The 127,697-nt window shown below is 39.5% G+C and overlaps 3 protein-coding genes and 1 long non-coding RNA gene across 8 annotated transcripts in view; 1 reads left to right on the top strand and 3 right to left on the bottom strand.

The window, feature by feature from the left end:
• The first annotated feature begins 16,836 nt into the window (after nucleotides 1-16,836).
• LOC128366641 (uncharacterized) lies at nucleotides 16,837-19,018 on the top strand. The gene is made up of 6 exons (XR_008321875.1): nucleotides 16,837-16,881; nucleotides 17,311-17,354; nucleotides 17,906-18,021; nucleotides 18,142-18,297; nucleotides 18,420-18,504; nucleotides 18,992-19,018. It is a non-coding gene; the product is annotated as an uncharacterized LOC128366641 (long non-coding RNA).
• A 19,317-nt stretch (nucleotides 19,019-38,335) lies between these two features.
• Nucleotides 38,336-75,717, bottom strand: mtmr11 (myotubularin related protein 11). Its single transcript, XM_053326761.1, has 17 exons — nucleotides 75,268-75,717; nucleotides 66,804-66,873; nucleotides 57,326-57,462; nucleotides 57,156-57,225; nucleotides 56,289-56,428; nucleotides 55,753-55,837; nucleotides 53,858-54,005; nucleotides 53,418-53,505; nucleotides 53,199-53,287; nucleotides 52,130-52,257; nucleotides 50,094-50,172; nucleotides 49,092-49,162; nucleotides 44,268-44,440; nucleotides 43,321-43,491; nucleotides 42,967-43,185; nucleotides 41,368-41,685; nucleotides 38,336-39,456 (listed from the first exon to the last, which is right to left on the bottom strand). The coding sequence occupies exons 1-17, from the start codon at nucleotides 75,322-75,324 to the stop codon at nucleotides 38,992-38,994; spliced, it is 2,508 nt and encodes an 835-aa protein (XP_053182736.1). The 5' UTR covers nucleotides 75,325-75,717; the 3' UTR covers nucleotides 38,336-38,991.
• Nucleotides 75,718-83,190: 7,473 nt separating this feature from the next.
• On the bottom strand, nucleotides 83,191-95,741 carry otud7b (OTU deubiquitinase 7B). Of its 4 annotated transcripts, none has more exons than XM_053327367.1 (11): nucleotides 95,545-95,741; nucleotides 94,372-94,542; nucleotides 93,205-93,435; nucleotides 92,513-92,614; nucleotides 91,919-92,046; nucleotides 90,285-90,391; nucleotides 89,641-89,768; nucleotides 88,870-89,019; nucleotides 87,956-88,073; nucleotides 86,873-86,951; nucleotides 83,191-85,029 (listed from the first exon to the last, which is right to left on the bottom strand). In XM_053327367.1, exons 1-11 carry the CDS (start codon nucleotides 95,627-95,629, stop codon nucleotides 83,536-83,538), a joined length of 2,793 nt encoding a protein of 930 aa, XP_053183342.1. In that variant the 5' UTR covers nucleotides 95,630-95,741; the 3' UTR covers nucleotides 83,191-83,535. The 4 variants fall into 4 exon arrangements, with proteins under 4 accessions (XP_053183342.1, XP_053183343.1, XP_053183345.1 ...); XM_053327368.1 differs by having other exon boundaries at nucleotides 87,956-88,070; XM_053327370.1 differs by having other exon boundaries at nucleotides 93,205-93,432.
• Nucleotides 95,742-125,123: 29,382 nt separating this feature from the next.
• The window catches only part of rbm8a (RNA binding motif protein 8A), a 10,770-nt gene continuing 8,196 nt past the window's right edge, over nucleotides 125,124-127,697 (bottom strand). For both annotated transcript variants that reach the window (XM_053327289.1, XM_053327291.1), the window contains exons 5-6: nucleotides 126,222-126,358; nucleotides 125,124-125,853 (exon numbers count right to left, since the gene is read on the bottom strand). In XM_053327289.1, coding sequence (XP_053183264.1) covers nucleotides 125,805-125,853; nucleotides 126,222-126,358 — 186 coding nt within the window. In that variant the 3' untranslated portion in view covers nucleotides 125,124-125,804. The remainder of the gene's footprint in view (nucleotides 125,854-126,221; nucleotides 126,359-127,697) is intronic.

Raw genomic sequence — 127,697 nt, 5'->3', positions numbered from 1 at the left:
AAACAACTGGACAAACTGGATGCCAATAAACTAGTAACAATATACTATAATACTCCAAGAATATGGAAAGTAAACTCCAGGAACAGGTTTGTTTTTTTTCCAGAAAGGCCGATGAAAGAAATGCTGAGTCACAGGATCGCACTGAGTTACACAAACTAGTGGAGCAGAGTTTCCCTCAGACTTGACATCATGACTCCGGCTCTATTTAATCTCACCATTTACAAGCAACAACATGCCCTCGGTGTGCCCCCCCCCCCCACTCCCCAACCCCCCTCCCAGTGCTGTGTTTCTTGTTGTCTTGATGTCTAGGAAGTGATCAGACTGCACTGACAGTGTAGTGATCAATAAATCAATGAGCCATGTAATTAATATCAGGCAAAATGGAGGAGCTGTATTAAATTACACTGGATAACTGCCAATAAACTTACAAACTAACCTCACTGACACTGTTATTGCTGCTGTTTCTGTTCATTTAAAATCTTTCTAAACCTGTTTATTAAAGTGTTACAAGTCCTTAATGATTTTATCACAGCGAGAAAACACCAGCAGATGTAACCAAGGAAAGAGGAGGGGAGGATAGCCGGCAGTGGGAAGGCAGGAAGGAGGGGATGTTTGAAAGCTTCTTGTGTTGCCTCAGGGGTGCTGAGCAGACACAGACTACTGCCAAGCTAACATCACATGACCCACAGGTCTGTTGGGACGACTGAATTTCTAAGAAGGCGCTCGCTGAAACGGGCTGAAAGTACAACTCAGGAAGAAGGAGGAAGGCCTTGTTAGTGTTCTCCCTCTTAGATCTCCATCTCTTCGCTCTGCTTGACAGCCTTTGGACAGAATAATACAATACAAAGTACAGAGATCACAACTTTAAAAAAAAATCTCCTTTAGTATGTCTTTGATCATTTGATAAAGCATAATGACTTTAGCTTTGGTATTATGCATCCAGATGTGAAAAAATGGATAGCTTTAAAATTCATACAGATATCCAAAATCGCAAATTAAGAAATAATTAATTTAAAATTGGATCTGTGGCTCCCATAAAGCATTTTCCCCAGAGGCCTGTTAGGAGTCAAGAATGTGAAAAACAGGAGACTACAGCGGAGTTAACAGCTCTGTGAGTTGGAGCTTAAGCACAGCAGTCAACTAAGCTAGATGCTAACGCTAACATGCTGCTGCTCTGCTGGTATGATGGCGAGCGAAAGATCAAGGTGACAAGATAACCGATTTTTACAATCTGCAGAGTGAATCAGGTCAGTTTTCATTTCTGGCTCACTTTTTTTTTTTTGAGCAGCTGTGATGATTCCCTCTGAACGGTGGCTGAGGCTCGTGGGTATAGTAGGAGTTTAGTAGTCCACCACGTCAAAATCATGATTCCTCAGAAAAGAAACTGAAATAATTGAAACTGGTGTGCATAAAATAAACATATAGGATAGTCACATTATCCAAGAGAGTCCTGTGTTTCTATGTTAATACTGAGGAATGAGGAATAATGAATGTTGCTACGGGATACCAAATTGATTACAATTCTTCCTGAGGGGAGCAGGAATGTCAGTATTACATTTCTTAACCTATTCAGTAAGTTGTTGAGACATTTCACTCAAAACCAAAAATGTTGAAATCATGGTGGCGCTAGAGCAGGGGTGTCAAACATGTGGCCCGTGGGCCAGAACCGGCCTGCTGAGGGGTTCAGTCTGGCCCACTTTCCTTCCTGTGTTCTTTTCCTTCCTTGAATCTATACTTCCTCCCTTTCTTTCTTCTGTCCTTCTTCCCTTTCTTCCTTCCTTCCTTCCATCTGTCCTTCCTTCCTTGCTTCCATCTGTCCTTCCTTCCTTCCATCTGTCCTTCCTTCCTTCCTTCCTTCTATCTGTCCTTCCTACCTTCCTTTTTTCCTTTCTTCGTTCGCTCCTTCCTTTCTTCCTTTTGTTCTTCCTTCCTCCTTTCCTTCCTTTCGTCTGTCTGTCTGTCTGTCTGTCTGTCCGTCCTTCACTGTCTGTCTTTCCTACCTTTCTTCCCTCCTTCCTTTTGCCTGTCTTTCCTTCCTTCCCTTCTTATTTCCTTCTTCCCTTCCTTCCCTTCTTATTTCCTTCCATCTTTTTAATGATCCGGCCCACATGAGGTCAAACTGGTCTGTATGTGGCCCTTGAATGAAAATGAGTTTGACACCTCTGCACTAGAGGAAAAGTCAGTGTATCACTAAAGTCATTAAGTTTTTTTAACAGGTATCTTCCTGTTAAAAGGGGAGTTTTTCCTTGCTGCTGTTGCCATGTGCTGCTCATGTGGGAATGTCGGGTCTCTTTAAATTAAATTAAAGAGTATGGTCTAGACCTGCTCTTGGTGAAAAGTGCCTTGAGATGACTTTTGTTGTAACTTGGCGCAATATATAAAAATATTAATCGATTGATTCACTACTAAATGAATGAACTAATAATTACTTTATTAAATCCTCTACAAATGTTTATGGCAGTCCATCTGATATGTGTTGAGATATTATAATTATTCCTATCTTAATTTTTACAGTGTTTTTGTATCTTTCATTTGCACTATGTATGTTCTTTTAATCATTTTAAAGAAAATCATTATTTTTATGTTGCACTCTCATATTTTTTGCTCTATTTTAGTCTAGTTTTTTGTTTACTTTCTCTCCTTCTATTCTATTTCTTTTTATAATAATTGAGTTTTTTTGTTTTTAATTGTATATTTTCATGTTTCCAATTTTTACTGTTAATAATTATTTTTTATGTAAAGCGCATTGAGTTGACCCTGTGTATGTAATGTGCTATATAAATAAAGCTGCCTTGCTTTACTTCACAGGCAGAGAAACTACAAGTTGATGAACATCAGTGACCAACATGTGCAGGTCAAACACACAGAAACGCTTCAGGCTGAACTGCAGGAACAAGCAGTCGGGATTAAATCGATTTTTTTTTTGTGTAAAGCGATGAATGGACCCCCAGCAGCAACTGCCTTTGGGTCAAGTTGTGCTGAATTTTTCATTTAATAGCTCTGTTGAAGACTGCTGCCATGAATCTATCACTGAATAACAGCTGAGGTGAGCTTTCAGGCTTTTGAGCTCACAAATGTCACTCACCCACCGGCTTTGGTTGAATTGAACAGAGATTTTGGGGTTCAGATGGAGCACCGTAAGTCATGTTGTGTATCTGACACCATTTAATAGTCCACGCATCCATCCTGCTTTCATGTGGTCATCTTGTTTCAACAGTTCCTCGCTCTGAAGGCCAGCATCACATAATGAGCAAATGTTGTGAGAGACATTTGGTGGTTCGTCATCAGCCTGGATCTTGCCCTGTGAATTTGCTCATTTCGGTTTTCACTTGCATGTTTGTGACTCGGATGACTAATTCAGAAGGTTACAGCCTGGAGATTTAACCACGTACCATTAACAGGCCTGGATTTCTTCACAGTGGACATCATGTAGATAAAAATACAAACTAATGAAGTCAGCTGAATAAAGATTGCATATTAACATTTTTGAAATGAGTTGCTCAGCTTTGACTCACATGTTCAATCTGTTGCTTGGTCATTTTTTGATCAGTTGAAAACAATAAAAACAGCTGTTGCAACACAGACAGGGACATTGGACATAGAAATTTCAATGAGTTATTACATTGTTGGTTGTACTCCACTGCTTTAAAAAGTAGGGTGATGCTATATTTTTTAAAACTGCTTCATGTAAAGGTCAATGATGTTTGTGTCCATGTGGTTTAGTTTAAATTTAAAGGGGTTAAAATGTGAAAATAAACGTATGAATAACTTCACACATTCTTTTTTTGTGGACCCAGCATCAAATGTCTGCTTTTAATCCATTTTGATAGAAAATATTAGAGGATTATGGCAAAAAATGTCTAAGTGGTGTAACCATAATTAAACTAACTAAACTAAAATGCAATATTTTCAATAAAACACCATATCAGCTAGTTTGGCATTATAACTTTTTTTCATATCAAATAAATAAATTGTTCTAAATATTACATTTAAACTGGAGAATAATGTAAATCAGGAACCATTTCACCATTTAAAAAAAAAAGAATAATAAATTAATATTTATCATTATGTTTTGGTTACACCATTTGACATTTTCAGGAGCATTCAGTCTTACTTTTCATTAAAAAAAATTATGCAAATGTAATTTCAAATTTAAGATTTTTTTTATCTTGCCAACCCTTATTTGTCACTGACCGGTAAACATATAAAAAATATGCAGATTATGAAAGGTGTTGCTTGTGGTGATGAAACCCAGAGAAATATAATAATAATGATAATAATAATGATAATAATAACAATAATATATAACCTGCATCTGCAGCTCTAATAAGCCTTTTAGCATCTTTCAGCACATTTTTTACACCTGATAAACCCTAAAATAAATAAACCGACCAGCACCGACAAAGACAACAAGTAGATGGTGAAAAAAGTGGAGAATTTAGCAACTAAAGCTAAACTAACCTTTTAAATACTGTATCATTGCTGAATATCACTAGTCTCTGGTGACATGGAGCAGCTGGAGGTGATGGAGTAACACAGTTTAATCTTGATTATCAGAGGGTTAGAGCTCAGTCTTATGAAGGTTACATTAATTGAAGAAAATGGCCTCTATTGATTTTCTGAGGTATTTGTGTTTGTAAAGGTCATTTCAACTCTGAACAACATATGTGAATATTTATTATATCTTGATTTCTTTTTGTGTATGTGTCTGCAGCATCACCTCTACCACCTGGTCTATGGGTTTGGCACAATAAAACAGCATTATCTGTGTCTCTAACTTCATAAATTGTACAACTAGAAACCATCTGCGTCCCTCTTTGCACAGCGACTTCATCAATTTTCTATCTCTCTCTGAGGAATCACCCAATTGGTTGATCCTCCGTCGTCACCATGGTCGTAACCTTTGTACCAGGAGACTCTTGAGGCCCATCTGAATGCAATGAGGCAGCCCATCACCATCTGATTAGCCTTTCACAAGATGAGAGTGGGTGTTGGTTGAATCGCTGCCTATGAATAACAAATACTGTCCTCATGCACATATGTAGGGTTTCTGTACAGCTGCGGCTGCTCTCTCACTGCAGTGTAAATATCACTGCCAAAAAGCAATATACTGTATGTCCATTTCATATAAGACAAACTTTGCATGCAGTTGAGGGGCTAAATGCTTTTTGGAGAAATGACAGAATGAATAAGTTTACATTATTGTAAAACAAAGTATTTTTCCAAACTCTTCTGGCATCTCTAATGAAGTGTAAATTGATAATAAATTAACAGTCCAGGAGGGGACCGAGCAAAAACCCTGGCTGTCGTTTGCCGCGATGAAAGACTTAATTATGTAATCCCATTTCCTTCTAATGAGCAGAGAAGAAGCCGGAGGGATGGAAAATATAGCTTCACACACACACACACAACCAGCACGCACACATGGGCAACATACAATCTGGCTAAAAGCATGCTAACAAAAGATGGCAACATGCCCTGAAACTCTGAAATACCAACTAGCATGACTGAGGTGATGCACTCATGTAGCCAGGCTCTTACTGCCCTTAACGCTGTGTGTTTCTGATCATAAAGCAATATGCAAAAGTGCAACATAGCTCATAGCGTGAAAAAGCTAAATGAATCATGATGACTTGGAGCTAATATCCATGCTGCACCAATAATCAAACAGTTTTACAGATCCTGTATGAAGAAGACACTAAAAACTGAAACCTGCTTCAAATTAAAACTGAAACAGTCTATTACTTGGTATACAGGATTCCTCAATAAAATATAGCCAAGCAAAAATGATAAAAGATTTCCCATTGCTGAATTAGTCTTAGCCTTATTTTTGCTTTCCTGTGACCAGAAATTGCCCCAAATCACCTTCACCATACTCAGCTGGACAGTGAAGGTTATTGGCTGCAATTGCCTCAATATCTGCTGCACTTCATAATATCCTTACTCATTTTCTACTGATGTTAATGAGTATTGCAGTAAGGGTCCAGTAGGCTTCATATGAACTAGTTAGGTCGTGTCTAAAGGCTTAACCTTCTCCAAATTGCCTACCATCACAGAGAATGATGAGACTTGATGAATCATATAGAAATAATAGCACACAGTTAAAAAAAATCTCTCCACTAAGGCGAGTGTTTCACTCTGTCCAGTAGTAATCCAGTATTAAAAACCATAGAGGAGCCTGGTGTGATTTTCAGATTTTCATTTTTTGGAGAGTTACAAGAATATTACAAAAAGGAAGATGAGGAGTTTCAGTCATCATCACCTGGTCCAACAAGTCTACTGACACCTTTAGTCTGTCGCTGGTGGTACTTAAACTAAAAGAGTAAAAACGATGACAACGAAGGAGCTACTGGCTACCATATTCACAAAAGCCACCATCTTGAAAACTGCATATACTGCTCATATTGGAAATTTGAGACAGAGTATCATCCTCTTAAATTTACATTTCCTGAACTTCACCATCACAGGAGTATAAGTAAAGCAAAAAAGTTGTAATTTTGTAACTGACCCTCTTAAATTATTCTTCTCATTGGGTAACTGTGAATGTGACTAATGCAGTGAAAAAGCCTTTTTCTCAATGCTCCTGAATATCACTCCTGTTATTTTGGGCTTTAAGCTTCATTGATCCTGGTCTCACTCTCCAGCAGAGTAGTGTATTGGGAATATTAGATTTCATTAGCACTATAAGACAGCTGCCCACATCTCTACTATTTCTCTTTCAAAGGACCATCAGAGATTTCAACCTGCCACTGAAGGAGTTATAACCACATTAGTCGGACTCTGACGAGGCACTGAGTAACAGACACATTGAAAATTTGTGCTGATGGTTTCATGCTATTTAACAATTAGGTTTAACTGCGCTGTTAGAACACAAACCTTGAAAGCATTGGCTAAACTAAGCAGCTCAAAATAGATTTCTCTTCTCGCACAGGGGCTTTGGCACTCAATGATGGGAACAGGACATTTCATTTAGTGGGAAATACAAGACCCATTTAGCAGCAGATAGTTTCTGGTAGAGAAAAAGACAAGTGGTTACAGGCTCAGAGAAGATGGATGAGAGGGAAGAAAACCACTCGACAGTTCATATACAGCATCGTGACTGTTGCCCTTAAACCACTCAACACACCAAAAAAATGTTCTCCGAATAAACTAGCTTTGATGAAATCCCATCACGCTCATGGCTCAATTCAGTTTCTTGACGGCAAGAGGTAGACAGAGTTATTATCTTTTCTCCTGCTCCCTTTCTCTTTCCCGACACCCCAGATAAGAACAATAAAAAAGTGTAAATGATGAAGGCAAATGCTAAAATCGACTGTCTGACTTTTACTTTCACATGACAAAGAGGTGAAAATGGTATGTCCACAGTACACTGATGTTTAATCACAGTTTCTGTCCACATGGTTAATTAAGCACACTGCACTGATCCACACCTGAGTTTGACCTCATTAATGATGCGTTTGTGTGTGGCTGTTAAGCTACATGACCCTATTATTACTTCTTTCAGCATCTAAAAGACTTGAAAAAACATGCTTTGAGCTGGAGAACAAAAGCAATAAGAGATGCCACTGCTAAAAACTATTTGGTATTAAGAGAAATGAAACATGTATGACATATTATCACCTCTTAAAGCTGTTAATGTGGACAAAAATCATAGACTGTATAAAAGAAATGGACATAACATCCGTGACATCACCCATTGGTTTGTGGACTGCTGCTCGGAAGCCAATAGTTTCGAATCTAGGCATCTTGAAAATTTCAGGTGCATGCTGGGAAAAATAAAAACACGGATTCTACTTATATAGGCATGAGGCGGGGCCAATGGGCGGAGCGGGGAGGTTGCGATAAGTTGCGAGGGCTGGATCTCGAGGACATTGGGCAATCCACCTGTCAATCACGACGTAGCCACGCCCTAATGCATACCCTGCTTTATCGTCACATATAAAATCAGGGAGGCCAAAATGTCCCAAATGAACATCATACTGCATTGAAGAAGGCTTTAAACTAGCGATTGAGACCATAAACATATTTTGAAAACGTTTACTGAGGTTAGAAATCAAGTGAGAAGTTGATGAATTCTCCATTGACTTGTATTGAGACGGTCGCCCCCTGGTGGCCTTTTGATAGAATGCAGTTCTAAGTTACTTCTGTGTTGGCCTCATTTTAGAGGACCGGAACTCCCCACTTGACAAAAACCAGCTGATTTACACATCCAGCAGACACAGAGTCACACCTGATGAATCTTAGTCTAATATTCTACTTTTAGCTCTGTTTGGCTCTCCACCTACTCCTGAGATGAAAAACAAAAATATCTGGCTGCTAAATGCTTCACTGTGTTCACCAGCTGTAGTTGCTAACTTCCTTCTTCACTGCTTCTGAAAGTGACGTTTATGAGAGCAGTCAGACCAAGAGGAAAAAGTAAAGTTATGGGCAGTAAAAAAACAAATCAACGAGCTGTGAGACAGTCAAACTTTCTGAGCAGCTGAGGGGAACAGTAGAGATGGTGAATAATAATACATTCTCTGCACGTTCATCACTACAAGCGACCTTTAACGTTAGTCATTTGAGCTCCTGTTCTTATTAAATATTGATTAGAGCAGCTTTAAAGAAGAGAATTTGCTCCTTTGTGTAGTCTCCTATTTAAAGAAGGAAAAATCCAGCATTTTATCATCTACAAATGATCAAGAACCAAGAACCACATTGAGTTATTTAAATAAATGAGCCCAACACTGAGAATATAAGACATCTTTACCAACTAAAAAAATATTTTCACATTCATTAACTGGGTTGGCATTTAAGAAGTTGTTTTACAGCAAAAACAGAAACAGTTGCTGTTAAAAAAAGTTATTAGAGCTGCATGAAAAAACCTCAAAGGCCATTTTCAACAGAACAAAAGGAAAAACAAATGTGGCTTTATTCGATCATTCATTCTCAATCTTCCCTCTGTCTCTCCCACCTGTTTCTGATGCTCTTATATCAGCTGATTAGCAGCGTTACTGTCTGTATAATCTGTATTAACCAATTATGTTTTAGCAGCCAAATTTTAAATCTGTTCCCATCTCTGTCAGTCAGCCGTCATTTCAGTGCAAGTCGTCACAACCCTCCTCCACTCTAGATCAAATATCACAATATATTGGACCAAATACCTCAATATTGCTTTCATAAATATTTACACAATGAGATTTTGATAAATCATCAGCACTGTGGATATAATGACAAAGTGGGTAAAAGCAAATAATCAAACAGCTAGAACGGTCTGGTAAGTTCAGACAATGACATCATTTTACTGTAATGCAGTCTTTAATACCAGGAAAATACACTTATGCTGTATCACAATTCTAATACGATATCTAGTCTCATATCACGATATAGATAAAATATTGATATATTGCCCAGTCCCATCACTTTATCTGCCTCTCTTCTTACCCTGATGTGCCCATCACTCTGGAACAGGGCAAATCTGGACTCATCAGACCACATGACCTTCTTCCATTGCTCCAGAGTCCAATCTTTATGCTCCCTAGCAAATTGAAGCCTTTTTTCCTGATTAGCCTCACTGATTAGTGGTATTCTTAAGCCCTCACAGCTGTTCAGTCCCAATCCCTTGAGTTTCCTTCACATAGTGTGTGTGGAAATGCTCTTACTTTCACTATTAAACATAGCCCTGAGTTCTCAATCAAATCGTAGAAAAACAACAGTAGGAATCAGGGCTATGTTTAATACAGGCATGCACGGGCATATTCCAAGATGACAATGCCAGGATTCATCAGGCTCAAATTGTGAAAGAGTAGTTCAGGGAGCATGAGACATCATTTTCACACATGGATTGGCCACAACAGAGTCCAGACCTTCACCCCATTGAGAATCTTTGGGATGTGCTGAAGAAGGTTTTGCGCAGTGGTCCGACTCTCCCATCATCAATACAAGATCTTGGTGAAAAATTAATGCAACACTGGATGGAAATAAATCTTGTGACATTGCAGAAGCTTATCGAAACAATGCCACAGCGAATGTGTGCCGTAATCAAAGCTAAAGGCAGTCCAACAAAATATTAGAGTGTGTGACCTTGACTGAAGTCTTTCCTGATTGAAATACTCACTAAAAGATGAAAAGAGGAGATGGGACCAGTGGCAACAACCTCAAACAGGGAACAAACAGGGATTTTATACAAATCTGGTGGCTTAAACGTGCAAAAATGTTGGTCTACAAAGAGATTATGGACTATGATCTCATGTATTTAATGTAATTAAGTACATAACTCCATATAAAATACAGAATGAGCTTTCAATCATAAGGATTTACATCTCTACATCAAGCTTCAGAAAGCTCTGCATGCGTGCCTTAGGGTTGATGTTTTTCCATGTGACTCTCATGTCACAGAGAGATGAAATTCCTGTTGTGCACACGAGCAGGTTAGAGCACAGCTGGGAGAGCAGCAGTGCAGGTTGGAACAGTTTATAGCAATGAAAAACCACGATCAAACGGGGAGTGAAAATGTTCATTAAAAGTTGCATCCAATTAACAGCCCTGCGTTCGCTGCCAGCATGAGTCATTCCTCATCTCCAAATATAACCTCAGCTTTCATCAACACGCTGTTTTAACACAACTTCACACATGCACACACACCACTTCAGGTGTAAACCATCACTCTCCATCACACAGTAAAATAAGGCTGGTTGAAATGAATATGAATATTTATCAGATATCATATTTCACGATGAGGGAAAATATATAAACTAAACTATAATCAAGTGTGCTTGAGAACAAATGAAGTAAAAAAGTTAAACAATGCAGTGTGTGAGAAAAGAAACAAATAGACGTCAGTGGTGAATCTTCAGAGCTGCAGATGGCTGGTAATGTCATGTAGTGTCGAATTCATTCCTCTTGACATCTTTGATTTCAAGCAGTGACGCATGCAATGAATTTTGCTGATAGATAGAAAAATAAAAGCATGAATATTGAATTGAATATTCCTGAAAAGAATTCATTTCAATTTTGACCAAAAACACAAATAATCAGTTGAAGTCTAATATTAAGTATAATCTCAAAAGTACAGACAGGTTGGTCTTCAAATTACACATTACATTCTCTATCTGTGTTTATGTCCTCAATGGGTGGCATTTTTCTTTCTTTTCAGACTCATTGTTTAAATGTCAATTCAGAACAAAACCCCTTCAGTTTCTTAGCAACATCAAGCGCTGCAATCATGTCGATGAGAGAGAAAGTTGTGGCTGACGTCCTCTCTGAAGTCAACACCAGTGAAAGCTGGGTACTTCAACTAGGCCGCAACATCAGTGTGACTCATGCATGCTAATTACTTCATGCTGTCTCACCAGAAGTTCAACAATGAAGATTTCTTCCCTCACAATCTGCTTATTCCTCTGTGGCTGAACGCCTGCTATTTCCTGCTAACTTTCTCACCGTCACGCCAAGCTGTCAAAATCCCTATATTTCACAATTCTGATTCGGTCACTGTACCCGATAAATGGTCTTTCTAACAATAAATGAGTCCCTGGCTGCTGTTCTTTATTACAACTCTGTCTTTCTTTCCAACTCCGCTCCATCACCACCTCGACTTCACAGATTTCCAGAGGGGCTCAGCAGAAATTTTCCATCATGCACCTGCTGACTCCTCTCCACCGACACCAGCTCTAGATCCCGTCCTATCTCCCCTCTCCACGTTTAAAGGATAATGCTGACGATTTTCAAATTCATGGTCAGCATATCTCATGCAGAGTAAATTAGTGCACTGGGTAACATTTTCCTTCACCCCAAAGATGATGAGATCTGCTTAGAAATGGGTCCAAAAACTAACAGAGATCACATTTTGAGTCTCTGGAGAGTAGTTCTGTGTAAGGCAGACACCACTGTGCATTTGTAGGAAGGTAGTTCTGTTTTGTACTAATACGTAGAAGTACAAACTTAAGAGGTCTACTCTCCAGAAAGTGAAGACGTGATTGCTGTTATTAGTCTTTTCAGACGTTTCTAAACATCATTATACATGTTTGTGGGGAAGCAACATGTCACCCAGTTCAGCAGTGTGGGGCTCATTGATGTATTTTGAATCATCTTTGGACAAAAAAGAGAGGAATAAGATATATCAGGCTTTGGATGCATGCACAACACTTTTTAGTAGATCGATACATTGTTGGTTTGGCTGTGCACATCAGATTCTGTGAAAATAAGAAAAATATAGAAAACAGTCAGCCTTATCTTTTAATGAAGCTGCTTCACATTGATAGATTCTAATCACCAAAATATTTTTCTGTTGCTAACCTCAATAAATGTTGTTATACACTTCCAAATGAATCCTTCGCCACTAGAGAACAAGGGAAACTATTTATATTTATCTGCTGTATGTTATTAACATAAAATACTCTAAAATGCTAAAATCTGAATCCACGCTCTGACCAATAGACGGCCACTTACATCTTCAGCTGGAGAGTCTTTTCTGCTCTCATGAGTCTAACCAGAAGCGTTGCATTGTGAGGTAGGGTCAACACATCCCACACGCCTGCTCTGTTTGAAGATTCCCACCCCCCCTCCACACAAGACTCAGTCAACAAACACCAACGCTCATGATAAAGCACACTGTCTGCTGCCATGATGGGCTCAGACCACAGGAGGAGATTACACTCAGCCGTATGTTCGTTTCATATCAGCTCGCCAAAGAGGAGAGGAGAGACGAAGCAGCTGACGTTCCCTGTGGACTGTCTTTAAATATATAACATTAACTGAAGGGACACAAGCTGCTTAAACTGCTGACAGAGTAGCTGCCATAAGCTACAATTATTCAACTTACTGTATATCCGAATTATAGAAGATTTAAATTCAGAGTTTTAAAGACCTGGCACCTGGTAGTTTATTCTCTAATATAAACGTTATTTAATCAAGTAGTCTCACTGAGATTGAGATTTTCTTTTAAAAGAGAGACCTGAGAATAAAAACGTTGATAATAAAACAAGCATACTTCTTTTTAATGATAAAAATGTTGTGTTTTATGCCACTAAAATACTGTGTGACTGGCATAAAAACCTTAAGCTACAGCACATAAAAATCCAAGAATAATGTGTGTTTAGGGAACTTAGGAAGCTGAACTCTTATTGATGTAAATACTGCAACAACTTATTATTCCTGCATTCAAATCTATTGTGCTGATCTATTAATTTAAGCGGGTTACATGGTAATTACACTACAAAGATTTTAGTCAAGCCATAATCAATCAGTTTACTCAATTACAGACTCAGCAACTGTGACTATTATCAACACTGCCTCCTTAGTAATTTAAATACTTCTGGGTGCTAAAATCTTTGTCATGCGGTAATTATATGACAAACATTTTTCGCCAAGCCGTAATCAGAGCTCGACTTTGCTACATTACAGAAGCAGCAACTGTACTGCCTACAGCTATGCCTGAAATATTTAAACATGCCCTCAAGACATGTATGAAGACATATAAAATTACTACTACCACTACTTTAAACCCCTTAAACATCTATTTAAAGATTCCTATGAATATGCAAATACATTGTTTGTGCATTGGAGGCTTCACAGTCCCACATCACACATGTGTGAGTTGAATATTGGACCACAATCAGCTTCTAAACTATTTGTGATATAATAAATCATGCTCAATGACCACATGAGGAAATAGTGTAAAAAACAGACGTCTAGTGTCAAACTCACGAACATCATTCTTCAAAGATGATAATAAACATATTTTTGAGTGTAGTGGGACTTTAAATATATCAATTGTACAAATCAACATAGTCTTCTTACTGCTTTAAATGTTTGTGGATGATGACATCTTTCCAAAAATAGGTTATTGTCTTGTTAAAAATGATTTATACTGGCTCATTTTCAACGAGTGCCTCTGGGGTCTGAGGGGGTTAAAGGTTAAATCAATATTATCTTCAGACACTAATCAAAATAATATTAACCACCCTGTGTGAGCTGGTTTAAAAAACTCACTGGTAAAGTAATTGAAATACCCTCTAGACTATTTCTGACAGCAGGGTGAGGAGGAAATTTTAGTATTCTTTTGAAGCACACACACACAAATAGAGCACTGACTCATACTCATATTACTCTGTGTTTCACCCATCGACCAGCATCTTTCATCCATCCTCATCTATCATTTTTTCTATCAGCTACTCTGGTCTGAGCTTCCAGGGGAGTCCTGCTGAGGCCATGTGAAGGATGCATCAATTATTCATGTCTTGTTTTCTGGCCACAAGGACAGAGGTGCCAGAGCCGACACATCCCCCCTCAGCGTTGATGTATCGGGGCGATAAAAACCTTGTCTCAAAGCAGTCCGGTCCCTCCTAAACTGCACCAACCACAGTGTGACATCTGAACAGAGTCGCACAGGAAGTGACAGTGTTATTCAGCTGCACCATGTTCCTGCATGGCTTCAGGCTCATCCAGGCTAAGGACATAACAGCAGCCAGAGAGGAGGGTGTGATGATTGGTTGTTAGGCTTACTGGGTCATAGCTCCTCCCCAACGCTGGGCTGTGCATACACAAGTCCCCTTTGGGAGAAATTTGCAGCCTAACATGAGTCACGTCATTGTTCCCTTGCTTGGGCTTTCAGTGTGCACCGTCACCCTGGTGGCACCACGGCGGCTAGCAACACCATGTCAAACACAGTGACGTCAGCTCTCTGCATCCATTTTGGCTTTGCTCACTGCAAAATGGACTGAAGAGGAGTCAGAATGAGGGCAGCTGAGAGGTGCAGTTCAAAACCTGCAGCAGGGTAGATAAAAAAAAAAAAACAACAACAAAAAAACAGCTGTGTGCACGACATCAGTTTTTCATAGCAGCTCACATTGATGTCATTTTCTGTTGTTCAGCTTATTAGCATTCACCACAAGTGCAAGACCTCTATAATTTAATTTTGTTGTGAGCAGCAATATGCCAAAGCTTTCTCTAGCTGAAGGTTTGTTAGGAAACGACGTGTTGAGAATGCACAAATGTGAAGCAGACTAAATTAAAAAAATAAGTGAAAGCTGACAAACTGCTCATTACGAACCCGAGCTAATGGCGTCTAATACTTAGGAAACATAATTAGACTTGGTAGAGTTTATCTGTTTTGAGACTAACAAGATTGAGAGGCTGTATTTGTCACCATGCCAACATTAACATGCAGAAAGTGTCTCATTTTTAAGCCCTTTCCAAACGTTGGCAACACCATGAAAGAACAAACCGCAACCAACAATATCCAACACCTCAAAGACATATGTGCCACTGCTATTAATCCGCGTGTGCTTTAACTCCCTCTAACGTTGTCATATTCGTATTTTCATATCATCTTTATCCGTGTAAATTAATTGTAGTTATGCATTTTTTATTTGTGGACTCGCTTGCCTCAAATTTCCCCTTGAGAGACAGGAAGTGCATCTGTGGCTGATTACTAACAAACTGAAATATTAGATAGATTAAGATTCTGACTTTATGGTAGCATTGGGAGGAATACTGTATGAATGTGCTGAGATATTTCATTCAGCTGGATTAATCATCTGGGAACCATGAATGCCTCTACCGAATATCACACCAATCCATCCAATAGGTGATGAGATATTTCAGTCTAAATCAAAGTGGTGGGCTGAATGACGTTACGATCACACAGATGGGGAAAAAAGAAAAAAGGGGCCTCAGAGGATACACTCCAGTTAACACGTTATTTGCAATAGTGAATTATTATTAACTGTAAGGCGTTTCCTCTGGAGGAAGCAAATTCTTTCCAGACACCCAAGAATATGCTGCAGGGATTAAACAGGGAGATTACAGAAACCACTATGCACTCTGCAGATGCTTTGCCACTGCTTCTCTCTCTCAGTGAACAATCAGTGTTGTGGGCTTTTTAAAACATTTTTATGGTTGCATAAATTAAAATTGTTGTCATGCTTTGCTCTTGCCTCCCTGTGCATCAAAGCTACATGTTTATGTTTGTTTATCTCATTACTGGATTCAGCTCAGTCCACTGAACATTGTGTGAGGAGAGGAGATCTACACTGTAAAAAATATCCGTAGATTTCACGGTGGAAAACTGTGAAAATGCAACAGTCTAAAACTGTAAATCAAAAAAAGGTAGAAAACAGTTTTTGAAACGGTAGAACACTGTAAACGAATATACCACACTGAACTGTACAAATTACAGATTTTTTCCGTAAAAAATACAACATTTATCCTTAAAAAAGTCACAAGACAGTTTATAGCTTATATCCGTAGATTTCACGGTGGAAAACTGTGAAAATGCAACAGTCTAAACCTGTAAATCGAAAAAAGGTAGAAAACAGTTTTTGAAACGGTAGAACACTGTAAACGAATATACCACACTGAACTGTATAAATTACATTTTTTTTTCATTAAAAAAATGCAACAGTCTAAACCTGTAAATCAAAAAAAGGTAGAAAACAGTTTTTGAAACGGTAGTAAACTGTAAACGAATATACCACACTGAAATGTAAAAATTACAGATTTTTTTCGTAAAAAAAATGCAACAGTCTAAACCTGTAAATCGAAAAAAGGTAGAAAACAGTTTTTGAAACGGTAGAACACTGTAAATGAATATACCACACACTGAAAAAAGTGAACTTGGGCAACCATTGATGTAAGGAGGGATTTCTCTTTGAACTGACCCATAATCGCTATGTTTCTGTCTTTTACTTGGTTTAAGGTAAAATATCACTGTGATTAAATGTAAATCAAGGTCTCATTGGTTCAAAGTAATTCACAAACATCCAATCAAGCAACAATTGTACTTTTAAGTTGAAAACGTTGCATGTCACGTGACGTGCGTACGTACTGACGTCACGCTACAACCAGTTGCGCCATCTTGTTTTCCCGCATGAAGACTTCACAGAAGAAAAGAGAAAGAAATCGGTAAGAAATATGCATGACTGTTAAATATGTGTCTACATTCATACACCACTCTTACACAATGTAACTTTACGCTGTTTTTATCACACAACGTCGATGATTAGCCGTGACTGTTTGGTACAATTAGCTAACGTTAGCTAGCGGATCGATACAGGTTAGCGTTAGCATTAGCATTAGCTTAGAAGACGCCGCCATGTGTCTGTGTCTGAGCGCGAGTTTCAGGTAACTGACGTCCTGCTTCACACCTACTGCCACACAAGTACAGAGTAACTGAAAACTTTATTACACTTTGACTGAAGTTTTCAGAAATGATAGTTTTCAGTGACTTGAAGCTTATTTTTCGTGTTAACAAAAGGAGAAAGACAGTGTTTGTATGTGTTCAAATGGAAAACACTTGTTTGCTCTCATTAACAAATGTCTCCTTTCTTCCAGGCATGCAGTGATCTCATATAGTTAAAAGAAGCAACGTTTAATGGGTAAGTGTTTATATTTGAATGTCATGTGAGTTATGCAGCTGAGTATCAGGTGTAAGGTTATGGTCATGATTATTATGAGATAAGTATTATTATTGTTCATCACCTGTGATATGGAGTTTTATTTTCTGTGACTGAATCCAAAGTCAAAAGCAATAGAAAAAAAAAATCAAAAGGACTTTTTGTATATCATTCCATATGTTCAACATATGCATTAAGTATTATTAAAATAATACCACATGGTAATATCCTGTGTGACGTAAAAAAAAAATCAAAATTCCAAGTAGTCCTTATGTTTCATGCTTTATTTTGTCAGTGGTAATCGTGAGGATTTGCCTACCATATAAGACAGAAGTGTATCCCTATATTACTGTATATTAAATTTATAAAATATATTTAAAATATTTTTATGTATTTTTTATATTTTATTATAATCTATTTTGTAATATATATTTATAAATTGAGTTTTCAGTATCACTTCCACTTCTACCAACAATGCCAATGTAATTTGGGTCTTTCTTATGCTCCAACCACCCCCATCCTCCCCTTTTCAGTCATCTGCTGAATGTGGAAATGTAAAGACTGTGGGGTCACCAAATCACGACGATCGGAACTTCTGAAGCATTACAAACTCCAGGAGCGATGGCCAGCGATGTTTCAAGAAGCGGAGGTATGAGCTGTTAAAACTCTATTCCAGAGTCCAGTCAGGCAAACACTATATTTTCCTGATCTTTTTTGAACTTTGCCAATGCCTTAACATGAAATGTGTTGTCTAATTTGTATATTTCAGATCAATGCTGAATTCCTAAGAATTACAACGGTACCGCTACAACCACGATTCTTGGCTGGTTTGGATAAGCAGAGCAGTCAGCTTCTTCAGGTCATGAGGAAAAAAGGTGGAGCTGTCGGTCAGAAAATCAGGGACACCCTTAAACCTTTGGATCAGGTATGAAATGCATATGTGTTGCATTTGATTTCCTCTTTTGTCAGTTCAGTTCTCTCTGTGGGTGAGTTGAAAGGTGATACGTATTTTATCTTTCATCTTTTGATATGTCTTTGTTGCTACAGGGTGTGGACTTGAACAGAGTGCCTCCTGAAGTCGCTCGTGATTTACCTGGGTGAAGATGTGAGCCACCTGATCAAAGAGTACCTGGTAAGTCAGCAAATCATGGCAGTGCACTGAGATCAGGGTGTTTTCTGTTAAATGTAACTGTTGGCCCTGGGCGTTTGATCAGACTAATCAATAACTACCGGTATCCAGGAGAATGACATTGAGGGTCTTTCCATCTCCTTGCTGTCTTTCTCTCAGTTCAATTACTTATTTGGATTGTCATGCAACTGTCCCTATTTCTCTCTCTCTTTCTCTACCTCCCTTTGATATTTAACCCTCCTGTTGGCCCGGCGTCCGAGGGAGAGTTTCTCTCGACGGGGTAGAGACAGAGACGAGGGGAGAGACCCTAGGCTGGGACCCGGGGCGACAGGAGGGTTAAAATTAGAATGTGATCAGAGGAGTGCACATATTATGTACTACTTGCATGATTAATTGTGTGTCAATAATTGTAATCATTATTTAATTAATAATCTCCCCTCTCCCCTCCCTGGGTACAGTTATCTAAACTAACTTAATTGTCTGATTTCAGGTTGTCCAACAGGAAGAGGCGGAGGAAGAACTTGAAAAAGCCGCCATGGCCATCTTTGTCCTGCACAATGGTGATGCTCTCTCCCCTCCAAAGGACATTGGCCTTGTCATCGATGGTGTTGAGGTACTTAATGACTTGTCCTCCATTGCATCGGCTTGTGCCATGCTATCTGGCCTGACTTATGCACTCAACCTGAGTTACCCAGTGTCGAGATACGGCTCTGAGCGCAGCAGCCCATTCTTTCTGAATGGAGTCTGCACTCCCCCTAGAGTGTAGAACCACCCAGAAAAGTGGAGTCTCTCGTTATATCCCTACAATATCTCTGGTGTGTTTGAGTCAACGATGCGCACGCATTCATGAGCACGTCGACTCTGAACGGGTCTATAGGAGGCGCGCACACACACACACACACAGGTGTTCATGCACAGTTTTAATTCCCTTCATGAAAGTGTACTGTGAAGCACCACAAAAAAACAATTTAAATTGATTGATTGACGTGTGTCCAAACTTTTGCCTACACTATATATATATTGGTGTTTTACTGTTAACTTTATTTGTTTGAGCAGTGTTGTCATCTTCAGGTTCCACTACAGCATTGCATTTTAACAGATGGACTATGCACCCACTGAAATGGTGGCGATTTCTTGTAACGGATAAATTGTCATTTATTCTGTCTACTCCATTAGTTCTAATGGCTTAATGTTGTCTTTGTTCTCACAGCTCTGTGCTTGCACTGGTGCTTCTGATTCACGCAGTGGAACCAGCAGATGTTAAAGCGGCATACCTTCATCGTTCACACACCTTCAAGCCAGGTTGGATCACCAGAACAGCCCCCTTTTTGACTTTGCATGCCACAGAAAGGCAAGACCTTTGGCTCCTTTCTATGGTGTTTGGACTTTGGGGCACGTTCTACACCGAAAGACTGTTGAACTCTTTGGGACTTTTACCAGATTTTCCATTGTTTAAGTCTTTTAAGACAATTTGGTGCAAAACGCTCAAAACGGCAAACTTATGTTAAGAGATGGGGGCACAGAGAGTTGTAAATTATAGGAATAAAGTAACTATTTATGGGAAACTGGTCATTTCTGTGATTTCTTGTGATTAACTATTTATTAGGGTTAAGGTTTAAGCTGAGCTGAGTGTCAGACTTTTACCGTCAAATTTACAGAGAAATTCTGGCAACTCAGCAGCCAGATTTTCACCGTTAAAATAACGGATGTCCTTTCACCGTAAAGTTTGCGGGGAAATTCTGGCAACTCAGCAGCCAGATTTTCACCGTTAAAATAACGGATGTCCTTTCACCGTAAAATATACGGAGAAATTCTGGCAACTCAGCTGCCAGATTTTCACCGTTAAAATAACGGATGTCCTTTCACCGTAAAATATACGGAGAAATTCTGGCAACTCAGCTGCCAGATTTTCACCGCTAAAATAACGGATGTCCTTTCACCGTAAAATATACGGAGAAATTCTGGCAACTGATCTGCCAGATTTTCACCGTTAAAAATAACGAATGTTCTTTCGTCGTAAAATTTACGGTGAAATTCTGGCGACTTAGCTGCCAGATTTTCACCGTTAAAATAACGGATGTCCTTTCACCGTAAAGTTTGCGGGGAAATTCTGGCAACTCAGCTGCCAGATTTTCACCGTTAAAAATAACGAATGTTCTTTCGTCGTAAAATTTACGGTGAAATTCTGGCGACTTAGCTGCCAGACTTTCACCGTAAAATTTACAGGGAAAAACTGGCAACTCAGCTGCCAGATTTTCACCGTGAAATTGACGGGTTTTTTTTTACAGTGTAGTAACACTTAACAGGTTTTATCATTTATTCATTTCATATCATTTCCCAGGAAGTTTCCTGAAATTATTAATAAAAGAAATACTAATAGAGACGTTATATACATATTAAAGGAGTAGTTCGACATTTTCAAACTATGCTTTCTTGCAGTATAAAGATAAAGTAATACCACTCACATGTTTGTGTGTCAAGTATGAAGCTGAACCCATGAGGCAATTAGATTAGCTTAGCATGAATTGTAAAGGCAGCTAATCTGGCTCCAAATATATGCTTACCTGTAAAGCTAAACGTTTGTATCTCATTTGTTTAATGTGTACACAAACTGGAATGAAAAAAAGACAGAGTTATGTGATGCCTTCAGTTTTACACTAAGCTAGGCTAACTGCCTCCTGGCACCAGTTCTTCACTTAACACGTGGGTACAAAAGTGGGATCAATCTTCTCATCTAGCTTTCAACAAAACAATGAATGTTGAATAAAAAATGGCAAACTATTCTTTTATATAACCACTAATTTATTTGGTTTTAACCTGCAAAAGTAGAGTTACCTTGGAAGAACTGCAGAAATCTTAATGATTGATGAATGGAAAAACTGACAAATTGACATTTTGTGGAAACCTTATTATGTCTATTGCTTAATTGTCAGATTGTTTCCTTTACTATTATATAATAATATATATGTATAAAAATCAGGAGTAGACCTCTCAGCTGAAAAACAAAGGCGCTGTCAGCTGTTAATGGAGAGTTATGTGCTTGACACTAATCGTCGCTTCGATCCCCCCCAATCTGGAGACGAGGGAAAAGGGCCATCGATTACCTCTCAGTCTCACAGTAAATCTTTAGCAGAGAGGAACATTTCTGCAGCAGCACAAACCAGAAACAGACCTTCTAGAAAAGCCGCTCAGCACAAATGTACCAGTGATTCCTTGAAGCATTGATCTTAATGTTCAAACAGCTGTGTGGGTCTTGACCACACCCGGGTGGGGTAATTGAAGTAGGTAGCTGAGCTCTACTGCAGCTCTGCCTGTGGGTTTTTTTATCCAATATGCTAATATATCCGGCACCACTGCTTTCCTCGCAGCCGCGGCAGAGGCGAGTTGTAACTTGTGACAGGGCTAATCTCTGTGGACAGACCGGAGCACGGCCCAATCAGCAGGGGTAGCAGGCAGAAAATGAGAACACCAAACAGAGCAGCTCCCTTAGCTCCTCCTGGTTTTAAGTGGTGCTCCTGTGTGATAAACTGTGTGAACAGTCATTTAAACGGGGATGTCAGCCTCGCCAGCAACAAGATGTCAAGTCAAGGGCATTAACTGAGTGGACTAACTTCAAAGGGAAATGCACAGCATCCTCATTTGTCTTTCAACCCAGTTTAGATAAGTGAACATGTAACTAATCCATCAAAAGGGATGTTTTGAGGCTCAGATTTGAGTTGATCATTTTCGGCAATCTTTCTTAGTCACTGAACCACTGCAAAGTTGGTGCAAAGACCATTTTGTTGTAGGTTTAGAGACAGCTTTATTACAGTCCATATTGAAATCTTCTACGCCATGATTAGGACTGTTATCTTGGGTTTTACATGAAGTCCCCCCCCTGGTGCTTCAGAGGAAACACCTGAACCTGGTCCAGCTGCAGCACAACATTGCACAAGTGTAGAAAAATGGATTGATGGGTGGACTGCATTTAAACATTACAACCAACACTCAACAAAAAAATGGAAGCTTGCTAAAGATTTGACTTGTTGTGTGTGAAATGCTTTTTAAGATCTGATCATGTACACAAAAAAGAAAAAAATCATCAAAACCATCACTTCTGGATCCCTGATGAGGGAAAGACCTGTCCTCATTACCTTGATACCTCATTACATTGGAGAATGTATTATTTTTGCATGAAAATGCTGCTTTCAGTATAATATACATCTCTGTTATACATGGTAAAGATGTTTAATCCTAATATAGACTAATTAGGAGGCCCGAGGTGTCAGAGGCTTTGACTGGTTTAATTCAAACTTGGCTATCAAAGTCAAATTTTGGAGAAAAAAGGAGAAGAAAAGATTATCCTGCAGGTTCTATTGTGGGGCTGCTTCCATCATGAGGGCTGGATACATAAATAGCTCATAAACTGACTGAGCTGCAATGATGGCTGCCACGGGGACAAGACATCAGCATGCAAAGTTGTAAAACGCATCACCTCCAAACAGGGAATAGATCATAAATCCATGCAGTTGTTTTTTCCCCCAAAACCAAATCCACCTTTAAAGAAGAGTTCACATCATTCATAAAATATACTCACAATATCCAACAACCTCCTTCTCAGAGCAAAGACGTTTGAGCATCACTGACATAAACCACCGCAAAGCAACGCAAAACCACAGAGGAGATCAGAGAGAGGGGGAGAGAGAGAAAAAATGCTCATCACTCTTTCTCCGTCACATTCTCCCCGCTGGGTTTCTACAAGGTCATTTTGGCGCACGACGCAGGACAGGACACCCCAACCACACATGCACTGATAATCTGACGTGAAATGTGCACATATTCAACCCAACAACACATAAGAAAGCCAACTTTTTTATAATAGAAGGAGGTAATAAAAAGAAAAAGTGTGGTTAAGAAAGAACTACCAATTTATGACCGTGTGCTAATGAGGAGGCAACACGGGCGACGAAGGGGGGCAAGGGCATCGATGCCAAAACCGTCACCAATTAGACAAAAATGGATCGATGATGGGAAACTGCACATTTGTGCCGTGTAACGACATTCAAACATGACACTCGTAACCCCCTACCCTTCCCTCACTGCTCCCCCCTCAGAGAAGACCTCTGCGCTGAGATGGATGGATGGATGGATGATGTTCACTATTTAACGCACAAGCCTCCTCACAAAAAACAAGAGCGACGAGCGCATTTCATCCAAATACACAGAGAAGTCTTTAAAATCTTATCTGATTGCAATATTTTTAATTAATAAGCAATATTTTCTTCTTCATAATCCGAGTTAAGCAACGGTTCCATTTGGGTACTGGTTTAGGGGTCATCCCGTTGCGCACCACAGGCCTGTGAACTCGTTTTGAAATGATTAATAAATACTTAATTGTGTCATAAACACAATTAAATATTACTATCCGTAATCCTGCTCGTACATGCACGGTTAATATCGGCGGCAGCAGAGTTTAAAAAAAGGACATCCATGCACTGAAATAGAAGGTTAAGATATATTTACGCATTTAAAGAGTGTTATTTATTTCCTTACCTTTTGACTGGAAGGTCAGGGTGTGCTTTTTTAGCTGTGCAGGGAGTCACCCCGAGTACTTGAAGCGAAAAAGGTCCAGTGTGCCCCTGTGATGTACACTGACGTAGTAGCAGCGAGCCGCACCCTCCTCCCCCTTTACCTACTACACAGCATCCTTCTTGGATGGAGACACCGCCCCCTCCCCTCCTACTCAACTCACATCCCTCCTCCAGCAGACACCATTCCCCTCAGAGACAAGAGGGGGGTGTTTGCTGGTTTTTGCATCAAATCAGAATCGGTTTTAAGGGGATTCATTTTTCTCCTGAGTGATCGACACATCAGTGAGTCTAAATATTACAAGGTCACTGTGAGTAAGGGTCGCACACAACCAGGTGGAAAACGCACCTTCCGAGCTCATGTAGACTGTGTCTCGGTCTGACTGTCACTTGCTCCATATGCACCAAATGGTTGGTGCAATGAACTGTGCAAGACGTGCCTCTCACTGCACGTGCTCACGCTCGTGCCAGTAATTGGCCATGTTTAAAAAAAAAAAAAAAAAAAAAATCACAAGGATGCCCCTTGTGGAACACAACTGGAAGGATGTGATGAAATGATATTACAATAGAAATGTGACAGGAATAAACTGACAGTATAAGATAAAAATAAATAAAGTCTGTCAGCAGTTAATGATTTCTCACATCTCACAATATTAAAAAATGTTAAATAATCTGTAAAATAATATACCTGGATTTTTCCAAACTGTTGCAGATTATATTTAATTCAAAACTTGAAATGGCATCAATGTAGATGACTGCTGTTCAAACACATCCAGACTGGTTGATTTTACACTTTTTAGCCATAAGCAGCAGTCAGTCCACCACTTTAGTCCAGACTGAAATCTCTAAACTGTTAGATGGAAAGCCATGAAATGTACATTTATGGTCCCCAGAAGATCAATCCTAATGATTTATAGTCCTCTCTAGCACCACCAGCTGGTTAAACATCTTGTGCTTTTTACTGAACCACCTTAACAGCCTTCAGATACATTGGAATGCAATCTTCTAGTCACTCATGGTGCCCAGAGGATGGATTTTACTATCTTTGGTGAATCTCTGACTTTTCCTGAAAAATATATCTCCACTTCTGAATTGATTAGCTCAAAGATGTGTTAATATTTATGGTTTCCATACAGCTGAGTCTTCCTCTAGCGCCTCCAGCAGGATCAGATTTTTGGTTTTGAGCGAAATGTCTCAACAACTTGACATGTTTGAACTGTAATAATTATGATGAGATCTAACTTTACATGTAGCACCATCATCTTTTTATGTCCCTCAAGACTATCCTATAAAAATGCTATAAATGCTCACAGAGAATTTCTAAACAATAAAACATAAAAAAACTCACAACAAGCCATAAAAGCACATAAATGGAGATTTGAAACTATTGAAGATCTTGTAAAACAGCTGTACAAACACTAATTGATGAAGACACCCTCATTCATTCCTCCTGAAAGTAATGGTGTTCTTCCTCTTTTCTCTTAGGATATTAATATCACCACCTCTGATTGTCCTGAAATCACATGATCTCATTCATATGAGTGCAACACCTCCGCTTCTGCCTTCAGCGTTTCGGTCTTTCAGTCAGGTTTCCACTAACACACCAGCTGTTGTCTGATTGTCATCAAGAGCAGTCAGATCAGATGAGGCCTTTCATCTCGCTTGAGGCTTTCAGCTGCTATTGTCCGTTCGGGTCATCTATTGATCAGCTGGCGGAAAGGGCTGCTATCTGCAGTCAGCAGTACCACCATCCTCCAGCCTGCTCTGTCTGATAGTGAAGAGTGATGAAACAGAGCGTTGTGACAAAGTGACCGATTATTTGTCACGGAAAGTCTGGCTGTAATGTTTTATCTGGTTTTTACTGGCATATGCACTGAGAGCATACACTACAACTCTTAATGATGTAATGACCTATAGATGTACAAGGTTGAGAAGGTTGCTATGGAAATGTAATAGGTTACAGATTACTAATTAGCCTATTTAAAATGTAATAAGTGATTTAACTGAACTGATATTTCAATTACATAATCAGAATAATGTTACTTATTACATTTGATTACTTTTTGATTACTTTTCTAATTTTCGAATGCCTGTTTTCAGCTGTTAGGGTAAGTGTACACATTAAACCCACCAAAATCTAAATTCAGGTGTTTTTCATTAATACGGACATGATTTATAAGGGAGATCATTTCTAATAAAACAAGATTTATCTCTCATTCGAAAATGTATTTATTCGTTCATGTAGATTTTGGAATATAAAATAAAGATTTTTCAATTCACAATATTTAAATTACTTAAGGTTCTTACATGTAACTAGTTACTCCCTGTGTAATATGAGACAGAAAACGCCTGTAATTATATAACAAACAGTTAATTTAAGCACTTTAAATCATTAAATTAAAGCTTTTAATTTGAATTTCTAGGCTGCATTCTCTGTTTCCTGTTTGATGGCATATTCTTCATATTCATGTGGACACTAATGTGGTTTACAGTTATTTCCAGCAGCTACAACAGCAGCCGACGGGGATTTCAGGAACCTACGTCAATGATAAATGTCAGATTTTTGTCTTGTGTCATTAAGATTATGTTTCTGTTGTTGTTGATTCAAGTGTAGATTATATACAGTATACTTAGGAAATCTGGGAGATAAAATGTCAGATAAATGTCGGGTTTTAGCACTCGCTCATAGGAAGCAAACAGCAAGGGCTTCTTTCTTTCTGTTGCCAAAATTCACCAGAAAGTGATATTGTGATATTTCAGCTGAGTGATTTTATTTCCTCTGCAGCAGTCAGAAAAGACAAAGAAAGAAACCGCTATTGTATTATTGCAAAGACTGATCACTGATAACAACCAGAATTGTATTACTTTTCACTCCCGCTATTTTGATGATCATGGTTATTGTATTGTTCTTGCTGCCTGAAATGTACATTGTGTCACTTTCTGTGCACCTGTGCAGAATTTATGTGATTTATCTAGTGTCACATTATCTAATCTGTTCATTATTTCTTTGATTAATCAATTAGATGGTGAGAAGTGGTGAAAAACAGTTTCACAGAGCCCAATATGCCACCTAAAATGTCTTAGTTTGTCCTGACCACCAATCCACAGCCCAAATATATCCAGTTTATTCTCATAGAGCATTAAAGAAACCAGACAATATTCATGTTTAAGAAGCTAGACCCAGAGAAAGTTGAGAAAATTACTCAAAAGTATTGACCAATTATCAAAATAGTTGGCCATTAATTTTCTATCAATTGAGTAATCGTTGCAGCTCTAAACTTGAGCACCTTTTTGTCTAGTGGAGTAGTGACAACACACTCTTCACACTAGAGTACCTGACACCAGGTATAATGAACAAGAAATGTAAAATACTTCATTAAATGGCTAATTAAATTGTGTGTGGTAAAAATAGAGACAGCTCCTTAACTTGGGGTCACAAGCTCAGTGCGTTTGACAGGGATCATGTCACACATGAGAGAACCAAATCAATGCCCGTGTTACAAGCAGCCACTATCTCAAGATGACTCCTCGTTAATTCCTTTTATATGTTCATTGTTTAAACATTAAGCTGTTTTAGATGTGAGGTGCTGTTTCCTTTCTTGTTTGTTCTTCAGCCAAGTTCCCATCTGATGCATTTGAGGTTGGCAAGTGAAGGTCTTCTATCCTTAAGGATCATTAAGTCAGACCTACTGTGAACGCCAGCATTGCATGTTGGCGTTGGAGGTAAAAGATGTGTGGACATTAATCACTATTGAGTGTTTTAAAACTCTATCAGTGTCAGCATTGGCCTCAAAAGTATCAATTGGGCTATATAACTAAAAAAATATTAAAGGTTGAATATGGAGAATGAGCAGAACACCTCCATCTAGTGTCTCGAGATCGTAGTCGCAACAACCAAAAATTATTCCAGCAGTTGGGTTGCCAGGTTCGTATGTCAATCCATCAGCCTGCGCCATGTCAAGTGATGAATCATACAGGGTAACGACTAATTTCGACCAATTAATTTTACAACAGTATTTAACGTTAACCAGTCTTCAACTGGAAGTCTTTCTTTGAGTGGCGTGTAATCGATTAGCTAGCTAGCTCCCAACTCAAAATGATTGCTTGTTTCTGTAGCCTGATCGGCGTGAGCAGACCAGTCAGTAAACTACACGATAACCCATAATGCATTTCGTTCCTACCCAAGCTGAAATCAGCAGGCTGAAGCAGATTTTATTTTAGCTCTAACTCTGTAAATATAACACTTTATCCACATTTCTAAGCTTTTTAGGCGAGAAAGTAGCCCTTTAGATTCACAATGTGAGGCTAATTTGTCCGAATAACACCTGCTTAAAGTTTTGTTCCTGCGAATTCGCTACGGCTCAAGTTAGCCGTAGCGAGTAACGCAATTCCGGTCATTTTCACAAAATAAAACACCCGTTGCCTTTTATTATTAAGAAAACCATAACGATAGAGTTGGTGCTTTTATTTTGAAAACAGGAAGCGAACATACCCTCGCTGTAACTGACTTGAAACCACCGAGGTACATTACATTGTAACGCCAGTGGGAGTAGCAGTTAAGCCTGGGGAGCGTACCTGTGCTCCCTGATCGCGGCTAACTCGGTTGCTAGCTCGGCGGCTAACTCAGCTGCTAACTCGGCTGCTAACTCGGCTGCTAACTCGGCTAACTGGCTAACTGTAGACGGGACCATCCCTATGTTCCCCGTAGGGCTGTGGTCAAAAAATCGATCCGCGATCGGATATCGATTCACGCTGAAAAAGCACGATATCGATCCAAAAATGTCTGGATCGATCGGTTCCCTTTCCCTCCGTCCAAAATGCTGCCATTACGATCAGCTGATAGTCAGCTGATCGTAATGGCAGCATTTTGGCATTTTGGCATTTTGGCGTTTTATTTTTTTTCAATCAAGCCATCTGTTACATGAACAACCTGTAAATGGCATTTCACAAGTTTCTGGTTGTCAAAGACTGGGTAGCCTACAGGGGGTTCTTGTAGTTTTCCAATATAGAGGGCCACTTAATTTTAATTTATTTATATTTTATTTGGTCATTGTTGTTTAGTTCTGGTCATTGTTTTAATGCCATGGATATGTTACTGAAATTTCAAATAATACTTGGATTTTTGTCTAAAATAAATACTTGATTCTTGACTCTTCTCTCTCTGTGTCCCTCTTACACGTACACAATCACAAACACATGGAGCACATGGGACAGTATTTATTTGCATTATGTCTGTAAATAGATCGATATCGAATCGAATCGGATCGAATCGTGGATCGAATCGGATCGTGACCTTACGAATCGGAATCGGATCGATCCAGGAAATTCGGATCGATTCCCAGCCCTAGTTCCCCGGTCACATACAAAGCGGGGAACGTAGGGATGATCCCCTAATTATGTAGCAATACAGTCATACTGCACATCAAATTAAATAGGAGGAACTCCGCTACAAGCACGTCATTTTTACACACACCAAACACAACTCAAACACCAAGCATATTAATGATCAAATATCAAAATCCGGATAGCGTCAGAAAGTCAACCCACTCTCCACATTTCCATTGCTACCATTTTGATACTTCATGGTACACAAACAAATAGCATCTCACATGAAAGCTAAGACCCTGGCGAGTTCAACAGTACCACTATTATTGCGCTAAAAACTCAGTGAACCAGCAGCCAAAGAATACAAAGGTAAACAACCACTTATTTACAGCGACTAACAGATATTCTGTCTTACCTTCGAAGTTTTGTGATGAAAAGTTGTACTTGAGAGCAAAAAACGCTGGTTTTAGTAAGTCCAACACGGCCGTGTTTACAACTCCATTTCACCCAGTGCCAGCCTACAGTAGCTGCAAGAACAACAGACAACCCTAGCAACCCGCACTTCCGGCCGCTAATTGGCTGGTACAATGTACACAGAACGTCATTGTCGAACCTGTCAAAACATTTTAAAATGATTAATTCAGACTAATTTTTTTTTTAATGGAAAAGCAATACTTTCATTCTGTACCCCTCAAAACGCCCCGTGGGTGTATTATTTTAAAAAATATATAGCTTTAAATAAATATTCTACATATTCAACCTTTAATGAACCATGCTGAATCATCATGTGACATTTCACACAGATAGAAAAGAGAGAGGAGGTGAAGCAACACCTCTCCATTCTGGGCTCTGCAGAGGAACCTGTTGGTCAACTGACAGAGCAGATGAACACAGCTGCACACGCTCCCCCTGCAGCTGCCGGCAGCTGGCCCGGCTGAAACTCTGACACACCACATTATCATCTCTACAAACCCAAATATACCTCCAGAGATGAACTGCAGCTCTACAGCATGTGTGCATCTACAGCTGTTGACTCTAATTGTTTTCTTTCTCTTTTTTTTTAACAGCGTCTTCTCACAGGAACAAGGTCACACCTAGTTGACACAGTTTAATTTCCAAGCAGGATTAAATTTCCAAGGCACAATAATGTAGCCAGAGCCCATTTAATGATGCTCCCGTGCCAGCCCTTATCTGCAGCTGTAAATGTTGCAATGAATCACTGGAGAAAACCAAGGCTTTATATAAAATTGCACAAATACATGTGTTCAGCAGCTCAATTAGGGTTGTAGCTGAGTCATTATAATCAACCTTAATACCTCAGCATTAACCACGATGCAGTATGACTCATAAACCTCCATGTGGCATTTAATATCAGCTCTCCTGACACATAATAATGTATTCTTACAATATTCATGTTGGAACTGTAGGATTTCCTTTCTTGGCTAGTGTTTATGGTAATCAGCAGTTGATACACAGTTGGATGAAATGAAGTCGTCATTTCCTTTAATGGCAGCTGTGCAGTTCTTGTTTTTAAGGGACAAAATGATGGATGATAAAATATTATAGACTCTTCAGCATCAGTGTCAAACTGAAGGTTTCTGTCGCCATCTGGTGGCTGTTTAAGGTCACATTTAATAATAATATCAAACTCCTCCAAAGAGCTAAAAAACTCAAATTTTATATGGGATCATTTTAGAAAGTGTGCAAAGTATGAGGCTGCTTTGTCTCAAAATGTAAAACTGTAACCCAGAAGAGACGTATTGGAGCTCTAACTCAGCCTCAGTTTGTGCCACTTATGCATTAGTGCCACATAAAAGTCAAAAATCCAAACAAATGAACACCTTGTTCATCTCAACAGGAAAGAGAACAGATGGTTGAGAAAATGCTTGAAAAAAATCTTTTTTTTTTGTGCAGCAGAAAGAAAACCTTTTTTCATCAAGGTGGTTATGAGAGTCTTTGAGAAATTCCTTCAGAACATCACTGAGCTTTTTTGAAAGACCTTCTGGGTTTTTTCAGACATCAGTAAGTATTTATCTTTAACAGAAAGGGAGGCTTAGCTCTGTGGTTCGTAATGCATGAGAGGCACAAACTGGGACACATTTCAATTTACAAACTCTCCCTCAAATCCTCCGTCAATGCTCGTCTACTCCTGCTGGCTGTAAAAGAAGAGGTACAATTAAAATCAGATTAGATTAGATTAAATTTCATTGCCATTGAATGCAGTAATACAATGAAATGCACCCAACCACACAGTGTAAACTGTAGAAATTGCCTAGATTTTCAAAAAAATTCACTTTTTTGGGATATAATTGTCTGACTGAGGGCTGTCATTTCCTTAACTTTGAGTCTATTATTTCACAAAAGCATCCAGGGAACTGTAGCCTTGTGCACCTCAGCTTTCAAGGCGCTGACCTTTCAGCTGGAGCCGGTTGATTGAAAACTCTCTATTATTGAAGTGTTATTTTTCGCCTCATGGACCACACTCAAATTTTCTTCAGAGAACCTTTCTCGTCTTCCTGCGTTACAAGTTGACATTGAGACATGACAGCTGCACAGTGTTATGAAAGACACTAAAACATGTTTTGGCAAATGTCAAATGACTTCATCGTTGAACAAGACACTCACCAGCACTTTATTATTACCTGTGGAGTCTCATGTGACCCAATACAGAAACTCTACCATAAATTCTACTTTTATGAAACTTATACATTTTCAAAAAGTGTTCCTAATATTTTGCCACCTTCCTGTATTTTGATGGGGTGGACAAAATATTGGGAACATTTTCAATATAATGCACTCCCTTACACCACCACCACCCACTACGACCTCAATTGTTAACATAAAGTATGAATTAGCACCTTTCTATTAACAAAAACTGTAGATGCATAAGCTTAACTAGATGTAAAGGCAGAGCTGTGTGTATTGGACTGCATCAGACCACACGTGTTCCTAATAAAGTTTTCGGTGAGTGTACATACCTATCTGTGCTACTGAACCTGGCATCATTGCCACAGTTTGAATTTTGTATGATTATTATTCTGTTTAGCCTTACTCTTTATTTATAATATTTATGTATTTATTCGTACTGGTTCTTTAACCTCTTAACGCACGCTGTTCCGTTCACGGGACGGGACGGATGTTAGGAGGTAGCCACACATTCTTCTGAATGTTTTAAACACCAACCCTTAAACATATATACTCATGCCATACATTGTTGGAAAGCTTAGATTATCCTGATTCATTCAAGACCACTCACGATTTATATGGTTGCTCACAGCCGTAATAGTATTAGCGGTTAGCTCGGCTAGCCACTCAGCTAAGTAAGAACAGCTATAATGCTACATACCTTCAAAGTCTTCCCTTTATCCACAACGATCATCTTATGACTCAGGACTTTCTGTACAGCTCGCCAAGTATCCATTCTTGTGAAATATGAAATCCGTTTCCATAAAACCGAAATACTAACACAAATAACAAACCATATACGGTCCGTGTACGTCATTTCCTGACCTGCACGTCCAGCTCAGAGTACACGTGACTAGATGTTTACGACCGTGAGCCTCTCCTGCTTCTGACGACACCACACACAAGGAAAACGCATACCAATACCATACCAATGATACCAGACACATATCTGAGTCTCAAACTATGTGGGATCTGTGCTGTTCACAACTTGGGCATGTCGTTTAGGCTAACAACATAAAAAAATAGGGGCGTGTATTAAGAGGGTAATGCACCTCTGGGGTTGTCATGTTGTGCTATACAAGGACAATAAAGTGCTTCAGCTATAGAAATACTACAGCAGTGGATCTCCATACAAATGAAAAAGGGTAGATAACAAGAAGACAATTAGAAATAGTACATTTCATTTCAAATGTTATTAGGATACAAATCTAATGTGTGTGATAATTATGATAATTTCCAGTCATGAAATATTGGCTCTTTTTTATGCTCTAAATCAGCAGTATTTTGAGGTGATGCATGAGAAAGCTACTAGACGTAGCATCCATTTTTCAGGTCGTAGTGGTGATAAATGATTGACACTTGAGAGGGAGGGGGGATTTCTCACAGTTTTGAAGCCTGATTTATTAATTTTTTTTAATCATTCAAATTTGACAGGGTCGTTAACAACACACTTTTCTGTGTTATGTTAAACTCAGAACACATATGCATTATTGTTTTACAGGGTTTAAGTAGATTTAATGGCAGAGCTGTGTGTATTGGACCACATCAGATTGCACAGGTGTTCCTAATAAAGTGCTTGGTGAGGGTACATACCTGTAGAAATACAGCAGTAGACCTCCATAAAAGGAATAAGGGAAGATAATAAAATAATATATTCCATTTCATTCAGGATTTTAGCTACACTAGCCAGAAATTAAGGCAATATTAAGCTATAGTGTGATCTAATTATGATCATTTTCTGTTATGACATATTGGCACATTTTAATGCTCTAAATATCAGCAGTTTATTTTGAGGTATTTCGAGGCCATTTCAGTCTCCTGTTCCAGTTTGAGCTCATTGGTGAGGTTTGATCAGGCGTGTGTGTCTCTCTCTCTGATTGATGCAAATGAAACACCTCAGCTGCGCCTCTGTGCGTCTGTGCGTCTGTCTCTGCTGCTGCTGCTGCTGACAGGAAACCACACTGAGAGCACTGAGAGCGATTTTAAAACGTGCACAGCAATGAAAGTGGTGCTTTGTTTACCTCCCGGGTGATGACAGCGCATCCTTTTCATACGCATATAACAAAAATTTAAAAATAAAATAAGAACCCCAGCGTGGGAGAAGGAGGAGGAGGAGGAAGAGGGGGGAGGTCGAGAGAGGAGAGAAAGAGAGGGAGAGAGGGGGGTGTTTTGTTTTGTGCTTTAATTCAAAAGGCAACAGAGACTCAGCGTTGGCGTGCTGCTCTCCAAAATATGACGCTCACCAGAAACCAGGTCGATGAAATTTGGATTTTACCATGAGAGGAACCGGCATGGATCTGCTGTGGAGGATCCTAGCAGCTCTCAGCTTCGACTGTTTTAAAGATTCATCGTCGACGAGGTGAGTGGAGGCTGTCAACCTGGGGATTTTTTTTTTAGGGGGTGGGGGGGTTTATTACGTGGAAAACCCTAAAATATATTCCGACAAAATTCCTGTGTGATGAGTCTATTATGAGGTGAACCCATTTTCAAAATCTACTATGCTGATATTCGTATTTCATATTTCCTTGTATATGTTAAAATTCAGCACTCTGGATAATCCTGAATTGTGTAATCCTTTTTCTTTTCTTTTTTTTGTCTCACTGAGGACATTTTTAAAATATGGGCCATAAACTGATTAAATGATATAACACTGCAGCAATAGATTTTAAAAAGAAATATCGTCCTTCAACTCACAGTTGTTATGACAACAGGTTTTCTGAGTCATTATTTGTGTTCATTTTCTCCTCACTGTGATCAATTTATGTTACACAACGTGGAAACAGAGCATCAGAAATCATTACAAAGGTTATAACCATTACCATAGATCATTTGTCTCATTTTCCATGTGTGTCAAATGGCAATATGAATGAACATAGGATTTTCTTACTCATCATAATGGGCAGCATGCATTCAAATGTACAGGTTTTCATGTCTTATTCATCTTCTAACAGTATCCTCTAAGGTTCAGCTCCAGCAGGTGTTCACTGCAGCTATTAATGAGGATCCAACACCCAATAAACAACCTGTATCTGTGTTAAAATCTGATCCTTAACATTCAGTTTCAATCTAAACGTAGATAAATGTCAGCATGACACACCTCCCACACAATAGATACTTGCACAAGAGCCAAAATCCACCCTTACTGTGATTTTAGTACTTGTTTGACCAGTTATTCCCCGTAACATACCTCTACACAAAGCTTAAATCTGTCAGTGTGCAAGAGGAAAGCTTGTTTATATTTGTCTCACACAGCTGCCATATCATATTTTCAGGGTTTCAAATATATTTCATTATTATTAACCTTATTTGATCAATTAATCGATTGATAGTTTTGTCTACAAGATCATTTGAAAAGTTAGTTAGAGAGATTATTTGAGAGATTATTTGGTATTTTTGCTCAGGAAATGACAAAAAAGGTTCATTGTTGTATATTAATTGTCAAATAGAGCTACAGTAGGGTTAGTCTGACACTAAAAAGACTTAACAAGTAAAATAAATAACAGCTGACAGATTGACAACTGAGGGCGATGAGAGTTTTAAACATTTTGATTACAATATATCGGTTGATAGTTTCTTTCCCTTTTTTTCATGAATAGAAAGAAACATTTTTGATAAGTTTAGTTTTTTTTTAAAGGAATAGATTAATTTATGAGTGCTCTCTGCTGGACAAACTGTGCAATGGACGGAGACAGTTTCTAAAATACATAATAAACCTGTACTAATATTTCATGTTATTTATTAGTCAACATATACACAGACACCGATGGATCTATAAGTTATCAGTTGATATAGTTGGTAATTTATTGCTGTAGCTTTAATGACCATATTTACCCTCCTGTGCACAACATTGTACTGTATTAAATTAACTGTATTGGGAACTATCAGGATAATCTTTTGTCTGACCTCTGACCTCTGCCCTCTGCCCCCTGATCTCACTATAACTATTTCCCTCTTCCTCAGGTCTCCCACCAAATTGAGCTCCAGCCAGGCCGGCAGCTTGGAGAGCAGCTCCCTGACCGGCTCCCTGTCACTAGGCCCCGACCTGCCTCACTGCCAGTGTTGCATCTCCTTCGAGGCCCGCCTGAAGCGCCTCTCATGCGGCCACCTCTACTGCGATCCCTGCTGCGACCAGATCGTCAACCTGGCCTTCGAGGACATCGAGGGGCTGTCTGACTACCCCTGCCCCATGTGCAAGTCCCTAAGCCAACTCGGATGCCTGGGCCCGTCCTCCTCCGGGTACTTCAATGGGCCCTACGGCCTCCTGCATCAGCATCAGTGTACGGGGAAGGAGCACGGGAGCCGGTGGGGGTAAACGTTAAGCTCCAGCATAGGAGGGATGATGTTGGACTTAAATCTTTTTTGATTTTTCAGCTGCGACCTGGTTGAGATTTAAACACACTGCCATGACAACGAGGTGGCGATTTTCAGACTACAGAAAACAACCATCTGACTTCATTCTGTCTCTCTTGCTCTGTTGTCTGTGTTAAACAGGTGAAATGTGAGAATGCATGACACTTAAATCCATAGATTCAAAGTGCCAAAATGCATCTCAATAAATGGTTGAAAACTTGCACGTCATCATAACAAATGTGGTCCATCTGTGGTCCAAATTTGGTCCATTTTATCCCAAATTGTAGTGGAATATAACGATCAAGAAAAACACCTCATTCATATATTTTTAATAGCATGCAGGTTTTCTACAATACCTACGTCTGTACAAAAAACATAGATCAGTTAAAATAATATTGGGTACTGGAGAGACAAACCAGAGCTTTACATGAATTAACTGTGCAGTAGATATTTTGAAAATCTAACATTTCCTGTCAGACGAGTTCTTACTTTGTACATTTTTCTGTGAAAGTATTGAGGCATTTTTGCACATTATTCTTATATTGTTTTATTCTGACTGTACATATCATGCGAGACGGTTGCATTTTAATTCTGTTGTACAGTGCCATGCTACTTTTTAAGTGTTCCAGATCATATTGTAAATATTTATTTTGTTAAAAAATAAAGTTTGTTAGCTGTGTATGAGAACACATTTGTCCCTTGTTTTCATATTTGTGGTGCAGATTCAGATCAGAGAGTTTTATTAACTGATAACACTTTTTATTTATCAGGATCAAAACATGCTGATACAAAAAAAAATATGTACATCTGGCAAATTGGAAGTAAAGATCGTACCAAAAACATTAAATTATACAATGAAGCAGATCAAGAGGTGCAGGAGAAGATCAGATTTGATCTTTCGTGCTGCAACAGGACGATGATGAACTTGTGTTTTATTCCGTGGAAGACAAGCAAATGCATTGGCATCACACCTGGAAAGCTCTGAAATTGTAGCTGATATTGATGTAATGAATATTTACAACAATTTAATGATTCATAGTGCTATTAAGTGAGGTACCGTTTGACATTTGAGACGGTCAGCATCAGGCATACATCTGTCAACTGTTATACCGCCATAAAAAAAATCTAGAAAAACATGCTTTTTCAAATACATGATCGGTGCAAATTCATTCATCCGTGGGAATGATGCCAGTTCATCTACTTGACACCCACATCATGTGAACAACCTGGACTTAAAGACGCAGGACCAGACGTTTCCCTCTGTGCTTTAAATGCAGTCAGACACTTCCAAGTCCTTGACCTAAATGCTGGCTGCATACTGATACACCACCAGGGAGAAGAAAAAAAAAAAGAGTAAACACAGGAAGAAATCAGCTTCCCTTTGCTTCCAACACTGGTACCTTCTCAAGGTATAATAATTAAAAAGGCAGAATAACATCTGTGTTTTTCCAATCCCACCACAAAATGATGGGAGACATTTTCAAAATAATACTAAATTTGGTCAAAAACTATTCAGAAATCACATTTATCAACATGTACGACATCAGAAGTTGACCGATAATGGTCAAAAACAAAAATTTAAACATGACAGAAAGATAAACGTTTAGTTAAGATTATATCACTTAAGCCCTGAAATGATCTCAGTCATGCAGGAGATAAATTATACTACAATAATATTCAGTGGTCATATTCTGACACATAGAGGCTAACACTGAGCTGAATCTGGGCCTCTCGCTGCTCCCAAGCATGCATGCAAGTGAGGAGATATGAGAGCAGCACCAAAATAGCTCTCATGCCCTAAATTCCACATTTAAGTCACTGGTCACAACGCCTGGAGCTCAAAAATGTAGATTTTCAAATATCATCATTTGCTAAACAAAATTCTACTTTTCTTTATGAACCTCGGATATCAAAATGGGGAAATGTGTCTTTTTGCACATATGAAGTATCTAATGGTCACATAATGGACACTGATGTGTGTATTCACTGCTTTGTGTCTTGTGTAAGTGCCCTTAAAGCATGACACCATTATCTACATCCTACCCTGTCACTGTTACCCATTTCGGATAAGAACGCCTTCTAAGAAGCTAAAAATGGACTATACAAGCTTTTCATGAAGAGTGTCATGACAGGTTGACTGCATTTTAAAGATATTGCGAAATGTGCTTGTGAAGCTTTCATTCTGAAGCCCTTATTCTTTTTAAGTCTTTGCTTCACTGCATATATTTCATTAGAGGAAATATTGAATAAATCAGGAGTGTGTTACATTTACAAATATACAAAACAGTTGTCACATTTTTTTTTAAATACAGTACTGGTGATATGTAACAGAGTCGAGAGCTCTTGCACTGATTATTTGATACTACTGCAGTTATTTTATTGTGCTGCACCCAAATGTGTTTCATGTTTCTTATCATCTTATAGTCAATGATCAAATGACAGGAAACACGTCTAGGTCTCCTCAGTACATGAAGCCAGCCAGAGAACGGTCTGTTTTATAATGTACAGACAGGTGATTTGGTTATAGTACCCCATGATGGGTTGGGAGGGTCTGTATCAGACCTCAGGAGGCTATTGAGGGTCCGTTGCTCTTAGGCAGCTTGGCATTATTAGGTGCAGGATAGTAGCGCTGGTCGGGACGGGCCTCTGTTACTGACGAGTGCCCAAAGAGGAAGGTGTGTTTGTTGCTTCCACCGTTATCTTTGTGGCTGGGCCTGGATGGTGGGGCTGAGGCAGGCGCAGGACCCCTTGAAGTCTGGTAGTTGGTGGAGTTAGAGGGGGCCGCCGCTCTGCTCGCACCCGCGCTCTGAGGCCTCGACGCTGGGAAGAGAAAAGTGCCGTTGTTGGTGTTCTGGTTCATGTTGGTGTCGGTCCGCCGGGGCTCAGCTGTCCTGGTGAGTGGGTGAGGATCCGTGCTTGTGGTGGTGGTGGAGGACACTTGTTCTAGCTTGTCTTTAAGCTGCTGCACCTCCCGGGCTAGTCGCTCCACAGGGTGGGGGTGGTTAGCAGAGATGGGGTGTGAGAATGCCTGAGGATGGAAAGCAACACAGTTTCTCTTGAGAGGTCACTAACTTCACTTATTCAGCATCACTGCACTCAAAGAATTAAAGTCTTGTTATATTCTGTCCTGTTCTTATTGAAAAACACCAAAAACAACAATTAAATGATCTGATTAATAAATACTGTTTGTGTAGAGGAAGTCTGACATAACTCATTCCTCTTTAGAGTACCTGGAGAGCTCAAAAACTGTTAAAAACACATCAGTGAGCCACAATGTTCCTTCATTACCACCGTTGTGTTAATCCGCAGCTAAAAATAGTCCCCAACAAACGCCCTGTTCCTGTTTGATTCACGTTTGCTAAAATCTATCATGGCCAGGTGTTTGAAGTATATTTTCAAGAACTGTTTTTTGAAAGATTTATAGTTTCAGTAAGAACAAATAGCTTTAGTTCTGAGTGCCACAGACAGACAGATAGTGAAGTAACTGAGTGTTGGTTGATCATTGAAACCATTGCTGATGTTCTGGTCTTTTCATTGAGTTTGTTGGCAATATCCAAAATATATTATATAACCAACCTTGTCCTTCAATATTCACACAATGTTACATCGAGGTCCCAGTTTATTAGGTACACCTGAACACTATTGCAACCCATGAAAACAGCCTGGCATTGAATCCTACCTCCTACCACATTTAGACTTTTATATAGAACAGCATATAAAACCAGATAATAGGAATAAAAGGGAAATAATCTAAAACTGAAGATGACAATATTCAGCCTTTCCTGACACTGTGTCAGAGAGGTGTATCGTAAAGATAAAAAACTGCAGTGAGTGGCTATGGTGCTGAAGTGCATTAAACATAAAATTAACTCTCAAAAAGCAACAGGGCTCCAAATAACAGTAACCACATTAAACAAGAGTTGGGTTGTTTTATTCTCTCTCTCATTTTTTAGGACTACTGAAACTGCTGTAGTGGAGTCAGAGCACAAATATTCAGTGATTTCTGAATTAATAGATATCATGTGTCAATACTGCTAAGAAAAAAAAAACAGGAAGGCCTTGAGGGGTTCGTTAATGGTGTGTGAAATTGTAGGAGAAACACTTAAATTACATAAAAGAACAGAATTTAACCCTCATCACTCCACCAGAAGTTCTGTTTTAGCCGTTTTGATTTTAGGTTTTACTTGTTCCTCCATCTCTCTCTTAAAATAGACGGCTGCACCCGCCCACGCACCCCTTCACTATTATTCACATCTCTGCTAGATGCACTGCTGCGCTTACGTCACAAAAGTCAGTCCCACATCCATATCTGCACATCATATCTACACATCAAAGAGACCACGTCATTTACTGAGCGAGCGGTCATGATGTGAGAGGATGTAACAGAGGGCGTGATGAGGCTGTACGTGGCGGATATGAGGAGGCTTCTGGAAATGTTGAGGGCCTAATTTAACAAAGCATCTGTGGAGGACGATTCTCACTCAATAACTAGAACACACATCCACATTTAGACATATAACCCTTCAATGTTTAAATGAGCTAACGCCTGTCAGTCTGTAAACTGATGACATTTTTTCTGATCTACACTGAATGAATATCTTATGTACGATTACATAATACGATTGACAAATACTCTCACATTTTACTGGCTGCCTGGTTCATGTGGAAACTTAAAAGGACTTCTGTGGCACCAAACCATGGGTTACACACCACTCGTTAAGAGGATGAATTAATTGTATGTTTAGTCTCTTCTGGAGACAGCATGAAAACAAAAAATAACACCCTATCATTAAAAAAAGTATTTTGGTTTTAAGAGATCTTGAATGTATTTTAAGATCAATGTATCTACTAATTAAAAAACGTTTAAAACCGGTAGATTCTTCTTCAAATAAAAAAGAATTTGTGATACAAGAAGTATAAAGAAGCTGTTCCCACGTACCTGTGCATGGAGCGCCCCCCGGAGGTAGCACTCCCTCCACAGGCCCATGCAAGGCCCCATAAGGAGGGGAAGTAAAGGCTCGTAGGGGTCAAGTGGTCCTTGAGGTCCAGAGGAGGAAGTGAGGCCCTGGGGAAGCTCAGTAAGGGCCCAGGCTTTCAGTAGCCTCTCCAGGCCGGGAACGTTCTCGGAGGATGGCGCCCTCCGGTGGCTCTTTTTGTAAACGCCCAAACTGCCGCTGCGCCAGGGAAGCAGGTTAGCAGGACAGGTGAAAGAGCCTCGAGAGAGGAGGAACACCGAGCCGGGGATGGTGTCAGTCAGCTGGTGGACAGAAGAGGGAGGATGAAAGAGAAAAATAAATGTGAGTTAAAATTGAAGGAAAAGACCTGAAAAAGTAATTTTTCGGAATTGAAATGAATGAAACCAGCTATTGTCCTGTACTATGGCTCCTAAACACGTACCATGAAGAATAGGTATTTTACAATTTAACAATAATCACAATACTTTATTTTACTGATTGGCATTTATCTGATAATGGAAGATTAATAATTAGTGATATGGTGATGTTAGTTTGAGAGCATTACTGTCATCCTATTACCAAGAAGTCAATTTCAGTCAGATGCATGTTTTATAACTAACACAAGAGGGTGCAGTGGACTGTTGCAAATATTTTGGGCATTGAAAGATGTCTGTTCACTCTGCAGACTAGACAACAGAATCAGTATCTACTCCTCATAAATCCTGATGCTTCTCCTCTGTATCAACATACTGATTAATGTCTCATGAAAAGGAGCAAGCTGTCCGAGAGCTGTTTTTATTGTAACATTTCACCTTGCTTAAAATCTAAGGAGAGGGTGCGCAGGTGGTCGAGTGGTTAGAGCACATGACCCCGGTTCAAATGCCTGAAGGTCCTTTGGTGCATGTCACATTCCCTGTCTCTCCCCTGTTTCCTGTCAGTCTACTGCTAAATAAGGGCGTCTATGCCAACAAAATCTTAAAAAAAAAAAAATCTAAGGAGAAAGGCATACATGCAAAATTTAAAGCAGGCTACGGGGCTGATCTGATATTTGCTGCCAATAGAGTCAGACAGCTGGGCCTGCCTAAATGGCTGAAAACAACAAAGACAAGGAGAAAATCTCTTTGCCTCACTATATATTGAGTTAAAATGATATATTATTGAAAGAGACACCCATCACTGTGTTAACTACCATATATTTATATAAGTAAATTAAACCCTGTCCCACTTGGACAAGCATTTAATATAAATAAATAGTGAAATACATTTGTACTATTGTTTGGTGTTTTACCTTTAAAATTTTACACTGAACAAAATGTAAAATAATGATAATCTTGAAATTATTAACTCTAGCATAATTACACTGAATCATTTACGTGATATATGTGCACACATACCAATCATAGGTGAAGAAAAGGTTAAATTTGGCTGAATTATAAAAGCCAGAAGTAGTAATTAATGATGAGCCGTTTGGGAGCCCAAAAGAGCTGCAATTCCCATCACTAGTACTCACTAAGGTGAAGCTATCACTGTAGAAATGGCCACTAGAGGGCGTGATGCATCACAGATAGAGTGAGCAGTCTTACTCTGTGAGTGTCTGGGTTGGTGTTGAGGTTTCCATTGAGCAGAGGCTGCAGCGGAGGGTTCGGGGGGACAGGTTGGGTGAAATGCACTTGTCTCTGCTTGCTGTACTGTAGAGCCCAATCCCAAACTGAGGGCAGAGGAGGGTCAGATGGATCTGAGGAGGAGTCTGGATGATGCACATCTCTCCAGCCATTGACCGGAGTGTAGGACTGCCCGAGCGTCTGGAAAGAGTAGGAGACTAGGTTAGATAGATACAGAAACACCTCTATACCTGTATGTCTGCATCAAATGATCATGTAATGGTTTGAATATGTCATAAAGAGTCACTTTTAATGACCCTCTCAGGTGTCCCGTACCTGGGAGCGTTTGCATCTCTCCCGCTGGCAGTTGGCCAGGAAGCTGGAGAAGAGTGGCAGGTGGACGCTGTCGTGCAAAGCCAACAGGAAGTCATCTGTCAGCTGGAAGCGAGAGGGATATTGGGACCACAGCTGCCAAACGCAGTCCAGGAAGAGCAGGAAGACTGGAGCCTGGAGGGAGGAGGGGGGGGGGGGGGTGGGGGGATAAAGGGAGTGAAGAAAAGAAAGTTAAGAGAGAGGTAGGGATGATTTAATGAGTAAGGGAGGGAAGAGACATAGAATATGACAGAAGGGATAAAGAAGACATAAAGGAGGGTAGAGATATAGAGGAGGAAGATGAATGAACAAGTAGCACAGGATGAGGTGGATGAGGTGGATGGATGAAGGAACAGGCTAAAATGTTTTCGAATTCTTTCTTAAACATGTCCTGTTCACTTTTAATACGATCTACTAGTATACGATCTACTAGTATAGAAGTATAAATCATATCGGGCAAGAAGGGTTGGGCAATATGAATCAAATGAATAATTATCACAGTAGTATGTCAGTATACAGTAGATGTGTTAACATTTCTATGTACAAAGTCACATAGTGAACAGTTACAAAACCTATAGTTCTTCTAGATATAAGAACTGTTAACAATGATATCTCAAGATTAACATTTTCTTCCATTGTTTCCTTTAGCGATATCATCAAATGTACGGCAACAAGTGCTATAATTACACAATTAAATCTGACCTTAAACAAAGATTGCACACACACTGTGAGAGGTGCAGCCTTGTACAGTGAAGTGCTACACTAAGCTTTTTTTTCTTTCCCCGTGTCTGTTCAGTATTTGGGTGAACTGTCCGTGCACCACAGTGAAAGCAGAGGCACCTTGAGAAGATTTTGTCACCTGCAATCTGAGGTGACAGTGCCAGGGTTTAGTGTGAAGCTTGACCTCTCACCTCTTCCTTGTCATTATCGCGGTGATAGTTGACGCGGCTGTAAAAGCGGTGGCCAGCCATCACCCACTCCTTCTGCACCAAGCTCTGGAAGCCATGCTGGGTCCGACAGTGGGGGTCACACATCACCTGGACCAAGCTGGACACCATGCAGCCCATGTCACGGTCATCTGCTTCTGCAACGGCAAAACAGGCAGAGAACGAGGTCACCATATTTATACATCAAATACCTGAAGCACATTATATAATGCTCTGGCAATATTTATTATCAAGAAGCACAAAGTCGTTCCTTGGGGGGGACAGAGCCTTCTCCACTGTCGCCCCCACCCTCTGGAATTCACTCCCCCAACCCCTCAGACACTGTACAGACCCCCATACCTTCAAATCACTCTTAAACCACACCTTTTAAACTGGCTTTTAACCTGTAAACCAGGGGTGTCAAACATGCGGCCCGTGGGCCAGAACCGGCCCACCGAGGGGTGCGATCCAGCCCACTTTCCTTCCTGTGTTCTTTTCCTTCCTTCCATCTGTCCTTCCTACCTTCCTTTATCCTTTCTTCATTCCTTCCTTCCTTCCTTCCATCTGTCCTTCCTACCTTCCTTTTATCCTTTCTTTGTTCCTTCCTCCCTTTATTCCTTCTGTCCTTCCTTCCATCTGTCCTTCCTCTCTTTCTTCCATCTGTCCTTACTTCCATCTGTCCTTCCTCCCTTTCTTCCTTCCTTCTTTCCTTCCATCTGTCCTTCCTACTTTTCTTCCTTCTGCCCTTCCTCCCTTCCTTGCTTCTTTCTTTCTTCTTCCTTCTTCATTGCTTCCATCTGTCCTTCCTTCCTTCCTTCCTTCCTTCTTTCCCTCCATCTTTTCAATGATCCGGCCCACATGAGATGAAGTTGGTCTGTATGTGGCCCTTGATTGGAAATGAGTTTGACACCTCTGCTGTAAACTGTTTTTTTATCCTCTTTTCATTTTATGTCGTTTTAACCTTCTATATTGTATGCTCTTTTCATTTTATGTTTTTACTTGTAAGCGTCTTTGAGCACCTGTAAAAGCACGTTATAAATAAAATGTATTTAATTTATATTTGTCTTTCTCTAGTTTATTCAGTCGTCTGCAGACCGACTCCTTGCTGTCTCAACCGTGAGATGGCACAAGTGAGCCAAGAGTCAGATTATATATAATACATTATCATGTGAAAGGATGACCTTGTTCTACCATCAGAACAATGTAAGCACAATAGTCACGTCATAATGTGTGTACAATCAGGACAATGGTTAGTCAGTAGATTATAACATACATGATGTTCACTCAATCAGCATCTCATGTAACATAAGTGGTGTCATGGTCAGCAGATTATGACACACACCTAATCATACGACATAGTTACTCATTTGTGTCAGAGAAGATGAATAATAAGAATTTCCATGATATTAACAACCTGCTGAAGATGTAGTCATGTCTGCTGTGTATAATGTCTAGTTGCTCTTGATTTGACTCATCAAGCTCAGGTTTATGTAGATGCTTTTTTTTGTGGTTCTAAGTCGAATATAAACGCTGTTCTAGACACATTTAGCTCATATAACATTCATGCATTATTATGAATGCTTTTCTAGTTGTACTGAAACAAAAACATACTTGCAAAAAACTAAAGTAAAGTAATATTAGTTTAAAGTTTAATAATCTAAGTATTTAGAGGGGCTTGATGTATTGATTTCTCCTGCAAATTGTAATGAGTAGCTCCCACATCCGCAGTGTTGGGGGGTAACTAGTCACATGTAATGGCATTATGTAACTTAATTAATAAATGTAACTGTAATCTGTTGCAGTTGCTAAGAAAAAGTGTGTCATTAAATTACAGTTACTTATGAAAATGCTGATGATTACAAAGGAGGTTACATCTGGAGTCAGACCTTTAAGATTATGCTCAGGAGGGTTTTTTACCGAATACGTATATTGCTGTTTTTAATTCTTTGAAAACAATATTTTTTGTATTTTGTAATTAAATTATGATGTGGGCTTATTTGGAGCACACATGAGGTTAATTGGTGTCACAGTACCAATCAAGCCCATGGCAGACTTTTGACTTTTTTCATCAAATATCTTCATTTTATATTCCAAAAACTACATGGACGAACTCAAATGAGAGATAAATCTTGCTTAATAAGAAATGATCTCCCTTATAAACCATATCAGTATCCATGAAAAACACCTGAACTTAGATTTTGGTGCATTACGGGTACACTTACCCTAACAGCTGAAAACATTCATTAGAAAATTAGAAAAGTAATCAAATGTAACATTACTCTGATTAAATGGAAATAGTTAAATAACGTATTACATTTTAAAATAGGGTAACTAGTAATCTTTAACCTATTACATTTGTAAAGTAACCTTCCCAATCCTGCACACCAGTAAGAGAAACAACTGTGTATTGAGTTTTTACAACCTCTTAACTGGAAATCAGCATTTAATTGTCATTTTAATCCTCTTAATGCTTCCATCTTTTCTCTCACAATAGAGAGAGAAACAAATACAATGAGCCAGACTGAAAACATGATGATGAGACAGAGAGACAAAGACCCAGAGCCAGACAAGATAAAAAGAAAGGGAGAGGCACACTGTTTTGGGTTAGTGTAGTGACTCATTTCTGCAGTGGGATGTTTGACTGCTGATCTGCCGCAACAACAAGGAGACTTATAGCACGACTGATATATGATCCTCTCAGCTAAACGGGCGATTTAAGGGCCGCTATGATGTTAGTCACTCGCGGCTGCAGAGTGCCAGAGAAAATCAAACAGCAGTAGAAAGCAGGAAACAACCTCCACTGAGAACAGCCTTTGTTTGAGCGATGCAGTGTTGAGTCCGCCTCTCTGAGTGTTTATGAAGGCACGACAGGCAGCGAGGACAGATGATTAAAAGCAAACAACAGCCTACTGTCTATGAAAGGAGCCATAAAACCGTATCTAAGGAGTATTAAGTATTCGCTTTCAGACATACTGATAAATGTGGCCTGATGATGGCAAATAGAAATGCAAAGTCACTGTAGTCACAACTCACTATTTTCTCTTTGATTTATTCCACTTCTCATTTCCTTCTAACTAATTGGCTGTTTTGTGTACCCTCTGTCACCCCCTTATTGTCCTGATTAAGTTCACCTGGTCCACTCACGCCTTATTTAAAGACTGCAGTCCTCCCTCTCACTCATTCACTTTCACTTTTACATTGGGTAGCAGACCTGGTAAGAGGTTTTATCTTATTCTATGTACATTTAGTTTAATTGATGATGTCATTAAACTTATTTTTTTTAGACATGGGAGTAATCCGATATAAGATAAGATATTCCTTTATTAGTCCTACAATGGGGAAGTGTGCATTATTACAGCAGCATTGGACAGTACAATAGAAGAGCAGCAATAAGAAAAAGAACAATAATAGTATATAAAATATATATAATAAATAATACTGACAGTATTTACAAGAGTAATATTGAGTGGTAATATATTGTGTAAGTTTAATCTTATATTTGTGTTTCTTTTCTCTCCATTTATTGCTGCACCAATACAATTCCTGATTAATGAAATAAAGTTAAGAGTGAAATTTCATGGCCTTCCTTTCTATGCATCCTGACTGATATCCATGGTAATAATCTACCTTTTTTCTTTTTTTTTGAACCTCCTACTTTACAACAGCCTCAGTAAGTTAATTTCAGTAGGTCTGAACAACAACACCACAAGTAATCAATCTGTAATAACCTCTGCAGGTGAAAGCTGAGGACCTTGCGGACATGAGCCCCAGTCAGACACTCTAAGGTCACCCTCACTGCACGTTTGGGTTTACCTCGTCTGTCTAGCAGCATTTCCCCGCCACCTGATCCAACTCGCTGCCAGGTGGTGATCAGTTGACACCTCTGCTCCACACAAAACAACAGTCAGCATCTTCCTCTTTGTATAGAGGTGATCCTCTTGTTCTTAGAAGGGGAAACTCCAACATGGTGAAGCTGGGCTGGGAGCTTTTAGATATCCTTGCACCCACTAAGCACCTCTTATCATCAAAGGCTACACCAGAGAGGGAGAGGTTAACTCTTATCCAGGAGTTTAATCCAATAAGAGCCGGTGTGTTGTAGAAATGAACCAAGCTACTGTACAGTATGTCTACAGCTGGTTTTGCTTCACCTTACTATTTACATCTACTTCCCAAACAGACAAATGTTATTCTATATCCAAAGATCCGTGTTTTCATAGCCAGGCTTCCTTTTGCCTTCAGCTAACAATACAATCCAGCCCAATATCACAAATCATGAAGTTACCTCAAGTAAAAGTTCAAACTAATACTGAATTTGGGTCAAGCTAACATACAATAAACGTACCAGACAAAGAATTAAAATCACACTCTCAACAGCATTACAAATAGTGAAGTGAATTTTTGTTGCACACATTGTATTTGTAGGTATACGTACCTGTGTTATAAGGACTCCTGAACAAAACACCTGAGTGTTGTTTGATTTGCATTAAAAGTTAAAATTTGACCTCTTTCTTATGTGCAAAGAGGCAATAATATTTAATCACTTTCATATAATTTACATGAGGTAGATTTCACATTTCTAATATGGAGTCCATCCCGTCTCTCAAACGAAACAGTAGCAGCAGGTGTAACCGTGTCCTTAAAAGCATGTTATATGAAGGCCTATTGACTGTGTGCATGTAGGCTCAGTGGAGTGTGCTTGTCTGTGGTATACCGCTAGTTCAGGGCAAGCCCTAATGTTGCATTAATGAGAGGGAGGTGCTGTGAATAATGAATGGATTGAATAATATGATCTGGGGTCACGTGACTCACCTTGCAGTGCCACGGTCAGGTGACCACCGCGAAGGAGACAGGCTACCTCTGAAGCTTTCTTCAGACAGGACCTGGAGACAGAGAGTAAAGATGATTTCATTATGTAACTGAATTATTTCACACTGATTACAAAATCTAAATTATAAACAAGTTTAAGTTAAGAAAATGTCTAACAAGCATAGACATCTACTGCTTATAATTACTACAATAAAACTTCCTCAATTGCTTATGCAGATTTAAGAGTTGTATCTCGTTATTTGAATGATCTAAATGCTCCTTTTTTCATCTGGTAAAAGTTATTTTACAGTCCATAAACTATTTCTACTAAATATTTTTGATGCATCCATATAAATCCAAAACTAAACAAATAAATCTATTGTTAACAGCTGTGTAAAGATAATTAAAGTTCTAGGAAATTAACAGCCAAGCTCTGCTGCCTCAGCACATATATGATAATACACACTGGTGACCACACACCACAGTGTGCATCCAGCTGGAGACGTTTGTTGCACATGATTCCCCATCTCTCTCTCTGCAATGATTTCCTGCCATTGCTAAACTGTCATTATCAAGAAGAAGCATGAAATCCCAATATATACACATAGGGATCATGTTATTGTGCTGCCCCTTCAAAGATAACACACCTGACATATGTATGTTGCTCCCCATGACTACAACACTGAAGAGTACTGATACATTTGGGTGTTGTAATTAAATGTAAATCTAGTACATTAATGTTCATCCAGTGTTTGCTGACTTGTCTTTTTAATCTTTGTGATCACAGTTCTTCTTCATAACATGTGGTGCCACAGCGGCTTAGGTACAGCTGGGAACCTTCGTTGCATCTAGTCATCATTTCCTGTTGTCTCACTATAAGTTAACCACAAAAAACACCCCCCCCCCTCCCCCAATTACTGCACAGACTTAACAGTGACTTAGACATTTTTTGTTTGTTAAGGATGATATGGATTGATTGCAAGACTGCCAAATCAGAGCTGTTACCTGGTGTAGTCTAGCCAGTGGGTACCTTCCAGGGTGGATAACCATTTATCATCAGGCACAGTCACAGATGTGGAGATATCTACGAGCCAAAAGAGGAAACGGTTCACGCTCAGATATGATCACAACAAATGTATGAAAGCCTGAAATGGTTTCAGTATGTCTAACAAACTGATGTCTACAGTCCTCTTGTTCATGTTTGTTAAATATGAAACTCGCCTCCTGAACTGAACAAATTCAAACACTCATATAAAATAAAATCCCTAATTAGCCTTTAATACAATCTGCAATGTTTAGTCTCTTTTTCTTTTTTTGCACTTGTGAAGACTCAAAGCCCACTGCCTGAAAGCTGACCAAATACCTCTGAGTGCTTGTTATTATGGCAATCCTCTGAGCCGTGAAACACTCAGCCACAACAGACAAAACACCGAGCTGACACATGTGTGAACCGTGATAACTGGTGACCTTTAAACAATGTTCATGCGCAGGAGAGAGTGGCAAGAGAGAGTGAAACTGTGTGTGTGTGTGTGTGTGTATGAGTCTGAGATGGGTCAGCAATTCATTTCCAGAACAGATGTAGACTGTGGGGATTTTTGTCATCTCTGTTCTTACTCAGCCATGGAATGTGCTGTGTGCGCTTACGTGACAAAAACAACAATAAAGAGCATCTCACAAAGCCTGTTTTTAACCTGCCACTGTGTGAGTGGGAAGACTCAACTAAACCGCTGCAAAACAGTGATGTAATGTAATGATACGTTTTGAAATAAACCACCTAGTGTGATAAAGAGAGCAGCAGAGTTTTTGCAGAAAATCTAGTTATGAGTTATGGATGGTTCAAATGATCTCTCACTCTCTCTATTTGTCTATATACACCATAAATAAAAAGGTAAATAAGATGCACCTTTGATACTAATTTTTCCTATTTAAAAGTGGGGTGAGTCTTACACACCGGTGCGTCCTATACACCAGTAAAATACAGAGAGAGTTTGGATCTAGATTTGGTTATGAGTCTGTAAAAGGCTGTCCACACTAACAACTGGAACAATATCTACAAAGTTAACGATGTGAGCGTCCACACTTATGAACGATAATGTCCTGTAAACAGCGGTGTCAAGGGTTAGGGTTAGGGTTAGGGTTAGGTGCTGTGTGCTCCAGCTGTGTTTGCAGCTGATGAAAATAGGCTACTACTGATCTGTTAACTGGTATATGTTGTACAGAGAAATAAAAAGAGAACCAGAAGGGTTCACAGGCAAGTGGTGATTCAGTGTGTATTTCAGGACACGAGCTGCTGCGATGTTTCAGTATTTACAGACTAAACTCACCCCACCGATCAGCTTTTAATGCTCTGAGGCAGCAACACACAGTAAGAGCACATATCTGAAAGCTAAAAGATTCACTAACTTTGTTGTTTTTCCACTGGATGGAACAGAGGATGATACTTTGTTTTACTCTGGGACTGACACAGAGTCCAAGGACAGTGTGCTTGGTGAGCCTTACAGAGACTTTGGTACAGTAACAGTTTTTGGGATTCGAGTGAGCATACAGCTACACACTGTATCAATTTTGTAAAGTCTTCATGTTCTTTTCAAAGGTTTCATTGAAACTCATAGCCTAGCCTGAACTGTTATGAGTCAATATACCGGTCAAGTTCAGTTAAGCAAAACATTCCCGGTAGTTAGCATACAGTACCATCAACCCGACACAGATAGATAGATAGATTACTTCATTAATCCCTGAAGGGAAAATCAATTGTCATAGGAGTCAGGTAAAGTAAAACGCAATAAAATAATAATAAAATGAAAACAATGGCAAAGAAAAATGTGAATTAAAGTGAGTTTGAATAAATAACAAGCTAAATTTGAATAATAGTGGATAGATAAGGTGCAGACTAGCTCACAGAGTGACTGACTTTTTAACATAATGAATATAGTAAAATAACATAATATAATATTGTATGGCACAACTTTTATGCTGTGTGTGAATACAGTTGTTTGCTCAGTTGTTGTGTGCAGATGTGTGTGCTCATGTCTTATCCCCACCTCCCAGACAGAGGGCGCGCAGACGGCTGTGTGCCAGCTGGATGTCAGCAGGTGAGGGCAGTTCCTCTCCGAGCTCCACCACCACACACAGAGAGGACTGACTACCAAACAGGATCAGCTCCAGGTTTCTACGGGACAACACAACCTGCTGTTAACACACACACACACACACACAGCTACACCTGCAACAAGCCTGTGTTACTGTTCAATCAAGTTGCCTCGGATGCATTTAGTAGCTTTTTAGTGATTATGTCTGTAAGCAGTGGATATCATCTCCATAAGGTATAAAAGTTTAGAGTCAAATGCCTTTAAAAAGCTGTCAGGATGTTATTTCCCAGAGCATACTGCGATACTTAATTTTAGTAATTGGTTTAAATCTTGCTTCATTTGGAACAGATAAAAAGCAACACTGTAAAATGCTCATTAATAAGCCGAATTATCTAAATTAAATCTGTATTAATGTTTCTCTTTAAGTATTAAAAACAGAAGAGTAAAAACTCATTAGAGCAACTTAAGTCTGCTCTTCTGACTTAATGTTGTATGACTCTGCTTTTCTAACTGGGGCCTCAAGCTTCTGTACACTCTGCTGTATTTAGTCTGTGGCCAGCTACATGTTTTTACTAAAGGCTATTTTGGACTTTAAGGTTTCCAGTGTTCAGACAGCTATTAAACACATCAGTGCGTCCTCTGTACAGACTGATGAACTATTCAATGTGCTGCATGAGGAGACTCAGTTTGCAGTGACTCTTGACCTCTCCAATCTCTTACACGGCAGTCGCAACATTTTTTTTAGAGGAAGAAATTGACTTCCACAAACGACTGGTGATATGAGAAACATCTGTGATAGGAAACTTTGCCTCTGGTTGCCTAAATTAAAGGAAAAGTGTAAACTGATTGAATAGGGTACAAAGACAACTTGGCTGCTCTGTGAACACTCTATCAGCTGGCAGAGAGAAATACACTTATTCTTACTAACTGAGATAAATCATCTTAAAACACATTCATATGCTTCCACTGACAGTCACACGTGCACATCCATCTGGAAAACATCACACACACACACACACACCTGATGTCGTCTTTCTCATGGTAGATGTTATTCTGGAAGCTGGCCATTCGCAGTAGATCGCTGCCTCTAGGGTGTCGCCAACACCAGCGCTGCAACAAAAACAACCAAAACCCAGTTTCACCATCATGTGCTGGATTATAACTAACATTTACCAACATTTACACATCCTGTCTTTCTAAAAGGTCACGTATAATGTGTCTGGACATTAAGTGCACTCACTGGGATGCGTCCCTCGTTGAAATGGGCAAAGCTTTTCTTCAGCTCAGTGTCTAAAACCTTCTGTGGAACCACGATGAACCTGGGCAGGCTAACAGGAAACAGAAAATGCTGTTTTTATTGACAGAATACAAACAGGGTTAAAAAAGCTGTGAAAAATGAGTGAGACAACTTTCACATTCATTATAGTATAGCCTTGGATTTTCAGTCAATTTTCTCTGGTCAAAGACCTGAAAACAGATGTGTTCACACATTCCTAAAGAAAATTTGTTGGTGGTGGATATAATTAAAGAGGAGGTAATGTTGAGGAGAGGCTACTTGAGAAAATTATACACCATCATACTTCACATTTAAACTTGTATTTAAAGAACTGACACAAATATTTAGTTTGTGTTTTACAACATTACATATTTGGTTGCTAGTCAGCTCGGGTGTGAATTTACCTTGTGGACATCTCGAAGCGGTCGTTCACTGAGCTGACTCTCCAGCCGGTGGCCCCACACCTCTCCACCTCTTGCTCCCAGTCTGACACGGACTCAAACCAGTTCATGTGGGTGTCTCTGCGGCGGTTGCTTAGAAACTGCTTCATTTCTGGTGAAGGACAGTGATTCACGCTTTCACACTTACACTGAGGTTTGTTTTTCCGATGCAAAAAATATCTGAGTGTGATCACTGCTTTGATGATGCTCACGACATTTAAAGAGACTTTTTAATTCGATTTTTTAATTATTATAATCAACTGAACCTTCTGTTTAGAAGGAAAGCAAAATGTTAAAATCATGCCAATTTACTTTCAGAGTGACTCAAACTATCATAATGGAATAACTTTAGAAAACTTTGAATATAATGCATATGTGATATACTGAATATATCACATATATATCTCATTATGTTATTAAATCTCTGCAACAGTGATGTCTTCAGCGCACCAACCACACACCGAACACACTTGACCCCTGGTGCAAAGTTGAGATGTAGGTCGTTTAGAGACTTGTTTCAGAGGGGGGGGGGGGGGGCTTTGCATTATTTATCAGCTACAGCCTGGTAAGCTTAGCATAGCGTCTACATATCATAATGTATTGTATAGACAGGCTCATATTTCACTATATGGTCCAGCACAATGGTTGAGAGTATGTTGTTTCATTAGTGAGATGTGAAATGTGTCCTATTTCTTGACGTTTCATTAAAAAGCGCAAAAAAAGTTGGATTCCTGCATTCAATCTTAAACTATAACTGAGCTTTTCATTTGCTGTCAAGATCAGCTTTTAAAACCTTTACTGAGCCTCACTCTCAAACCACGGAGAGATTTACACACATCTGGATATGGTTTCAAAGACGGCATTTTTTAAATTTCGTCATCACAGAGGAGACTGTTTCTAATTTTACCAACAGAAGAGGAATTGAACTTTATATGTCATCACGGTCTGTTCAGAAAACCTGAAGTTTCCTGTTTAATAGTCTCCCCAGGTTTAAAAAAGTGTAACGTCGTGTATTGACGGTGCAGCAGGAAGCAGAAACAGAAAGATGAAACAGTGATCACAGCTTTGGGTACATTGTGTCTCTTCTGGAGCTGGACTGGATGTACAATTGGAGTAAGAACAGACTTGATGAAAGACTCACCAGGAGAGAATCTGTAAGTCTTTAAAGAGCAAGTCGAGCAGATGACTAACAAAGTCATACTGCATACTTTCATGATCCATGTGGCTTGTGCTTCTCACTAACACGGAGCTGTTATTTCTTTGAATATTCATTACAGTGAAATATGCACAGGGGGGAAAAAAAATCACATCACACAGATCCACAACAAACAGGAGGCACACTTGAACTCAATTTGGGGGAACCAAATAACCAACTGTGTGAACTGAGAAAGGAAAAGTGCACTGTTTGGGTTTTGGGGGGTATTGAGTGTGTGTTATTTTCTCACTATCTGTAAATACATTGTGGAAACTGTAACTTGCTGTGTTGTGTTTTGTGCTGCTGTTATTTGAGTTTGGGTGTGTGCTGGTGATTCAGGGGGATGGTAGGGTTGTAGGGTCCCGATTGTAAATTAAGAGTTAAAATGGTCAGATACGAAAAGCCAAAATAAGGGCCTGAGATGAGGCCTGAAATATGTATTCCTTTTCTCGGATAGCTCTCTTTAAGACTTAATTATATAAAGCCAAAATGATATGAGCCACAGTTAATTAAACTATCCCTATATGTCCTCAGGCATGAACTAAACCCACATCTGTAGAATGACAGACAGGCTGCTGACTGATAGACTAATCAGGTATTGTATCAGTGACAGACAGAGAATGAATGGTTGCATACGTGAGGGCGCATACATTAAGCTACTCACCTACACTCCCCAGGGCGGCGTTCTGGAAAGACAAAACTGAGCCTGGTTTGAGAGGCTGGTAGGTCTTGGCGATGGTGTAGGTCATCTGAGGAGGGGAAAGCACAGTGAGCCCATCAACATGACAAAGGTCATCAGCTTTCAACACCGAGGCCCTGCAGTGTCAGATCAATGGTCTACGGCACAGATCAGCCTGTCTAGGGGACATTTTTAGACTCTGCTGTACAGTACAATGGTAACAAGAGACTTTAATATAACACAATGCACACACTGAAAGACTGCAAGCACTAATCCTAACACACAGATTTAAGAAAAAGCAAAAAAAAAAGATTAGAATAGCAAGTGGACAAAACAAAAACTGCATAAAATAACATGAAACACATTTATAAAAAGTGATTTTAAAGACTGGGAAAAAAAACATGAATTTCTGTTTCTGAGGTTTTACACTCATAAGATCTGTATTTCACTTTCTGTCAGACTTTAGTCATGCTTAAATGAGATCACTACATTCCTCTAAAAATGAAAAGATGGACACACACCTCTATGACTTGTGCGTCAGGAGTAAGGCGGTCAAACAGGAAGCAGATGACTCGCAGGTCTCTGCAGTAAAGCACCAGCTCCTCTGGTGTGAACTTTAGCGAGGAGTTTGGGGTCACCAGCTTGGTCCTGTTTGGCCCCACTGCAACAAGACAAATGAGTCAGGGGACCAAAGAGATTTAAAGTATGTAGGTTTTAATTAACTAAAAACCTGTGCACTCTATTAAACATGTTATTTATTACAAATCAACTATAGTAAAAATCCAAGTTATGTGCTTTAATTACTTGAATTATCACACCACATCTGGGCTACTACATCACATCTGGATCCATTTCTAACTGTAAAACAAGTCAGCTTTCTCATATCTTAATTATAATGTAAATATTAATAACAAGAAATCTAATAAAGTGGTCAAACCGGAATTGAAATGAACTTAATAACCAAGTAGAAAGTGAAACAGCCTTTGTCTGAACTGACTCTACTGTCAAGCACATATTATACAGTATTCTCACTATCAGCTTGTTCCTTATTTGTTGTAGCATGATTTACTTTATGTGTACTTTATTAGTCTGTGACCCAAACAGGGAGCACCAATGTGCATAAAGATAAGATAAGATAAAATAAAAGATAATCCTTTATTAGTCCCACAACCACAAGAGGGAAATTTACATTGTTACAGCAGCAAAATGGAGAGCAAAAATAGAAAGAGCATCAATAAAAAAATGAGATACATGAAATAATAAGGAAGTAAAACAAGCGATATGAACAATAGGATATAAAAATAAAAATAGTGACAGTATGTTGAGATCAGTGCAGTCAGAATGATATTAAACCTGAGTGTGATATATAAGTTTTACATTTGACTTACCAACCACAACCTTCTCTATGGATGCCAAAGCCACATCATGATCTCCTAAAAGTACTGGATCTGCATTGTCCTGAATTTAAGAAAAAATAAAAGTGACAAATTAAATTCACATTAAACATTTGACATCCCTTAAATCGTATGATATATTCTGACTGTTCTGAGGAACTAACGTCAGGTTTGGGACTGTCCTGGGGCACAAAGGCCACTCTGAAGTGAGTACAGAAGAGGGTCCCAGACAGCCACCCTCTTCCTTCCCTTGCAGTCAGCTTCTTCCTCACCATGACGGCCCTCTGAAGCACACACTCGCCTAGACGGGAAACACCACAGATAGAAGAACAGAAGTTAGTTACTGGTTGTAATTTACAGGTGCTAAATGTCAGGCGATGAGTTTGTACAAGTTTACCTTTATCTAATTATAACACTTGTTGACCACTTATTTGTGTAAAATTGCGTAACTGTGTGTATAAAAGGGGGGTGGAGGGGTGGAGGGGTGGAGGAGGGGGGCTGCTGGTGAGGATACAAAACAGGAAGTGCATGGACGGAGAAACAACAGCATGAAAGTTCAGGAGCAGGCTACTGGGAGTGGGTGTAACAAACACCCTCACACACAAAAAAAAGGTTCTCAACTGTCGCCTATTATTAGTCCTCAAGCCTCATGTCAGAGGAGAGGAGCAGAAGAAGAAGAATGACAGTAACTCTCAGTTCTGAATCACATCTCACACACACATGTTTGGTTTGGTGGTAAATTCTGACACATTTACACGAGTGAAATACCAAAAATTAAGTACATGAGCTGGAACTCATAAAAAATCATAACTCAAACACTGAAACTCATAAAATCAACAATTTAAACTACAAGCAGGTGTCACAGATGTTAAATGAATCCTGATCCTGGATCTGCATTGCTTTAGAAACCGAGTCCAGTGGATAATTTAGGAGAAATCTAATGTGATAATTAAACACAAAGTAAAGTTTGCTAATGTAGTCAAGTGTGCGAAGGGTGTAGGAAGGCTTGATGTCTCAATGAAGGAGATATTTATTCTCTTGTGTTGTTTTGAATTTTTTTTTTGGGGGGGGGGGGGTGGTTGGCTTTGCTTCGATTCTTAGAGCTTTAAAAAAAAAAGGGGTAGAGCTAGAAAAGTTCCTTATTTCATCCTGCATGCTTTTCGAACATTGAATGATTATTGTTTTGTTGTTTGCTGTCATTTCTATTTTGTTATATTTCCCTACATATATATATTTATTTTGTTATTTTAAAATATTTGAATAAAACAAATTTGTATGTATGAGCTATTTGAGATATTAAATCTGTTCTTCAATCTTAAACCTGAAATGGTCAGTTCACAGATGCAGGACTAAGGGCCTTCTCTATTGCTGCCCTCAAAACTGTGGAAGTCTCTTCATCCTCCCCAAAATCAATTCTCCCCCGATTCATCAAGACTTTTAAGAAACACCTAACCTAATCAACTATTTAAGTAAAATTGGAAGTTATTAATATTTGATAGGTTGACATACTGTGCAGGACTTTTCTTAGTAATCTACTGAAACTGTTGAGAGTGATGAATCTCTTCTCTCTTCAGTTCAAATGGAGAAGAGAGTCATAGAGTTGTCTGAAATTCCAGGATAACAGCTTCCAAAAACAAACCTTTTTCCCCTCGGAAAAAATTCTCTTCATACACAAACACAGACGAGCATAAACACTGTCAAAGAAATAAAAACGGAAAACAATTTCACCAAAACACACACACCCATACACACACACACACACACACACACATGCGCCAGCAGCAGTGAGACAGCACATTTATAACAGCCTCCTGCAAGAGAGCACAAAGCCTCTGCCAACAAGACTGTGGGTTTCCATGGCAACAGAGTCTGGGATAGGGTACACGTGGAGAAAAAAAAAGGCCTTTTTTTGTCCATGACAAGAGAGAGAGTGTCTGGAGAGACACATGGCAAGGTAAATGTTTTCATATTTGACTCAAAATACCAAGAAAAAGACACTCACCAAAAAAAAAGACCAAAAAAAAAAAGAAGCACTGGTTCCCTCGAAACTGAAAAAACCCACAACAAAACCATGACATTCCTTCACTGCTCACATGTGGAAGAAACTAACGCAGAACTGAAGTAGAAAATGACAGAAGGCGTGTTGGATGCAGAATGACACCCCTGGCTCTTGAGCTTAATGAATGTTTTGGGGGATACTAAAAATGCAAACAGGAAACAGCCATTTTTACTCATGAAACACTTTGTGCTGTTCTGAAGAAGAGGAAGAGGAGCCTTCGCTTCCAACACCATAATTTGTTGATTGCACAAGGAGTTTTTGGTATTTGGGCGTGCTCTATGATTATACTTTATGCCCTTCAGTCTCTCATGAAAACCCTAGACCGGACTTATCAATTAAACCCCGACCACACATGAACTTAGCTACAGAGATTTAAGACGCTTAACACAGTTGAACACAAGTGAACTCTTGTTTTGGAGGGGACAATCTGTGACTTTGCATGCCTGGTTTCAATGTCTCCCCAGGGTGCAACAGAGCCTAAAACATTCCTCCAGCATGAAACTTTGGGGAATTGGAGGAGGAAGTTGTGCTGCTCTTTGCACTCTTTAGTAACATAGTGAGAAGTGTTTGTGCTGGCAGGTGTTTCAGCCCCCAGCAAGTGAAGTGAAGGTGTTTTTTTATGACACAGTTGTCCTTTAATCCAATAAAACTGGATGTTCTTCCTGGAAAACCTCAACACAGAGTACTAGCAGAGCGTTATAGCACTTGTAACTCTACTGATTAAAGCCACACTGTTTTAACCCTTTACATTAACCCTTAAATACTGTTCAGGGTCACATTTGACCCATTTTTGTAACAGTTGACACCCTATAGACATTTCTTTTAGCCTGACTTTTCCTAATGTGAACCACAGTTTACAAAAATGGAAATAAAACACATCATTTTTTTAATATTGTGCAGCTGATACACACTTTTTATATAAATGTAAAGTTTTATTCAAATCAAAAATTATTGTGAATGTCTATTTTTTATAAGATGAATCAAACATTTATAAATAACTGATGGGGAATTTATGAATGTGAATGTGCTTTCATATCGTATTTATAACAAAATTCAAAAATTAGCATTAAAACATGTTGTATTCGTCATATTGTTTAAAATGTTCCCCGGCATCATACAATAGTGATTGTGAAAGTCTTTTTTTTTTCATAAAATGAATCAAATCTTTATTAAGAACTAATAGGGGAATTTATGAATGTGTAGAGACTAATTATGAGTCAGAATATGAACAGTATGTAAGGGTTAAATTAAGGATTAATGATAAATTAGGTGAAATGTTTTATCGGTCTGTGAGCCTGTGTGAATATGACAGTCATGTTTTGGTCAGCTGTGCTCTGGTTGTGCTCAGAGACAATAAGAAGCTATGAGTGTTTGATTTCAAATGGCTGTGTTTGCTTTAAAGTCTTCACTGGTATTACAGCTTAGACCAGCTTCTGACAGCTCGCTCTGTGGACAGCTGGTAAATAAAAAAAAATAATAAAATGCTGGGTTGGAGCAGAGGGGCGAAAATAATAAGAGTATGTGCCTCGAGGCAGCACGCCGAATAACAGTTTTATTACACTGAAACCCAGCACTGGCTGACATTTCTTATCTGTAGTTAAAGGAGTAAAGTCTTACATGCCAATAATGCAGAGTAGAAGAAATAACTGAAACTTAAATACTGAGAAAAGTAGTTTACTAGTAGTTTAATCATGTGTTTCTTTGTTTTAAAATGTACATAATGTGAAAGCAGTTGCAATGTCTTGGCATGCTTTACAACCTGACAGGAATAAACAGTAGTTATTTTTCCACATTAAGTTTAATTTTAAGCCCCCCCACCCCCCTACAGCCCCCCAGCCCCCATCCCCCTCTTTTAATGTTTCAGCTGCTTCTATTGATGTTGTGGTCCTTGACTTGGATGTGATGCGAGAGCGACCTGGAGGATCAGCCTGAGAAAATACAGCTGAGGAAGATGTGAACCACATGCTCTCTCCCGGCCCATTTTTTATTTGTTTTCATCCACATTTGTTCCTCATTTTCAGCTGGGATGCGTGCAGAGCGAAAGGTTTCTGCCCCTCCTCAACATACTGAGAGGAGGAGTAAAGAGCTGGGCTGGGTACTGTTTAAAAAAAATGAGGATACCAGTACCAATCCAAGTACCCTTAAAGTGATACCAATACCAATTTAGTACTTCATTCCATACCCATCATGAGAACAGAAGCATTACGCTTCATAAAATGCCACCACTCCTCCACATCTAAATGATTTGATGTTGAAAGTATTCATACTATCAATATTTATTAATCAAGGAATGCTTGCATTGATTGGCTGTGAGCAAGTCCATACAAATAGTCATATTTTCTAGCTCTGGGTGCAAAAAAGATCAACTGCAGGTATCATTTGACGGGAGATGTTTCAATACAACTTGATATCGATTTATTTCCATATTACCAATACCCAGCCCTATTCATGCTGCGTTGAATCTAATATATTTATGTTTGGTAATGGTGTATTTTCTATGTAAATGATGACAAGAAAAGCTCTAAATGTCTGGGGTCTTATTCCTCATTATCTTTCTGTTGTTTTCTTTACAGTCAAAAACACAAAGCACCATATGGCACCACATACACCAAGCCTGTCTAAGGTATAAGGTTAGCTTGTAAAGTAACAAAAGCAAAACTTGTCCAACTTTCATCTTCTCTAGCCTGCCTTCATACATTGTTCACATTGTCACTGACATCCAGCAAACTAACTCATATTACTCATTTAATATATATTCAATGTTAAACCAGATATATTAAACTAAATAACAATATGATGCACTACATCTCTGCAGATACACTGATTATCAGATAAGCTCTTACACATCCTTGCCATGTTCTTGGTTTTACTGACTCTGTGAAGTGTCCTTGGGTGTCCAGAAAGGTGCTTTTAAATCTAATGTATTATCATTATTATCACATAAAATCCTGACTTATATCTGTGTTGTACAGTCATGGACTCTACACAGAAAACAGGTAACAGGTTTCTCTCTTTCAATATCAAAATTGAAACCCAAGTATATCAAGGCCCTGGTCTCTTGTCCATCAATCAACGAGGAATAAAGCTGATTGACGGGTTTTAAATCCTGCTGTAACATAAGACTGTGGAGAAAGGGGATTGTGAAGTTGCTCTGAAGGGGGTCCCGGCCTCTTGGCATTGTGTGTGCGTGGACAGTATACCCCCTCCTCCCCCCTCCCCCCTCCATCCTCCCTTATCCTCCTCCTCTCACAGCATTGAAAAGGTACATGATCTACCTATGGCTGTTTGAGCTGTCCTGACCTGTTTGGCCTCCCACAGACCGGCTCGGTTTCTGCGGTCCTGTGTCCTTCGGTGTCACATGAGAACGCTGGGACACCGACGCTGAACGCTGCCCGTTAAGTACTGGGAGAACTGGGACAAGGTTTTGCAAAACGTATGCTGGACTCTGTCATCAACATGGTAGCCCTCAACTTGTAAGTGTACCTAGTTTTTAACACAAACTAAAGTTAACAGTTACTTCATCATATCATGCAACGACAGTATTGTGTTATTATTGATGGGATAAATAACAATATGCTTTTTAATGAAGGGGGACAAATGAACCATCCTTTTGTGTGTGTTTCAAAAAGAGAAAGGGAGAAAGAGAGAGATAGAGGGAGGGGACAATCCACAGGTGCAACATGAGCCGGTAACGCTGACTCGCGACTCCTTTGTGTCTGAAAGTGAATTTGTTCTCACAAATTGTCTCAACACGCGGCCAAAGGACAGATTTCCCCTCAGCTAAATCTGAATGTGTTTAAAAAATATACAAAATAATAAAATAATAATGATAATAAAAAGGATGTAGCTCAAACTGTTTTATAGATAAAGATAATAAAAGACAATAAAACAGCAAATATATAAATAAAAATAATTAAATAAATATGTTTTCATCTTTCATTTAAAAATGTTCACACAGCCTGCATCTCTATCCCTGTTCTCATCCCTATTTTCTTGTGCTAATGCCCAAAATAAATCTAAATGCCACTTTTACAGCAGACTAAAAAGTACTTTTAGCTCACAGAGTTACTAATATTGAACTCAATGGAAAAAGAAGAAGAAGAAGAAATAGAAGAAGAAGAAGAAGAAGAAGAAGAAGAGAATAACAGTTTTAAAAAAAGCTTGCCACTCCTGCCAATGCTCATCTGTCTTCCTCTCTCTTGCTTAATATAAGACAGGTTTCTCATGGACAGCTGTGTTTCTAATCTGCCTGGAATGAGGATGGAGAAAACAGGGGAAATGGAGAAAAAAAGCGAATGAGGAGAGACATGAGAGAACAGTAAGAAAGAGTTGGAGATGGAGTTGAAAAGCTGGACAAAAAAAAGGAGAAGTAGAAGAAGTAAAGACTGACGACATTTTACAGTGAAATGTTAACAGCTAAGAATAGGATCGCTGTGTGTGTGTGTGTGTGTGTGTGTGTGTGTGTGTGTGTGTGTGTGTGTGTGTGGAAAGTATTTGATCAAAACACACTGCTGGAAAACAAATTAGAGAAAGTGAACAGTGAACGAAACAAGGAAGGAAGTGTTTGTGTTTGTGTGAGCGTGTGTGTTTAACATGTGTGCACAGCATGAACGTGTGTGTATGAGTATTTTTGCATGTGTGAAAGTTCAGTGGAAGCCTGCAAAGTAAAGAAAACTTGAGAAAAAACTATTAAAAATTAATAGAAATTATATTTAAAAATATAAAGGATAAGGTGGAGCTGAACCTGCATAAAGTCAAAAAGGGGCACACCCACCTTATAACATCCTCTACAACACACACACACACACACACACACACACACACACACACACACACACTCATTTACACATAATCTGCTTTAGTGAAGAGTGCTGAAAGTCACTACTGATGCACAGTGTTAAAGATTAGCCAGTCTCAGATGGAGGCCCTCTGATCTGATCCGCTGCCATTTTAATTTAAAGCTCCTGTACTGTAGACGGTTGCTGACACAAGAACATTAACACGGCTGAGACATAACCTACAGCTACAGCTACAGCAGCAGCTACAGCTACAGCAGCAGCAGCAGCAGCAGCAGCAGCAGCAGCAGCAGCAGCAGCAGCAGCTACAGCAGCAGCAGCAGCAGCAGCAGCGAGAGGGAGAGAGAGATTTTCTGTGTCTCCACTCTCTGGCAGATTATCACTTGTGTTAAGAGGGTTGACCTGTTGTAGACGCTCTCTGCAGCAGGGGCTTTAACAGCTGAGGGGGGGGGGGGGGATTTTAGGCTAGTCCTTGAAGGATTCTGGTATAGACACACCTGGAGGATCATCTTTTATGTTTAACATGTGTGGAAAGGACAGCACAAATTCACCTTCTTCTAAAGTGAGTGGAGAAAGAAAGAAGTCTGAGCAGCAGCAGCAACACTTGTACAATAAAGAATAATTATCATAATATAATAATAATAATAATACTTGTACTTTATACCATCTAATATGTGTGGGAAAAGCAAATAAGACATTGTGGTTTAAAGGAGTGCACTGTCTGTGGAAAATTTTGTGGCATCTAGCAGTAACAGACAAAATGAATACTCCTCCCCCCATCCGAGCATGTAATGGGACTTTTCCATTATACAGTTCTAGCACTACTCGGCTCAACTAGACTCATTTTTTTTTGCTTTTCCATTAGAGATAGTACTTGGTACTTTTTTAGTACCTGCTCTGGAAAGGGTCCAAGCGAGCTGAGCCGATACTAAGATGTGACAACAGACTTCCAGGCACTGATCGGTGAGAGAGTGTCGTCACTGGAAGAGTCATGAGTGCGACGTCCCACACAATAATCGACACCCGCCATTTTTAAATACCGGCAACAATAGTTACAGCAAGTGTTTGGTTTGTCTTTTCTGAGCTACTGTAGAAAAATGGCGGTACAACATGGTGGGCTCCGTGGATGAGGACCCACTCCCTTTATAGATATAAAGGGCTTATTCTAAACTAATGAAAACACAATGATTCTTATTTTCAAGGTGATTATACGCTAATTAAAACATACTTATTAATATCATATTTCATTTCTGCCAACTGTGTTTGACTGGATGCCACTAAATTCTACAAACTGCACCTTTAACAAGCAGCCAGCCAACAGTTTGGACCATCAGCTACGAGGTTTTATATTTCTGGCGGCAACAGACCTGTCTGTAAATAGCACCATGTTACACACACTGGTGCAGTAGGTGGTTTGTTTGTAGCCCACCAGTAAAACCAAAGTATTCATTGAAACACTCTCAGTAATATTTGCGTGTTCAAGTTTTCAACAAAAGATGTTTCACCATCTCAAGGAGGGAGAAAAAGTATGGTGCTGTGACATTCCTGGTCCAGGTGTGGCTACAAGCTCAATATGGACATTTTAAACCACAGAGAACAATGTGTGCAGCAGCAGCAGCTTTCTCTCAGATGTTATAAAGTATTGATCAAAGTTTGTATTTAAGTGTTTTATTATTTAATGACTTCACATGTTTGGCTGCAAAATGTCTATTATCATATTCCATGCATTGGTAAATTGTCACCTTTCTTGATACACTTGAGTTTTGTATTTCTTTACTGTTTAGTCTTTATATTGTATGTCTTACTGTAGGAGAGTCACCCGATGAGCACTTATACTTTCCTTTTATTTATTCCACTTCCCTTCTCTCACTTACCTCACTTCCTTTCTTCTCACTAATCGGCTGTTTGGTTCACCCTGTGTCACCCCTATTTGTCCCGACTGAGTTCACCTGGTGCACTCAAGCGTTATTTAAAGTCTGCACTCCCTCTCCCTCTCCCTCTCACTCATTCTCTTTCACCTTCACACGGAGCAGCAGATCTGATAAAAGCTTTTATCTTCTTGAGTTTATATCTTATGTACATTTAGTTTAAATAGAAACTTCATTTACCTTTTTAAGATATGGGGATCGTTTCTTTTGTTTTAATCTAATCTTGTGTCTTTTTCTTCTTCTTCTTCAGACTTTGAGACCCATGTGTGTTTCTTTTCCCTCTTTCATTTACTGCTGCACCAATACAATCCTGTTTATTGAAATAAAATCATTTGTTAAGAGTGAAGTGAAGTTTCATGGCCTTCTTTTTCCACGTTTCCTAACCGATGTCCATGATGATAATTGACCTTTTTTGAACCTCCTACTTTACATGCACATCTCTCTTTTGTTAGTTATTGTTTTCTTTTCATAATATCAAAAAAGTCTGTTTTATGATTTTTCTCCTTTTTTAGGTTCAATAAATTACATCTAAACACAGTAGATTGAATTATTTATTTTCTAAATGCAAGATGGATGATTTTGTCAACAGCATTAGTTTAGGCAGTACATAAAGTTAGTTATAATGTGGTGGATTTAGTAAGAAAGGCCGAACTGATACTGGATTTTTGAAGCCAATACCAATATTAGGGAACAAAAACTATTATACTAATACCAATACTGACCCATAATATCAGCTGACTGATATATCGGTCAGGCTCTAGCTCTATATTTTAATAATGGTAATAACAACGCCACCACTAATATCCTCATGTATGTTAGAGATGAGCACAAACTCCAGCTCATGACAGCACATTGTTACCTGGCAGGCATCGTAGTCCGAACACATCTCGACTCCTTGCATTCGTCCCGCTCTGACTCAGCATCCTCTCCTGTGAAGAGGGAAAACAGAGCTGACATTAACACCTATCATGTAATCCCTGCTGTTAAAGAGGTGACCGCATTCACACACATCATTTTGTTCTACACACAAACACACACACACACACACACACACACACACACACACACACACACACACACACACACACATACCACAAGACTCTAAGAGCAGTTTATTTGAAAGGGTTACTGCTCTATTTTTAACCTACGCCACCGAATCTTCACATTGTTTACTCAAGAAATAAACAGACTAAACAGAACACACACACACACACACACACACACACACACACACACACACACACACACACACACACACACACACGCAGAGTCTCCTGTCACTTTTGTTTTTGGGTACATTTAAATCATGGCTGTGCCTGCTTCTCTCATCAAAGTACTCCCTCGTCTCTGTGGACCCATTTTCCAAAAAACAAAAGCAACAAAGCCACCACACAATGCTTCATGATTGTGAGTTTCCATTGCTTGCTGTTTGTTCCTGCCTTCCTCTGCTCTGTGATAATCATGAGATCTTGTGTACTCGAGTCTGTTCTGCAAGTACAATCCAGCCTCACAGAGCAAAGAGAGTTACTACAGTATAATCACACTGTGTGCCTACTAGCACATATGGATCCACTTAACTTTGCCACTAACCCCCCCTTGTGAAGGCCATTTACATTTATCGGCTAGAAATCCCATAATATGCCGAGGGCTGTAATGTGAGAGGGGAGACGTGATTATACAGGTGGTGAAGCAGCTTTTAGAGTAGCACAGAAATAGGAGGAAAAGGCCTGGGTTGACATCCAAGAAAACTATACATTGTAGAGTTTCAAACTTCTCTCTCAGCAACTCTGGCCCACAATGAAACTATTAATCATGGTTTTATTTAAAGGCACCGGCTTTATCGCAAAACAGCGGTATTTCTTTGAGTCAGCAAGGACGTGTGAGCAATAACAATGAATCCACTCAGCTGCAAATGTTGTGCTAACAATTCTGCAGTGTGGTGAGTTCTGTGTTAGCAGCCTGCTCGTAAAAAACCTGAGACTCTGAGCTCGTAGACGTCCATAAAAATCATTTAAAAAAAGGGAATGTTTAACAAAGGGAACCATTGCCCCTTTAAAAAAGTGGTAAAATCACACTTCTTGTCATGGATGGATGTTTTCTTTGCACGTGAGAACTTCAGCCTCCCATCAAAATGTTTAATACCTACGTTGGTCAGTGCAAAATATAGTGTTGGTTTCACAATAAAAGCGCTAAAACTGAGATTTTTTTCCTATCAGTCTGCATCCAGGTCACATGAATGTCAAGTTTCAGCAGAAAAAAAGTAAAACACATAAAAAACGGTATGTAAGACACACCTTTGTTACAATTGATTTTCATTTAAAAGTGGGCTGTGTCTTATACACCAGTAAAATGCAGAGAGAGGTTGGGTCTAGATTCACTAACTTCTAACTAAAGCTACTGGTGCATTCCAATAAACCAGTCTGCAGCTTATACACCAGTGTGACTTATTTACCAGTTTTTACGGTTTATCATTAAATGAAAGCCTTACAAGAGTGAAAGTGAGGCTAATACTCCCAGTCAGACAATCACAAAGCTTCAAATTCAATTCATCCCTACATTTTTATACTGAAAGAACATCAAAGTGTTTCATAAAAATGACATAACTACTCAAATAGACAATGATTCAATGATTCATAATAACTGACAAACTAAACATCATACCCATTCACTGAAGGAAGATTATGAAATAAAATGCACATGTACTTCCTAGTCATCTACACCAAGCTTGGTAAGCATGACTATGAACGGTTCAATCCCAATAACATGAGCAGTAAACAACATCATGTGAGTAAGTTTGCTTTGGTCCAATATTGTGGAATAAAAAGGTTCAATATATCCAACTTCAAAGTCTGTATTAAAACAACAGGAATTAGCCAATATCACAGAATCCTTCCCAACATTTATTTCTAGGTTGTTTTTGTTCTAAGACATTCAGAATATGTTTATAGTTGCAGCAGCAGCTTTACTGACCACACTATGAGGCCAAAGCTGTGTGTTGGCAAAAGCCTCTGGAGAAATAAAACAAGTCTTTTTTAATTATAAGGCAGGACACTAGACATTTTACAAGAGTTCGAGCTCGCCAAAGTATTGTTCAGTTGTTGTTTTCTTCTTTCTTTTATTTTTCATCTGGCTTAAAAATGTATTTTGCTTCCCTCTCTGTCTCTTCCATCAACACCCACAGAAAAGCCACAGCTGAATTCCTTCTTCTCTCTTTTAAAGAACATCAGAGAGGCGACTCAGATCTTGCTTTTGTTATTCTTTTTCGTGAGTCTTGAGCCTTGAGATCTGTCCTCTGAAGGTTGTCAAGGCTGTGAAACTTGTGCCTCAGGGTCAAGTGAACTCGGTAGATAAGACTTCAATACACAAACTAAAGTAGCACTCCACTGCAAGTTAAACTATGTACACAATGTGATGAAGGTGACGTGAATGGCACAAAAAAAACTTTATGTGACTCATTGAATGTGACAGTTTGAAAAGAGCTACTGTAAACATAGAGATAAGGAAAATAGGAGTGAGATAACATCTAAACATAAACCTAAACATAATGAGGACAAGGTAATGCTGCTCACAAGTCTCTAGGTCATAAAACAACATGTTTCCAGAGCTATTTTTTTGCTGACTTTTCACTTTTTTGCCGCTACATCACTGCTTCTTTCTCCCCCTTTTTTGCCGCCTCTCTTGCCCCACTTTTGCCCCCCTGCACACCCTCCCTTCATCCTCAGGGACAGTGGCCAAGGCCTTATTGCAGTTTCCATTGCTCATGGCTTCCCCTCGCTGCTGCGGCCAGACTTCTGCAGTGAGCGTGCTCGTTCCTGAGTCTGGAACATACTTCTCTTTCCCCAAAACAAGAAAAAACTCACATGGAAAGAGGGACGAATGGGAAGTTTAGAGGGACAGTGGAGCATCTTAGTCTCTAAAATGCAGTTTCCAAGCAACTTTCAGGCAACTATCTAAACCAAAAAAGCATTAAAAACAAGTCTCAAGTATCTCAAGTATTTGATTTTCAATTCCAAACAAGACTGAATTACTGAGTCTGTTTTTTTAAAAGCTGCTCTGTCTGAGAAATGCTTTGCTTGTGGCTTCTTAAAATATACATAAGCTTTTCAGCCACTGTTCACTCCACTGAAAAAAAAAGAGGGTCAAAGCTGATGTTTTTGTATTGTGCTTTCCATTTCCTCACATGAAAGAGGGGGACAGTCACATGACACTGTGGATTGGCTCAGAAAAGGAAATGAGGACGTGAGGTAGTTTTGCTAAATATGACTCAGTTTGAAGTGTTTCCCCTTTTCCATTTCACAGTAACTTCCGAGTTTTTTGTTTTTTTTTATCCACGGAAATAGAGTAGACATATCGCCAGTTTTTAATAGCGGTGCCTTTGTTTTATTTCCTCATCTTTCCCTCAGAAACAGATCTGTAAAAACATAGTGTGTTTGCTATAGTAGAAACAGAAAACCTCAGATCATATTCAGCAAAAACACAGAATTAAGTCCTCAGTGGAAATAATATCTAGTCTAGTGTGTATTAAAAGAAAAGCTGCATTTCAGTTTCAATGTGAGCAAACACAGCAATAACAGAGACAGATCTTGACATATAGGGTAAAATAATAAATCAATATTTCATGAACTGGGATTTCTTTGTGGTTAATATTTAATGTGAGAATTTTCTGCATCACACTACATCCGGTTTTTAACCTCGTTGCAGCAATCAGCGTGACTTTGCCTGTTGTAGTCTCTCATTCATGAACATTTCTCAACATGCGAGTTCACAGCAGTGTCGCGCTCTCGGTTGTTGGTTATAACACCATCACGTCTTTCATTTGTCAAGACTTCTAGACATAAAACACATGGGTAATTACCGTCTTTTCTAATGGTATCCCTGCTGAGTAATTTGTGATTCATTGTCTCGTAACATTTGCACCCTCATTATTTCCTCCTTTTAGTTTTTTTTTTAAAGCAGTGCGCATTGATAAAACACTGTTTGAGGCTTTGATTGATTACATGAGAAGAGTTTTAGTTTTAAAGATGGTTCTAACTTCAGTGGATGGCGGAGTCCACACCACAACCATATACTGTATAAAAGAAATGGACGTAACACCCGTGACGTCACCCATTGGTTTGTGGACTGCTGCTCGGAAGCCAATAGTTTCTAATCTAGGCAGCGCCATCTTGAAAATTTCAGGTGCATGCTGGGAAAAATAAAAACACGGATTCTACTTATATGGGCATGAGGCGGAGCCATGGGCGGGGCGGGGAGGTTGCGATAGGTTGCGAGGGCTGGATCTCAAGGACATTGGACAATCAACCTGTCAATCACAACGTAGCCACACCCTAATGCATACCCTGCTTTATCGTCAAATATAAAATCAGGGAGGCCAAAATGTCCCAAATGAACATCATACTGCATTGAAGAAGGCTTTAAACTAGCGATTGAGACCATAAACACATTTTGAAAACGTTTACTGAGGTTAGAAATCAAGTGAGAAGTTGGTGAATTCTCCATTGACTTGTATAGAGACGGTCGCCCCCTGGTGGCCTTTTGATAGAATGCAGTTCCTAGTTACTTCGGCCTTGGCCTCATTTCAGAGGACCAGAACTCCCTGCCTGACCACAACTATGACGACAACAACAGTGGTGAGCGATATCGTTGGATCACTTTCAGAGCGATTTGATGACCGATAGAAACACTGACGGCCAATCAAAACCCTTCCCATAAACCATACAGGACAACATAATCTGCATCCAGCCTGATTTTTACAGTAAATCATAGAAACCGACTGATGACTGATAAAGTTAGCGGATCATTTAGGCTTCATACTGTGTGTCGCTGCCACAGCTCAATAGAAGCTGCTTCAACATCTGCTGCTGTGGGTCGGGTCAGTTTGGTCTTACAATACTGAAACATGACAACAAGCTAGTGTCCCGAAATACTTATGAACAACACACTGAATCAGCACCCGCCTGTGAACTCTTGTGGTTTTCTTTCTCTGTACAACTGGAACACGTTATAGTTATTATTATAGTTATTGTTCTTAGTGTGGACGGCCCTTAAGGCTGTGTCTGAAATGACTGTATTTACTACATAGCACACTACATTTATCCTCTGCTATTTTATTTGAGAGTCTGAATGCCGAGTGTGTAAATATATCCACTATAAAGCACCTTTAAATATTCCACAATGGTGTGAAAAAGTAAGTTACGTCCACAACACTACTTTCTGTTAACAATCCTACAATGAAAAGAGATGCAAAAACTACCACCACATGACTCTACAGCTGATGGTGACGATACAACATGAAGACAATTAGTTCGAAGTTGTCCGAAGTCTTGATTTGCTGCTCACTACTGAGTGAAATATTCAGTGTTTATTATATAGTGAGAAGTGAATGAGTGAATAAAGGAGTGATGTCAGACACAGTGATGCTAGCCAGTCTGCACAGTGGTGCTTTGAGCTAAATGCTAACATCAACATGCCTATACATGCTCTAATGACAGGTATAGCTGAGGTAAAACTACAATTATGATCTGATGATGGCATAATATTAAAGGTTTAGAGATTACCAGAGTTATTACCACTCTTCCTAAGAGGAACATTAATGTCTGAGGCAAATTTCATAGCAATCAATCAAATAGTTTTTGAGATATTTGGCTCAAAACTACATATGTCAAAGTGCTGGTGACACTAGTAGGCTTCATTGTCTGTTCACTAAACACACACACTGTTTGATCTGACAGCATCTTCATCAGGTTTTCACCATTCACTATAATGCCTGTCAGTGGGGCCTTGATACCAAACACATAACACTATGCTCTATTTTCTGTTGTCTACAACCACTATAGGCAGAAGTGTTGACTAGTGGCTAGCTAGACAGACCGTTAAAATGTACACGTCTGGCACCAATAACAGCCGCCTTTACCCCTCTTGCTCTCTGGAGAACACTTTTGCGTCTCTAAACCTCTCACAACCAGCACATCAATGCAGATGAGTGTCACCTTAATGGCCTGAAGTAAAAAATCTAATGTGGAATTGATCGTCTCTCGGATGAAATTGTTATTTCGTCGGGCAATTACTCTGCTCAGATCCCAGAAGTGAGATTATCAGAGTCATTCTTTACACTCAAGAGCAGACAAATGACCCCGGCTTCTTGAGAGGAAGAAGCCCTTTCTCTAGTAAATAGCACTGCTGGTTAATTATCACCCGATGCCAGATCGATACACCCACTGATGGGACCATAAATCTGCTCCGGCATTAAGAAGAGCCCATTGTTTTGTGCTCTTGTGGTGGAAGCTTTATAAACTCAAAGGCTGCCAGTGAATGTGACGTCCGAGTCTCAGGGGAATGGGTGTGGGTGTCTGTGCTGCTTTGGCCTACTCCTATCAGGCTGTGCATCTTCAGCCACTCTCAATAGAGCTCAGATGATTCCTCCTCTGGCACTTTTTTTTTTTTTTGCTTCTGTGCTGGAGCTTTGTGCTGTGTGCGCCTTTCATGCTGACTGCTTCAAAGCTTAGCTGAGAAATGCAGATAGAGTGAACACTAGGGGATAAGACGGAGCCAAAACAAGCCAGAATATGCCGGCCATCCTGTCGAGATGCAGGACTGAGCTTCTCATTTAGGAGCTGCAGAGACTTTCATGTGCAACTGAGGCCAATCATTGTCTGGTTCCAGCTCCTAAAATGGGACGATTTGCTGCTTTTTGTCTTTGTTATATGACATCAAATTGAATATTTTAAGGTTTTAGATTGTGAATTAGACAAAACTGAAGACGTCGCTGCCATTACTTTTAAACTTTTCATAGCCTAAACAATAAATAGTTGGGACCCTAGAGTGGCTTTTATTTACTGCTATTGTTGCTCTCAGGGTTCAGAGTTTATATCACTCAAACTGATTTAAGTACAACACTCTAATAGCAGGAGAGAAGATTCACCAGTACAAGCAAATTCAGCCTCTGATTGGATTCAGTTCTCCATAGTGGTCTTAACACATGCTCGTTGAGAGGAAACCCACATGAGTGTGTGGGTGGCCCATGCATATAATCTACACACAGCCCACCACTCTACATTATCATATCTTATGCTCAGCCACATTCTCATACTTGGACACTGGTGGATCCCCACTAATGATTGTGGGGGCGGGGGGGCGAGGGGGTTGCAATGATTTCAGAGCATCTCATTTCAAGGTAATCAAATTCAAAACTCCTCCACCTCCTCCTCAACTGCTGTCTCCATGGCGACAGACAGATGTTCACCGCTCCCCCCACACTCCACACAACACACGAGCCTCGCCCGAGGGCAGAGTGAAGGGGCATCTGTTCTCGTTTTCTCCCCCCGCGGCTGCTGAAAATAACCAGGGAGGAAACAAAAAAGCCAGGCAACGTAAAGACGGTGCCAAGAGAGAGAGAGAGAGAGAGAGAGAGAGAGAGAGAGAGAGAGAGAGAGAGAGAGAGACTGCTCCCAAAGGAATGTATTCATATGGTGTGCACACAATGCTTTGAGTCCACCTATGTACACACACTTATCCTCTCAGATGCTCCTCAACAAGAACATCTGATCCTTTGTGATGGAGCAGCAGATTTGAGTAAAGGAGTTCACTGTTTTCATCATGCAGGCTTTGAAACTGTAGCAGCTGAAACTATTGTGTTGGATGCACAAATCTCCAGAGATGATGGTTGTGTGTGTAATTTGTCTTTGTGTTCAGCAATATGAAGGATTGGTGAAATGATGCTATGTATTCTTCTTGTATCTCCCTGAGGAAACAGCAACCTAGTTTCTCCTCCTGTAAAGCTGCCATCCTGAGTTGTGAGCAGAAATCACACGGAACAATCCACATCTACACATCTACACACACTGAATATACTCATATATCATTGTGGGAGGGGGGTGGGGGTGTCTCTGAAGGGGGAACAGCATGTTTATAATCCAGCCAGACTGCAAAAAACTACCTGACTGCTCATTTTTAAAAAGCTCAGCATGTTGAATGATAGTTGGTGTTTCCTGCATCCTCTTGCAAAGCCCCCCCTCCCTCCCTCCCCCCCTTTTCAATCTTTTAATCACATGAGGAGTCCTAAAGCAAAGCAGAAGCAACTTTTAAATCAAATCCAAAAACTGTAAACATCATTTTTAATAATGTAGCTGCACAAAAAGGAAAGTGCATTGACTCATAAGAAATAACATCTGCTGTGCATCAAAACACAATTTACCACTAAAACTCAGTTTGTGTTTTTCCAAATGAAGTTAGTAGCTCAGTCTCAGATTTGAAATCAATGAGTTAGTGTCAGATTAGGATTACACTCAACAGGGTCAAAAAAAAACATCATTATAGGTCCTTACCTTGATATCTGGGAGCATTTGTCTGACTTTGAACGTGGTTTTAGATCCAGTCAACATCTTTTCAACTCGAGTTAAATAAAGAAAAGAAGCTGAAATAAACCCCTAATAAAAAAACTACTATATGTTAGTATTATTAACAGGTTAATGTTGTTTTAGCGCCGTCCACTTTCCATGTTAATCCCAAAGAAAAAGCATTTAAGAGTCCGGAGTCCAGCAACGGTTGTAGCAACAGAGGTGTTCAATGTAGCAAAGCAAACTATTTGGGCTCTTTTCATCGCTATTCATCGCTACTGACAGCCTCCTCTGAGTCCTCTGCTCACCACACGGAAAACGAGCTCACACCCTGCACGAAAAGCGACCATCAGTCAGCACACTATTAATAATAATGTTGTGAGGCTTAGTCACCGGGAGAGGAGAGAGACGTGTCCACTGTTACTGACGCTTTGCAGCCCATTGCTCGCTTTCTATTTGTTTATTCGTTCGCCATAGTGAAACACACACTGGTGGAAGGAGAGAGAGAGAGAGAGAGCAATAGAGAGAGAGAGAAAAGGGGGTAAGTGCAGCAGTGGAAATCCTTAAAGGGCCAGTACATCTGGATTATTAAAAAGTGAAGCAAAGGAGAAAAAGGAACCAAAACTGATAGAAGTGTAAAAACATTCATTATGAGCAATGATGTGAAGTATCTTGTTTAATTTATGCTGTGTTCAATCTTCATTTAGTCTGACCCAGTAACATATATACTGATGCTTTCACCTCTACATGTACCTCACAAGTGTTACCTTTATTATGATACCAATATTATTCATATAGACCTTGTAGTTACAGAGATATACTATATTCATGTTGGGTATGGTATTTTGGAGCAGGACCCTGAGCCAGAGGCCTAGGGAGGAAGAGGTGACATTTTTAGTATCCTGAGTGTCTGCTGCTTTATTCTTCCACTCCACTATACTTCAGAGGGAAATGTTGTACTTTATACTCCACTACACTAGTCTGTCTGGTTTATTCTTAATTTGCACTTTTTGAATCAGCACATAAGCAGTAGGCCTACAATGTTTATTTTTTATTTTTTAACTTGCACTTTATTAGGTTATGTGTTTTTTTTAATAACAGATTTTAGTACCCTTATTTACTTTGAGGCATCTCTTTAAGACAGTTTTTTAAATCTTGCTATTGGTTTGATGTACTCTTACACCTCTTGTCTGTTTTACTGTCTTTTTATTGTATGTTGTTTTTTGCTTTATTACTTCCATGCTTACATTGAGCTGCTGGAAACCTACATTTCCCATTGGGATCAATAAAGTGACTATCTATCTATCTATCTATCTATCTATCTATCTATCTATCTATCTCTATCTATCTATCTATCTATCTATCTATCTATCTATCTATCTATCTATCTATCTATCTATCTTAGCTTTTAAGATACAACACATTGTTAAAGGTGGTTTCCCAAATTTTTTGTCTTTTGGACTAAAGTCATTTTTCTTAAACATTTTTTTTTAAACTAGCTCCACCTCCAGCAGCTACAACAGTAACATGCTGCTCTAACACTGATGCTTCACTATTAATAATCTAATGATGTCATATATCAGAGGGACCAAACCACTACTTTTACTGTAATACTTTAGATAAGTTTTGTCTCTAATACTTATGTACTTTTATATAAGTAGGATTTATCATGTATTGGAGTACTTTACCTTAAGTAAATGATCTGAATACTTCTTCCTGGTTGTTGGTTATTTTCCACCACTGCAAGTCATTTGAAACTATATAATTATTTTCCATTTTATGTCCAAGCTTGTTTATCTCATCCTTATTCTGATATAAAATGACCTTTTCATATAACTGTGTCCTTCGTTAGCACACCTGACAAATGTGTTTAAAGTGGTTCACATGTTGGTCTCTAACAGCGGTTGTCTGTATGATGTGTTTGGCCTTTAATTATATCCATGGAAACAGCTTTCCTGATGCACACACTTAATAAAATGAATAAGCCAATTTCACTTTTCATAGTGGGTGTTCTGGCTTTGAATTCAGGAAAACTTGTTTTTGAGGGTTTGAATTGAGGCAGTAGCTGTCAGCCAGTTAGCCAGGATCCATAAAATCATTAAACTCTTGGCCCTCGTAGTGTTTCCAGCATTCAAAACCTGTCCTGAAAAATAAAATACTCCGGCTAATTTACCATGTAAAGCCTCTTTTTGGTTCAGCAGTACCTTTTAGTGATCCTTCAGCAGGTCTCTCTTCATCCAAACGCGTGACAAGAAACCACCAATAGCTGTCTCTCTCTTCAAACCCAGTACAGGAGGCCAATTCAGAAGAAATTCCTTTTCAGCTACAAAAGGGAAAGTCTGAATAATCCTGAGCGTCAGTCTGTCCGGTCGAACAGGTGGGGAGACAGTGTCCTTGTGAACTATAATAGAGAGAGGTCTGGATTTTTGACCACATGGGAAACTGTTCAATATTACATAAGGGTCTCCAATTTCTCTAATACATAAAACAGTCCCAGACACAGGACCTTGCATCATCTGAGCTGGAGGTATTCAACAATGTATAATGCAACAAGGTTAGGGCAATACAGAACGACACAGATAACTATTAACAATATAAAATAAGGCTAAGCTTGTCCATCTTCATATTTTATTTATTTCTACTCCATTGATATGTTTGTGAGTTTTTCATCCCTGCAGCTCAGTTTTTAATAATAATAATAATAATAATAATAATAATAATAATAATAATAATGCCGATAATAAGATACTTAATTGTGTCGACCATGCAACTTTCGTCCTCCTGGGTCCAAATTGACCCGGTCTGGTTTGTTTAAAGCATAAGTTAGTAACTATCACCCAATTCTGTGTTACACCTATTCCAACTTATTACTACAGGCTTTACACATATTTTTTGGAAATTATGATGAATAGGCCTAATATAAATGAAAGTACACCTAATTTTTGAGCTAACGGCTGTTTTCCCGGGTCAGAACAACAACAGGAGGGTCACTCCATTGCCCTAAAACCTTGCACAGATTGTTTTTTGGGTTTAAATATGAAGCTAATAGTAAAATAAAAGTTGACCAATCCGAGCTATCAGGTAGACCTTAAAGTGAATGTATGGATACAAATATTAAGTGTGTAAAACCAACCATTTATGATTATATGCATTTTGTCCCTACATTTAAGAGTAGGCTTAAAACTTTCCTTTTTAGGGCTCTTAGAGCTTTTAGCTTATGCTGCTATAGGCTTTGACTGCCGGGGGACTCCCATGATGCACTGGGCTCCTCTCTCTCTCTCTCTCTCTCTCTCTATCCATCCATCTATATCCATTAACATTCATGTTCCATTAATGCATTCAATAAGCTAAACTTCTTCCCTGGAGTTGTCTGTGCTTTCTAGTCTCACAGGTAATCTGGGCCTGTAGACGTCCGGGTGACAGATTCCAGTCCTGGACCTTCTAACTACATTGTTGATTTTCATTGTGCTTCTCTCCTCTATCCTTCCTCTCTCCTCCTCTCCTTCCTCTCTCCTCCTCTTCCCCTCTCTTCTTCCTCTCTCTCCTCTCCTTCCTCTCTCCTCCTCTTCCCCTCTCTTCTTCCTCTCTCTCCTCTGTCCTTCCTTTCTCTCCTCTCCTTCCTCTCTCTCTCCTCTCCTTCCTCGCTCTCCTCTTCCTCTCTCTCCTCTCCTTCCTCTCTCTCTCCTCTATCCTTCCTCTCTCTCCTCTGTCCTTCCTCTCTCTCCTCTGTCCTTCCTCTCTCTCCTCTCCTTCCTCTCTCTCCTCTCAACCCCAACCTGTCGAGGCAGATGTTCTCCCACTCTGAGTCTGGTTCTCGCCACTCTTGCTCATGTGGGAATGTTGGGTCTCTTTAAAGTTAAAACCTGAAGAGTTCGGTTTAGAACCTGCTCTATGTGTAAAGAGTCTTGAGATAACTTTGTTGTGATTTGGCGCTATATAAATAAAGATTGATTGAGATTGATAGTTGAAAATGAATACAAAAACATATTCAATAATATATATTAATGTGATGAAATCTCAGTTCTTTGATAATGTGGTTGTAGCTTAATGATCCAGGACTCTGTAATATAACAAGATAGAGGAAATAAACAGCGAGGAAGCAGAGCATTCTTGAAATACAATGAGAATTTATTCAAACGGTGCAAAAAAAATTAATAATTATAATAATAACCTAAAACATAAAATCTGATGTTCTTTCTATCCAGATTGCACTGTCACACAGCCTTAGGGCTCTCCTCTCCAAAAAAAAAAAAATCAAAACATTAAAACGATAAAAAATAAAAACAGATCATAATACCAGGACAACTGAAATCAAGTTAAAATAATGCACAAATTTGGTAAAATGGATTGCCATTTACATGCAACAGTTCCAGTCCCATGCAACTCAAAGTTTTCCATGTTAATGTCACTGATGATGAATATTCTGTTCCCACAGAAATGACAGTATTGTACAATATATAAAAATATATATCGGGTCAAGTTGTGTCGCAAAAAACAAATTCTGAGCCATTTCTCTTCTGGCCTGGAGGAAACGAGCTGGGTCAACGAGAACATTTACTGTCATGTTTTAGCATAGCACGGATCGGTGGCTGTAGAAAAAGAAAAAAAAACAAAACAGTAAACGAAATTTACAAATCCCCCAAAAACAAAAAAGAAAAAAAAAGCAACAAACAACTAAAAAAAAGCCAGACAACTAGCCATGTGAGAAAGAACATCCTAAATCGTCTCAACTAAACATTCCACAAGGAAACCTATTAAAAAATCTCACTATAAATATATATTCTCAAATGGTATCTCGTTAGGTCAGCATTAAGGAAATTAGTTTGCAGTGAGACCGCCTCGAGTATCAAGAGGCCCGTCTGGGAGTCGGTTTTTTTCTCCGACAGCCACATGTCACTTTCTGGTAAACACCAAATCTACCCAAAATCCTTACAAGCTTTATCATCCACACCGGTTTTTTATTATCTTAGATCCGACAATATACATTCTTACCCTTTTAAAAACACTGTAAAACTTTGGGCTTACAAAAATAACTTGGAACATATTTATACAACCTCTCATTGTTTTTTTTCTCCTTCTTAAATACAAAAAAAGTGTTTGTAGCCTAAGTCTGATGTTTTACATGTTTCTGAGGCATCCCTGTAAGCTAATTGTAAGCTAATTATTACTTTGGAGGGAGGGAGAACAGAGTATGCGCACACACACATGCACACACACACATACATACACACACACACACGTACACATACGCATACACATTTTTAAAATTAAAACAGGCATCAACTTCCCACAGTAAGGGAACACTTGGTAGGTCTCGTCTGAATTAAAATGCTAGTGCATGAAACACATGACACACATAAACACAGCAAATGCAAATGTTTTTTTTTTTTTGGAGAGGGGGAGGGGGAGGGGAAGAGGGGTAGTGTTATTTAAGAGTTTTATTGTCATTAAAACTCTAGTGTCACTTTAAATGCACATAAAGAAGATTCCTCCTCCTCCTCTTTCCTTCCTTCCTTCCTTGATCAGCTTTTGTAGTGTGGATAATATTATGATCAAACACTACTGAAAATTACTCCCCATAACATTTTTGGTTATTGTTTGTAGTTTGGATGTAGGACATAAAAGGGGAAAGTTCCTACTGTAACACTGAGTTCAAAGAAAAGAAAAAAAAAATGAAACAAGAGTGCCCCCAACTGGGCAAGGCAGTGAATTGCATACTAGATTGTGCTTCTCTGATAGGCTAAAGAACAGATTCAATCAAACAAGAGTAAAGCAACAAGTGTAACACTACCACAAAATCATTTATCACCACTGCTCATTGCAGGGCACGTAATAACAAATTTAAGTAGTCATTTTTCCGACATTAATGCAACTGAAACAGCCTTAAATTTTAAATTATAATAAGGAAGACTTAAGCTGATTAGCCAGTATCAACTAGTTGATATGCCTTACTAAAAGGAAGTCTAAAAAGCTTTTTCACAATTTTTTTTTAAACAATAATGTTGAATTTTGGGGGGGCAGTAGTAGTAGTAATCGTAGTAGTAGTAGTAGTAGACAATCGCAGGCAATGAGGCAAGCAGTGGGTACTCGATGGTACGTCTTGCACAACACACAAACAGGATTAGGACGCCATGAGGACAAGCGCTGAAAAAGGCAACTAGGAAACTGAGTTAGATGGTGACACTGGCACCAAAACGTAGCTCTACAGTAACTGAATCCTTTAGGGAAAACCCTTCTGGCCTGTGCCTCTGATTTCCCTGTGAACAGAGGTGGCAGTGTCTGCAGAGATGAACAAAGGACAACAGTCAGGCCACTTCAAAAAACAGTAAAACGTGATGTATTTACAGACATCAGGAAAGTGCTTGCATTTGTGCAAAAAAGGGTTTTAAGCAACTGGTTTTTGGTGATACGAATGCCAGAAACAAATAAAACTGCCTTCAGTAGAACTTCAAACTTGAGGATTTGCAATGGGCGACCAAACCAGTAAGTATTAACAAGTCTTATCTGTTACAACTCTGAACAACAACTTTGAATTTAACCTTTTTTTTTTGTGATCATGAGATTGTATTAAATATGTTTCACATTTCTCAACCATCAGAGGGTTTTGTCATTTTTAAAACAGTGAGTTTCAGAATCATACCTTATACCAGATTTCGTCAATAAAATGTTATTTTTGAGTTTCAACATCCAACAAAAGTGCGTGTGTCGTGTTGTGTCATGCAAACAAAAAAAAAATTTGGAGACATGTGTCCCGACCGGACACATCATCCCTGCTTTACAACAAATGTTATGTCACTCCTTTAATACCACATATGTTAATTTGCTCTTAGCGACTCTTTTACCTGTTCTGAAATCCATAAATGTGTTTTTATGTATTTTCAATGACACATAAAATGACGGCCATCTCCAAAAAAATCTGTTGTGCTAGATGAGCCAATCTGAGTTTGTAGTGTGTAGTATTGCATGCTTTGGGTTGGCCGGTAATGAAATGCCGCAGCACCAGTGATTGTTAACGGAAAGAGGAAGACCCAACTAAGAAAGAGAAACATCCCAACAAACACATGAAAAACTCTGTGGATCAGGCTCTGGGAATATCATCATACTATAATACCATGATGCGTGGGGTCATTTTTGTTCAATAGTACCTGCACTTTTATCTTCAAAAGCATGTGACATCTTCATAATCCAATTCATAGATCATTAAGAGTAGAATTTGTCTGTGAAATTTTGTTTTTTTTTTGCCAGAGAAAAAACAGTGCAGAGCAGTTTTCTTAAACGCACAAACCCTTTATGTGCGTTTGCATTCTGAACATTAATTAGCACCACAGCAGCCAACAGAACGCTTAATCACTAGCCTTGCATGGTAGTTTCATTTTTGCAATATGAAATAGATGACCGTTGATTTAAAAAAAAGAAAGAAAAAAAAAAAAAAAAGCAATTTAATAAGGATTAATTCTGCTGTTTCCCGAGGTACATATGACACAAGCATTTAGTAACAGTAGTGTAAAATCTGTAAATAATAACACTGAAATCACCCTAGCTGGATGTGATTTCAAAATGCTCAAACATCCCTTAATTAACTAATCCAAACATTATCACATACCATGAAAGGAGTGGAGACACTCGTGCCTTTTTTTGTTTGTTTGTGCTTGCATCACTGTGTGTGTGTGTGTGTGTGTGTGTGTGTGTATGTGTAGTACTGTGAGTCTGACTTAGTGTATAAATATGTATGTGCTGCATGTATGTGTAAATGAGTGTTATGAAAGGCGCCTGCCATATACATTCTCTCCACTAGGAGGAGACAGTAGCAAGGCGTTAAAAACTCAGATAAGAGGGAGCGGGGCGGGGGGGAGGGGGGAGCCTGAAGCTCACACACACACACGCGCACACACACACACACACACACACACACACACACACACACACACACATACACTCATACACAACGCCTGCATAAGAGCCACAGCAAAATGTAACAGAAGTGCAGTTAGTTAAATCTATGGTCAAACGTGTGACCCCCAGCAGTCAGAAACCACCCTGTTTAGTCTGGTGTCGTGTTGACTCTGTGCCGCTTTCTGACGCCGTCGTCTATCCCCAACAGGAAGTGACACAGCTTAGAAGGGAGAGAGCTGGTTGTGCCTTTCTCTTGTCCATTCAGAGGCTGATGTGCCCTAACCATTTTTATTATGTTTTTGTTTTTTGTTTTGTTAAGCTGAAAAAGGCCACTCATCAAATTTAAACCATGGCAAGGTCCGTTCAGAACTTGTGGATGGCTGGTTCTGTCTCCCTCTTCTTCAGCTCTTCCCGGTAGCAGTAGGAGCAGTAGTGGCCCGTCTCGGGGTGTCCGTAGAAGGTGCAGGTGGGTGTCCGACAGCGGCTAGACTGAAGGCTGGCCAAACCGCCGGCACTGCCCAGAGAGTAGTGTCTGACTGGGGGCAGTCCGCTCCGAGAGTCCAGGTTGGAGCGCATGTCCCGGAAGCCGTTAGTGTAGCTCCCACCAGTGGGTTCAGACACAGGGTAGTCTGGTGGGTCGAACTCGGGGGGATACGAGGGTGCGAGGCGAGAGGGGCTCAGGGAAGAGGGGCCTTGTTGTGAGTTATTGTATTGAAGATGGGAGGGACCCTGCGTCGTGGGGCAGTGCCGGGGAAGGGTAGCGTACGAGGGGAGGCCGGGGTACGACGTTGCAGGGGAGCCACCAGCAAGCTGGCGCCGAGTATCCATGTAGCCGTGCATATGAAGGTGCTGGGTGAGGGGTGCTGCAGTAGGGGGCTGGTCTATGAAGGAGGGCCGGGGGATGGGCACAACACCCGAGTACATAGAGGGGCTCAAAGGAGAGGGCTTAAGTTGGTTAAATGAAGGTGACAGATTCTCTGAGAGCTCCTCTTTGGCCTCGTATGGCCTGTAGGTCAGCTCCGTACCACCGACCACCTCCTTCTTGGGTGGCTGGATGCCGTTGGTGACACCCTTCCTCTCTGTGTCACGACGCTGTTGATCTTGCTCGGCCCGGAAGCGCTCCTCGGCGTCGGCGAGGTAGCGTTGGATCATCTCCTCCTGGAAGGGCTGTCGGTTGCTGGTGGTGAGAAGGCTGGCGAAGATGAACTTCCTCTCACCTTGCATGGCGGCTCGCATGATGCCCAGGCTGACCTTGACGTCGGCGCTGTATTTGTAGGTGTCGCTCTCAGTGCTGCTTCCTCCACTGCTGCTCATGCTGCTGCCCGTTCCGTTGAGACGCTCGCTACCTGAGGAGGGGGAGCCTTTCCCAGAATCCTCTGAGGCGTGGGCTGAAGGCGAGCTATCCTTGCTGCCCTTCCTCCCCCTAAATGAGCCCTTCTTCTTCTCCCCACCCTCCTGCTTGGCACCTCCGGCTCCAGCGTTCTTCCCTGTCATCAGTCCGCCCACATTCTTCTTCAGCTTGCTGCCCAGGCTCTTGCCAAAGCTGCCAAGCTTATTGGCCACGGAGTCTGCCCTCTTCTTGTCTTTATCCTTCTCCTTCTCCTTCTTGGTTTTGTCCTTTCCTGCTGTTCCTGTGCCCGCCCCTGCTGATCCGCTGCTGGACGAACTAGATGATGAAGAGGAGCTATTTTTGGCCAAGGAACCTCCTCCGTTGACGGTTGATCCTGTCGTGGTGTCTCCGTTGCCATTTGAGCTGCTGCTGACTGACTCTTTATCTGACTCCCCTGAGTCAGGAGGGCTGCGGGCATCCTCTCCTGCCGACGCAGTAGGTGACTCAGGCTGGGCCAAAGGGGCTTGCTAAAAGGGAACAAAGCAGAGATACAAGCTAGTGAGAAAACAATGTAGATATGTGTAGATATGCACCACCCTTATGATTACAATGGAAAAAATAAATAAATATATCATATTCATTAGAAATTCATTTTAGTTATAGTTTAATTTGAATGCCCTGAAATAGAAAACAACGATAGATAGAAGATTCACATTCTGACTAAACTAACAGCGAAGGAACATTCCCCTCCGGTATCGGGGAGAAAAAAAAAAATCAGCAAATGATATAGAGGATGTGAAAAGGGTGATTCATAGAGCTATTTTTTGCAGACCAATGCAGAAAAAAACACAATGACTCAGTTTCCAGATGCCTTTTTCATCTACAAACACTATTAAAAAAAAGAGGCTGTCAAATGCACAATACTGTATTTGGAAATGGCTTGGCTCACATGATGACGCAGTGCTCTGATCTCACACAAGGTGCAGTTACAGAAGGCCTCGTCTTTCAGCAATCACACACACCATCGTACAGCTTTTCCTCTGGGCGCACTGATAAACTGAATAATCCCCTTAAATTATACCCTAATAGAGAGATTCCTGTACTAACTCTGCTCCCCCCCACACCGTAACCATGAAACAGCCATGAACTTGTCCTTCCGAGCTCTCTGGCGTTAGCATGTGGCACACAAGAGCACCTTTGTCACAGTGTTTGCATGGCGTGACTGTATGACCTGAATGGCCCAGTGTAGTTTGTTTTCACTTACAATTTGTATAGCAGTCAGGGGACAGCTGGTCTTGCCCTTGTCTCTTAACCAATGTGGGAAATCAACACCAACTACTAGTGGCTGTAATATTGTTTCCAAACCACTTTGTCATCAATCTGATGAACACATGTTACACCCTGGAGGCTGTTTTTCATTCCAAAACTATATTTGGCTTGTGAAATACTTCAAAGAATACTCAACTGGCACTTCATTATTCAAGTTGAAAAAAAATCCCATTTCTATTAATCACTTACATATGTTGCCTGTCGTTAAAAAAAAAAAAAAAAAAAGGATGTACAATACAATTTTAACATGCATCCTGTTGTGTCAATATCATAACTATACTACCCGTAACAACTTTAAACTCAGGCCTCCTGTCTGACATCTCAGTTACAGTTTGGCCAAAACTACAGAGGTTCAGTGTTTATTGAATTGTTGCCATCTCAATTTTTTAACTTAGCACCTGCAAATTTTAAGAAAGCTGTAAAAGGTTTGTTTCTATCGCTTGTTTCAATGTTATCCTTATGTATTATCTTTGTAAATTAACCCTAACGCTAACCCATTAATCCTAATTTAAAGTTTTCTTTGTGAACACTAAAACTGGCATGGAATGATTTAGGAAACCAGAAAGACTTAATAAATGCTAACTATACGCTTTGTGCACATTGCATGCCTTGACATATTTGCCCTTTTAAAGTGGACCAATTTGGGGGGTGAAGTTGGAGGGGTTTGTGTGTGTTAGTAGTGTGTGTGTGTGTGTGTGTGTGTGTGTGTGTGTGTGTGTGTGTGTGTGTGTGTGTGTGTGTGTGTGTGTGTGTGTGTGTGTGTGGACATGATTATACCTGTATTGAAAAGAATTATATTGTGAAATGATGTCCTAATAAAACAAACTTATCAACAAAAAGAACGTTTTCTTTGTGTAATTGTACAGCATATACAGTATGTATATTTTGACCTTCCTTCTAATAATCTTAGTTTTCTCTTTATAGTCTGTATTATTTGGTATATGTGTAAACTAATCCAAAAAATCATTTTATCTTCAAATGTCACAACCTAAATGAGGAGCAAACATCACTCAGGATGCCTGAATGGACGCTCATCTTTACCTCACAGGGCAGCGGCAGCCAGCTGACCGTCATGTAGCTGTGGAGCATCTGGAGCTTGGCCTCCAAAGAAAGAGCCACACTGGAAAGAAGAGAAGGAGACAAAGTTTAATTGGGGGGGGGGGGGGGGGCATCACTTTTCTGCTGAGGCCCCTGTGTCTTGCTTGTGTGAGTAAATGATATTATTCCATGTTAAAATGTAATAGTGATGTTGGACAGCGGGGGCAGCACTGGATAACAGTCATGAGCTTGGATCCTAAACCATGAAGAACCAGAAGAAAACGCGTATCCGAAACAATATGCAGAAGATGCCAGGAATCTATGCAGGGTTACACCAAGTTAACATACTTACAGCTCATATATACAGACATTGATTCTGTTATAAGTAAACCAAGCTGTTTCCAGAGATAATGGCAAATGTCGTTAACTTGATATACCAAATAATGTTGGTCCTCGTATCTGATACGGGCCGATAATAAAGCTGAATGTAGACTTACATGCTGCAGCTGGTAATTTGGCTCTGAGTGGCAAGCGTACTAAAAGCATCTCATTTTTAAAGTGAGTATCTTCATGCTCAGTAAGTGACATAATGGATAAGAAATGAACTCAATGACCTTTTTTTCCAAACAATGTTAAAAAGCCGCTCGTGTAATCATATATCCGTCCGCCATTTCATCTGAGTAAGACGTCCACGGTGTCATCGACTGAGGTAAATTAAGTGGACGTGTTATTTTTACTGAGCTGCTATTTTGGTGCTCCTTTGCTTTGGTCCATTCATAGAAGGTATTTACAGCTAATCTTATTGTCACTGGCAGTGGGTGTCGCTAATCTGGAGTCAGGGGTCAATCCCTACACTCTGACACTACGTCCTAAAGGGGCAGCTGCCTACAAGGAACATGCAAGTCAACATGTGCCGCTCTTGTGTTAATCTGTACTGTGTTCTTCTTAACCCTAAAAAATCACTCCTGAGTTTGTTGTATGAATACTTCTGATCTAACAAACTGGATTTAAATATTTCATATTTGATGTTTCAATCCAGTTTGTTATATTACCTGTAATATATTTATGTTTTTTAGGAGATCATACCTTGCCAGCATCACGTTGTCTGTGTCATCTTTGCCCCATTCCCAATCTTTCCCCGGGTCCACAGCAAAGTGCAGAGGCAGCATTTTGTGCTCCGAGTCAGTGAGAGGAATCACGACTGCTGGTAGAGATGGGGAGAAAAAAAAAAAAAAACATTCTTAGAAAAACAGACCAATTGTTTGAACTCAGCAGTACCGTGGATTGTCTGGAGAGGGAATTTTCAAAGTGCAATCAATTCTCTCACTTTCTATTTTAACATTTAGCCTGTTGCGTCTGACCAATATTGTTTTTGGATGGTTCGATTTGATATTTTTAAACTGAAAATGTCAGTACTGACTGAGACTTCAATTACAAGGATAAACTTGTAATTTGAGCAACAAAAACAAAATCAGATTGAGCTAAAGTATTCAGTGTTTTTTTTTTTTTGTAAAATGACCAACGTGGGAATTAGGTGTATATAAAATAAAAAAAAGAGTAATTAGTCCAATCCTTTGTGCTCATATGGCTCTTGGTGAAACGTGTGACTTTAACTTTCATTGATATATCATTCAGCTTTAATCCTGGAGGTTGGTAAGTTACTTGCTTGCTTGGTGTTAAGCTAAAGAGGTCGCTGGATATACTCAAAAGCCCAAAGGCCATTAGTCACCATGCTTAAATAAACCACTAAGGTCAACATTAAAAAAAGACTTCCCCACCAAGCAAAGACATCAAGCTGTGAAGTAAAAAAAAAAAAAAGTGAGGAAACTAATTTATTTAAGGACTCTTTATTTTTGTCAGCAATCTAATCAGGATAAGAATTATACCCACGATCGATGTACTATGATTTATGGCTTTAAAATGTCAGCTGCTTACTAGGATGCTGCTAAATGAAAGTCAATATTCTGATGAAAGCAATGATGGATGAAGCGGTGCGTTACCTTGCTCTTTGGAGCTGTCCTTCTGTTCCATGGAGACCAGGGCAGAAAAGTGCGCCTGGTCGTATGCCAGGACCAGGGGCGAGCGATGGCACTTGGCAGCTGGCACTTCCAGTGGTAGGTAAATGCCTCCGAATGGGATGGGAGCAAAGGCTAGGGAAAAGTGCAAAAGGGCATTAAACATCTGAAAAGCATGTCCTCAGCACTGTTTCTGGGCCGATGAAGCACAAAAATATATATATCACCTCTATAAATAAATCAAATGCTGAGTTTTCTTTTGCATCTACTACCAAGTTTCAGCCAATTATTCCATAGAAAGAGTGTTTTCACCTCAGATATCATTAAATCCACACTGGAGGGTAACAGCAGTGCATGTCAAATTAGCAGCTACAATAATTATCAGACTATTAAGGCATTTTGGTTTTGGTCTCCTGCAGGTAGATTTCAGTGGAGAAAATGTATGTGCTTTTGTACCTTTGCAGTATCCAACAAATATGGGTTGCACAGTAGTTCATATTGTTTATTTTAACCTACTCAAGATACTAGACGGGTGTTATTTAATTCATTAGGGGAAGTCATCAATCCTTGACAAGTCAGCAGTGTTTTCTTTCAAACGCTTTCTAGTGATTGTGTCAGTCTTCTGCCAAGTGTAGCGTTAATTCTGTGTATGACGAGCCTAATCTATCTGAAACACAAGGAGGATGATATTATGATGACTAGAATAGGTTGAGTAGGAATGATTCATTAGCAGTGTGTGGCTTAAAGCAAATTTACCCTCTCCTCCGGAGTCCCTCAGCATGGTGTCGGCCACCACCACTATGGGCCTTCTGAGGACGTGAGCCAGGACGAAGACGTGAAACTCCTCCAAACTCTCGTAAACTGGTTCATCTGAGGACTCTCCCCTGAAGACAGCCACACAGCTTTTTTGATTAACAGAGACACAATTGTTTATGGTGTTGCAAAACCAGAGATCATAAAAGTTTTAAAGAGGACTGTAAATTTAATCTTATCTTACTTTAGTCTTAATAATGGATGCTTTATCACTCATAAAAAACTGTGGATTATAGACTTCTTGGTGCACCACAAAACACATATACTGAGGTAGGAATATTGAGATGCACTTGCATTTTAAGTGGTTTTATATATAAAATGTTAAAAACCACATAAAAACTTTAAGAGTCTGGCTTACATCCTGTACAGTAGCTTTGTCCGTGTATTAAGTTTATAAGAATTTATGCTTGGCTGACAAATAAACACTGAGGCACCTTTGCTCATACCTTAAAATAAGTGTCAGATTGACTAAAATGTGCTTTGTTCAGATTGTGAGCTCAGTTATTTGACTGTGAATGAAAACACGAATGTGACTAAGTGTGTTCGGGGGGTTAACAGTCCCTGCATTGTCAGAGCCCAGACCTTACCCGTTGGTGCCGTTGGTGCTGTAGTGTATTCTCGGCTCACTAGAGGCAAGCTTCAACAGTTCATTCCACTCTTTTTGCCACTCCTCCTCCGTGTACACCAGACCAGACTGAGGAGAAAGGACACACACACACACACACACACACACACACACACACGTTTGCCATTTAGAGAGGCAGTGTCAAATGTCACAAAAGCATGCACTGACGTTATGGCATCTCACCACAAGGTTACATGCTGACAACTGAGGAAAGAAATTTAAATGGAGCCTGTACAAACCCCTGTGTCATTCACATAGTAGCAACAGAAGCCTCATTAATATCATGTTTTTAACCTCTACATACGCACAGAAAGAAACCGCTGATTAACATGTTCTTTTCCTCAGAATCAATGACCCTATTCACATACAGTTACACACATTCTCACACACACACACACACATAGACACACACACACACTAAAAATCTCCCAAGTGCAGCCACAGTCCTCTGCTGCTGGCCACTGATCAGCTCCACTCGAGCAATTTTGTTTGAAGTGATTTGCTTAAGGACACCTCTGGTGGCTTTTTGGAGAATTAGGGGGGGGACATTAGGCAGTCATTCATGTGGCATCTACTCTGTGGGTGTCTGCACGCTGTCTGCAACCACTTTAGCTAACATACTTAGAGTGCTGTTACGCTCGGTTTCATGGGGAGAAATGTCATTGTGTTTGTAAAAAAGAGAAAAAGAAAAAAAGAAGGGACAAAAGGTCTGATTTTTGGCTTTGGAGATTGCTGGAAACTTAAGTGTGGTGCATACACAATTCACCAGCAGCAGTTTCTAGCTGCAGGGAGTACCCAGTCTTGCAAAATTAGTATTAGTGGTGGAGGTGGAGATACCAGAATTTATAGATAATATAGTTTAAACAGCAGGGTGATGATAAAACAATCTTAAAAGTGACTATTCAATTTTAAATAAAGCAGAACATCCAGTAAGAAATTAGAAAGAAACACTACAAAATCAACAGTGAACAAATGCTTCACCAAAAAAAAGGCAAACCCTAGTGTATGGAAGTGGTTTTGATATCTAAAACCTGCTAAACCTGCAGTGCAAATTAGCGGTTACACAAATTATAGTGTCTATAATGTGGTTGCACACTTTTCATGCCCACATTTAATGGTGCAGTGACAGTTAATACCCTAAAGACTCACTTTAAATGCATATTATCTCCATGAGCCTGCTCTATCATGACAAAAAAAAACAATGCAATAAGAAAAGTAAAAGTATTCTATCTCCAATGAGTCAAGCCTATGATGACTGAAGACTGAAAAACATTTAGAAAAGTTTACAATGCCTCAGTGATGACCTTCCTGCCTGTGGTGTTGTTTCCCCTCCTTCGAAGGAATTGCATGAATCACACTTATCATCAACAATAGCGAGCTGTGTGTTTGACATTTCGAAGTTGTGCGACTAGCCGCAGGCAGGCATGCACCATCTGGCATAGATAGCATGTAGTAAAGGTGTGGTTTAAAGGAATCAAACCAACAACAAGGCGATCACAAGCTTTGATATGCTGGAGATTACCAGGCTACCCTCATACAACCAAACACAAGAGTTACAAAGATGACCTAGAGAAATGTGAAGCCTCTGTAACACACCTCTTTGTTCTGCTGGGTCTGCTGCCACCTCCACCTGCGCTTCAGTGCCTCTCTCTCCAACCCGTGATCCATTAGCGCGTACAAGGATTTCCGCAGCATCAGGTCTCGGTCATGAAAGCCCCACATACCTGCAATTGAAAAACAACACACATTTATAAAACCCTGAGTAAAACTGCACTTGAAAATGATAAAAACAGCATGTTTTTTTTTTTCTCCCACAGGGCTGACACATTTAATAGAAACTAATTCTCTTCTATTCATCTCTTGAAAGGCAAAAATAAACCATGAACTGAATTTGTTGCTATTTTCGTCTTAAATGTATGAATATCTTTTAAAGAGAGCAGATTAAGCACATGAATACGACCATCCAGGTGATTCACAATGTCTGGAACAATCCCTGCACATTAGTCAGGGCATTATTCATTTTCTAGGCTAGAGCTCCTAAGTGGGCCACAAAGGCTAAGTGAATGTGCACTGCAACATTGTAAAACGCAATTAGTGCTTAAGCTAACAATGAAGCTCTCTTAATGAATGCTAATGGAGTGTGAACCTGCACAGTATCGGGGTCTTGTTTGAAAGGTCTGTGATACTCACCGAGCGAGGCTGCGTGTAACAGGCAATTTCCGTCTCCGCTCGTTGCCAAAGGCAGCAGACTCTGACAGTTTGTGACTACTTTTGTCCACCAGTTCAGTCGGCCTGAAAGCGAATAGGAACAATTTTTTTTACTCGACTGTTTGCATTATAAATACGGTGCGGTATCAATCTAAAACAACTGCTGTAGTACGTCACAGATGGAAATATGAAGAGCAGTTTGAAAGACCACAACGTTATATCAATAAACACTAGATACCCATGTTGGAAAATGTTAAATGATTCAGTATTACTACAGAAAGTCAGTAAATGCAGTCAAACATCCAGTTTTGTTTTAATATCAGCAGTCAAATAAGTTTTTTTTTAAATTAAGTCAGTGTTTTGGACATATACTGCAATAAGGACTTTACATATCTGCATGTGTACAAAGGAATAGGGGTGATTGTTATCTGTATAAAACAGAATTTATGTATAAAGATAGGACCAACTACACTGGAATGAATAATGTGAGGTCTTGTGGTTTACGTTTTGTAATGATATGCTGTGATGATGCTGTTTGGATTGATTTTGTTTGTTTGGTTGCAGACTGTACTCTATCTAGATGCGATGTCCCGTAATAAAACAGCACTCTTACCATCAACCACTGGGTGTAAAACCTAGAAACTCTACGTGGGTTACTATTCATTTCCTCTCACCTGCATGCTCCAAGGCCACCATCATCGACTGCTCGATAAGATCCCTCTCTATGAACCCGCGGAAGTCATCCCGGTACATGGTGAGGTCTGGTAGTTGGAAAGTGCACAGGGGCGTGTCCAGAAGCGGCTCACTGCTGCTACCTCCAGTGCTTGAGACGTGAGAGCGGGCGAGGGAGACGATGGTTGAACTGGCGTGGGAAATGCCCCTCGACAGACGTTTCTCGGTAGCTGCTACAAGACAATTGCAAAGGATGAGGAGAAACTGTGTCACGTATATGATTTTTAAAAAGGTAATTGTAGTTAAAAAATACTCCCCTGATTTAGCATTACACTTCTATAACACTGTCAGACTATCCAAAGCAATGCAGCATATTCTTCTGTCTTGTCAAAACATAGCCAGCACAATGCAAAATCAACTGCCAACACAGAGTAAAAGATTCGGGTGTGTTATGCGTGTAGCAATTTATCAGATTTGGCACAGCTTCCTCTGGAGCCACAATAGATTTAATACTACTTTTTCCACATAAGCAGTGTTCCCAAAACCTAAGACTTTGATGTGTTAAATTGGTGGACTTCCCCTTTAACTAGCAAACTTAGATATTAAAGAAAGCTGGTAAAGAAAAAGAGTAGCAGTTATTGCCTGCAGGTGGCCCATGTATCAAAACTACATAGTTATTAACTTACTAATTAACAAATTTGACCCACTGTTACATTTTAGAGCTGTAAAAACACCCTATATACATGTCTTTTAAGTGCCCCTTTCCTAATGTGACGCTGGATATACCAAAAAAAAGCATCATATTTTCATTTTTGTGCAGCTGATACACATTTTTGTAGATGCAAATTTCTATAAAATGTTCTCCTGGACCATAATATAGTGAATGTGAATGTCTTTTTTCCATAGATAAACACTCTGTTCACTCTCTTACAGATTAATTAAGGATTAATCAAACATGTATTAATAACTGATGGGGGATTTATGAATGTGAATTGGTGTGGAGACTAATTATGAGTCAGAATATATATGTACAGTAATATAAAATTGTATAATATATAAATTATAATATGAACAGTATGTAAGGGTTAAGATCTTTACTTACTGAGCTCGGCACCTGTCAAATTACATTATGCAGCACACTAAAACATCTAACTTCCCGGTGGCCTCACCTTGCACCACCTCATCTTGGCGGTGGAGTATAGGCCGTCCTACTCTGGCCATCTCCTTTTCGGGAGGCAGATATGTCCTCTCCTCTGTGAACGAATATGTCAGGTTCCCAGCATGCACCTGTCGTAGCTGCTCAAAGTCACTAAGGGCGGCAGTGAAGTCCCAGTTCTTGCCTACAGAGAGAAAGACGGTAACACACATCTGTCTGAGTCAACGAGTCCAGCATGACAACCTGAGCTTTGTTTCTATGACAAATGACAGATGACACATAACGACTAATGAGTTTAAATATTTACCACAAGTCAAATCAACCAAAAGCTTTCTTATCTTACATATGTAAAAAGGCTGCTGGCACATTCCTGTGCTTGAGTAAATATCAGAATTTGGAGCACATCTCACTCACTGCATTGACTGTTCAATTAATTGCATTTTATTTTTAACCAATATTCTTATCTCCGACTTGTGTTGGCTGCTAGGCAACAGCAGCCGTGTTGAGTCCAGATATACCTTCCTTTCTGTGAGCGTATGATCGCCTAATTAACAGAAACAAGCAAGAAGCACTGACAGAGACGCCGATCAATTTGGCTTCTGCTCATAAAATCAGAAAACAAGCCCCTTATATTTTAGTCAGTGGGTTATTTAGGGGGTAGAATAGTTTTCTCTCGTTTCACCAGCACAACGCCCCAAAGTGGTGCGGAAATGATGAGTAACAAACAAAAAAAAAGCTGAAAGAGGAAAAGGAAAAGCAGCAGGAAAACAGAAATGCAATCAAAAGAGGGAATTCCCCTTTTATTGTGTCTGATTAAATCCTGCACTGTTAATTCAATTTATTTATTTAACTAGTTTTAGACTATTTAAAAAAAAGACCTATTTATTGATGGAGTCATATATTAAATTCTTATTTAAATAATTTATTGTCCAATTAAAAATAATTAAATAATGTGTTTTACAACTATTGATGTGACCCCCGTTTTCTTCCACTTGTGAAGATGTAACAGGCCTTTAAATACAACTACCTGTCTCTAGTATTTAATTTCACCTTCATATAATTGAAAGGTAATATTGTACATGTTAAAACTCTGGCAAACATAACAGTGATTAGGAAAATGGTTTAAATATTGACTTTTTCAGATGTTTTCTTGTCTGGTGGTATAATGACATCCTCTGTGACTCACCCTCTAGCAGATCTCTGGCCAATCCTGGTTCAGCTCCAGTGGAACGGACAAAGTCGGACAGGACTGCGTCCATATCCACAGTCATGTGATCATGAATTCACAAGTTGTCGGGTTGCGTCCGGGTAGAGAAAAAGAAAAACAAGGACTCTGCTCTCCACCAACAGGAAAGCGAGGGAAGGGGTAGGTAGGGTGGTAGAGGGAGGAGGGGGGGAGGGGGGGTAGCGGTCCTCTACGTTGCACTACCCTACCAGCCACACCTGAAAAGACAACAGAGATAAAAAAAAAAAAAAAAATGAGATTAAACCTGCATAAACTCATCAGGGGTTTAACATTTTTCCAGAAACAGGCTTGAGACAACAGATGAAAGGAAGTGTTACAACTTGAATGAGAGACAAACAAACATAATGACCTCGTTCAACCGCTTTTCAAAAACACTAGTCTGTCGCGGCCTGGTTAGCTTTCGAATTTGACACCTTTGCAAGTCTCTCGACCCCCCCCCCCCCCCCCACCCACCACCACCACCCCATGACAACAGCTGTGGTGCACAAAGTGAGCAGGTTTTTCACAAAAGGTGTTTGTTCCAATTTTTTTTTTTTACTCTGAATCACGAGAAAAAAAGTGGAAAAGCTGCGGCTGAGTTTTTTTTTTTTATGTTTGTCATGTGGGAGAAAAACTTTACTGTGTGGTTTCTCTTCATTCTGGCTTTGTGACTACTCTTCAATCATCTGTTATAAATTCAGAAAGCTGTCAGGATCCATCTTGTCAGCAGTGACTCATGACTATTTTCAAAAACCTGGACTTGAGACCAATAAGCTTCAAAATTCAGCCTTCAGACCTGTCGAATATGGAAATAGTCAAGAAAATGTTTCTGCCAGGAAAAACAGATCATGAAGAGTGTGAGCAGACAACATGTAACACTTAAATCATGCATGAGAGAAATGTAAGAGTCATTTGTGTGAAACGTTGAGAGAAATAAAATGAAGCTGCTTTCATTATGAATCAATTGGAGATATATGTGGTCAAATCAGTTCCCTGGTATTGGCTCATTCTGTCCCTGCTTAATTGAGATATTGATTCATATTGTCATCATAACTAATAATGATAAACAAAGTAGACGTGAAATGGAATAATTAGGTTACCCACATTAAGGGCTCTAATGGAGGTTTGACTCTATATAACTCTCTTATCCTCAGTCCTATTATGTTATTTTTTACTTCATTTTATTCTTTTTTTTCTTTTTTTTAATTATTTAGGTTCTGTGATGGACTGCAGATATTTCCTCATGCCTCCCTTTTTCATTAAATACGAGTTATTACTTAATTTATTGCATTATTCTTATAAAGCGGTTGTTTTACACTGTTCATGTATGTCATTTAAATTAAAGAGTACAGTCTAGACCTGCTCTGTATGTAAAGTGCCTTGAGATAACCTTGAGTTTTGATTTGGCACTATATAAATAAAGATTGAATAAAGATTGATTTGTCTTTGTAATGTATCGATGAAAATGACAAACTATAAATCTCTAAAAAAAAAAAAAAAAATCATCACTAACAATGATTTCAGATACAAGAATAAAGTATAAAATATATATAATTTAAATAAGACTAGTAATTACACAGACACATTTTTTTTTTAAAGTTAAATTAGTTTGAGAGGTGTGATATGAGGAGAAAGTGCTTTGGAGGAGGCGTCTTTGAAATCAATTAGACAATTTCACTCTTCAAATTTCAATGGCCGATCCAAAAAGACCTGCATCAGTCGAACGCCCGAAATCAATACAGGAACATTATCAAGACAGAGAGAGGAGAAAAACCCCTGAGTCAGCATCAATGGGTCGTTGACACAAAAGGATGTAAGAGGGCGATCGATACACAGCCAGACAAAAGGCATGAATCAAAGAAAGGCAAAAAACAAATAGCGATGAAAGCCGAGCTACGGCTAAAACCTGGATTTGACCAGGAAAGATACTCTGAGTGTGACTTCACTTTCTCAGCAGTGATTTCAAGCTTATTCAGCCACTTCTGTAACATGTTTTACTTCCCTTTGCTTTGTTTGTTATTGTCAAACATGATCAGGATAAAAATACTTTTTCAGATGTTCTTTTAGACTGAGCTCCGATGTGGACCCCCCCCCCCACTCCCTCCCCCTTTTTTCCCTTATGTTAATCAACTGGGTTTCTCTGCATTTCCAAGTTAATCGTGTATTTTTATTCAGCATTTCCCTTTAATTATATTGAGCATAGCAGTCCACTATAGTCGAATTTGTGCTGCTAATTTGTAGTTAAGTTTTTGAAGAAACACAACGCGAACTTGAAACTATATAGAAAAACATGAAGTGAAAAATCTCAAAATCTAACAGTATTTTATATGTTCCTCAGTAGGGCTGGGTATTGTCATTGATTTCCTGAATCGATTCAATTCCGATTCACAGGGTCCCGATTCGATTCGATTTTCGATCCAATCCAATCCGATTCTCGATTCGATTCGATTCAATATCGATTCAATTTTATGTTCCCACAGTTTCTGTTTTGTAAGTCAGACAATATTTTTAACACACAATCATGTGTGGACACCAAATTGTTCAAGAGTAAAGTTAAATGATGAGTCTGATCCAACACTGGGATCTAGCATGATAGCATCTATGTGTATTTACCCTTAAGACCAGTGGCATTTTAAATCATGTCATTTTGAATTATGATGTCATCATGTAACCATAAAGATTATGGATAAGCATGTCAGTTCAAATACAAGACAAAGTTGTAAACTCTCAAATTATAATTATTATTTTAAATTTCATGCTTCCATCTATTCACAGAATTTTGAATCGCAGTGTTTCCCACACATAGACTAATTCGTGGCGGTGCGCCACAGATTCAACACCGGCCGCCACATATTGCGTTTCGTTATTCTTTTTTTTTTTTAACGCTAATTAAAAAATACGCATCGTATTCGTTAAGCTGCATTTCCTTTTTCCTTTCTCTGCTCACCCTGCGTCTCTCTGTCACTCACGCGTCTCTCTCACATAGCTCACACACACAGCCCCTCCCCTCCGTGCAAACCGCGTGTGTCTCCATCAGCGAGATCTACCCCCCCCCCCCCCGTCGGCCGGTTTACCGAAACCGACCAAACAACCAACCCCCCCCCCCCCCACCACACATTGCCTTCAGATCTGTGGGAAACACTGAATCGATATCAAATTTTTAAATAGAAAATTGATATTAATTGATGGATCGATTCTTTGGACACACCCCTACTCGGTAATGAACTAGATCAACTTCTATGATCACTTCACTACAAAGTATAGACCTACCACAAGCTTCAATTCTACCAATCTAGTCCTCTATCTAGTCCTACCAATTCATTCAAGTCACATACTACTGAACAACCACCTTAACCAGTCATACTTCTAACAGGGTGTTTCTGTATCTCCTGGTGCACGTTGCCTGTTTAAGGGTTAATGTACAACTTACAAGTGCAATTATTTTGTGACGTAAATTATACGTTGACTTTTTTATATGAAACTCAATAAAAGGAGGTGGGGGGAGGGGCGGGGGGGGGGGGGGGGGACTGCGCTCCAGTCAAAAGGCAAATATATTCTTTTATTTTAGGGCTGTAACATTAAATGCAAATCTCAGTTCTGCTATTTTTAACATGATGACTGTGAAGATTACATCACTATTATATGTTTTGATGACGTGAAGACTATATTATACTTCCTTAACTGCACCACATACCGACACACTTTAGATTAAAATACAACTCCAAATGTACTGAACTCAGGAATAATTCAATTGATTTATGTGTATTTAAATGATAAAAACTGCTGCACATGACTGTAAAACTATTCCAGTCATTATGTTGAAGTTCACACACTGCCTAATCCAGTCTTGACTGACTTTTTCTTTCTCTTTTTTTCTATCTACCTACAGTCATCTATTCCAATCCGTCCCCATGGCTCATCCACCACCCAATGTTCCTGCCTCATCTCTGACTCAGTGAACTCTTTTCCACTGCGCCTGATGATGAGTCACGAGTCTACTCTTCTTACACCTCTCCATCGTTCTCTTCTCTTCACACACTCCTCCCTCCCTGCCTCCCCTCAGTTTCTCCATCATATTAAAAGCACACACAGAGGCACACAGGCGGGAGGAACAGTATAAAAAAAAGAGCCTTTCTCAGCCAGCTAGAGTATTTCTAGAGCTTTCTCTGCAGTGCAAAGTCGGGCATTCAAGCCGACCCCCCCACCCCCCACCCCTCTGCAGGATCTCTTCACATTCTTATAGTTATAGTCAATCCTCTGGTGTTCAGGTTTACCGATCACACGCATCAATTTAGAGATGTGAAACTGAAGCTAGTTAACCATTTAATACCACTGGGTCTCTAAACTGACTTAAACTGACACAGGTGCAGGTTAACCCTTACACGTACTGTTCAGGGATCAAATTTGACCCATTTTTACATTTCAGTAGAGCTGAAAACAAACCAACCTATTACACATTTATTTTTGTTGGACTTTTCCTAATGTGAGCCCAAATGTACAAAAATGGAAATTAATTGAATCTTTTTATGTAACTGATACACAATTTTATATGTAAATGTGCTAATTTAACCTAAGAATCAGCATTCAAACATGTTTAAAAAATGTTCTCCAAGACCATAAAACAGTGATTGTGAATGTCTTTTTTTCCATTTACTGAGGGATTAATCAAACATTCATTAATGACTGATGGGGAATTTATGAATGTCAATTGGTGTAATTATAAGTCAGAATATGAACAGTATGTAAGGGTACCGTATGTAACATCACTGCATTGAAAACACCAGGGGCTGTATGTGTAGATACCAGTAAGAAGATGTAATGTGAACCAGTTTGATATCAGACGTTAAGAAACTCTTCTCCATACAGGCTGGATTCTTTACCAAAAGTAAGACTGACTGCTCCTGAAAATGTCAAATGGTGTAACCACAAACGATTGATAAATATTAAATATTTTTATAAATATTTTATCCACCTACAATGTATTTAAGTGCATTCATATAAATAATTACTTCATTTTAAAACATCAAATGAAAAGACATTTTTTTGTATTTGTACATTTAAATTTTAAAGCAGTTTTAAAATCATTTTTTCTAAATAAATTGTGTAAAAAAATTATGTAAATTTGTTACAAAACAGTGTTGTGTTACTAAAAGTGGATTATATTTATTCCACATTTATTTTCCAATATATAAAATCAAATTTTAATGAAATCCTGGTTACACCAATTGACACTGGATTGCATCACATCATTGACCCATATATGGAAGTGTTGGGATGCTGCTCATGACATGCCTGATGAAGGTTGGAGCTGGACAGACCGAAACGTTGCAACTCAATAAACATGCAGCACTGAACGAGATGAACGAGTGTACAAAGTTATCAAAGCAGCAATGATCTTCTCTTCTGTCTCAATCAGGGCTGCAGCTAACAATTATTTTCATTATCCATGAATCTGTTGATTATGATCTTGATTAATGGATGAGTTGTTTGGTCAGAACATGGTGAAAGATGTTGAGCACTGCTCTCAAAACCAAAGATGCAACCTAAAATGTCTAGTTTGATCCTGAACAAGTCCACAACTAGGGCTGGGTATTGTCAATGATTTCCTGAATCGATTCAATTCCGATTCACAGGGTCCCGATTCGATTTTCGATCCGATTTGATTCTCAATATCGATTCAATTTTATGTTCCCAGAGTTTCTGTTTTGTAAGTCAGACAATATTTTTAACACGCAGTCATGTGTGGACACCAAATTGTTCAAGAGTAAAGTTAAATGATGAGTCTGATCCAACACTGGGATCTAGCATGATAGCATCTATGTGTATTTACCCTTAAGACCAGTGGCATTTTAAATCATGTCATTTTGAATTATGATGTCATCATGTAACCATAAAGATTATGGATAAGCATGTCAGTTCAAATACAAGACAAAGTTGTAAACTCTCAAATTATAATTATTATTTTAAATGTCATGCTTCCATCTATTCTCTCTGAATGAGTTAAGGATATGGCGAGCTGGTTAGTAGTTTAACAACACACTGAAAAGGCTGGTCAAAGAAATCGATTCACAGAATTTTGAATCGATATCGAATTTTTAAATAGAAAATCGATATTAATTGATGGATCGATTTTTTGGACACACCCCTAACCACAACCAAAAGACAACACCACAGCTCCCAGTATGTTCTCCCAGTTATACAGACATTTTTTGAGATGGTTGTTTATATTATTACATTTTAATGATATTTCTTATTTTCTTTTACTTTTGGAAATACTGTTATGTCAATTTTGAATTTCGCCCTAGTGGCATCAATACCCTACACTCTATACCCTTTACCTAAAAAGGTACTCTGGCTTCCTCCCACAGAACAAAAACATGCAGGTTAGGTTAATCAGTGACTCTAAATTTCCTGTAGGAGTGAATAGTCGTCCTGTGATTGACCGGCGACCTGTGAAGGGTGTGCCTTTCACCCAGTGTCAGCTGACCCTCCAGAGGATAAGCAGTAAGGAAAACGGATGGATGGATGGATGGATAGAGGACTTAAGAAACCAGAAAACGGGACACAAAATTAGCGCCAGCCAAATGCTGGTAAAATAAATGAAAGGATGGTAGATTTGCTTCACTGAACCGCCAAAAGAACATTGCTAATCTATTGAGTGGTGCTTAAAATTGGGACATTCATTAGCCATTTGGCAAGTGGACAAAAAAGTTTGCACCCTTGAAAATATTCACTTGTAAGAGGCTGGAATCAGAAAATTTGGGCATTTAATCTTTAAAAATAGTGTGTGATTATTTTCCGTTGAACAACTAACAAATTCAAATCGACTAATCTCTGCAGCTCTAGTCTCGATGCTTACAAGATAAAGCTATAATGGTGCACACTAAGAGGTATCATGTCTAATACGTGCACTTCAGTCAATACACCATGTGTGTCTGCTTATGGTGCAAAAACTAGGCCAGCTGCACCAGACTGACGTGCACCACCAAAGAGCACTAGTGCAGCGCTTTAATTGAAATGAAAGAGAAACCTGAGTTTTGTTGACACAGAGCTATTGTTACGTTGGTAGGTGATGTGAAAAGGCATCAGCGTGAGTCATGTGACCTTCTTGACCCTCATCCTGAGCTGGGCTGAAGGCAGGTTGGATGCTTCCTGGCTTTGGTGCAGAGGTGGGAAAAGATTGTTGATATTACGGATAGAAATATAACGTTAATGAACATTTTAACATTTGATTCTCCCCGCATTAAAAAGAAAAAGATTAAGTAGAGACTAGGCATGGGATGATAACCGTGTACAAGGTATACCGGGATTTGAAAAAGCCACGATAACCGAAACCGCCAAATTTCCTGTCCTAGCGTTCCTGAGGTATTTTAGTCTGGTCAAAGACAGGAAGTGCTGGTCCTTCCTTCCTTTCCTTCCTTCCTTCCTTCCCTCCCTCCTTCCCCCTTTCCTTCCTCCCTCCCTTCCTTTCTTCTTTCTTTCCTTCCTTCCTTCCCTCCTTCCTTCCTCCCTTCCATCCAGGACAACAGGAGGACGAGCTTCATCTCTGTTTAGGAAAAGGAAGTGACCCTCACTTTTTCGTCTGGTCAAAGACAGGAAGTGCTGGTCAGAAATCCCTCAGGTGGTGCAGCTGCATCGTAGAGTATCACGACCCCTCATACTGTCATTACAGTGTATATTCAGATTAAATTACCATGTCTGTCTTTATTTTTCTTCCTTTTAGGAACATTTTAGAGCTGTAATCATATCGCCAGAATCTCATACCGGCCCATGCCTAGTAGAGACCGAGATTAAGAGAGCATGGGTGCAGAAGTAAAACTATAACTAGCCTTTTTTTTTATTATCATGTAATGAAATGTTTAGTTTGGTTTGTGATGAGCACTAAAAACAAAAGCAGACTGGAGAAGCCTGAACGTTGACGTCAAGGCGCTAACATGTGTGACACTAGTCTCTAATGAGTGAATCCAGTGCAAGAGGCGAGTGTGACTCAGTCGTCCTTCCTCAACACATGTAGGTCTACCATGTATAGCCTTGTTTGTTTACTTTATAGCATCCCATAAAAAGGTAATTTAATGGTCTAATTATTCTAAGAAACACTATTAAATGGCCTGTTGGCGCATGGACTGACAACACATGGCACCGTCGGCCTGAAAACGATGAAACGGGAGATAAAAGTGAAGAGCTGCGGACAGAATGTACCAACACAGACCAACAAAAGGCTGGCTGTTGTCACTCCAGGCCTGTATCATCAGCCATTCCTGCGAGCCCACTCAAATGCATTTGATGCAACGTCACATGACTCTCCTTTTTTCTTTTTTCTTTTTTTTCCTTAAAGGTTATTTTTAAGAACGAGTACAGTCTGCAAAGATACTCACAGACCGTGTCCCATGAGGCGACTGGGGCTGCGGATGTTTTTTTAATAAATTGCTTTAATTGATTTGTATGCACAGTGGAAAGGACATGCCATTTTTAAATGTATTTATTTATATTTAGATAAGATTTGAGAGAAGATTAGTGAGTCCGATTAGTCGACTTGAGAAATGGGGAAACTGCAAATTCAGCTCAGCATTCAAAACTCAGACATACAATACTGTACATCCTATCTTATTTTATTCCTCCAAAATAAAATATACAGCATAAGTAACTTAGGCAGAATATAATATATGGTACGAATGCATATAAAGTGGCATAGCGGGTATGTAGGAGTACATTTTTATTTAATTTTTTTTTTTAAATACTTACAGTGGAAATGAAAGTCTGTTTCTATGTATTCTGATTATGGTTACTTCCTTTCATTTCTAATATTATACTTTGCAATTTCACTGTCGCATGTTGGCAAAGGCCAGAGCTCAGAAAGAAAGGTGCATGGAAACTACAGTAAAGCATATACTAATACTAATACTAATAATATAATAATAATAATAATAATAATAATAATAATAATAATAATAATAATATATAATAATCATGCTTAGAGCACTTTCTACAGTACTCGGTCACTTTACACAGAAAAGGAAAGAAAAAAAAAATCTTTATATACAATCTATAACATTATAAAAGTATATTAAGTAACAGGGGATATCCACCTCGAGCATCAGAACTGTTAAATAGCGATGACGTGTGGAGATCATGCCTATTCTCAAAATACATTTTATACCTCTCACAATATAGTTTTTTGTTTGGTGGCCAAAATGTTCAATTTAGCTTTAAAAAAAAAAAAAAAAAAAAAAATTCAACACAAGAAAGACTGTGTGTGGTTTTACTGGCTAACATGAACAGTGCTGCTGCCAACATGGGGCAGTCAGTGATTTGTGTCTGGGATGGCTGAGCTTTTGTCTGGCAGCAGGGCTTACGTAACAGGAGCTGCTGACAACACGTGGGTGCTGAGCTGAGGGCTGGGAGAATGGCCTGGATCACTGAGGGAGACAGAGAGGTCACCGCAGCCCACTGCATCAGCCCTCGACGGAGCGAAAAAAAAAAAAAAAAGGGGGTCAGTTTGCTGCCAGGACCGCAAGGGGGGCGGGGAAAGGGGGGTTGACAAGTTTTGATTTGGCAGCCTTTAGATTTATTTATGAATAAAATGTGTTTATACTCTTCTTTTCTTTTCTTTTTTTCTTTTTTTTACCTACAGCCGCAACGGGAGAAACATCCGAGTACAGCCTCTCTGTCTTTTTTTTTTTTTACTGTTGTGACCGACGAGCAGATGAACTGTTGGGAGTTTTTAAGTGCTCTGCTTAAGGGCATCATTGTCTCCTGTGGGGAGTGACAGGCGGGGGAGGGGAGGGGAGGCGTTCAATAAACCAGATTCTCCACCCTGACTGTAAAGACAAGCACAGACTCAGCGGTTTTTTAGTCTTCCTAAAAATGCAGCAGAGAAGAAGATGAGACTGATCGGTAAGGGAAAAAAAGGGTAACCAGGTATCTTCACATTTTTAGGAACCAAATATAATGACTTTTAAAACCTTTTTATTCCCTTTTTAAAGAGGGAAATAATAATAATACAATTGCTGAGACATATAATAATGCAAAAGCAGGATTTTATAATTGTAAATGGGTTGAAATGGAGCTCATTTGAAGTCATTTATAAGCTATACTACTGCAACTGCTCACTATTTTTTAATTAATTTAAGACATTTTAAGACTTTTTAAGGATCTGCAGTGTAGAAACAATAACTCACCATTTTATAAACGGATGCATAAAGAAGCAGTAATTAAAAAAAGGCTTCACTCATACATCTTATACCACCATCATTACTACTATAATACTATTTGCCTTACCCGTTTCTAACAGTACAATTCTTTATTGTAAAACATGCTATATAATTGATTTTAGTCTTCTTTTTTTTCCATGTGAAGCATTTTAAAACCTTTTATTTCTTGTACGAAAAGTGCCGTCATTATCTGTGTTATTATAAAGTCCAGACAGGATTGAGCTGTGTTGGTTCTTTGGTATGTTATCAACCTGGAGCGAGGCCATTATCAACTACTAGCAGCGAACCAAAGTAGTAGAACCAATGTAATAATAATAACTTCAGTAGACAGACAGACAATAAAATATAGAACTACACACACACTGACTATGCTTTTTATTCTACTGTGTGTGTGTGTGTGTGTGTGTGTGTGTGTGCAGAGAGAGATGCTGCGAGTGATTTTAATGCTTTGTCATGCTTCATCGTCGATGTTACTCATGCAAGGTCACTTAATATAGAATGACCTAAATTTATGAGAACATCTTTTAACCATGCTATAATAAAAAATAATGGGGGCTGTGTTAAACTACCATTTAAACAACATGAGACAATTAATTGGATCCTCATGTAAAAAAAAAAAAGAAATGTAATTAAAAGATTCATTGCGCAATTTGTTTGGCTATAAAATCTTAAATAAAATCCACATAAGTAAAAAAAAAAAAAGACATCAAAGAGTTAAGTTATAAACTAAATAACCGGAGCATTACACACAGATATTACAGATTTAAAGGGTAAACATCATGAATGGATTTAGTTTTATGCACATTAAAGGACATGTCAGTCAATTTAGGGGTGAAAGCAGGTTCCTGGTAACGAGGAGGTTCCACTTTAATTTACATTAATGGATCGAGGGCATCTCCACATACAAAACTAGGCTAGCTATACCAGTAGATCTCCATTAACCCTTACATACTGTTCATATTCTGCATCCTCGCAGTGTGTTGCCCTCATAAAAAGTATTTGAGCCACAGATCTGATCAATAGCCGATCTGACTGATCAATAAATAACTGATTAAACCTTGATTCATGTTTCAGAGAGCAGAGAGAGTGTATTGGATTAGGTTTTACACCACTCATTTTTGGAGGAAAAAAAACAATACCATGTCCTATTTTACTTAAGACATGAAAATATAACATAGCAATAATTATCTAAATGTATTTTATTGAAACTGAAGCTTAAAAGAGCTTTATGAAACATTAAAGCCATCAGACTTCACTGCTACATCATAAAAAGAAATCCTCATAACTACTTATTAAAACTATTAACTATGAAACTAAAAGACATGTCAATAGAGATACGGGTCAAATTTAACCCAGAACAGCCTCAATGGACAAAAAAATGTGCATAACATTTAAAAAGATTTTCATTTTTGTGAGTTTTGGGCCACTTTAGGAAAAGTCATCAAATTTCAGAATAAAACAAAAATGACATTTGTGGTGTTTTTACAGTTGTCAAATAATCAAAATGAGGTCAAACTTTTACCGAAACAGTATTGTAAGGGTTAAGGTCTCCCCCCCCCACATCTACACTGGAGGATTCACTGATTCATGTTTGGCTCACTACGGTTGTTTACTTTCATCGTGTGAAATATGAACTTTGCTTTACAATTTAAAAGAGGGAAAAGGAGCCGGGGAGGTCAGAGAATGAGAGGAAGACACCACACCTGAATAGATATTTAACAATGACCTGAGCCTGCCGTGCTGCAGTGTCTATAACAGACTGTGTGGTGGTGAAAGAAAGAAAGCAGTGCGTTAGCAACGGCTTCGGTCCTCCATCTGCATTGAGGCACATGTCAGCCGATACATTACGAGAAACTGAAGCCACGTCCACACGTACCAAAACGATCTGTTCCCCCTCCGTTTACCCTGGCATCATTTCAAGAATATACACACGGATCCATCTCAACACGACTCAACACGCTACTTCATATTCCAGCCTGTAGGCGGCGCAACAGCTAACATCCTCAATCAGTCTGTTTAAGTGTGACTGTGTCATTTAAATGGAGTTACACAGACAGACTCTAACAGGCAGCACTCGGTTTGCTAACACAAACACAATAGTTACTCCATTGCAGCTGTTTCCCTGCTGTATGTTCAAACACACGGTGCGTTCAAGGACCCGTGGTGCGTTCAAAGACTGTGTGTTTAGGGCCCGTGATCGTCCTGTCTCTCCACTGTTATCACAGTGGAAGGCTAAGCTCGAGGGGTGTGGCGATGACATCGTCGAAACGCAGGTATGCATCTTTACCATCCAAACGAACACTCAAGGGCTGCGTTTGCAAATTTTTCGGAAGCTTCGTTTCCACCCTGGGACCAGGTTTCAGAAAGCTTTGTTTCCACCCTGGGACCAGGTTTCAGAAAGCTTCGTTTCCACCCTGGGACCAGGTTTCAGAAAGCTTCGTTTCCACCCTGGGACCAGGTTTCAGAAAGCTTCGTTTCCACCCTGGGACCAGGTTTCAGAAAGCTTCGTTTGGACGATCGGCCAAAACGATGCAAAACATCTGCGTTCAAACCAAAAAGCGTCTCCGTGTGGATGATGGCCCCTGAAGCAGGAAATAGCCTACTAACGTTTTCAAACAGTGTCGGCATTTTGAAATGAGTTTGCTACCCAGTACATTTCCAGGTTACAGTTATTATTCATCATTATTTACATTATGGGTTGAATGATAAAGTTTGGACACTCCTTAACAAATACGCTTCAATTGTTTTCAAGACGCCTGAATACTTATGACATTTCATTGTGGACACAGGCAATGTTTTCTTCTACTGACTCTTTAAGTGTATTAAACTAAAGAGACATCAATTAACTACATTTCACACTGTGTAAAACTACAAACTGACAACACTTTGCTATCTTCTTGTAGCCCTTTCCTTTCCTTCCATTGTAGGCTTCAGTAACTTTCATTTTTCAGAGTCTTACACGGCTCCTTTAACAGGAACTCACAGTTACTGAGTGTTCACGCATAGTTTAAAAAAGAGTCAGAGTATTCGTAAAGCTTTGAAACCAACACCTGATGACAACTGTTAACATGCCTCAGGCCCGATGAGATGATTGAGGACTGAGAACTTGTAAAAAAGGATCTGAGACCTTCATATCTTACCAATCTTAACTTTATATACAATGCCTATATACTGTGGATCCCATTAGGAAAAGTCTAGCTATAATATATGTTTTATGGTGCTCAAATTTGACCCTGAACAGTATGTTAGAGTGAAGACCAACACACAAATCACTGCAGTTAAGCGTGTGTGTGAAATGAAAGGAAGTAGACTTGGAGTGTTAAAGCATGCTTAAGGCCGCAGTTACCTAATGTAAAGCACAAGTGAAACTCAAGCTTGATAAATGTCCAGATATACAGATTAAAAACAGAATCGTATCTTTTCTGTCTGTCAAACACAAGATGAACGAGTGAAAGAAAGAAAGAAAGAAAGAAAGAAAAAAAAAAAGTAGAAAACGCCTCCTGCTTCACCGAACGAGGACGAGGACTTGACTTGTTCTTGTTTCCCTTTAATGGTCAGGACATAATGAATGATAAGGTCTATAAATGTGTCGGTTTCTATTTTAGTACAATCACATAAACCCCCTTCCTGTGATCTCAGCGAATGTAACACACCCTCTCCCTCTCTCTCCCTCTCTCTCTCTCTCTCTCTCTCACACTGCCTCGCCAATAAAAAAAAACAAAAAACACATGAGTAATGAGATAAAAGTGCATAAGGTAAGCAAACGGGGGTGAGGAAATGTGGCTGGTGTTGATAAGTGTTTCTGGTCCTGAGTGGTGGTGGGACAGAGAGCAGAACCGTGTGGCATTTGGACGCAGCGGACTCTTAATAAAAGGTGAATTTGGAGAGACAGGAAGTCTTTAACCTTTACATACTGTTCATATTCTGACTCATAATTAGTCTGTACACATTCATAAAATCCCCTTTTAGTTCTTAATAAATGTTTGATTCATCTTATGGAAAAAAAAAATACTTTCACAATCATTATTTTATGGTGCAGGGGAACATTTTAAAACAATATGATGAATACAACATGTTTTAATGCTAATTTTTGAATTTTGTTATAAATATACGATATGAACGCATTAGAATTACCATGGCAGTAATGATAATGTAGTAATATACAAAAAATATCATAATGAAAGATAATAGTGTTCTCTATCTTGCACAAAGAGTCATTTCAACATTGTAATAAATTATTCATGTATTTTATTTTGAAATTCTCATTACAGCGACACATCCAGCTCTGTTTTAATGTATATTATGTTGTAAATTAAACAGACTAAAATATAAAAATATAGAAAATAAATAAATTGATGTTCAACTAGATTTGAAAAATTTAAATACTTTTATTTTATTTCCATTTATGTATACTTTGGTCACAATAGGAAAAGTCAGTCTAAAATAAATGGGTATAGAGTGTTTTAATGGCTCTTAAAGCAAATTGGCAAAATGTTAAAGTGTCAATCAGTCTCATATTGTCAGTGTTAGTCTGAGTGCATGCTTTAAATGTCTAAAACAGGTGTAGCTTATTGTCCTTAAAACCTCAGACGCATGTATAAAAACATGTAAGAGCTTGGTGAGAAAATGCTTCCTTGTTGTTAATATGCTTTGTTAGTAACTCACAGGCCTGCTTTGTTTTTTTTAATGCTTTAGAAACAGGGCTGGGTCCGCTGTGAACAATTAATCACTGTAAACACGGTATTACTTAAGAAAAGACCAGACCAGAGGAGGAAGTCAAACAAAGGTGTGGTGAGATGGCTGTCCTTCAGCTGTCTTTATCTGTGGAGTGCTGTAATCTGGTTACTGACTGAGCCCAGGCAGCCTACACTCACTCATTACATAACATGTACGAGCTATAGCTGGGAAGGAGAAGGCTGGAGGAAAACACAACGCCTTCAAACCAGCTCTCACCATAGTTTCCTCTCCCAGCTGAACCATGCACATTTAATTCATATCAAACTTAAGTGATATAACAGCTTTCATGCGAGGTTAATGTGGTTTAAAGTGAATCACAGTGGATTGACAGGCTGATAAAAGCTGACAACATAAAGAAAAGGAATAAAAACGATGAAGGGGAAAAAAACATTTTGACACCAATATATAAATAAGAATTATTTAAAAAAAAACATTAAGTTAAAAAAGAAATTTAAAAAAACAAAAGAAGAAAATTAAAGACATAATAAAAATATTTAAGAAGTAAAAACTAGGTTAAAATATGTTAAAAAAAAATTGATAAGATAAAAAAATATATAGAATTATAATAAAATAACAAATTAAAGCAGAATAAAATATTAAAACATCAAACGCCGCACACACACGCCCTTGCTGAACCGAGGAGAGGAGGGGAGAGGAGAGGAGAACAGAGCAGAGAAGAGGAGAACAGAGCAGAGGAGAGGAGAAGAGAGCAGAGCAGAGCAGAGCAGAACAGAGGACAGGAGAGGAGAGGAGAGGAGAGGAGAGGAGAGGAGAGGAGAGGACAGGAGAGGAGAGGAGAGGAGAGGAGAGGAGAGGAGAGGAGAAGAGAAGAGAGGAGAGGAGAACATAGGAGAGGAGAGGAGAGGAGAGGAGAGCAGAGGAGAACAGAGGAGAACAGAGGAGAACAGAGGAGAGCAGAGGAGAGGAGAGGAGAGGAGAACAGAGCAGAGCAGAGGAGAGGAGAGGAGAGGAGAGCAGAGGAGAGGAGAGGAGAGGAGAGGAGAGGAGAGGAGAGGAGAGGAGAGCAGAGCAGAGCAGAGCAGAGCAGAGCAGAGGAGAGGAGAGGAGAGGAGAGGAGAGCAGAGCAGAAGAGAGGAGAGGAGAGGAGAGGAGAGGAGAGGAGAGGAGAGGAGAGGAGAGGAGAGGAGAACAAAAGAGAGGAGGGGAGAGGAGAGCAGAGGAGAGCAGAAGAGAGGAGAGGAGAAGAGAGGAGAACAAAAGAGAGGAGAGGAGAGGAGAGCAGAGGAGAGCAGAGGAGAGCAGAAGAGAGCAGAGGAGAACATAGGAGAGGAGAGGAGAGGAGAGCAGAGGAGAACAGAGGAGAGTAGAGCAGAGGAGAACAGAGGAGAACAGAGGAGAGCAGAAGAGAGGAGAGGAAAGGAGAGGAGAGGAGAGCAGAGCAGAGGAGAGGAGAGGAGAGGAGAGCAGAGCAGAAGAGAGGAGAGGAGAGGAGAGGAGAGGAGAGGAGAGGAGAGGAGAAGAGAGGAGAGGAGAGGAGAGGAGAGGAGAGGAGAGGAGAGGAGAGGAGAGGAGAGGAGAAGAGAGGAGAGGAGAGGAGAGGAGAGGAGAGGAGAGGAGAGGAGAGGAGAGGAGAGGATAACAGAGGAGAGGAGAGGAGAGCAGAAGAGAGGAGAGGAGAGGAGAGGAGAGGAGAGATAGATACTGTGTTTAGCCTCTGTATCTATTTATTTACCTATGTGCACTCTCTTTAATTTCAGCTCAGCGTGAGACTCTCTTCTGTGTTTTGTTGTCATTTATGGTTGTGCTTCACATCTCTGCTCTCTGTGGTTCAGTGAAGGTGGGACTGACCCCCCCCCCCCAAAAAAAAGCTTCTTCATGTGAATCCAAAACCACTCTTTTTTCTCTATTGGAGCAGAAATCTCTGAAGTAGCTGCAGCAAGGACTGGTTATCTTCCCCAAATAAGGGCGTTAATTATCTCCCACCTCTTTGCCTCGGCCTACGCTGGAAGTAAGAAGTGTCAAGCCTGAATAAACGCTTTTTTAAAAGTTGCACAAACAAGTTAAAAAATATGTTTTCAACCTCACTCTACCGCACAACATACTGTTTTTTTCCAGATATGACTGAATATGGACCTTACTCAGATGGATCACATTTCTGCAGTGTGAAATGTAGCGTGCACATTCCTGCCCTGATGAAGCCTTGACCACCAGCTGTGGGCGTTTGTGTGTGTAATGCGTAACAAAACACCAGCGTGAATGCATACACAGCTGATGTCAGAGATTCCACACAGCCGCTGCCCTCTCAGAGGCCGTTGCCATCGAAGCCTGTCGTCCAGTCCCGAAAAGCTGTCCAGTCATCACACAAAAATTTGCCAAGTCTAACTTCCCTTCCCTCTCTCTCGGCCTCCCCTATCCCACTTGCTGGCTCAGACACATTCAAACCTGATACATGTGAACTTCAGCACATGTTTTTTTTTTCCCTGTATGAGAGCTGGAGGCAAAATAAGGAGAAAGAGAAAACAAGATCTAATCACAGATCATGAATTTGACCTAGGTTTGATTGTTTGGTGTGTACCGGAGCCAAAAGAAGTGCAAACCTCAGATTACAGTAGCTGTGGACTCTGAGTGAGCTACTGCAGCCATAAAGTTCATGTAATCTCATAAAACAGCTCCCAGAGACAAAGCTTCACATCAGCGATAAGACAAAAAAAAAGACATTCACAAAGTGATTTTGATCTATTATTAGTATTGTTCAAGGACACCGTCGCCAGACTACTTCCCCTCCGACTATCTATCCCTGTATCTAAAGCGGAGCAGTAACAACCGTGTGAACCATCAATGCATACAGAAAAATCACCACCTAATCTCTATGTTGCCAGAATTAGAGCAACCTCCTGTTTGAGATAGTCTAAAAATAATCTGTTCATAATCAGAGTTTAAACATAGAAACCGTGAACGGTGCAGAGCTCCTGCAGCCAAAGCCAACAACCTGACATTTAGACACAAAAAAACGCCTAAAGTGAACGCCTAATGGCTCAATTAAAGACAAACATTGGCGATGTCATCTATGCCCACGCCAGCTTAGGCCTAGTTTTTTTTTATTCCGGAGGGCCAACACTGATGTTATGGAGTTAGTTCAGATAATCACTGACAGACAGGAAGGGCTCAGTCAGGTATTTCAGATGACTCGATGAAAAACATGCACTCTCGCTGCTCTCTGGATGACATCTACACCGTATAGTGCACAATCGTTCATACATACAATGTCAATTAAATAAATAAATGAATAAAACTGGAGGTGTTGGTTTTGGAAATGGGACCTTGTTCCTGTTACTGTTGTGTGGAGATCTTTGAATTCAGTCCAAAATGACGATACCAGCACCAATCCAAATCCCCTTAAGGTGATACCGATACCAACTGAGTACTTCATTTGATACCCATCGTGTGAATAGAAGTATTAAGTTGAATCAAATGCCACCACTCCTCCACATTATTAATTATTAATATTTATTAAATCGAAGAAGTGCCATCATGCAGTGCCAACGCAGGAAGTAGTGTGCCCTTTATGTAGAGCTGGGTAATGTTTACTAAACCAGTACCAGTAACAATACTAGTACCCTTAAAGTTATACTGATACCAACTGAGTACTAAAGGTAACGAGTACTGATACCCAGGCCTACCAAAAACAGAAATCTTCTTCTCCATATAGATCAAGTAATGACTGTAACCTTTTCTTAAATATGATTATATAACTAAGCATACCCAAACATCTTCCTCTTAAACATTTTACTTTTGGAGCATCCCCGTGTCCCCCATCCTATCCCCGTGTCTAGACAGCGATCATAGTGTGAGCAGCTCGCCAAGAGAGCAGCAGCAGCAGTGACTGCTCCGTCTGTGCGTCTACACCAGAGGGGTTCAGGTGCGCGGTTGAGCCTCGGTCACCTGAGTGTTGCAAGAGCCAAATACACTAAACTGTAGTGACATGCATTAAAATGGAGGAAAATAAGACTTGAAGCACAAATAAACGGTTCAGCTCGCGGTTAAACACTCATGAGACGCTGCTGAGATGCAAAGCTTGCACAGAGCCGGCGCAAACAGCTGCGTAGATTAAATTGAGAGCGTATCTGTTGCGAGTGACGTGCGTGTGAAAAATGTGTCCGACACGCTTGCTGTGTAGACACGGGGTAAATGGTTAAGAAGCAGATTACATAACCATTTGATTTGATGTTTATAGCGTGTCATACTCTCCTCCCTTTACTCAGTTTGGTTTCCTATCAATCTGAGCTTTCCACTATCAAATAAGGACAAAAATGTAATTGTAATAATCTAATTTTAAAAAGGAACTGGTCTATAATCCCTAAAATTTGCCTTGAGATAACTGCAAGTAAAGCTCAGTAATAATTCAAGTCTCTTCTATCAATCAGATAAATCAGTTCACAGGTCTAAAAATCACCAAATAAATGAGTTGTACCCAAACCTAACCCTGCTTTTATTCGAGGCTAGAAGATTGAACTAGTATGAAAAACAAAAACAAAAGAGAGAGAGAGAGAGAGAGAGAGAGCAGTAGATATCGTATCATTTGAAATACTGTGATAATGCATAGCTCTCTGAGTCCTTTTCTCTCTGTCTGTATGTTGAGATGGTTTATTAGGCGCTCTATTAAAGCTGGCCTCAGAGTTTCCCAGTCTGTGCCCGGGGCATGTCACCGCAGTCAGGCTCGGTAATCACCAGTCAAGAAGTGCTAATTAACAGCCACATGAAGCAGGCTGCTGTGTAGAGGGCTATAGGGGGGGACCATAAGTGGCATTCCCACATTCCTCACAAACATTAGAAAGAGAAAGAGAGAGGAAAGAGAAAGAGAAAGATGGGAGAGAGACCGCATTATATATCGTGCACAGTGTCGCTGCGGTCGACACCTGAAACAGCTAGCACAAGAGCAGAAAGTGTAAATGAGGGTATATTTGATCCTCAGAGCGAGTGAGTGAGGGAAGTGGAGGTAGAAGGAGAAAAAAAAAGATTGCTTGGTGAACATTACGGGTTGGTTTCAGTGCTGCGGGAAAAGGCTGCCAACCTAAACTCCAGACTCTGTGGGTGAGAAGAAGTCCTCATTTTGGCCTCATCATTGATTTTTTTGGCCTTTGTGAAGAAAAATTGCAAGCCTCTGCATTCATCTACACACTGCCCACTTGTTTATTAGCAAAGAGAGGAAAGGGATTAAACAGTAAATTAAAAAAATATACACAGTTATTAACCCTTACATACTGTTCATATTCGGGTATTTCATAGTATCCTCTCATAATTACCATTCACAACCAAAAATAACCTCCTCAGTCATTAATAAATGAGTCAAAAACTCAACAAAAAATGTGTCTCTGCTGCACAAAAACATTTTTAGAAAGTTGAAATATTTCCATTTTTGAATATTCTGGGTCACATTAGGATAATTTAAATCAAATATCTGGCTAAAAGAAAAGTTTTAAAAGGTGTTTTAAGATGATTAAGATGATTAATAGAGTTAAAATGTGTTGCAAAACTAAAATAGGGAGTAGAGTTAATACTACAGGACTCCCACAAGGCCCCAAACATGTCAGGAAGGGAGGCTGTATTATGACACTATGGTTCAGAGGAGCCACATAGTGATGAGCGCCGGAGGCAACAGACCACAACCACCAACCTCCAAGACTTCACTTTAGTTTTGGAAAGCTTTTTTTCATGCAGTCATTGAGCTAAAAAAAAAAGTTATTAAAAAACAAAAAAACTACAAGCATCAGCAACTTAAACCAGGTCAATGTAACCCAGCGTCAATCGGTGTAACCAGTATTTTTTCATAGATATCTGACAGGAAAATAAATGTGAACTAAAATGTGGAATCAATATAATCCACTTTTGCAACACAACACTATGTTATGTAACAAATTTTACATCATTTGTCAAAACTTATTTAGAAAAAATGGTTGTTTTTAGGATACGTCCTGCTCAATACCCACAAAATGCTTTAAAATTGTTTTAAAATGAAATAATTATTTATATAAGTCCACTTAAATACACTGTAGGTGGACCAAATATTTAATATTTATCATTGCATGTAGTTACACCATTTGACATTTTCATTTTCAGGAGCATTCACGAGCTTACTTTTGGTAAATAATGGTCCAAATATCATTTCAAATGACAAATGTTTTAACAAACCTGATGCTAAGATATCATTGAGTCGCTCTTCTTTCCAACCCTTATTTAGCACTGACCTATTCATCACAATGTAATAACACGATTTATACTATTAACACACACACACACACACACACACACACACACACACACACACACACACACACACACACACACACACACACACACAAGTATCCTTATAGTTTTTGTGTGAGCCAGACTAGACACTTAAATCAAAATATGAAGTCAAACAGAGACACTGAAGATCTAAAGCTACATTTACCTCTCACTGGAAATAAACACCGTCTCAGTGGTTGCCAGTGATGCCATAATATCCTTTCTGCTTAGTGTACAAACAATGTGCGCGTATTACATAATTCACATTTAGAGGGCAAGCGAGATGACTGCCGCTTTCATTAGCATGTTTTATACCCCTAAGGAATGCAGGACATTTCTTCTCAGACATTAACTGGATCTTAGCTCTGTGCTGTTTTAAAATTAACTACATTTGTGCCAATCATGCAAAAACAACAATAAGAGAAAAGACTAGCTTCAAAGAGGTTTAAAAATCTCTCTGGACTCACAGCTTTTCATGTGACAAAGACAGACCAATTTCAAATGTTCAAAAAAGATCTACTAGAGCTAAAATCAGCATGAATGTGAAGCCAACCAAGCCCAGATAGATCTAAAGCCAGTGGCTAAACAAGCACCCGCCTCTGCAGCAGCAGCAGCAGCAGCAGCAGCAGCACTAATGCTCATGTGAATCCCCACGTGCTGCAGGCCGGGCCCCGTACACAGCAGGGCGACTTCACGTCACTCCCTGTGTGATGTCATGCTGGGTGACAGGCTCCTGATCAGGGCTGTGTGTGGGATTTACTCCTGCCGTCCTGGATCAACAGGGCAGGGCAGGGCGGGGAGAGGAGAGGAGAGGAGAGGAGAGGAGAGTAGGGGAGAGAAGAGGAGAGGAGAGGAGAAGAGAGGAGAGGAGAGGAGAGGAGGGGAGGGGAGGGGAGGGGAGGGGAGGGGAGAGGAGAGGAGAGGGGAGGAGAGGAGAGGAGAGTAGGGGAGAGTAGGGGAGAGAGGAGAGGAGAGGAGGGGAGAGTAGAGGAGAGTAGGGGAGAGGAGAGGAGAGGAGAGGAGAGAGGAGAGGAGAGGAGAGGAGGGGAGAGGAGAGTAGGGGAGAGAGGAGAGGAGAGGAGAGGGGAGGAGAGTAGGGGAGAGGAGAGGAGAGGAGGGGAGAGGAGAGTAGGAGAGAGTAGGGGGGAGGAGAGGAGAGGAGAGGAGAGTAGGGGAGAGGAGAGGAGAGGAGAGGAGAGGAGAGTAGGGGAGAGGAGAGGAGAGGAGAGGAGAGGAGAGGAGAGGAGAGGAGAGGAGAGGAGAGGAGAGTAGGGGAGAGAGGAGAGGAGAGGAGGGGAGAGTAGAGGAGAGGAGGGGAGAGTAGGGGAGAGGAGAGGAGAGGAGAGGAGAGGAGAGGAGAGGAGAGGAGAGGAGAGGAGAGGAGAGGAGAGGAGAGGAGAGTAGGGGAGAGAGGAGAGGAGAGGAGAGGAGAGGAGAGGATAGGAGAGGAGAGGAGAGGAGAGGAGAGGCTGATGTCTCCTAGTCTGGAAAGGAAACTACACTTTTATCTCTGACTTAAAAGTAGCATTGAAGTCTCATTATTCACCTGCTCCTGTGCTTTTTAATAATAATACTAACAAATGCTGGAAGAGTCCGACTGTAGCTGGTCAATTTATCAAACTAACCCCCCTCTGATATCTCCTACTGTTTCCTGCCTAATGAAAAATAACCGGTGTAATTTCATTTTTTAAAAAATAGGTCTGGGTTGTATTAAATGAATACAATTAATTTATCAGCTATAAGAGAGACGTTGTACAAAGAGCATGCTGATAGGAATTTAAAAATAACAAATAAACACGACTGTGTCAAAAACAGGAAATGATTTTAACATCAGTGACTATTCATGACAACAAATGCCAAAAAAGTACCGAGAGGAAGCGAAGGCATCACATGAGAAGCCGCTAACGTATACAGGAGGCTGACCAATCCCATTTACTGTCATATAATAACTCAACTTTATGGTAGTATTTCACTTATTTCAACATGTCTGACACAACAGACAGAAGTTGGCAGTTTAGTCAGTCAGCACATATAATCATTAGCAATATTCCCACTAGGCATGGGCCGGTATGAGGTTCTGGCGGTATGATAACCATAAGCAAAAATATCACGGTTTCATGGTATGGTAGTATTATGATTACAGCTCTAAAATGTTCCTAAAAGGAAGAAAAATAAAGACAGACATGTTAATTTAACCTGAATCTGTAATGACAGTGTGAGGGGTCGTGATACTCTACGCTGCAGCTGCACCACCTGACGGATTTCTGACCAGCACTTCCTGTCTTTGACCAGCACTTCCTGTCTTTGACCAGACTAAAAACAGCTCATACCTCAGGAACGGTACGACAGAAAATTTGGCGGTTTCGATTATCGTGGCTTTTTCAAATCGTGGTGAACCTTGAACATGGTTATCATCCCATGCCTAATTCCCACCCTGTATTTTATTATAATTAAGGCCCAACTTCAAAATCAGCTTTTAATGTTTGATTGTTTTGTTTTTCTATTTTTGCTTCTTCTTCCCTGCTTATTGCTTATAATGATTTATTCTGTATGGTTTTCAATGTTTTAATCTGTCTTTGACTCTATAAAATAGATGTAATATCATTATTATTTTTTTTATCATTTATTAACATTTCTGTTTCCAGCTTTTACATTTGTGACAATTTGCTGTTTTGCGTTTATATAGTAACAGCTGTACATAAACCGCTTACTGGACTCATAATGTCTGACACAGCAGACAGAAGTTGACAGCACGTATAATCATTAGTAATATTCCCACCCTGTATGTGGAGGAGGACGGCCGAGGGAGCGTGAAGTAAGCGATACAGCCAGCTCTCATTACCATAGCTTCTCTTGGTGGGAGTGGCATCTCATGCTGCATGGGATTATGACTGCAGAGTTGATACCATAAAGCAACACGCTTTCACACATATAGCTGTTCCACCCCTGTTTTCCACTCACTTACACTGTAGGAAAACTATCTAAAAATACACAGTTATTAACCCTTACATACTGCTCATATTCAGGTATTTCACAGTACCCCTCCTCATTAGTCACAACCAAGAATCATTCATGAATACCTGCTCAGTCATTATTAAATTGGTGATTATTCCTTGATGAAGCTTTCAGAGAGCAGAGAGAGTTCATTCTTTAGTTTTTTTTTATAAATATGACTCAGAAAATATGTATCTGCTGCACAAAAACATTTTTAGAAAGTTGAAATATTTCCTTTTTTGTATATTTTGGGTCACATTAGGATAATTTAATCAAATGTCTGGCTAAAAGAAACATTTTTATGGTGTTTTTTTAAGACCCTGAACAGTATGTAAGGGTTAAAGATGATTAATAGAATTAAAATGTGTTGTACGAAAAAAATAGGGAGTAGAGCTAAAACTACAAGATTCCCACAAGGCTCCAAATATGTCAGACAAGCAGGCTGTATTATGACACTTTGGTTCAGAGGAGCCACAATATGATGAACACCACAACCACCAACCACCAAGACTTCACTTTAGTTTTGGAAAGCTTTTTTTTCATGCAGTCATTGAGCTTAAATGAGTTATTAAAACACTCTCAAAAAAAACCTACAAGCATCAGCAACTTAAACCTAAATAAGTATTTGGGTCAGTGTAACCCAGTGTCAATCGGTGTAACCAGTATTTTTTGACAGGAAAATAAATGTGAACTAAAATGTGGAATTATGTTCTTAACAAATTGTACATAACTTGCCAAAACTTATTGAGACAAAATCTGTATCTGCTGCACAAAAACATTCTTAGGAAGTTGAAATATTTACATTTTTGTATAATTGTCACATTAGGATAATTTAATCAAATGTCTGGCTAAAAGAAACATTTATAAAAAGCTATGAACAGTATGTAAAAGGTTAAGAACTATGTAAAAACTATGTAAATTATATCTAAATATAATCCAAAAAGCATTCAGTTTGCAGCCTAATATGCACACACAGTGTACGGTTCCCCCTGGGCCAAGAGGCTGCTGGCATCCAGGTAGATGCCTCCCTTCTAGGTCTCTCCACCCTGACACAAACAGCCCTGGGCACTGGCTAAGTTGCTGTGTCACAAGACTGGCAGGCAACCAGCCATGCCGGGGCGGGTGGGGCTCCAGAGAGTTTTATGAGTTGCTGTCTGGACACACAGGCCTCTCGGAGACAAGCCACCTATTGATCACCCTGGCTCACTGTGGCGGCGTGTGGATAAAAGGTACTTCTCTCATTTGAATCTCATCTTTTTTTAAAAAGGGTGTCACACTTTAACCCTTTACATACTGTTCATATTCTGTCTCTACACCTATTAACATTCATATATTATCTGTTAGTTATTAATAAATGTTTATTTAATCCTTCTGTTTGATAAATCGTATGTAGCTAAAGAGCCAAAGAGATTTTTTTGGTCCAATAGAAAATTTTATAGAATATGAAAATCATAGTTGTACATATGTGAATCAGCTGTACAAAAATAAATTAAAAAGATGCATTTTATTTCCATTTTTGTACATTTGGGCTCGCATAAGGAAACATCCAGCTAAAATAAATGTGTAGAAGGTGTTTTTACAGCTCTCAAATGTAAAAATGGTTCAAATTTGACCCTGAACAGTACGTAAGTGTTAAAGATGAGAATACAGATGCATGGCTTTCACTCCTTCTTCTATGAAAACTGTGAAATCAAAAAATATCTTAATATAAGCAGATGCTAGACTTATTGCCTTTTCTACGCTGGGTGGTTATGTGCTGCAATAACTGAGTGGGGGCATGTACACTTGACACACAAAAACAGTCATGTGTTTGTCCTACTAACCTGAAGAAGGCACTCATCTGCTTACTTATTAATCTGACCGTGTTTGAGGGGTCCTATGGGAATACCTTCACACAGCCAAATGGGCCTGGCTATGAAACTGACACTGGAGCCATAACACACACACATACACACACACAGACACAGACACACACACACACACACAGACACACACTGGTGAGCAGCTGTTTGGGGGAGCCCAGCGACAGACAAATTTAAATTTCCTCAGCCTCTGCTTTTGCTGAAGCAGCATGTGAAACACTATATATGACCGAGGGGCGGCAGTGCTGGTCTTATATCTGTTGAAGATTTCGAGGATATGAAAGATAGTTAAGATAGTAACACAAAACCTCTGAATGACGTAATGTACCAGACTAAACATGTTTCCAACCAGAAAGACGAGTGAGTTAATATACCCGCTTTGTGAAACAATAAACTGAGACTTACTCTACTTTATTGCGGCTCTACCCTCCGTTGTGTAATCATATGAATTTTGGTTTTGTGTCACGGTTAAAAAAAAATCCCTGAATCAATCATCCCACATCTCATCGACACAAGCTTTTAACACAGCCTGTGTTAAAAAGTCTGCACGTTACAGTTCAGTTGAAACAGTGAGAACATTTTACTTTGTATTATCATCACCCGTGTTGACTTATTTTCAACCGCTGACCGCAGACTATTTGCATACCATCTGTTTTGAGGGATCTGTTGCAAAAGTTCAGGCCACAAATTTTAATTTTGGTGAACAAAAATCAAATTTTCCAATGCAAATCATTTGCAATAATTTCTGCTTTCTTGGTCCAGACTGTAAATGCATTTATGTAGCTGTTTTTATTTTTTTTCACTCAAGGATCCATTCAAGCATTCATAAACTAGCTCCTATCATCTAATTACTACGTTAAGCGGAAAGAAAAAAACACTTTTTTTTACATCCTGCCAGTGTAAAATCAAAATGCATAGGGAAGGTTGCTACACCCTACTTAAAATACTTGCCCCAGGTGCTCTCTGTGCTGCTGTAAACGCATCAATATGATCCTTGAAGTGTTGAGAACTTGCATTACTGAAGCCTGACAGAGCAACCTCACAGAGACAGTTCATCAGTATAATAGACACACTACTCACAGTGCAATGGTGGATGCCCAAGAACGAGAACATCCAGAGAGGTGCACAAACACACTACAAGCTGTACGTAGTGGAATTAAAGCTTGTAGTTCATCCTCTAGTCTCCTTTACAACTTTACTACCACTGCAAGGCATGAGTACAGGTATGAGGAGCTTTCTACTAAACAATACCTTGCTTCTTTACACTTGCTTCTCCAAAAAGATGAGGTTTCTAATTACTGCTGCATGTGTTTTTGCAACAGGCTGACAACAAAAAAACAAACATTTCTTGTGTACCAAGTAGCAGTAAAGAACTTGTAACCTTTTGCTTGCTTGTCCTACTTTTTTTTGCATGTTGACTGTCTCTCCTGGTTTGTCCCCAGCAAACAAAAGAGCCCATAAATACAAGCCCCCTGAATAATTCAAAGGTAAAGTGTAACGCAAAACCTCTCTCTCTCTGTCTCTCTTTTAATAGTGGTGATGTCGTTGGAAATGTTGGCAAATAACCCCCCCCCCACCACCACCACCACCACCATCACCACCAGCACCACCCCTCCACCAACTACAAGTCCTAGTTTCAAAAAACTGAGCACCGAGTACTGAACCTAATGACCAGCCAGCTCAGGCAGTAGTCACACATATCTGGAAGCAAGGTTTGCCAAGTGCTTCTCATGGTTCCCACACATTTTACCATTGAATTTACAAAACTTTTCCATAACTATTCCATAATATTTTACCCCATTTCCATGATTTAATTGAAGTAGTTTAACAAAGGGTCCTCCCCCAGTGTAGTAGATGTCATTTCCTGCTTTTTAACAGGTGTTTTGACATTTTGATCTCACTAAATGATGGATATATTTTATAATTACATCACATAGAAGATATTAAAACGTTAAAAGAATAGAAATTGATTCATATTAAATTAATCTACTGATTGTTGACATGGTAAAAGTGTGTGTGGGGGGGGGTCCAAGTTCATGCAGCCTGTCTTATATCTATTACTTTTGATATCAGATGGCATCATCTCTAATCCCAAACCATTTCCAGGTCTGGAAAACAGTTTTTCTAATTTCATAACTTTTCCAGGAATTTCATGACCGTGGGAAACCTGGATTCTTACTTGACTCAATAGTATGTTTTATTATTAATTTTCGGGGTAAGGGGATGCAAGTTCATAAAATGCATACGAGTGAGTGCAAACAGTTAACAATTAGCAACCCCCTACCCCCCTCTCTCTCTCTAAGCCGGTGTTTGAAGTTACATCACTTGTGCACCTTAAATACAATCTGGATAATCTCTTAGAAATCAAGCCAAAAACATACACATATATAGTAATTGTTATAATATATCCCATTCAGAAAAAAACTTTATAATACATCATTTAACTTCAACTATGGCTGGCATGTCTCTCATCTCTCTTTTTAAAGCTAATGTCATGTTTTCTGCGACCATTTCTATTCAACCCCAACCTGCTCGCACAATGACATGACTAGATGCAGCTCAATGCTACAAGATGATGACTTTAAACCCATCTCTTATTTGCTCTGAAGATGAAATATCTACGAAACAATACGCATGCTTATATAAACGCATTTGATGCCGTTCAAACGCATGGGGGGGTACACACACACACACAGGAACTTTATCCACACGCATTATACAATTAAATCATCCCTTTGGTGAATTGTCAAACGTGTATATGAATGCTCTTTTGCAGGGAAGTGTTTGTTTTTGCAGTAATTAGACCGAAACCTTTACATTTAGCTACTTCAAGCCTGGCTAATCAGCAGCTAACATGAGCTAACAGCTAGAGAGTAGAGGCTATCCCCCCTTTTTTACTGCTTACCTTGAACGGCCTAGCAGATGTTGTTTTCATCGTCCCCCATTTAAAGTTTCCCTCCAAGCACGAACTTGTGAACAGCATGTATGTTTTTTGCCAGACCGGCAATTCCTAACTTTTCAGCATCTTGGGTAAGGTGGAACTTGAATGTTAAAATCCCCAAACCTCCGGACCACCACCGACAAAGTAATTTCTCCACCAGTTACAACAACAACGTCTACTGAAGCGCTTGAGCCCGCCCCCTTTGAACGAGGTAGCCAATCAGAGCGAAGACTCCATTTTATTGACCTTGATAAGCACCAATCGGCATCCTTCATGGCTTTGACTGACGTTCCATGTAGCCAATGGGGATAAGAGAGTACAAAACATCCGCCTGCTTATTGGCTGCTGAATTAAAGGGGTTGGGTCTTTTCTCCCAGATAGCCTATGAGGTGTAGGAGTGAGTCCAGAGTGACAGGTGCTTTGGAGTTGACAAAATAGCTGGGGCGGCACCAATGTCTGGGTGAGGTCATCCAGGATGATGTAAACCCTACGTCATTAGCAGTGTTAAATAAAAAAGACACCGACACAAAAACAGAGCACACATTTTTTTCCTTTTTAAAAAGTTTAATATTCCCCAAGTTATAAAACAAAAACAGTTACAGGCACAATAAAATACACATAACTAAAGTCAACTGAAACAACATTTTTTTGAGAGGAAAATCAAACCCATAAACAAAACCTAGAAGCTGGTAGAGCTGAGAGTATAAACATAAGTTTCACCGTTGTGTTGAGAGAGAGAGAAATAAACAAGATGGTCACGTCTGGATTTGCTACTCTGCTTCTGATAGGCTAGTACTCGTTACCTTTGTTGGTTAGGTTTAAAAGCATGAGGAGAGAGGTGGTTAGGGTGATAGTAAAATATGTGAGAAGGGTCTAATTACACACACACACACCCTCCACTACATGACACCTGTCTGCAGATAAACCTACTTTAAAAAAATGTCAGAGTTGGGGCAAATCTTGGGAGAGTTTTGCAAATCTAGATTCAACAATTACACACAAACAGGGAAAAAAATGCCAATGCTGCTGTTCAGCCAACTTATTACTCCGTCATTCTTTGCGTCAATTGTTGAAATTGTACAACTAGATGTCAACGTCATACAACTGCTACTGAAAAATATTGTACATACAAAAAAAAAAAAAAAAAAATTCTTTGTATGAGAAGATACGATTATAAACTGCCTGTCAAAGTGACCGACACCTCCTCTGGCTAATGGAAACTGCCAAACTTTAACGCCGCCTCCTATCTGGACTTCTGCTGCGTCTCCGACCACCAGTCCTATTGAATAAAAAAAACGAAACACATCAGATTAACAAGAAAAATACTAAACTAATACTAAAGCTACACTTTCACCATCACATATATCAAAGACTGACCAATAAAAGTACAAGTTTTACCAAGCATATAAAGCAGAATTTCTCTACAATTTAACTAAATATGACTCCCACGCTGATCTGCACAGTACAGGAAGTCAAACTAATGTCCCAATCATCTGCATCATAATAGTCTAACTAGATATATTGAGAGGATATTTCCAGTCTTATCCAGTTAATATGCAATCTGACAAAAGTTTGACAAGTAAAATATTAACAACACTGTTTAAACGAGCCAGTTACTGCCTCCACAGATTAACACACCACCCTCACCTCCTCTTGTTCTTGGGGGGGCCTCTGACAAATCCCCAGTCCACACTGATAGGCTGACCCATCATGTCCTGACCGTTGAGCCCTTCCATGGCTGCCTGAGCCTCTTTGTATGTCTCATACTCCACCAGCGCATACCCCTGGGAACAGTTATCAGGACACAGTGTTAGTTATTACACATCTATGGCAACACTGCTCTGGAATTTGGCCCTATTTCACAATTAAAACAGTACAAAAAAACAGAGCTACTGACCACTCAATAATGTAATACTCTTTTAGTCTGACTGGTATAATGCCCTCTCTGTAACCTCAGTGTGAGATCATTGGGCAAACATTTTAAACCATAGCACAAAAGCTTAACCAACTGACATAATACATTTGTGTCTGTGAATGTGAAGCATTTAAAAGATGATTAATTAAATGTGTGAGATTGTTGCTGCATCATGTTGCTCTTCAAATAGCCTGCCATGGAAATCAATCTCCACGCGTGGCTGAAATGTCTGGAGAAAGAGTTCCAGGGTCAAAATGTGTTGTGCTTTGTATCATAATTAAATCAATGCTGCCACCTTGTGGAGATGACAAAGTGGAAAAAGAAATGATTGGGCAGCAAAACCCTACAACACAAAAAATGGGTCCATGTGAATGTCACTTTGCCCGCAGCAGAGGGGGACAAAATCTGATACATTATGAACACTGAGTTCTGTCTTTCTTGGCAGGTTATTATCTCTTCAACTTTTATCACAGGTTAAAAATGAGACTGCAAATCAGCCCACACAGGGACAGGTAATACGCGCCTAAGACTCCTACAATTTAATTGGCTAATGAGGGTATATTTTACTCCAGAAAAATTAAACAAATTTAATTTGAATATTCCAGACACTTGCAATAGATGTGGGGTAAATAAGGGAACTCTATTTCATTGCCTCAATTAGATTAGACCTGGAACCTAGGCTCTTTCTGCTAGGTCTTTACCCAGAGGGACATAGGATCAAGCGGCATGAAAAAATGTTTATGGCACTGAAACAAGTGACTAGACTTTGGAAACAAGCCGAATCCCCAGACCTTCAGGTATGGCATAGGACAATGGAACAAACATTGCAAATGGAAAAACTCACTCTAACAGTTCGAAATCAAAAAGAAAAATGGAATAAATTGTATCCAGAGCATATAGTTGGAAGAATCAGAGCCTCCTAATAAGTGCATACTGTAGACAGATAGCTATACGCACACATATATACACTTACACACAGTGTAGATATCCCCTGGAGCCTTTTTTATTTTTTATTTATTTTATTTTATTTTATTTATTTGTCTGTTTGTTTTTCTTTTTTTGTGTATTTTGTGTCTCTGTGTATGTTTTGTTGCCTTATTTATTGTCTCCTGCCTGTAAGAAAAAAAAAAAAAAAAAAAAAAAAGAGTACAACAGAGACTGTGGTCCATTGTGAATTTGCTAGCAGGAACAGTACTTCAATAAAGTAA

The sequence above is a fragment of the Scomber japonicus genome, chromosome 10 (genome assembly GCF_027409825.1).
Source record: "Scomber japonicus isolate fScoJap1 chromosome 10, fScoJap1.pri, whole genome shotgun sequence".
NCBI classification, from domain to species: domain Eukaryota; kingdom Metazoa; phylum Chordata; class Actinopteri; order Scombriformes; family Scombridae; genus Scomber; species Scomber japonicus.
This window is presented reverse-complemented; position numbering and strand designations above follow the sequence as displayed.

Excerpts from the sequence above, each read along its gene's own strand:
- otud7b (XM_053327367.1), bottom strand. The coding sequence starts at position 95,629 with ATGACTGTGGATATGGACGCAGTCCTGTCCGACTTTGTCCGTTCCACT. Across the intron at positions 92,047-92,512 it reads GTTACACGCAGCCTCGCTCG|GTATGTGGGGCTTTCATGAC; the intron begins GTGAGTATCACA and ends TTTCAATTGCAG. Across the intron at positions 89,020-89,640 it reads GAGGGACTCCGGAGGAGAGG|CCTTTGCTCCCATCCCATTC; the intron begins GTAAATTTGCTT and ends ACTTTTCCCTAG.
- mtmr11 (XM_053326761.1), bottom strand. The coding sequence starts at position 75,324 with ATGTTGACTGGATCTAAAACCACGTTCAAAGTCAGACAAATGCTCCCA. Across the intron at positions 53,506-53,857 it reads CGCTTCGAGATGTCCACAAG|CCTGCCCAGGTTCATCGTGG; the intron begins GTAAATTCACAC and ends GTTTCCTGTTAG. Across the intron at positions 39,457-41,367 it reads GGGGGGCGCTCCATGCACAG|GCATTCTCACACCCCATCTC; the intron begins GTACGTGGGAAC and ends TTCCATCCTCAG.